The sequence below is a fragment of the Rattus norvegicus genome, chromosome 5, assembly GCF_021556685.1.
Source record: "Rattus norvegicus strain SHRSP/BbbUtx chromosome 5, alternate assembly SHRSP_T2T, whole genome shotgun sequence".
Taxonomy (NCBI): Eukaryota; Metazoa; Chordata; class Mammalia; order Rodentia; family Muridae; genus Rattus; species Rattus norvegicus.
The window spans coordinates 41,124,936-41,269,114 of record NC_141538.1 but is presented as its reverse complement, the minus strand read 5'-3'; the positions used below and the strand labels follow the sequence as shown (position 1 = coordinate 41,269,114).

Here is a 144,179-nt window from a genome sequence, read left to right as displayed (position 1 = left end):
TATATATATATATATATATATATATCCTAATATACTATACCTGATGACTGTGGAGGCCAGAAGAAGGCATCAGATACCCTGGACCTGAGCTATGAACTGCCATGTGTGTGCAGGGAATTAACTCTGGGTCCTTTGGAAGAAAGACAAGTGCTTTTCAGAACCTAACTATTTTTCTAGTCCTGTTTGTATTTTTAAATTGTCCCTTCATAAATACTTACCAGTAAAAAGAACTCCATTTTCACTTTTGGACATACTTGCTTATATTGTAAATACCAAGAGAATTTGGAAATAAAGGGCACACCATTGACTTTGTGTGTTATAAACAATACCAGCAGTGTGGCAGGCTGCTTCCAAAGTTTGCCATATCGATAACCCTGCCCCACAAGCTTTATACCACTAACAAGCCTAAATTTTAAAAGATCTCAAAACTTTACTTTTGCTCTGTTGGAAACACCAAGAAGAGAAAGAATTGAGGCGTCCCAGACAACAACTCAACTTCAACTACAGCGACCAGCATTGGCCACATGACCAAGAACAGAAGACTTTCCTCAATCCAAGAGCACATGCTGATAACAGTAATAAATCATTCTACCTTAAGGTGCACACTGGAGGTAGATCCAGGGGTGGTAGAGCCTGTCTTGGAGATTTTTACATAATTGCCTCACAGGCAAAGTCATAAGAAAGCATTTCACATAATGAAAGGGATTTTGTTTTGTTTTTACCAAAACCACACTACAGTAAAACTCAACACGTAAAGGTTCTTTACCTAATTCACTGACCACTGAGTTTTATCAATTATGAGTGATTGACTTTGCATTAAAGGAAATTTTCAAACGTCACATAACCTCGAGGGACAAACGTCTGATAAACACTGAATTACTCTACCAAAATTATTTGCAATTCCCATAAGAATTTATAATCCATGAACACAGATATTTGAACATTCCCAGAAAAACTGAAGTAGATGGATATTAGGTGTTAGCTAATTTGATTATTGTAGTTAGGGGCAAGAGAATTTGAATCAAGCAAGAGTAATGAGTGAAAACAATCTAGCACTGTTTGACAAAATAATAAAAGCAGGAGAAAATGGGACAGCACTTTCTGCAAGACTACAGGAATACACACATTATAGGAAACAAGACTGGGTGAGAGTTGGAATAATAATATACAAGCCCAGAAAAAAATCAGGACATAGGAGGCAAAAGCAAGAGGATCTATATTTTAAATCCAACCAGAGCTAGACAAAAGAACTTCTCTCAAAAGGTAGCATATGACAATTAGAATGTTTCCATTTGTAAGAAACTGTAACCACATCCAATCTGCTAGACAGGGGAAAGTAATTCACTGGATGGTAAAATAATTAACTGTTTCCTGTGCATGTACTGGGTATAGAACTCAGGGCCTCCTGTGTGCAAAGTGGGCACTCTGATGCTTGCCCTGTAACCTCAGTCAAAAACAAGACGTCAGAAATTATTTGATCTAGGGGACAATGAAAGTCCCAGGACTGTGTCTGGTGCTCTTCAGCTCCTGGGAGGTGAACTCCCTGTGGTGTCCACAATGCTCAAAGTTTTGGAGGCCTATGTTCTGGACTGCCTGCAGCCACAGGACAAAGGATCCAGGATTAATCTTGCTGCAATTGAAATCATTGTATGTGGATCCGCAGAGGTACTGTGGGATTGTTCTGATAGGCCAGTCAGTTAACACGAAAATCCCTAAAACCCAGAGTCCTACAAGTCATATATCCTGAGAGTCTGACAGGGGTGTTTTCCTGAAGAGAGTCAGACTGATAAATCAGAAAGGATTAAAATATGGCTGAGTGGAACAAAATAAAAATTAAAAAGAAAAGGCTCACAATAACTAATGAACCTTTATGGATAATGATGCGTATGCCTAAAAGTAAATAGATCTTCGCTTAGCAGCCTAACGAAACAGGCTGCAACTTTATGAACTATAGAAGTCAAGATCATCACTCTTCTCCCAATCTACATGATTCTATTTCTTACCACAGAGGCAGCAGACCTCCCTTTAAAACTATTAGAGGATTAAAAGATTTTCTATTAAAAATGTACTTGTTTGAAATTCCACAACATTCTTAAGGAAAAAAATATTAACTGCATAATTACATTAAATGACTTCTGGAATACATTACCACTAATGATGCTAATAGAGTTAGTCCAGATGCAAACTATAAAAACATCCATTATCTTTTGTCCTTGAAGGAACTTCAAAAATTGCTTTGTTTCTTGCGCAAAGCCAACTACTAATTCCTTTCATTTTGGAAACTGCTCTAGAGGGTCAGTCTCTCACAGAAGTTTCAGAAACATCTCTGAAAATATGTCACACCATCGCGTGCTTTTTCCTCATGGCTCAGTTACGAATACGATTGATTTAATGAATTATGAGAGCCAAGACACTTACATCTGATTTTCATCTTTCTTCCTGGCTCAGTTACACTCTACAGATAGCAGGAAGCACCTCGAGTAACAAAAAACATTTTTCAAAAGAAGTGATGTTTTCATTGCGTTGGATAAAAACTGAAAATAGGTTTTATTGTGTGCCATGCTATGCCACCATATGGGATTAAAATAAGTGCAAGAGTAAAATATTTAAGTATTCTGGGTCTCATGTAAATTTAAAAAAAAAACTACCAAAAGGCATGTGTATTGAAAAGATTCGTAGAAAGCTGTATATTTTAAGTGAGATTAACATTCAGACGGAGTCCTGAATAGTGACTCATGCCTGTATGACCAGCTACTCAGGAGGTGAAGATAGGAGAAAGTGACAGCCACGTCTCAACGATAAGGGATATGCAATGCAGACTCCTGTTACCTGTGCCTGGTCATATAATGCAGAAATTATACATGTGAAAGACTTTGAATCCTGTCATTTTCCTGTGTATAATTTTAGACATGGGCATTTTGTGACTTCGCTAGAGTTTTCTACAGAAGGACCCAGCATCAACAAGATGTCTGAGTGAGTGAACAATGCTTGTTCTACGAGCCTAATAACCTGTGTTTGCTCCCCAGGTCCCAAAGAAGAAGAGAACCAGTGATGAAAAATTATCCTCTGACCTTCACACACTCTATGGCATGGGTGATAATAGATTTGTAAGGATGTAAAGAGAGATTTGACATAGCTATATAGGAAAGAAAGATTTACTATAAGGCATCGATCTACATCACAATGGATGCTGTTGGATCCAAAATCTCCAGAGTAGACTGGTAGGCTTAGATCCAGAAGAAACAGTGCTGTGCGGCCACAGAAAACTAACAGGCTATAGGGCGTGTTTCAACCTGAGTCCTGAAGCTGTCTGTTATAGAACTAGAACAAAAATCAACGCTGAAAATAAAGCTCAGAGGCAGTCTGTTGGAGAAAGACTTCGTGGCCAGTTTCTTATTCTCTGAGGGGCCTTCAAAGGATTGGTTAAGGCCATATCACATGTGGAAAGTGATGCTTAATTTTAAAAAAAAAAGCAATTCCTAGTCTTGCCCAGGCTGGCAGACAGCTCCTGGTTCAAGTGATTTTCCACTCCCCACCTCCAGAGCAAGTGACCTTCCACCTTCCAGGTATGTGTCACCGTGCAAGGCTTTTACTTAAATGTTGGCCTCCAACAAATCCCACAGAAGCATCCAGAATAGGATTACCCCAAACATTTTCACATCCTGTGGTCTGACACCACTGACAAAATCCACCATCATGAGGTCCCCTGTGGTCACCTTCCCGGAATAGAAAGTGAACATTATGTAGGATCTCTAAGGATAATGATTCATGTAATACATCTCTCGTTGCTACCCAATGCTTCCATGACTTGTGAATCCTGACTATAATTTCATATACTGAATGCTGATTTACAGCATGCATAGCCTCCTAGAGAATCTCACTCCAGCAATACATAGTCACGTGTAGTATGGTCGTCCTTCTGGATAGGAGCCTTCAAAAAGACCTTTCTTCCCTCCCTCCTCTCTACCTTTCTTTCTTTCTTTCTTTCTTTCTTTCTTTCTTTCTTTCTTTCTTTCTTTCTTTCTGGGCCCCAATTAGACTGAAACTCACTTAAACGTGGACGGACTGACCGTGAACTTACAGAGATCCACCTACTTCTGCCTCCCTAGGGTACCAGGCCCATTCTATCATGGCATCCATGTCAGGATGGTAAAGGACTGGGCAAATAGCAAACTCTGTGACTCTGGCCCCGTTTTCTACAAAGTTAGGTCCTCGAGCTATGCAAACATTACGGTCACGGATAAGGTGTTCTGTATCTACAGATACTGGATTGACAGAAGTACTACATGCAGGAAAAGCAAATTCATATTCCAAAAATAACAAAATAATGCTGCCTCTTCCTTCAATGGAAGTTGTCCAATGTCATTAACCAGTCACACAGCATGGCAGCATAATAGCTGGTGTGTTACATGATAAATTATGTCTACTGGCTATATAGTGACATGAGTCAACTAAATATAAAATTAGTTGAATTTTCTATATGTTAAAAGTAGATTCAGTAAGATGGTCTAATTCGACTTTGAGTGAGTTGTAAGTCATTAGAAGAGTAGTCTTGGTCTAGTAGTGCTTGGTGTTGATCTTAAGTTCTCAGGACAGGTATGAGCTGAAACAGATCTGTTGGTCATCATAGTGTGCAAATGCACAGGGAAGATTTAGGCAGTGAAGAAGGCAGTAAGCGATTAGCAGAGAAGTGCAGGCCATCAAGGGGAAGTGCCTAAAGAAGTGAACTGCTTTAAAGTGCCCTAAATCTCCTGTCAGTAAAGGGAATTTGCACATTTAAAGACCTACTTTCCTTTCTTCAGTTTTTAAAGTGTTTTGGAGACCATCGAACCTTAGTTGTGTTCCAGGCAGGTATATTTATAAGGCATAAACATCTCTGTCACTACAAAAGGTTTCAGAGGATGCTGAGAAGTAAACTGCACCCTTAGTTACTTAATCAAGAAGATTCCTGGTTTTGAGAGGAAATCCGGAGTGAATGCCCATTTGTATATCTATCCCAGATGTATGGCCCAGGAGGGTAAGTACCAGTTTAATGGGAATGTAAATCTGGTGTCTTACACTAGCAAAGCATTCATAGCAGGAGTTTCGTGTCTCAATTAGGCAATTAAAACTTGTTGGAATGAAATATCAACTTTCAACTGCCATAATTCAAAATAAAGTGCCACACGTAATTAAAAAAATTGACTAGGGAAAGATGGAAAGAATAAAGTTTGTAAACAGGATGATAAATCTAAAAGTAATAAAATGAATTTCAAAATGGATGGGGAATTAAAAGGAAATAAAGCTACCTTTGAAAAACATTGCCCAATCTATAAAACTTGGATCTTAAGTGTGGTGCACTCTCCTGGAGACAGGCCAAGATGTAGATAATTTCCAATATTTGTTCAACAAATATTTATTGGGTATCTACTGTGTGCCAGGTAGCTATTTCAAGCCCTGGCAATAAAGCAATGTACAAAATAATATTTGTGCTTACAAGCCTAAAATATAGAGCATGGATGCAGTGAAAATATGATGTGTCAAATATGATAAGGACTACAAACAAGTGGAAGAGCTTCTAAATACTAAACACAACTGACTGATAAAACAGAGTAAATTGTTATTGCATTTTACATGGTCAATATAATATAAGATTATCTCCATCAGGAATATCTTTTGATTTTTAATTATTCTATATTTATTGGTGTTTTGCTGGCACCAATACGGATACCATCTCATCAGGAAAGATACTGCACTGGAGTTAAAGACATTTGTTTTTTTTGGTTTTTTTTTTTTTTTGTATGTTTAAAAATGAACACCAATTTCTTTTTTTTCTTTTTTTAATTTATTTTTTTATTTTTATTTTTTTACTAACTTGAATATTTCTTATTTACATTTCGAGTGTTATTCCCTTTCCCGGTTTCCGGGCAAACATTCCCCTAATCCCTCCCCCTGCCCTCCTTTATGGGTGTTCCCCACCCCATCCTCCCCCATTGCCGCCCTCCTCCCAACAATCTAGTTCACTGGGGGTTCAGTCTTACCAGGACCCAGGGCTTCCCCTTCCACTGGTGCTCTTACTAGGATATTCATTGCTACCTATGAGGTCAGAGTCCAGGGTCAGTCCATGTATAGTCTTTAGGTAGTGGCTTAGTCCCTGGAAGCTCTGGTTGCTTGGCATTGTTGTACATATGGGGTCTCGAGCCCCTTCAAGCTCTTCCAGTTCTTTCTCTGATTCCTTCAACGGGGGTCCTATTCTCAGTTCAGTGGTTTGCTGCTGGCATTCGCCTCTGTCTTTGTTGTATTCTGTCTGTGTCTCTCAGGAGCGATCTACATCCGGCTCCTGTCAGCCTGCACTTCTTTGCTTCATCCATCTTGTCTAATTGGATGGCTGTATATGTATGGGCCACATGTGTGGCAGGCTCTGAATGGGTGTTCCTTCTGTGTCTGTTTTAATCTTTGCCTCTCTCTTCCCTGCCAAGGGTATTCTTGTTCCCCTTTTAAAGAAGGAGTGAAGCATTCACATTTTGATCATCCGTCTTGACTTTCATTTGTTCTAGGGTAATTCAAGCATTTGAGCTAATAGCCACTTATCAATGAGTGCATACCATGTGTGTTTTTCTGCAATTGGGTTACCTCACTCAGGATGATATTTTCCAGTTCCAACCATTTGCCTACGAATTTCATAAACTCGTTGTTTTTGATAGCTGAGTAATATTCCATTGTGTAGATGTACCACATTTTCTGTATCCATTCCTCTGTTGAAGGGCATCTGGGTTCTTTCCAGCTTCTGGCTATTATAAATAAGGCTGCGATGAACATAGTGGAGCACGTGTCTTTTTTATATGTTGGGGCATCTTTTGGGTATGTGCTCCAGGTATAGCTGGATCCTCAGGCAGTTCAATGTCCAATTTTCTGAGGAACCTCCAGACTGATTTCCAGAATGGTTGTACCAGTCTGCAATCCCACCAACAATGGAGGAGTGTTCCTCTTTCTCCGCATCCTCGACAGCATTTGCTGTCACCTGAGTTTTTGATCTTAGCCATTCTCACTGGTGTGAGGTGAAATCTCAGGGTTGTTTTGATTTGCATTTTCCTTATGACTAAAGATGTTGAACATTTCTTTAGGTGTTTCTCAGCCATTCGGCATTCCTCAGTTATGAATTTTTTGTTTAGCTCTGAACCCCATTTTTTAATAGGGTTATTTGTCTCCCTGCGGTCTAACTTCTTGAGTTCTTTGTATATTTTGGATATAAGGCCTCTATCTGTTGTAGGATTGGTAAAGATCTTTTCCCAATCTGTTGGTTGCCGTTTTGTCCTAACCACAGTGTCCTTTGCCTTACAGAAGCTTTGCAGTTTTATGAGATCCCATTTGTCGATTCTTGATCTTAGAGCATAAGCCATTGGTGTTTTGTTCAGGAAATTTTTTCCAGTGCCCATGTGTTCCAGATGCTTCCCTAGTTTTTCTTCTATTAGTTTGAGGGTATCTGGTTTGATGTGGAGGTCCTTGATCCACTTGGACTTAAGCTGTTAAAGACATTTGTAATCCTCCATTTTGGCTTTTTGTTTTGTTTCTTTTTTTAATTTTATTTTTCCTGGATATTTTATGTATTTGCATTTCCAATGTTACCCCTTTCTTCCCTCTCCCATACTCTGTCTTCCCTCCCCTCCCCCTGCTTCTGTGAGGATGCTCCCACTCCCACCCACCCATCCACTCCATCCTCAATGCCCTGGCATTCCTCTACACTGGGGCATCAGCCTTCACAGGACCAAGGGCCTCTTCTCCCATTGATGTTAGGCAATGCCATCCTCTGCTACATATGTGGCTGGAGTCATGGGTTGCTCCATGTGTCCTCATTGGTTGGTGGTTTAGTCACTGGGAGCTCTGTGGGGTCTGGTTGGTTGATATTGTTGAACCCAGTTCTTACGGAAGAGCAGCTGGTGCTCTTAACTTCTGAGCCATCTTACAGGTACCTTGTCTTAGTTGAGATTTTTATTACTGTGATAAAATACCATGACCAAAAGAAGTTTGAGGAAGAAATGGTCTAACCTCATCTCACAGCTTGTAGTCTATTGTCCAGGGCAGTCAGGACAGAAACTCAAGGCGGTAACATGGAGAAGGAACTAATGCAGAAGCCATGGAAAGGAGCTGCTTATTGGCTTGCCCTCATAGCTTGCTCAGCCTGCTCTTCATTTAGCACCCAAGGTCACCTGCCCAGAAGTGGCAATTCTCACAGTGATCTGGGTCCTCCCACATCAATCATCAATCAAGAAGATGCACCATGGGCTTGCCCATAGTCAGTATGATTTGGACATTTTCTCAGTTGGGGTTCTTCTTCCCAATAACCACAGCTTCTGCCAAATTGATATAAAAACAGGACAGTGGAGCTTCCTTATTCTAGACACAAAGGTTCTTACAGAACAGATATTAAGATCTCTTCAGTTTAGTGTCCTTTGGACTTCAATTCCTAAAATATTACACTTGCTCGTGTGTGTGTGTGTGTGTGTGTGTGTGTGTGTGTGTGTGTGTGTGTAGATTTGTATGCACATGTGTAATAAAGGCCAGGAATCCATGTAGGGTATGTTCCTCAGTCACTCTCCATCTGATGTCTTGAAGCAGGGAAGCAATCAACAGTCCTACCCAGCTATGAAACCTGTGAAACACAGTGGCCAGCAAGGCAGGGTAACACAGAGTGGGCAGTAGTGGCACACATGTCTTGATGGTAACCAACAGCTCTCTCATTGGACCTAAGACCTGCTCAACAGGAGGGAAATCATGCCTGGTACTGGAAACCCAGGGCTAATGATGTCGTGGATCTTGGAGGAGAACCTCCAACTGTCATTCAACTAAACCAGCATAATTGCTAACTAAATAATTGTTCGTATTCCCACAGGTAAGTGTAGTCCTCACCTTTCACCAAGAGAGCCTTCCTTTTTAACAGAGAGAAGACATTACAGCAAAGCACAGCCAATCAATATGCAGACTGGTGAATCCCAGTCTCAATGGATCCATACATAGCTCCTGCACCTAAACCTCAGGGATCATTAAGAAGATAGCAGAGTAGGAGATGTAACCATGAGAACAGGAAGTTTGCTGTAAGATTGTGTCTCCTGGGAATGTTAGAAGTTAGATCCATAAAGTCTCACCAACTTTATTGTCTAAACATGTGTAACACGTTGTCTAAACAAGGGTAACAATAGACATGGCTCAACACTACTAAAGAACGACAGATAGAAGATACTAAAAATTGTAGACAGACAGATACTAAAGAATACAGATAGGGGCAGAAATAGGCTTACCCAGAGAGGAGGTCACTGATTGGTTATCCAATACCAAATGGTCAGCCCTGAAAACATAAATGCAAGTAACATTATACAGGCTGAACTAGTTATAATTAAGAATAGTTATAAAAAGTCTGGAGAGACGGCTCAGTGGTTAAAAAGCATTGGCTGCCCTTATAGAGGTCCTGAGTTCAATTCCCAGCAACCACATGATGGCTCACAACCATCTGTAATAGGATCCTGTGTCCTCTTCTGGTGTGTCTGAAGACAATTACAGTATAGTCATATACATAAAACAAATCTTAAAAATAAGAATAGTTATAAAAGGAGGCCATGAATTTGAAAGAGAACCAAGATGGGAATACGGGAGAGTTTAGAAGGAGGAAAGAGAAGGGAGAGTTATTAATTATATTATAACCTCAAAAAGTAAAGAAGTGATTTAAACCTTATAGTGGTTTAATTCTTAGCCAGAGCAATAGATAAGAAAAGAAATTATGGCTACAACAATTTAAGCAAGAGGTCAATAATTCCCTTTTTGCAGACAATTTTAAATATAGGATATTTTTATATGACCCTAAAGATTCCATCAGAAGTGTCTTGGAACGAATGAGTATATTCAGTAAAATTGTAGAATACCAAGCCACCATGTGAATTCCAGAGCTTTTTTAAAAATAAAGGGCAGATTTTATTTTTACATCTCTACCATAGTTTTCCCTCTCTCGACTCCTTCCAGCCTACTCCCACATCCCTCTCCCTACCCCCATCCACTCTTCCTCCCTTTCTCTCCAGAAAACAGCAGTCTTCCCATGGATGTCAACCAGCCATGGCGTATTAAGTTGTAATAAGACTAGGCACCTCCTCTCCAATTTATGAGAGACAAGATAACCCAGTAGGAGGAAAGGGTCCCCAAAAAGGCAACATCAGAGGTAGCCCCTGCTCCCACTCTTAGGAATCCCAAAAGAATACCAAGCTATACAACTATAATATATGCACAGGCCTAGGTCAGTCCCATGCAGGTTTTCTGGTTGGCAGTTCAGTTTCTGTGAACCCCTATGAGCCCAGGTAAGTTGATTCTGTGTTTTTTTTTCTTGTAATCTCCTTGACCCCTCTATTTCCTACTGTCTCAAGAGCTTTTTTTAAGGTAACAATAGCAAACATGATGAGAAAGAAATCAGGAAAATAATGTCACTCACAACAGCCTCAAAAATTCATAAAATACCTAGAAGTAAACTGAATCAAACAAGTGAGGCACTTCTACAATGAAAACTTTAAGAGACAGAAGAGAGAAACTAACAGAGACATTAGTTAACAGGAAGACTTCCCATGCTCATGAGTTGCGAGAACTAATATCATAAATATATTATCATCACCAAGATACAGCTATAGATTGAATTTAATTACCATCGTGATTCCAATAATACTCTCTATAGAATTATAAAAGTTCAAAAGAACATATGGATTCTAAAAGGTCTCAAAAATTGCCAGAAAATTTTTCAGCAAAAGGAACAATACCAGAAGAATTTTGCTACCTCCTTCAGGTTATATACAGAGCTATGTCAACAAAGTTAGAGTGGTATTGGCACAATAGTGGAAGCATAGACCAACAGAACAAAAGACTCATAAAAATAACTCAGAAAGCCATAGTTTCAGCCTGTGACTTCTGACAAGGGTGCCAAAAAACGTGCTGGAGGCAGGATAGACTCCTCAAACAAGTGTGCTGGAAAAACTTGATAGCTATATGTCAGCAAATGAAACTAGATTTCTATCTCTTAACCCGTGAAAAAACAGCCCAAAATGGATCACATTTTCTATGAAGAAATGCATTTTATTTGAGGTGTATTCCAAATTTCAATTAATTCAAAACTTTTAAACCTAATAGATTACAAAAAGTAATATATATACATATATATATGTATATATGCACACACACATACATGCAAGCAAAACACACACACACAAAACAAAATAAAGGAATAAATAAGATTAACTAAAAAGCTTCTTCATAGCAAAGAAAACAATCACCAGGATAAAAAGACAAAATAGAAGAAAAATCGCTACCTACATATTGGACTGATTTATAGCTGGCATTGTGATTCATGCCTACATTGCTAGCATTTGTGAGGCTGAGGTAGGAGCACTGCAATAAATTTTAGGCCAGCCTGGACAATACTAGGAAAACAAATGTAAATTGGGAGTGGGGGAAAGGAAAAAACAGAAAAGAAACAGAAAAGTAATTGAGACTATGGAAGACTAGGGATAAACAGCACTGGCCTATATTCTATTTTCTGAATGAAGTAAGACACAGTGGATATAGGAGAGCAGTCATCAGCCAACTGTGACGTTAGATGAAATGTAGAAATACCAAATGCTAGGTTTATAAGAGAAGCAACAGATTCTAGCTCAAGGACATGGACAAAAACAGCAGCAAACGGGAAGAATTCTACTCCCTCACTTCCGGCTAACAAAGACAAGGAAAATATGTCTTCAGAAACAAAGACAACTGAAACAGAATCATTCAAAACAGCACCACAAGCTGTAAGAGGCAGCTAACAAATTCCCAGAAGGGTAATAAGTTGGCAAAACCCCAACCTCACTTTTCCCCACAGACAGCACAAGATACAGAAAGTCACAAGATCACATGAATACTGCACGCCAGATGACCTGAACTGAAACGGAGTGGACCAATCTCAAGCTAAGTCTCGGCAAATGTTGACGAGTAACTAACTGGAGCTCCATTACAGCAAGCACTTAAGATAAAAGACCCAGCACATCCTGCAGGCAGGACAGATTATAAGTAGATGGTTTGTAGGCTGGGCTGATGTCTCAATCCCAACAGCACACTTCTGATGTCCCAGTTTGGTCCCTAAGACATTTCAGAGGGAGGACTTGCCTGATGCTCATTCCTTAAGGAACACATATTGACTAATGCTATCCTTCTTACTGCTTCTCCATCCTTTAGTTTCCATTTTGATATGCTCGATTTATAATCGGTCCATGTGTTTCTACACCTATCCTATTTCTTCTTCCTATAATGCATATACTTCCTTCTCATTTCTACCTCACTTTTTTTTTAAATTTAGAGAATACTTTATTAGTTTTTGTAATCAAACCCACGTAGATAAGACCTTACATATTTAATACAGTGTGTTACCCCTGTACAAATGGAAAAAACTTAAGTTCAACATTTCTAGACCAATATGGCTGTTAATTTCTGTACACTGCCAACTCAACACAGTAAACGGGGATACTTTTTTCCAAAGTTGACAGCACAGCTAAAGTTTCAAAAAATTCAAATTATATATCTGTATATATATATTTATATAAAAAGACCAATAATAGCAGTGTGTTATGCATCAACAGCAGCAACAGCTTTTCCAGGTTCTGCAGTCATCTGAACAAAACTGTAGAGACATCCAGCACACTCCATTAAAAAAAAAAAAGTAAAAAAACAAAACCCGAGAAAACAGCACAGTTCTGTTACTCTTGTGGTACCTGGCACCATTTTTTTTTTAAATTAGCTTCTCAATCATCATCTGGAAAGAAAACATTCTGAGCAACATCATTAAAAACAGCTCTGATAAAGCACGGTCACTACTACGTATCATAAAGCAGGTTCAAGCTATTTTACATCCACAGAGGTATGATACAGTACTGTCCTACATCTATAATACTAGAGGATACAATTTAAAAGGCATTATTTGAGACTTGATTCTACTTTTCCAGCAGAGGGCCCAAAGGATGGTGTGACACAGCTTTGTAAAGAAACATACTCTAGACAGGATTTCCTTTCACTAGTGGCACAGTTCTAAGGATTCATTCTCTCCATGAATGTCAGCTAAAACCGTTATTAAAAAAATGAAATATCCCTAGAACAAAACCGTATAACCACCGGATTCACATGAAGATGACCTAGTGGAGACAAGCTGGACCTCACCTTACCAACAAGCTATCAAATCTGTTATGTTTAAACAGTGAGACCTCCAAGGAAGGAGATGCCAAGTAGTGCTTCAAAGCTTCGGACCACAATCAAACACAGCATCCTTTTCAACAGAAGCAGAAGCTCATCTGAATATGCTTAAGGATGCTGACATCAACATTTAATCATCTCCTCACTCATCCAGGAAGAAGGGGAGATCAGTTACTACTGTACTTTATTGTGTTCAACCAAATCACCATGTTACAAAAATAGCAAGCTGCCATAATAAGATATAAGGCTCCTCTATCCAGCACCAGATAGCATCATTTTACTTTCAAGCCTAGAAATTGCACACTTGTATATAAACCAACTGAAGATGAGGATTGAGAGTTCATCTTGGTGGATTTTTCCTTTGATGAATATGAAGTGTCCTTCCTTATCTTTTTTGATGACTTTTAATTGAAAATTGATTTTATTTGATATTAGAATGGCTACTCCAGCTTGCTTCTGACCATTTGCTTGGAAAGTTGTTTTCCAGCCTTTCACTCTGAGGTAGCGTCTGTCTTTGTCTCTGAGGTGTGTTTCCTGTAGGCAGCAGAATGCAGGGTCCTCATTACGCATCCAGTTTGTTAATCTATGTCTTTTTATTGGGGAGTTGAGGCCATTGATGTTGAGAGATACTAAGGAATAGTGATTATTGCTTCCCCTTATATTCATATTTGGATGTGAGGTTATGTTTGTGTGCTTTTCTTCTCTTTGTTTTGTTGCCAAGACGATTAGTTTCTTGCTTCTTCTAGGGTATAGCTTGCCTCCTTATGTTGGGCTTTACCCTTTATTATCCTTTGTAGTGCTGGGTTTGTAGAAAGATATTGTGTAAATTTGGTTTTGTCATGGAATATCTTGGTTTCTCCATCTATGTTAATTGAGAGTTTTGCAGGATTCAGTAACCTGGGCTGGCATTTGTGTTCTCTTAGGGTCTGTATGACATCTGTCCAGGATCTTCTGGCCTTCATAGTTTCTGGCGAAAAGTCTGGTGTGATTCTGATAGGTCTGCCTTTATATGTTACTTGACCTTTTTCCCTTACTGCTTTTAATATTCTTTCTTTATTTTGTGCGTTTGGTGTTTTGACAATTATGTGACGGGAGGTGTTTCTTTTCTGGTCCAATCTATTTGGAGTTCTGTAGGCTTCTTGTATGCCTATGGGTATCTCTTTTTTTAGGTTAGGGAAGTTTTCTTCTATGATTTTGTTGAAGATATTTACTGGTCCTTTGAGCTGGGAGTCTTCACTCTCTTCTATACCTATTATCCTTAGGTTTGAACTTCTCATTGAGTCCTGGATTTCCTGTATGTTTTGGACCAGTAGCTTTTTCTGCTTTACATTATCTTTGACAGTTGAGTCAATGATTTCTATGGAATCTTCTGCTCCTGAGATTCTCTCTTCCATCTCTTGTATTCTGTTGGTGAAGCTTGTATCTACAGCTCCTTGTCTTTTCTTCTGATTTTCTATGTCCAGGGTTGTTTCCATGTGTTCTTTCTTGATTGCTTCTATTTCCATTTTTAATTCCTTCAACTGTTTGATTGTGTTTTCCTGGAATTCTTTCAGGGATTTTTGCGATTCCTCTCTGTAGGCTTCTACTTGTTTATTAATGTTTTCCTGTGTTTCTCTAAGGGAGTTCTTCACGTCTTTCTTGAAGTCCTCCAGCATCATGATCAAATATGATTTTGAAACTATATCTTGCTTTTCTGGTGTGTTTGGATATTCTATGTTTGTTTTGATGGGAGAATTGGGCTCCGATGATGCCATGTAGTCTTGGTTTCTGTTGCTTGGGTTCCTGAGCTTGCCTCTCGCCATCAGATTATCTCTAGTGTTACTTTGTCCTGCTATTTCTTACAGTGGCTAGACTGTCCTATAAGCCTGTGTGTCAGGAGTGCTGTAGACCTGTTTTCCTGTTTTCTTTCAGCCTGTTATGGGGACAGAGTGTTATTCTTTCGGGCGTGTAGTTTTTCCTCTCTACAGGTCTTCAGCTGTTCCTGTGGGCCTGTGTCTTGAGTTCACCAGGCAGCTTTCTTGCAGGGGAAAAGTTGGTCCTACCTGTGGTTCCAAGGCTCAAGTTTGCTCGTGGGGTACTGCCTAAGTCCTCTCTTTTTTTTTTTTTTTTTTAATTTCTTTTTTTCGGAGCTGGGGACCGAACCCAGGGCCTTGCGCTTCCTAGGCGAGCGCTCTACCACTGAGCCAAATCCCCAACCCTCTAAGTCCTCTCCGAGGCGGCAGCAACCGGGAAGATCTGCGCCGCTCTTTCCGGGAGCCTCCATGCACCAGGGTTCCAGATGACGTTTGGTGTTTTCCTCTGGCGTCTGGATGTGCACAGAGTGCAGTCTCTTCTGGTTTCCCAGGCGTGTCCGCCTCTCTGAAGGTTCAGCTCTCCCTCCCACGGGATTTGGGTGCAGAGAACTGTTTATCCGGTCTGTTTCCTTCAGGTTCTGGCGGTGTCTCAGACACAGGGGTCCTGCCGCTCCTGGGCCCTCCCCTACGGGAACCCAGAGGCCTTATACAGTTGCCTCTTGGGCCAGGGATGTGGGCAGGTGTGGGCAGTGTTGGTGGTCTCCTCCTCTCTGCAGCCTCAGGAGTGCCCACCTGATCAGGCGGTGAGGTCTCTCTCCCACGGGGTTTGGGAGCAGAGAGCTGCTGCGGGCCGGGATCCGTGGGTGTGGGACCTGATTTTTACTTTTGATAGCGTTCCACTCCGACATCAGGTCTTTGGTGCAGGCTTAAACAGGCCTATTTACACATAGGTTTTATTAGGCATAGGGAGTAGAAACCTAAAGTGTCCAGAGGTGTTAAACAGGGTGTCTCTTTCATAAGTGTGGCATGTCTGTCTTGTGCTGCTGTAGATTCTGTACAGAGAACAGTTCAAGATCACGTAAATGTCACCTGTGACCTAGTGTTACACCGAAAATTTGTCCCTGTGATGGCAGAGAATGGAAAACAACAGGAATGGATTGCAAAAACTCTGTCACTGGTTCTCAACCTTCCTAATGCTGTGACCTTTGCTCATTTTGGGGTGACTCCAACCATAAAATTTTGTTGCTACTTCATAACTCTACTTTTGCTACTATTATGAATCATCATGTAAATACCTGATATGCAGGATGTCTGACACGCAAAGGGCTCACAGTCTACAGGTTGAGAACCACTTTTCTAAGAGGATACAGAGGATCAGAAGTCGGTTTGGATTCTATTGGTCCAATATTATGTGGCCTAAGCAATCATCCAACACTGAGCTTCTTTTGCTGTAGGAGTCAATATGAACTGTATACAAAGGCTTTGGGGCTGTGCTTCTGAATGAGAACAAGCCAGGCTGCACAACGCACGGGGTGCTCCATTTCACTCCAAGTACTCAAATGTGTCAGCAGGGAAGGAAACGAGATGGCAATATTCTTTGAAATTCCTTTAATTGTTTGAGATTATAATTACATCATTTCCGCTTTCTTTTCCTTGCTTCAAACCTTCCCATATACTTCTTGCTTTGCTCGATTTCAAATTATTAGCCTCTTTTTTCATTAATCTTGTGTGTGTGTGTGTGTGTGTGTGTGTGTGTATTCCTAAACACATAAATGCAACCTTCTCAGCCTGTATGCTGTTACTAGTATGTATCTCTTTTTAGGGCTGACCATTTGGTATTGAATAAGCAATTGGGGTGCTCTTTGAAGAAATGTACCACTAATTAGAGCTGTTTAAACTCAAGATTATCAGAAGGACCCTTGGTAACTTGTTTGCTGTTGGAAATAAACACATTTTCCTAACTCTGGTCATCAACCAATTCTGGAGGACTTGAGAAGTCAGGTAAAGCGTTACAAAGTTGCTGGGTCCTCAGAATGCAGAGGCGGAGTAGGTGAAAAGGTGCCACACAGGCCGCTGTGTTCATTCCTGACCTTCACTTGGAGTCACAGTCTCTTCGTCTCTTATTTAAGGAAGTTGCCCCTAAGCTTACCAAGGCCACCATCACTGTAATGTTCTCTTTCTAATGCTGGTTTGCTGACATCTTGTTAACAAAACACATCCTTCTCCAATTTTTATTACAATTTTTATTATTTTCCTTAGAATTGTGGCAGATCCGTGGAATTTTAATGCTTCTTTATTCAAATGCCACCTTATTAAAATGGATGGGAGATTAAGTAATAGTGTGATATTCCTCTTGTTTTCATTTTTAATATTCAATTCATCCTAACTAGCTCTAAAATATGCAAATTACTAAAATACTGTTGTTACGGGGAGGTTTGTTTACATCATTATTTGTAAGAAAAACCTGAAAGAGTGTCTAAAAGGTAAATTCCTAGTCCACAAACACTTTGAATCTGCTGGCGGATAGAGACCACATGCTCCAGCTGATTTGGAGGGTGCTAATTTCCTTTCTGGCATAGAAGTTGGAAGTAGCGCGCTTCATTGTGGCAGAGGAACAGAGGTAGTCAGCCTGCTTCCCTCACATTCAACCCTCAATCCCTTCCTCTTTCCTCAGAGCTGCCTTCCATTTTCATGTCTTCTTTCTATCAGGACTAACCTGGACCCCTGGAGCTCTCAGGGACGGAACCACCAACCAAGGAACATCCACGGGCTAAGCCTAGGCCTCCCCACACATACGTAGCAGATGTGCAGCTTGGTCTTCATGTGGGTCCTGAACAACTGGATTGGGGACTATCCCAGTGCTGTTGCCTATATGCGGAATGTGTTCTTCTAGCGGGGCTGCCTCATCTGGTCTCAATGGGAAAGGAAGCGCCTAGCCTCTCACAGACTTGAAGTGCCAGGGTTGGGGGAGAGACTGGGGGTGGGGGATGGAGGAAGGATTGTGGGACCGGGTGACCGGAAGAGGATCAATGAGTGGGATGTAAAGTGAATAAAAAAGTAAATTAAATTGTTAAAAAGGACTGTATATGAGAGAAAGTAGACGAGATTTATCTTTCTAAGCCTGTTTTTACTTTAGCATGATACTCTACAGTTTCACCTTTTCCCATAACTGTGCGATCTTATTCTTCTTTGTGACTAAATGCTCCATTGCATGTACATTGCATGTATGCGCCGCATTTTCTTAATGCGTCCGTCCCTCAGTGGGAATCTAGATTGATTCTCTAACTTGGCTAGTGTGAACAGTGAAGGAATAGATACAGATGGGACATGCGATGAGTCTTTCACATGCTGATGGAGAGTCTTCCTGACCCATATCCGGGGATAGTCTACTTACATCATATGGTATACTTTCTATAGAAAACCTAAGCAATGGTAAAATGGCTGGTCTGGTTGCACTACTATCAGTGGTAATGATTTTTCCCACCCATGTGCACTGAAGCACTTGTTTTTAATTTTTAATTTTTCTTAACGATAACCATTCTGACTGGGGAGCTGGAATCTTAATTAAGTTTGATGTACATTTCCCAGATGGCTGAAACTTTTTTTTTCCTGTGTACTTACTAGCCATTTATATGTCTTTTGAGAAATATGTATTCAGTTTATTTGCTCATTTTTTGTTTGGATCATGTGGCTGTTCGATATTTCTTTTTTGAGTTATATATTTTGAATATATATATATGTGTTGATGCTTTTATATTAATTCATTTTTGTTTTTATATTCTTATTATTATTTATTCACTGTCCATAGTAATAGGTTTCTTTGTACGTGTACATGTATGTGTTTTGAGTGTGTATGCACCTTCAAATGTGTGGCACATGCATGTGAAGTGGTTTTTTAAAATACTTTTATTTGTGTATGTGTGTGTGCACTCATGTGCATATTTGTGCATCTGTGCAGGGGCCAGAAGAGGATGTCAAGTTTGGTTGTTCTTTAGTACCTTTAGATAATTTTTAAAATTATCTTTAGTCTTTTTACAGTCCCGTCATTATCCCTCTCCCCATCTGCCCTCTGACAGTTCCTCATCCCATTCTTCCTTCCTGTCTCCAAGCCCATCCCCACCCCCAACAGACCTCCCCACTCGAGTCTCTTGAGGGTTAGGTGTGTGTGTCTTCTCTCACCGAGGCCAGGTTCCATCTACCTTGTTTCTTGAGACAGTCTTTCATTTAACTTGGAACTCAGTCATCCAGTGAGTTTGGCTGAATTCATCCACCTCTTTCTGCCTTTCCAGTACTGAGATTACAAGCAGTGTGTGACTGAGAGGGTGTATGGACATGTGTGGGGACAGTGCTTATGCATATGCACAGAGCTCAAAGGAGGAGACTAGGATGCCTTAGTCTTCTTCCTCCACTGTTTCTTTGAGACATGGTTTCTTATTGAACCTGGAGGTCGGCTTGTGGCAGTAAGACCCCAGCAGTCCTCCTGTGTGTCATCCCTCCTAGTACTGGGGTTTCAGGTGTGCACATGGCCATGCCCAACTTTTATGTGAGTATTGGGGTCCAAATTCAGGTCCTCATGCTTGTGCATCATGTAGTCTTACCCTCTGAGACATATCTCCAGCCATCCTCTTTGTTTGGGTGGTACTGTGATCCAGTGCATGCTACGCAAGCCCTCTCTCTACTGCTGAGGTGTAACCCAGACCTTCCTTTTTGAGGTATTTGAAATAGAGATGCCCACTTACTTCCCTGTTCTGTCTGCTCTGGGTACCTTTTTTTTCCCTTTCCATTCTTTCACTTTAAAGTGCAATTACCTTCCTTCCCTCAAAAAGACTGCTCCTCGCAGAAAACTAATAGATGGGTCCTGTTTTCCAACCTTGTCTTCCAGTTTATGGTTTTTCTAAGTGGAATATTATGACCATTGACATGAAGCTATTGTGGAAAGGTATCTATTAATTCCTGCCATTTTGCTAGTGTGTGTGTGTGTGTGTGTGTGTTGTGTTGTGTTGTGTGGTTTTGCTTTTATTTTGTTTTGGTTTTTAATACTTAATGTTTTCCTAAGCCTCATTGTTTCTTTGCTACTCTGAGGCAGATTTTACTTTCCTGTGGCCTCATGCGTGTGTTTATCGTGCTCTTCAGTGTAGGGCTCCTTCAGCTGTAGCAAGCTGTCTCAGTGGTCGCCAATCACTCCAGTGTGCTTCTATCTTGGAAAGGTTCTTTCTTGGTCATTTGTGAAGGACAGCTTTTCTCTGCACTGTGACTTGGATTGGCCATCATTGTCTTTGAGAGCTTGGTATGCACCACTCTGTGCCATCCTGGAATTTACATTTCCGTCCAGAATTCTCCTGCTGCTGCAATGGGTTTGCTTTTACATGGGACTTGGTACTTCTCTCTGGAAGCTTCATTCTTTTCCCATGGTCTGCACAATTAGTATTTTAACCATATGAACCAGGAGCTATGTGTCTTGTTTGTTTGACATTATAAATGCCTTCTGTAGCCCAGTGACTATCTCTTCCCCTAGAGTTGCTTTTTCTGCTATCTTTTGTTGTAGTTCTTTTATGCTCATGATTCATAACTTTGTTATTTTGGTGCATCTCGTATGTTCTGGTCACATTTTATTATTAGTTTATCTTTCCTAGTGTCTGAATTTCTAAATCACCCACCTTATTTTCAAACCCTAATGTTCAGTATCCCATTTGATTCCTTCTGTTAGTGTTAGCTTTCCACTGAGCATTCTCCCTGGTTTGTCATGCTCTTCATTTCTAACATTTAAACATTTCTTTCATTTCTTTTCTTTCCTTTCTTTACTTCCTTTCTTTCTTCCTTCCTTTCCTTTCTTCCTTCCTTTCCTTTCTTTCTTTCCTCCCTTCCTTTCTTTCTTTCATGTATGTGAGTACACTGCACACTGTAGCTGTCTTCAGACACACCAGAAGAGGGCATCAGATCCCATTACAGATGGTTGTAAGCCACCATGTGGTTGCTGGGGATTGAACTCAGAACTTCTGGATGAGCAGTCAGAACTCATAACCCCTGAGCCATCTCTTCAGCCCTAAATACCGCATTTTTAGTATGTATGTCTCCTCACTGAATTGTTATTGTATTTCCTGTATGGGTTTTCCTATTTCATTCACTTATTTATTTCTTTTTTATGAATTACTGCAGGAGCTTATGTCTTCTTTGGTTCTCTTAATTGTTCTCATAATATATTGAGATCATTTTTTAAAGATCACAACCAACTCACTCTTACTGGAGATCAATTGGTAATTTTCAGAGGAATCCTGATCATTTGACTTATGTTTCTTGTGTTTCTGATTTGGGACTTGTACATCTGAGGTTATATCATTGGTTTGATATTTTTAAATGCCATTTTATTTTTTCCAGTAAAAGCGTTTACATTTTTCAAGTGAGCCTAGATTGTAGTAGAGTTGAGGTGTAACTCCTTCCCCCTTGACTGAGTGTGAAGTTCAGTAACTCAAAACCTATGTGCTCAAAGCAGTAGTCGCAATCTCCAGTATGATGCTGAGAATAGAGTACAAACTACAGAAACAGAGACCCACTGTACAAATAAAGTAATAGTTACAAATACTCATATCAGCTCCCATAATGTTTAGGGGATAAAGAGAGAAAAGACATGGGTGTGAAGTCCGATATTAGTTACTGAAGGTAGGGATGGGGGAAATGTAACTAGCCATTAGTATGGGCACAGTAGAGAAATGGCACAGGACATCCAAGTAAAGAGAGGAAGAGAGTTAAGAAGTTGGAGAAAATGAGATTTCTAAGGACTGGTCATGCTATGTAAAAACTTACTATTAAGGCATAAAAGGAAGAAGGGTGGTGAATGAAACAAAAGTGAGGTAGAGAGACCTCACCGCCTGATCAGGTGGGCACTCCTGAGGCTGCAGAGCGGAGGAGACCACCAACACTGCCCACCCCTGCCCACGTCCCTGGCCCAAGAGGCAGCTGTGTAAGGCCTCTGGGTTCCCGTGGGGGAGGGCCCAGGAGCGGCAGGACCCCTGCGCCTGAGACACCACCAGAACCTGAAGGAAACAGACCGGATAAACAGTTTCTGCACCCAGATCCCGTGGGAGGGAGAGCTGAACCTTCAGAGAGGCAGACACGCCTGGGAGACCAGGGGAGGCTGCACTCTGTGCACGTCCAGACGCCAGAGGAAAACACCAAACACCATCTGGAACCCTGGTGCACAGAGGCTCCTGGAAAGAGCGGCGCAGATCTTCCCGGTTGCTGCCACAGCGGAGAGGACTTAAGCAGTACCCCACGAGCAAACTTGAGCCTTGGAACCACATGTGGGACCAACTTTTCCCCTGCAAGAAACCTGCCTGGTGAACTCAAGACACAGGCCCACAGGAACAGCTGAAGACCTGTAGAGAGGAAAAACTACACGCCCGAAAGCAGAACACTCTGTCCCCATAACTGGCTGAAAGAAAACAGGAAAACAGGTCTACAGCACTCATGACACACAGGCTTATAGGACAGTCTAGCCACTGTCAGAAATAGCAGAACAAAGTAACACTAGAGATAATCTGATGGCGAGAGGCAAGCGCAGGAACCCAAGCAACAGAAACCAAGACTACATGGCATCATCGGAGCCCAATTCTCCCACCAAAACAAACATAGAATATCCAAACACACCAGAAAAGCAAGATATAGTTTCAAAATCATATTTGATCATGATGCTGGAGGACTTCAAGAAAGACATAAAGAACTCCCTTAGAGAACAAGTAGAAGCCTACAGAGAGGAATTGCAAAAATCCCTGAAAGAATTCCAGGAAAACACAATCAAACAGTTGAAGGAATTAAAAATGGAAATAGAAGCAATCAAGAAAGAACACATGGAAACAACCCTGGACATAGAAAATCAGAAGAAAAGACAAGGAGCTGTAGATACAAGCTTCACCAACAGAATACAAGAGATGGAAATGAGAATCTCAGGAGCAGAAGATTCCATAGAAATCATTGACTCAACTGTCAAAGATAATGTAAAGCAGAAAAAGCTACTGGTCCAAAACATACAAGAAATCCAGGACTCAATGAGAAGATCAAACCTAAGGATAATAGGTATAGAAGAGAGTGAAGACTCCCAGCTCAAAGGACCAGTAAATATCTTCAACAAAATCATAGAAGAAAACTTCCCTAACCTAAAAAAAGAGATACTCATAGGCATACAAGAAGCCTACAGAACTCCAAATAGATTGGACCAGAAAAGAAACACCTCCCGTCACATAATTGTCAAAACACCAAACGCACAAAATAAAGAAAGAATATTAAAAGCAGTAAGGGAAAAAGGTCAAGTAACATATAAAGGCAGACCTATCAGAATCACACCAGACTTTTCGCCAGAAACTATGAAGGCCAGAAGATCCTGGACAGATGTCATACAGACCCTAAGAGAACACAAATGCCAGCCCAGGTTACTGTATCCTGCAAAACTCTCAATTAACATAGATGGAGAAACCAAGATATTCCATGACAAAACCAAATTTACATAATATCTTTCTACAAACCCAGCACTACAAAGGATAATAAAGGGTAAAGCCCAACATAAGGAGGCAAGCTATACCCTAGAAGAAGCAAGAAACTAATCATCTTGGCAACAAAACAAAGAGAAGAAAAGCACACAAACATAACCTCACATCCAAATATGAATATAACAGGAAGCAATAATCACTATTCCTTAATATCTCTCAACATCAATGGCCTCAACTCCCCAATAAAAAGACATAGATTAACAAACTGGATACGCAATGAGGACCCTACATTCTGCTGCCTACAGGAAACACACCTCAGAGACAAAGACAGTCACTACCTCAGAGTGAAAGGCTGGAAAACAACTTTCCAAGCAAATGGTCAGAAGCAAGCTGGAGTAGCCATTCTAATATCAAATAAAATCAATTTTCAATTAAAAGTCATCAAAAAAGATAAGGAAGGACACTTCATATTCATCAAAGGAAAAATCCACCAAGATGAACTCTCAATCCTCATCTTCGGTTGGTTTATATACAAGTGTGCAATTTCTAGGCTTGAAAGTAAAATGATGCTATCTGGTGCTGGATAGAGGAGCCTTTTTTTTATTATGGCAGCTTGCTATTTTTGTAACATGGTGATTTGGTTGAACACAATAAAGTACAGTAGTAACTGATCTCCCCTTCTTCCTGGATGAGTGAGGAGATGATTAAATGTTGATGTCAGCGTCCTTGAGCATATTCAGATGAGCTTCTGCTTCTGTTGAAAAGGATGCTGTGTTTGATTGTGGTCCGAAGCTTTGAAGCACTACTTGGCATCTCCTTCCTTGGAGGTCTCACTGTTTAAACATAACAGATTTGATAGCTTGTTGGTAAGGTGAAGTCCAGCTTGTCTCCACTAGGTCATCTTCATGTGAATCCGGTGGTTATACGGTTTTGTTCTAGGGATATTTCATTTTTTTAATAACGGTTTTAGCTGACATTCATGGAGAGAATGAATCCTTAGAACTGTGCCACTAGTGAAAGGAAATCCTGTCTAGAGTATGTTTCTTTACAAAGCTGTGTCACACCATCCTTTGGGCCCTCTGCTGGAAAAGTAGAATCAAGTCTCAAATAATGCCTTTTAAATTGTATCCTCTAGTATTATAGATGTAGGACAGTACTGTATCATACCTCTGTGGATGTAAAATAGCTTGTACCTGCTTTATGATACGTAGTAGTGACCGTGCTTTATCAGAGCTGTTTTTAATGATGTTGCTCAGAATGTTTTCTTTCCAGATGATGATTGAGAAGCTAATTTTAAAAAAAAAATGGTGCCAGGTACCACAAGAGTAACAGAACTGTGCTGTTTTCTCGGGTTTTGTTTTTTTACTTTTTTTTTTTTTAATGGAGTGTGCTGGATGTCTCTACAGTTTTGTTCAGATGACTGCAGAACCTGGAAAAGCTGTTGCTGCTGTTGATGCATAACACACTGCTATTATTGGTCTTTTTATATAAATATAAATATATATATATACAGATATATAATTTGAATTTTTTGAAACTTTAGCTGTGCTGTCAACTTTGGAAAAAAGTATCCCCGTTTACTGTGTTGAGTTGGCACTGTACAGAAATTAACAGCCATATTGGTCTAGAAATGTTGAACTTAAGTTTTTTTCATTTGTACAGGGGTAACACACTGTATTAAATATGTAAGGTCTTATCTACGTGGGTTTGATTACAAAAACTAATAAAGTATTCTCCAAACTTAAAAAAAAAAGAAAAAAAAAAGTAAAAATCAAATGAAATCAAAGACCAAAGATCTTCCCTATAAAAGTGTGTACATTTCGATGTGCCTCCAAATGCAGTAGTAGTAGAAGGTTTTTATGTAGCTTAGAGCCTGGAACACGATACATATGTGAATTATGGTCATTTGTGCTTAGAAATAGGAGTAATGAATCTATCTGACAATTCCATAATGTAAAATTGTACCAACACATAGAAAGGAAATGTCATGATTTATCCAGGGATACAATTTTCGAAGTCAATGAAAAAACTTCAAACAAGGGAAATGTAGGGGCTTTTCAAAACAAAAAACAAAAAAACAAAAAACCACAAGCCAACAAACATCCGATGGCCTGTCAATTTACATATTTATGTTAGATTGTAGCACAAATAATTCACGTCTCCATACAGTTTTTCAAAGTAACTCTTTAGACTTCCTTCACTTCAGATAATTACTGAATATGTTTCAGAATTATTTTTTTTCTTCAATATAGCCAACGGCAAAGAATTCCAGAAAGTTTCAAGAGCCACTTGACTGCTAATAATGCCACTACTTGCACAAAGCTGCCTATCTCATTGTGGCTTTTCCCGGCAATTATGAGATGAATGTTTAAGGACTTCATTGGCACCAATTAATATCAACTCAGAAGAGCAATGGCTGTGGTGTTGTAGGGCCAGGGAAACGGTAGTGATGTCCCCTGCCACCCCCCAAATAAAACAGGCAGGAGCTGATCTTTTGCATCGCAAGACAGGATCTTTATTCTATTGGAGCTTGCTTGGTCCTCTCCAACACACCACCATCATGCAGGATGGTTTTGGTGGTGCGGGAGCCCTAAATATCTATCAGTGCAAGGCTTTATAGTAAGCAGCAAGCGGGAGGGTAAGTGTGCACGCAATTGGAGAGCCACTGTGACCTTTAACATTAATTGGCTGGTGCTGGGAGTCATATCATAAACTTAAATTCTGCTCCCCTCTACAGTGGTTGTTAGGCAGGGGGTCAGCTTGTAACCTGGGGATGCAGGTTTGTTGGGGTAATAACCTAGAGACAGTCATCTTGTTGAGGGTGTAACCTTGAGACACTGATCTTGTTGGGGATTAGCCTAGAGACTGGAGGAAGGCTTGGGTTTTCGTTGAGGCACAATTTGGAAGCTAATGCTAGGTAGCAGCCTGTTAGTTTACCTGAGTTTAAACCATGGTCAGGTTCTCTAAAATAGGGTCTGAACTTAAAAGATTCGGCCTCTCAATCTCATCGTACTTCAGCTTTAAGCGGCTCCATCAAAGACAGCCTCCATGAGAGCATCTGCATAACAAGAACTGATAAGCCCACACATCTGGGCTTCTTTTCTCCGCCAGTTTATAACATCTACTAGTGAACGACTAGGCTAAGGGAATCCAGTCTGGATCCATTACTTTTATCGTTGCTGTGATAAAATATACTGAGAAATACAATGAAAGAAGGAAGGAGTCATTTTGGCTCATACTTTGAAGCCATCATAGTGGGGATGCCATGGTGACAGAGCATGAGGAAGCTGGTCACATCCACGTTCACTTCTTTTTCTTTTCTTTTTTGTTCCTCCTTCTTCCTTCCTCCTCCTCATCTTTCTCTTCTTATTGTTTTAGATATGGCCACACTCTATAGCCCTGGCTTGCTTCAAACTCAGGAAGGCCACGTGCTTCTGTTTCCTTCATAACCAGTTTCACTTTCCATTTTTATGGAGTCTAGGTCCCCTGGATGTGGTACCTCTCACATTCAGAGTGAGTTTCCCCACTTCAATTAACCTAGTCTACATAATTCCTCACAGGCATGTCCAGAAGTATCCTAGGTGATTATAGCCATCACAACTCTAGCCTAGCTCTTTAATGATCTCTGCTCACCTCTGAAACCTCATGAGTGGAGCCTCCACGGTGCATGTTTCTCTCAGCATTTCTCTCTTCCATGCTCCTAACAGGACAGTTCAACAAGCACTGCTTGCAAATCTCTAGTGTTTTTGTAGCTCGGAGTTGCACTTTTCCACAAACCAAAGGCCTAGAAACCACACAGTGAGACTTATGGTGCTGACTCCATGGCCAATACAACAACTGCAATAGTAGACACAGTTAACAACAGAATGGTTGCAAAGGGAATTTGTTAGGTTGAGTTACATGATGTGGGTTAGGCAGTCTAACTGCTGTTGGCATGAGGAAAGGCAGAGAACCTGCTTTCTGCTCAGATCACCAGGCTACGTGCCTCAGCAGCTCCCACATGGTGATGAAGGTCGCCCCTGCAAGCATCAGTGTGCAGTTAAACAATCAGTAAAGAGCCAAGAAGTAAACTTCAGTTCAGCCCAACTTCGTCAGCCAGACTGGATCAAACTGCTGGAATCTGATACAGTTGTAAACATTTAAGTAGCACAATTTGGATAAAACGTTTCCTGGTGTAATACAATCCCCAGTGCACAAAGAAGGCATAATTACACTAAAACTCAAAGTAGTGGGCTGGTGAGATGACTCTGTGGTTATTGGCTTCTCTTCCAGAGGTCATGTGTTCAACTCCCAGCAACTGCATGGTGTCTCACCACCATCTGTAAAGGAATCTGATGCTCCCTTCAGGCACGTAGGCACACATGCAGACAGAACACTCTTACATTTAAAAAATACATACATAAATAAATTTTGCTAGGTGTGGTAGTGCTGGTCTTTAATCCCAGTACTCAGGAGGCAGAAGCAGGCAGATCTCTGTGAGTTCGAGGCCATCCTGGTCTCCAAAGCCAGTCCAAGAAAGTCAGGGTCTGTTATACAGAGAATCTCTGTCTTGGAAGACCAAATATCAATCAATAGTGGCTATTCCTGGTTGTCAACTTGACTTTATCTGGAATGAATTACAATCCAGAATTGGAAGGCTCACCTGTGATCCTGATCTTGAGGCTGAGAGATACAAGTCTCTGACCTGGATCTTGGCATGGAGATCTTGAGGCATAGTGGCTATGAATCCAAGGAGACTAAGGCAAGGAGATCCCTGAGTTCAATGTCATCTGGGACAAAGCAAGTCCCAGATCCAGGCATGGTGGTACACACCTTTAATCTGGGACACACCTTCTGCTGGAGACCTACGTAAGGACATAGAAGGGAATCTCTCTTCTTCACTGGCTTGCTTTGTGGGACTGAGCCACCCTAGATCCTTGGACTTCTACTCACAGCTGCTGCTGATCATTGTTGGGGGGTTGGACTACAGGCTGTAAGTCATCAGCCAATTCCCTTACTATATAGAGACTACCCATGAATTCTGTGACTCTAGAGAACCCTGACTAATACATAAACAGAAAATAAAAGAAAACCAAACAGAACTCAAAGTACAAGTCATTTCTTCCAAAAGGATGGGTTTTAGAGATAGGCTACATGTATTAGCTTTAATATCCTAGGGAAGGACCGGGCATGGTCTTGGTCATACAGATATCATAGAGATCATTTGGATTATTAGCCACTCCAGTCCTGGTTATGGAATACAGAAAATGTAAGGCTGTTTAAGTATCTCTGGTTCTGGTTGTGGGAGCTTGATAAGCCTTGCCCTTCAGATCGCACAGATCACCAGGCTATTCATTACTCCCATTTCCTGGTGTTCTGGGTAGAAGAACAGGTTATACATCTTCTCTATAAAACGACAACCCTCTCATTCTTAGCATTTCTGATTTCTCCCCATGATCTGTGGGAGCGAGTTCCTTTATGCTCCCAATAGGCCTTTCTGTCTGCTAAAGGTGGGTTCTGATGTCAGTGAACAAACAGGTGGCAATGGCAGCCGCTGGGCTATTTACCTCTGACACTTTTACATCTGGCGCGTTCTTCACAGAAAATACACTTACAGACTCAGTCAGAGGCTCATCTCTAAGTTAAGCCCAGGTTCAATTGGTTAATAACCAAGACTAACCATCACAGCTTCTTTAATGTTTGATATTTAAATGTTTAAAATATTTTTAAAATCAGTCAAATTTGGTTTATGAAGGGGAGGGGGTTTCATTCAGGATGGGGATTGACAACTAATACTAGTAGTTGTTAAAAATACAGAGAACTTGGGGTTGGGGATTTAGCTCAGTGGTAGAGCGCTTGCCTAGTGAGCACAAGGCCCTGGGTTGGGGGTGGGGGGAAGAAAAAAGAAAAAAAAATACAGAGAACTCAAGGCTGTGAGTAACGCAGTCTGAGGAAGTGCCCAAATCACTTACAGTTTAGGCCTGGGAAAAGCCATGCATCCAAAAGGAGGGAACAAGGCCCTTGACAGTGGCATGCTGTGTGCGGGTGGAGAGCAGAAGATGTTCACCTTTGAAAAAAGGACAGCACTCCTCCATGATCCGAAACTTTTTTTCTCTTTGTTGTGCAACTGCATGTGGTCATCAAATACCACTGACAGAGAATACATGCTAGGTATACACACTGAAGTCTTCCAAATTTGTCAATTAGAAGGGCTTAAGAACATTTATTCAGGGCAGTCCTGGGTAGAATTCTTTTTGAGAACTCTTAAAAGTTACCAGAATTTCAAGAAACATGAACTTCAAGAAAAGTATCTGACAGCTAAAGTGTCTCGAGTAAGAGCTGTGTATGAACCGTTTTCAGGTCTCTGCTGTAATCTGAGCAGGAACTCATAAGTATTCTAGAAAATCACAGCAGAAATGACCTCCCGTGCAAAAAGACCTAACAAAATAAGCGCATGCTTACTGGAGAGACCAAATTAGTTGCATATGTATAAACATTTGTGACCACACATAAATATGGCTGTTTTGGAAGAAACAATACTCAGAAGAAATTGCCCTTCTCCTTTATTTCCAGACTTTAGAAAAACAAACGTTAGTTAGCTTTTATGATACTTTAAGAGTTATGTTACACATTAAACATTAAAAACTGTCACCAATCAAAAAAACAATCCCCAAGCCATTTTTCTCTTTTCTACTATACAATTGATAACTGAATTAGCTTATTGACTAGCAAAACACATAGCCATTAAGGCAGCTTGACAGCAAGAGCCTACATAGAAAAGATGCAAAATCTATCAGATGATACAGAAATCCCTTTAGACATCCCCAACTCTCAGGCTGTGATTTGGTTTAAGAAACCAAAAGTAAAATCAAGTATACAAGAATGAAAACAAAACAGCTACTGAGTCAGTGAGAAACGTCACATTGTTTTCCTTTGTTTGTAGTACAAAGCAGCTGAGGTCTATTTCAGGCCATTTGCAGACACAGTTGGAAATTTTGTTCTAGTCCCAAGCTGTAATTTGGTCAATGATTTTGTAAGAAGTTAGTGAGCAACTCAAACAATTGTTAAAAATCAAATATTTCGACACAATTTTAAAATATACTAGTCTAATACTTATATACTAAAAAGTGACAGAATATTGAAAATCCTTATTCTCTGTAATTTCATCATTGTTTTCTATAAAGGCAGAAAATGCCTTTGTGCAGTAAAAACACTGTAACTCACAGTGTGCAACAGTCTGGAATGGGAGCCAAGGTGTTCCCTGTCCAGTTTCCATTGGGACGGGTTGGTGTGGTAGCACTCACAGCACAAGGAGCTGGTTTCTGTTCAGATCCAAATCCTCACAGCCACACAACGCAGCCTGGCTGAGCAAAGCCAGGAACACCAAAGACTCAAAGCACACTTGATCTTGAGTTAGTATTTGCGCGTTTGGAAACTTTCCACTTTTAGTTACGTGTCATGAGCCATGGTTTAAAAAGGTGGTGTCTTGACCATAAGGGTCGTGATACAAACCTGTTTAGCCCAAACCTTCCATTATATTCTGAAGTGTCCTGAATTGATCAGCTCCAAATGCGAGCCAGTGAGACACTGATACCTGTTATTCCAAAATACACATCACAATGGGAACCATTAGACAAGGACATTTTTCACAAATACCATGGCATCTTTTAGTTATCTGCACAGAACTCTACCCCCACCAGAAGTGGGGTTTTGTATAATCTATAGTTTTTCACATCATGATATTGCTGTAACAATTTTCAATTGTTTTCAGTGATGGTGCCACTATTTATATCACTTTATAAAACACACTGAAACACTCCCTGTCAACATGACAACTCTGATAGAAACACCCTTTTCATCTCAAAAAGTGCCAAATATGAAAACTGTACATCCAAAATCCACATTTATAAGCAAGTATCTTAAATGTACTGTATGCTGTGTCAACGAAAAAAACCTGGGCCCTACCAATGCTTATATAACATATAACTATTATGATTTGTGATTAAAGTAATGACCTTTGACAGAAGGCTAGCTCTCCGAACAGTTACAGGTGAAACCTAGCAATATAGTCAGCATGCAAATAAGGCGGTGATTGGCACTTAAGGATCACTGACAAGATTTTCAGAGTGGTTACCAAGTTATGACATACCACATTTAATGTGCTAAAAGAAACTAAACAAAGCTGAAAAGGGGCTTAAAATTTTAAAAAGTCTGCTAACAGTAGACTTTACAAAGTCAAGTAAAAACAAACCCCAATCACTCATGACTAAGAGATATGGCAGCCATGTGTGAGTCTTCCTGGTGCTCCTTACTGTTTCATTTACTTCCAAATACAAGGGGAGGTGATTGGGAGGAGGGCAGTGAGCTGAATATAAAATGAATGAGTAAAAAAAAAAATTAATTAACATTTTTTGAGATTATAGTTAAATTTCTCCTCTACCTTTTCTCCTTTCATGCTTCCTTTCAAATTCATGACCTTTTCCCATTTATTTTTGTTACATGCATAAACTTATATACATATATATTCCTGGATATAACTTGCTCAGTCTGTATAATGTTTTATGTATATACTAAGGGTTTACCATGTATTACTGGACAAATAATTACTGTGCTCTTCTCCTCAGAAGATTTCCTCTGCCCTCATCAGCCTTTGCTTGTTTATAGTTCCTTGTGTAGGGTTATGACCTTGTGGGATTTTCCAAATCCACTTTGGCATTTGGATCATCCTTTTCCAGTTCATGTTCAGTCAGTCATGTTGGTAAGACTTTCTGGGCGTAGCTTCTGACATCACTAGGAGACACACTCTCACAACGAACTCTGACCTGGCTCTTACCATCTTTCTGTCCCCTCTTTGAAGTTCCCTGAACCCTTGAAGTGGGTGTGTTTTGTAGACAGGACTGGGCTCCACAACTCTGTACTTTGATCGGTTGTGGTTTTATCTTCTGGTCTTTTTCTGTTACGAGGACAAGTGTCCTTGATGAGAGGTGATGACTACGCCTATCTATAGATATAAGGACACACGTTTTGACTGTTGTTATGGATTATATTCAGTAAAGTGGTGGTTGTAGCTTTTCTTCCCATACCCATGACTTCACTACATACTTAGTTAAAAGTGTGTGTGCCACTACTATATCCTTAGGGTTACCATGCTATGACCAAGAACCAAAGACTATCTCAAAAAAACCCAATACTAGACATGAAAAGCCTTCCTTTGAGTTGTTAGTCAGGACTGTCCCAGAGACTTCCCAAACATTAAGCCTACTGCTATTGCCCTTACTTGACCCCTCAGAGGTGGAAATTAAGCTGAAGACACCATACACTTTCGGCATGGGGCCCAGAGACATCTGAGCTGGAACTGACCTGAATGTCCCTTCTTTAAGAACTAGCTTTCATGGTATCAGAAAACATCATGCAAGCTTCCAAAGGAGGGAGAAAGTCAATAGTCCTACCCAGCTATGACATGACCCACATCAAGGACCAGCAAATACAAGTTTTAAGCCTTTAGTTTATTTGTGGCAACATTAAAGAAGTAAAATATGTTCACAGTTAATTTTGCTTTCCCTATTTAAACACTAATAATACTACTACAAAACTTTGTCAGTTACACAAAAGCTGGCTAGTCATTTGTCTTCAAATTTCAATGACCAGAAGCTACAATAATTATGCATCATAGTAAATGTATTATTTTTTCCCTAATAGTTGTGAATTTTACATTTTAAGTTCTTTATAAAAAGAGAAATAGACAAAAATATCCTAGGGAAAACCAAGGCATGGTGGCTAACATCTTTAATTTTGGAACTCAGGAGGCAAAGGCAGGAGGATTACTTTGAATGTGAAGCCACCCTACACTATATAATGAGACCATGTCTCAAATAAAACAAAAACAAAGGACAAGAACATCCTATGACAAGAGTCACAATACTGGCTCACAAGTTAAATAACTACAATAGTTGCAAATTAAAAGAATTTTTAATTTGTAACACACAAAACCCAGGAAATTCAAGTTCTTCTGGATACAAATAAAGTTTTATTGTAACATGGCTACATGTTGTCCACAATTGCTTTCATTCAAATGGCACAGTTGAGATACCAAGGAGACTGAGGTGGTGTTTGCATTGCATGATCTTGTCATGTTTGCCTAGCTGTTTGGCAAACTATAAACTGTAATGACCAAGTTGCAGCCCCCAGCACTCTGTGTACCTCACAGATTATCAGACCACTTTTTTTTTGTTACTTTCAGCACCAGTATCCATAATATAGGAAAATCAGTAAACTGTTAAGTACCATGTGTTCAAGGCATGGAAGAATAAAGATTATCTTGTTATAGAATTAGACGGCAAAGCTTGGCATTTAGCATGCAACGAAACAACAGATGACCTAAAATAATATTTTATGTGTTAGAATTAACAAACACTCATAGGGACATTTTTAATCCATAGGTAGTTTAGAAAAGTGTAAAACAAGGCTATTTATATACCACAATAAAAAGAAGAAAATTTCAACCCAGTTGACTCAACATTAGTAAAGCAACGAAAGTCTTTTTACCAGTGATAACTTACTTGTGTTTGGTTTTATCAGATGAAGAAAAGTGTGCAGAATAAACTTGCTTAACTATCAAATTAATTTTGGCAAGAACAGCTGAAGAATGGAGAACACTAAGGAACATCAATAGTCAGTAATAACAATTAAAATCAAGGAAAATTGTGGGTATTGATGAATCAAGGAATATAGTGTATTGGAGGAATTAATGCCAGGAATGAATGACTGAAGGGATGATCTTCGAAGTTTTTGTAATGGAGCAATTTAACAGGCAAGAATATTTTCTAGGAAACAGGGATTCCACACAGCCTGTAGCAGAAGCTGTGAACAGCTGTCACTGGAAGTGCTCTGTGATATAAAAAGTGTTGTTAAACTTTATGAAAATGTAACAACCTGGGCTCATTTACAGTGTCATTCATCAGTAGATACTTTTCAGCATATATTTCAGTCTTGTGCTATTGAATCAGGGATGTCAAGAATGGCCTTCCTTTGCTCTTGCAGGTTCAACCACTGAACATCCCACTTTAGCATTCCACAGAGCAGGTTCATTGGCTTAGTACAGTTTTATGACAGTTTCTTTTGAACTCAAGGTTGATATGTCCTCATCTATCGTAAGAATGAATGAGATAGTCAATAGGATACTGAATGGCTTTTGATTTTAGCCTTTGCTACAGACTTGACAGTGTTTTGTACTGAATTCAACCACAATTGTAGGGCAAACCGTATTATATGTGGAACACACTGAAACTTTCTTCATAGCTCAATGTAGTAACAGGTAGACAAGACCTTTACAAACAAAAAGCTGTAGTTCAAATTAGTTCAACGACCATGTTAGGAGGGTAATACAAATGTAAAAGCAAATTCTGATTTCAAAATCCACTTAAGTATTTGGTAGAGGGTCTTCTATCTCACCTTCAGGTAGAACTGATTAATCTATCATGTGCTAAAATAAACATTTCAAGAGGGGAAAAAGCTAACCAAGAGTTCATCAATGCCTTCCTTTCAGGTAATGAATATGCTTCATAAAAAACACTCCTCACTTATCTGTGTAAATATTTGGCAATGTCTATCTTCAAAAGAACATATTCTATATACACAAATTCTTATTACAGACCAGTCTCAGCAGATAAACAGTTATGGGGTGTGTGTGTGTGTATGGTGCATGGGTACTGGGATTGAACACAGGAACTCACACACGCTAGGTAAGTTCTTCACCTACCATCTTCAGTCTCTGTAATTGAATTTGGTGTTAGGACACTTTGAATCTTAATTAAGTGAAATCTTTCCATAATGTATTTAACTCTTCTCATTAGTAGAGCCATGCTGCAAGAAGGTTTTCAATTTTGCCTCTTAGCTCCCAAAATCTCAGTCACGGTATAGCCCTTCTCCAGGTTTCCAGGCCTCAGCTCTGGAACAGAAGCCACACTGAACACTTACAAAGCACAGGTTAAATGCTCTGGGTTTGCATGCTGGCTTTGTGCTGGCTTTGTCACCAGCTGACCCTCAGCACTCATCAAACTTTCTCTGCCTGCGTTTCTCGTTTCTCTGCGTTTCATCGATTTCACAGGTTTAGAGTACCGGGGAAGTGAGTTAGTAAATGCACACTTGGTACAGTGCTTTGCACCAGGTAGGTACGTATTTAGTGAAGGTACTCTGCTAGCTCAAGATAAAAGCTTGTAATCAATTATATATTTCCTACTCATTGGATAAAACATTAGAAATGTTTAACATCCACTCAGAGACAAAAATAAAGTCCCAGTGCATGATGGTGGAAGCTAAGCAGGCTTTTTCCCAGCATTATTTCCATCCAACAGAAGACCAGGCAGAGCATACTACAACTTGAACAGGGTGGTAATTCTCATATCCCTCTTTCAATGGAGAGATGGTGTTAATCGTAACTATTTTACATTTCATATGCCATTCTTAGGGTCTAAATAAGAATAAACATAGTAATAGTAATGTATGACATTCACACTTTTAAAATGTGACAACTCAAAATACATACATTAGTTATTAAATAAATATATGCTCAATGTCTGCCATTTGCTTATGTATAAATTTAGTAGCTTAACACCTTCGAATGAAAAAGTGCCCTTATATATGTACTAGTGAGAGTATCTTAAAAACTGCCTGGAGATAGTCTCTGCTAATGTGCATTTTTGTAAATGAATTATGCTATGAGAACATTTCAACCGTTGCTATCCAAAAAGCTTCTTGCAATGATGAGAATGTTCCTCATCCACATGTCCAACATGGTGGCTACTAGCTGGCTACATTCATCTAATGCAAGGAGAAACAGCAGTTCAAACATAGAAACAGTGTTAGAAATTAAAATACAATTAAGGGGATAACCACAACCTCATAGGTAGCAATGAATATCCTAGTAAGAGCACCAGTGGAAGGGGAAGCCCTTGGTCCTGCCAAGACTGAACACCTAGTGAATGTGATTGTTGGGGGGAGGGCGGTAATGGGGGGAGGATGGGGAGGGGAACAGCCATGGAGAGGGGGAGGGGGAGGGGGAGGGGGGGGATGTTGGCCTGGAAACCGGGAAAGGGAATAAAAATCAAAATGTAAATAAGAAATACTCAAGTTAATAAAGATAAAAAAAAATTAAGGGGATAACGAAACAACACAATCCTACAGAATTACTGCAGGGCACATGGATGTTAGAATATCACATTTCTGTGTTGGGTAGAAAAACTCTGTTATACTACAGGGTTAATAGGGCCTCTGAAGGCCACAGAGCATTTTTGTCTACTGTCCAAAGAGGAGAATTCAATAAATTCATTATGTAACACATTTTCCCTCTCCTCCTGACCCTGAACTACAGCTGAATTGTAATTACTTAATTTTTGAATTATAGAAAAATAGAAATGAAATCCATATATGTTGTTATCCACATACCTGAGAAGTCTGAAGGCATCTGTTCAGCAGTTGGAAAACTACTTCAGTCAGTAGTTTACATCTTATACTTGAATACATCTATCTATGCTTTTATATATCCGCATCCAAAGAAAATGCAGATAGAAGTGGGAAAAGTAACAATTTTCCAGCCTAACAATTAATATGTCAGCTTGAAAACCATCTCATTCAGAAGCAAAAGCAGCCTGATGATATTGGGTTTGAGGCTAGCCTGGGCTACATGGAAAGCCTTGTCTCAAAGTAAATGACTAAACAATGACAACAACGACAAAACAATTATATTTAAATGAGTCTCTCCCACTGATTCTTCTCACTTACTTTTTTGGTAGTACTTTAGCACTAGGTAAGCACTTATAATTTCCATGTTCCCCTTCTCAACTGGCTCTCCCAATTTGTATAACAAACAAAACACTTGCCAGCTCATATGGCTTAATAATGACTCATTACAAAGAAAGATGTGTAAAATCAACTTTATTTTCATAAATATTATGATTACTTTTTCCCTTAAAATAAATTAGAATATTTCCATATTATTCCTTTAACATACAATTACTGATTAAAGCATACCACTGATCACATGATAGGAAATAACATCAGAGATTCATACATTCCTAAAGAAAAGTGCCTGCAATATTTTAAGGAGCATTCTTTACATTTTTACTTGATTCAATAGATAATTTTACATTTAAGTTTACATTCTATAAATGTCTTAATTCTCAGTATAATAAAAACTAAACAACAAACAAAACCACCGCCCACAAGAGCCACCAAAGCATGATTTTAGTGGTGAGTGGGTGTGGACTCATTGAGTAAAGCTCTTTTTTATGAATACTTTTGGAAAGCTTGCGTTGAGTTCCAACACAGCCCTGTTATCAATCTGAGAACAGAAGGACACGTCAAGTAGGGAAAGATCTTTGCAAGATTCCAGGAGTTTTCTCAAGGAGGCCGGACTTACCATTCTTGTTCCTGTTTAAAAAAACAAAGCATTTATAAAAACATCCTAATAATGAGCTCCTTTATTTTAAGCTTGTATAAGATAAACAAACTTTTAAAGCAAAGCACTTTTAAAAACAAAATACTTCATATTAAATGGCTTGGCTTAACAAAAGAAACACTGAGTATCTTAGACGACTTGACATTGGGAATCTGAACCTTGCCAATTCTCTTTCATCCACTGTGTCCACTGCAACTGTAGTGCTTCTGACTGTCTCTCCTTTACTTCATTACCCCAGTGCAAGAGGATCTGCACATCTCGCCTTACTTAGCTCATGGCAACCCCTGTGGTCCCCACTAGGCAGCAAGGCTAATATTTCACGCTCCAATCACAACTGAGCAACTAGCCTAATGGCCTTGAGAACCTGTTTCAGGCCTGGGAACAGAACAATGGGCAGGACACATCTGGTGTCAGGTGCCACTGGCCAGGACACAAACAATGACCCAGCACAACTCACTGTCTTATGGTGGGTGGCTGGAAGGCAGATCAAGGATGACAAGTGACTTCTGTCTGTGTTCAATTTGGAGTATTATAGGATATCCAGTTGGAAGGTAAATTTAATAAATTATGAAAGGCATCTAACACACGATAGGCACTTAATAGATACCAAATGTTACATGAGTCCAAGAGATGTTCTTTACAAAATACACCCTGGTTTAATTACAGTTTTTTTTTTTTTTTGGAGGAAAGAATCACTATCATAACACATATGCATATCTACTGACAAAGTTATTAGGATTGAGTCATTTTGTTTCTATAGTGCTTGGGATTCAAACCTGTAACCTTGTGTAACTAAGCAAGTGTTCTATACTAATCTACACTCCCAGACCAGGAAAACACAAGCCTTGTTCTTTCCACACCCATCTCTCTCTCAGCATCTGGAACTTCCTGCCACCTGTCTGCACCTGGTTCCAAGCTAAACCCACCCAGACTTCCCCTGAAATTGGGATTGGCAAAGTCTTCAAATCCATAAATACCAAGCCCCAAGGACATAGAAAGCTGGGATGGCACTGTTGTGTTTGGCTGTGCGCCCTGGGCAGTACTGATGGCTATTATGAGAAGAGAACAGGCATAAGCAGGAGGAATCTATCTTTTCAATATACCCTGATGTGGTGCAGAAGACAGGGGCAGGAGGAGCATGTAGGGAAGGAAAGGGAAAGACTATGGCAGCACACACAAGACCTTCACAGGTTCAAACCTAATGGGGTCCATCACTGAGAGGAAGATGAGGACACATAGGCTCATATCTGTAAGCTAAAGATACTTGCAATGGATACCTACTGCTTAAAAGAAATCAGTTTCCTCTAATGGAGTGTCCATTGGTTATACCAACTACCCTTCAGAGCAGGCTCCATGCTTAGGAGTAGTGGGTTATCACAACACAGACTCCATGTGATTTTGTGGACTTTTTGGTTCATTTTGGCATTACCTTTTGTCTTATTGGTGACTGTTTTGCTTCTTTGTTTTTGTGAAGATTTTTTGCTTTGTTTTTGGTAAGAAAGTGAGACAAACAGACAGATGGACACACACACACACACACACACACAGAGAGAGAGAGAGAGAGAGAGAGAGAGAGAGAGAGAGAGAGAGAGAGAGAGAGAAACACATAAAGTTGGGTGGGTAGGAACATGGGAAGAGTTTTGGAGGAGTTAAGGAAGACAAACATGATCAGAGAATTAATTTTAAAAAATGAGAGAAAGAAAATGGCTTCTGTGGTTTTTTGTTTTTGTTTTTGTTTTGTTTTGTTTTTTTATGACTGTTCTAATCCCTTCAGAGATCTGACTGTAGATTCTAAGCATGAGACCTGAGGCATAAAAGTGTATTTTCATAATAATTTATATAAAATGGGCTTCAAGTAAGTGAGATCAGAGAACTGCAACTCCACTCTTCAGTTTGCTGGAAGTTTTTGTCTGGTTTCACCCAGACAGTAACTGCTTTCTATTTCTTGGTCCTGCCAATCAGAAGTATGTTCCCTAATAAATGATGATAAACAATGCGGAAAATTAGAGATTTAAATTTTAATTAGACCAAAGTTCCCCATCGTATGATTCCAAACTACTTGGCACGTGTTCTATTCCCACAGAAGACACAGTCTGCTCAGGCAGCTAGCTCCATCGGGGCAGGGTCCACCCCATCTTGATTGTATATCACATTTAGAGTTCTGTTAAGCGGAATATTACAACACCGGATTCCTGGGATTTTGACCTGTTCCTTCTCTAGTTTATCTGCTCTGTTTTTCTACAGCTCACTAACCTTACTTTAACCTAAGTCTCCTCACTCATCTCAAACTCTGCAGGAAAGTGGCCATGCCAGGCCACGTCAGACTGGCTACTTCCTGAACTGTCATCTCCTATGCTTTTGTTTCATGCTGTTCCTTCTACTTAATTTCCTACTCACTTTTGAATGGTCTCTTCAGAGTGTCTAATAACTTTTAAAAGAAAGGTGTTCCTTAGATTGCCTCCCCACACCCTAGGCACCAACAAAATAGACTTGCCAGCTTGCATTACTTATACACTTGTTTTCCCTCATTCTTCCTAGCTTATGAACTATGAGAAGGTGGGAAAACATGGCATCTTATTCCGCTTTGTACATAAAGCAGGGTCTCAATAAGGCAAGTATGTCATTTAACCCTCATAATCCACCGACAATGATGGAGACAATCACTATTGCTTTACTTTGAATTAACAGATTCCTTATTTTAAAATCCTTACTTTAAGGATTTTGGTACTGGAGAAAGAAAGAAAACCCAATGATAAAAGTAACAGAAACATAGCAAGTTAACCATATAAAGTAATGGGTTTCGTATGGTATTTTCATATGTACACACATCATTATACTTTGTTCTTCTTTGCCCCACTGCCCACTTAACACCCTCTCTGCCTACCTCTTGCTGGCCTCTGTGCTTCCCCAGACAGGGTCCCCTTTCTACCCCTGCAGAGTCATTCTTAGGTTTAATAGAAAGAAGTGGGGCCTCTGACAACTGACCGCCACTGCTCATCACAGATGGCCATTGCCCAGTCAGTGTGACTGACTCCTTTGTGGTTCGATAGCATCTCTTTCAGACTATGAATATTGTTCATAGTTACTATATAGCTTGCATTGTTTTTAGGAAAGAGCTGCAAAACAGATTTAAATAACATGGTGCTATCTACTAAAGTGAACCTTATATCACCGTTAACGGTCGTGGCTGACTTTCATTATTCTTGGGAACCATGACAGCTTCTGGGAGTTTTCAAAATATTTCTAAATATTCTGGAAGACTTAGAATACCATAAAAGAACTAGGATAAGTCAAGCAGGAGACAGGTCACAAGGAAAAGAAATATGAAAATGAGCGGTCAGGAGAATTGCACAAAGCAGAGTACTGAAATACAGGATCGACATCTCAGGCCTGCGGCTTGGTTGTATCTCTTAGGAAATGCTGGGTTTCATCTATGAAAAGACAATACTACAACTCCCTTAGCTGTGAAGATCAGGCAAAATATTTCACAAGTGAAGCAGTTGATCCAAAGTGTAAAAATGATGTAGGGCTTCCTGTTTAAGGTTAGTCAGAATCAGTCATGTCCAGCGATATAAGCATCATCTATGAATGTATCATAAACCAAAACCAAGCCCAGATGCTAAACATCTCCAGGTTTTCCTTTGATGAGTATTAAATACAGAGGAAAGGATATGCAAGTACTTTAGAGACTAATTTTTATCGGTACTGACATATTGCCAAAGACAGTTCTGAGTTCATGTACTGTCCTGATCTGTGGGAAAAATTACACCAGCAGTGGCACTGCAGGTGCCCCTGGCCTGGGTTCCCTGTGGACAGACGCAGGGAAGGCAGACAGAATTCCCGGACTCTGAGGAATTCTCAGCAGAGCTACCTGGTCGTAGAACAATTCCTAAAATCTAGAATTGCCAGGGGCAGTGATTTAGGATTTTTTTAGTCAAGAGTTAAACAAAAAAATTAAAAAGCCAAGTTGAATTCATTTTACAAATGGATTCATTTTTCTGTCCTTAATAAAAATGGAAAATCCGACTCATATGAACCTTACTTTTCTGACTGGACCCAGAATAAAACTAGAATCAACAGGAAGAAAAACAATGGAAATTCTTGGGGACTGAACATTGTTTTTAGACCAAGTCTTGATTTTTTTTTTAAAGATTTATTCATTTATTATATATAAGTACACTGTAGCTGTCTTCAGATACACCAGAAGAGGGCATCGGATCTCTTTACAGATGGTTGTGAGCCACCATGTGGTTGCTGGGAATTGAACTCAGGACCTCTGGAAGAGTAGTCGGGTGCTCTTAACCGCTGAGCCATCTCTCCAGCTCCCCAAGTCTTGATTTTTATTACTTAAAAAAGTTGCGTATTTATTTTGCTTTCTGACTCTGTGCTTGTGCCTTCAACACTTTCACAATTTTCTGCTCCTCAATAAGGAAAGCCCGCTTGATCCTGTCACGGACACACTTGGCACACACAGAATCACCATAGGCCCTGCTGATGTGCCTTTTTGTCTCAGACAATCTCATAAGGACTTTGGGTCTCACAGCACAAACCCCTCGCAGTCTGCCTGGGCATACGCCACATGTGGATTTAGGTGCTTTCCCGACCTTCTAGGTGTAAAGGTGAACAGTCCTGTTGCCAGGGGTTCCAGACAGCCTCGTTTGGTGAGTGGCTGTGTTGTAGGAAGTCTATGACGGTTGTCAAACGCTGGACCCTCCTGAGTGCCACTAGGCATGGTCCCCAGAAGAAGAGGGAACTGAACATTTTTGAGCAATGAATAGAGTCACTGAAAATAATCAAGGAAGTTTTTTTTTTTTTAATTCCTAAATCAAATGACATTTAAAACACAATATATCAGAACCTTGAAAAACAGCTCAGGTAGTTTTAAGAGAAAAGTTTAAATATTTTACTTTTTTTTTTACCTTGAAAAATAAAAGATCCCTCAAACAAATAAGCTCTTGATACATTGATGCCTTAGCAGATTCATTCAAAAGCACTAGGCAGCATGGAAGAATGGAGATCAAGATACAAGTCAATGCAAACTAAAATAACAATACATAAAAGACAAGAAAGAGAGCTACCAGATTCACTATGTACAGCCACTGCTGCCCTGTTATTTAAACTGGATAAGACCACCGCAACAACGAAAAGTGCTAATGAACAGTTTTTCTGATGAACATAGGTGCAACAATTGCCAAAAACACACATTAGCAATAAATGGTTCTAGGAAAACTAGCAATCCACCTGTAGAAGGAAGAAATGAAACTTGATCCCTATCTCTTTTCATCCACAATAATCAATTCAGAATGGATCAAAGACCTTAACAGAAGACCTCTGAAAGTGCCAGATGAAAACCCAGGAGAACACTTCAATATGTAGGTATAGCAAGGACTTTGTGAAAAAGACTCCAATATCCAATACAGAAAATAACTCCAAGATATTTTTGGATTCTAAGAGATCTATTCCAGATAGGATTACAGGAAATTTAAAACCTTCAGCATAACAGAGGAAATAATCACTAGAGTAGAGACGGCCTACAGAATGGGAGGATAAATGTCTTGCCAACTGTACATTGGAAAGGAGGCTGGAACCTATATAAGGAAATACACAAACACCACCAGAAGAGGAAGCCATCTAGTTAATCAGTTGGCTAAGGCACTAAGCAGATAGTCTCAAAAAAAGAAGTACAATTATTCACTAAATATCTAAAAAGTGTTTAGCATTTTTAACCACCAAGGAAACACAGATCAAAACTGCTTTAAGCTTCTATCCACCCAATGCCCTACTCAGGAAGAATGGCTCTCTGCAAGCAAATGACAACACATGTCGACCAATGTTAATGATGAGGAAAGATGAGAATGGAAACTGTACAGCCTCGAAGGCTCCTCAAAAGCTACAAACAGAAGCAACATAGACTGAACTACATGACTCCTGAAGGACTCAGGTCAACACACGGCAGAGAGATACCTTCATGTCCATGTTTATTGCTGTACTATTTGCAGCAGTAACAGCAACCAGCCTAGACTTCTAGCAAAGGACCAAAGCATGAAGAAATTCTGGTAAATATATGCATGTAATTTTATGAAGCTATGAAGAAAAAAAACTGAAATCACCACATTTGCATAAAAATTCATGCACATTTGCATGATGCCTCTCAAGATAATTATGCTAAGTAAAATAAACCAGGCTACAATAGACAAATACCATAGGTTCTCTCTCACATGTGTATTCTAGATTTACATTCACATATATGTGTGGACGTTGAAGTTAGAATTCCTATGATAGGGAGAAGAATGGAAGAGATGCTAAGGGAGTACAGGGGCAGAAAAGAGTAATGGAATGCATTTACATGAAGGCAAAAGCAGGTACTACTTGGGGGAAAGGAGAGCCCAAGAAGGTGGCTGTAGTGTAATGGAAGGATTTTTGGAAAAAGGGAATGAGTAAGAATAAAGTAAATGATATATAGGTATGAAAATCCCATTATAAAACCCACCATTTTGTATGCAAACTTTAAAAAATTTATATATTGTACTCTTACCTAATATGTCCAGTTGCTGTAATCTGGTACAATTAGATGCCAGTTCTTCTATGTCTGTGTCACACACAGACCTGTTAGCTGTAAGAAAGAGTTTCTGCAAGTTTGGGAGCTGGCGTGCCAGTCTGGCAAAGCACCCAGTACTGCTCTGAAGGGTGGGGCACCAGCCAAGGTCAAGTTCCTCAAGAAGAGCACACCCGGAAGCCAACTCTGCGATCCCATTCTCCGTAATATTCTTGCATCTCCAGAGATCCAAGGTCCGGAGGCTTTTACACTTGGCTCCAATCATGCTGGCTATCACATCATAGTCTTCAATCTGGAGATCAAACAGTTCCAACATGTTACACAGCACAGGCAGAAACATAAACTGCCTAGAACATTCTTAATCACCTCATTGTTGCCTTCAAATAAACACACCCATGTCCTCGTCAATACACATTAGCTTACTCATCCTAGATCTCTCGGTGCTTCATAAAAAGTGAGAGTAATGAGCTAAGCAGACGACTCGTGTAGAGAAGAGCTTACTTGTCATGTGCACATGAGCACTTGAATGTGATTCCCTAGCACCCGTGGAGAGCCCAGGGCGGGGTATATACCTCTATCAGAGCATTGAGAGAGACAGGAGGACAAGTCCGTGGCCAGATGGTTTAGCCAAACAGGTGAATGTTGGGTTTAGTGAGAGACCCTGTCTCAAAAATACAGTGAAGTGCTATTGAAGATGCCCACAGTAACATCTGGGTATCAATGACCTCTGTGTACACATGTATGTGCATGAACATTTTCACATACATATGCACACTCACACACACAAAGCAAAAAGAAATCACTTAAGATTCATGTACTAGAACAAAGTAGAATATTAAGGAGTTAAGTTCCAAAGCAATCCTGTCTCTCAAGAACGATCTGAGGAGTATGTGTTATTATTCTGTGCCTAGTGTTTGAACGCTGCCACTGGTACCTGTTGGTAGGGTCTAGCTTCTCCTACTTTGTGTATGACTAACGTACTTAGCTGGGTTCGTCATCTTTCCCTAACAAAGGTGTATACTTTGGTAGTCTCTAAAAGTGTGTAGAAATGCTGTAAATACTAATTAAGAGAGTAGTTTGGGGTTAAGAAAATTTATAGACTAAACATACAATACAAAAGGACTTTAGACAATACTATGCTAACCAGTATTAAGGATTAAAGTCTCCAGGACTTAATTCATGATACAGATAATCATTTAGTAACCAAGGACCGATCAGAAAGAAGACAGCTTGACTAGAGGCAAACAACTAACAGAAAACCTAAGGAAATGCAAGCAGATTCCAGGCAACTTTAAATTACTTCAAGAAACACCAAATAATGCAAAGAACTCATGGACATTTTTAGGTACCCTTTAAATGGCAAAAAGAAACAAAATTAACTTTAAACATCTTCTCTAGCTGTAACACTACCATTTCAACATGTTATCAATATTAAGACATTACAATTTTTTACAGTTTTGGAACTAAGCCTTCAAAATTTGGCATGTATCCTGTATTTACATCATACAAAATGGAAACTAGAATATTTCCAACTGGCCATCATCTAGCAGACTTGACAGCATGGCAGTAGAATGTAGTTATGAATGTAGAGTGCTCAGGAGATTACATATGTTCTCTTTCTACACATTTGTTCCCCTTCATGGGCCTGACTAGGTAGAAAGTAAAGACAGAACTACACTCATTCAAGTTTTTACTTTTAATCTCAATTTTGTTTGCTCTCACGACTACTCAGAATACTGACTGTATTTCTTATCCTCCCATGCTGCAAAGTGAGCCATATGACTAAGTTCTGTATAGTAGGAAATACATCTGCAAAGGTGTGATACTTCTAGAAAGAGTCCTTCAGGGAGGGTCCTGCACCTTTGCCGGGTCCCTACAGTTTAACATGGGAAGGAGATGGCCCGAGCTCCAGTCCTAACCTTGATATCAAATGTGTGAACACACAGTCTTTAAGAGCAGAGTGTAGACCTCTCAGAGGAATGTAGAGTCAGGTTGGCAAATCAGCCTGGATCGCTGACCTCCTACATTCCATTTACAGAGAAGAGAAATAAACAATCTTGTAGAAACAGTCATTAGTAGTTTTTACCTAACTTTAATTGGTATGCTTGCTTACAAACTTGATAAAATACTTTAAAGATGAAAGACTGAAATGAATTGCTAAAGCAAGCTTCAGATTACTCTGGGGGCTTTATTACCTACATGGCCGCTATTGTCTATTACGATGGATAATAACACTTTAAGTTGGATGAATATGGATGGTGTCCCAGTACCGCTGGAGGTGTGCTGGGAACACGGCTTCTCCAAAGCAAGTATGTCTGCGGTGCTAGCTACAAGCACACTTCCAAAGGGAAAGGCGGCATTCAACTCTTCTCAGAGCTGCTGTGGCTGATGCTTGAGACGGAGGTGAGCACTCCTTGGGGAAGAGGTGTGTTTATGTACATCAAGCAAAACCAAAGTGATCGAGAAATGGGCAGTTGCTGCCAAATTCTGAGACAACCGTCCTGCCAAGGCTGTTGGACATGAGTTCATGTGATCCTGTAATGCTTGGGAATTTAAACTAAGAGAAAATAAGTAAACAAAAGGAGAAGTTTAAACTGAAGAACCACTCATCTATTAAAAAATAACTGTTTTATCCTCTTCACCAATTAGAGGAAAAATCAGTTTACAAAGAGTGCCAGCACCTGTTAGAAGCCCTTGTGTGTGTTAGTCATGTGGATCAGTGTAGTACTATCTTACCAGTAACCACACACTTAATTTAATAAACAGCTCACTGACAGCTCCATTTCCCATAGTGAGCTACATTCTAATAGACATACTATGGGAAAGTGAGTTTAGCATTCAGGAAGACTGGGAAACAAGAGTGGAGCAAAGGCAAATAATTTCTTTATAGGGAAAACACTAGTGTCACTTCCTAATTTTGATTAGGAATCCTTGCTCTATTCTCATATGTAAACGCTTTTATAATTGAAAATTCTTCAGGGCTAATTTTGCACAGATCAATTTAGGAAACACTGAATTAAAATACAGGTAATTTTAACTATGAATATTTATGTATATATGTGCGCGCGCACACACACCACACACACACACACACACACACACACACACACACACACACACACACAAATTCCAACACAACCTGTGGCCAGAGGCCTAATTTCCCAGAAAATGATGCCCCAATTTAAGAGTGGGGTGGTAATAACAAACAATAGAATATTTTGAGTAAAATTAAATAGGTCCCTTACCAATCTTAGTGGGGTAGGCTAGTAAAGAGTCAAGCAGCTGATCTGTTGTCATAGAAACTGCCATCAAGTCACTAGGCTCCTTCAGTAGAGCTACAGGAGAGCTCCAAAGAAGACTACAAAATGGCTTACAAAGGTAAGAATTGGACTCAAGTACGTGAATCCAGTGGGTTACGAAGATTGGCCCTGGAAACTGGGACTGTTTGAGTCCATGCTTACACTTTATAAGACCTAAGCACTGGGATTACAGAACACAAGATGTTCTGTATATTGCCTTACATAATCCCAATACAAGGTTTCTCTAGGCTACACTGTCAATTTCTGGACATCTTTGAAGCAAATGGTAAACTATAAAGATGTCCAATTAGGATCCAAAACTAGAATACCAGATTTCTTTGACTGCCATCTTATTTACAGCTCGCTACTAAGTGGCTGCAATGTTGGACAAGTCTGGAAATCTCTTACTTCTGCTTTGGTTGTAGGTACTGGAGGATATAATAATGGATTACTCCACAGGAAGACTCACTTCTGTGCATGTGTAGATGTGCACACACAGATCCCAACAGTTCAACTATCCCTTAAGTCTCAGAATAATTCATAAAGCATGTAATTATGTAGTTTAGATGAAACAAATGTTCCTTTTCTCATTACCTCTTCTATAGACATAAAGCTACAGTTTAAGTCTTAAAGGCCTAGTGAAGTTTTCTAATCTAAGACTCAGGCATCTGGATTTCAGAGTAGCAAAATTTTAAAAAGAGCAAATGAAACACACAGAGTCCTAATACAGGGAATCAATCTTGTATTGTACCTGACAAAGGAGTAAAAAAACTGCACAGTAGTAACACACTATGATCTATCATATTTATTTCTGAGAATTAATCTCACCAGAGCAAGAAGAATGTAAGCAGCTGGAGACGGAGCTCTTTCCACCACACTACACTGCCCTGTTTTGTGATAAAGTTAAGTCCTTCAAGACATACCCTCCACTTCAAGGGAGAAACAGTTCGAATGTGGGGTAAAAGTATATGGAGATGTATATGGTGGAGTGGGTCATGTAAACCTCACCCATGGGAACAAAAAGAGAAGGAGGCCATTGAGTAAAGAATTTCCACGTGCTTACCATCACGCAGCTGCCCAGGCTGAGGTGCTGAAGCTCTGCACAGAAGTTCAAAATGCTCAGCAGTGCTGTTTGCTGCCATCGGGGAGCACATCAGAGGCAACGGCGGAAAGTGAATGAACGTGAAACAAAGAGAAGGGGTCAATTAGACATTAAAGGCTGTCACTGCTTTTCCTGAGATACAGTTGAAAACCTAGGTTACAGAGTCCACAAATGCCGTTTAATGAGTCCCCAGGTGCTCCCACCATTGACTGGCTTGGTTTCAAGGTAATCATTAGCAGTCTCCATGTAAGTCATCACTTAGTACGGTTTTACATAGTCTAAAGACATCTGTATTCCCCATGGCCTATCAGTTTATTTCTCAGGTAAGCATTTGGAGTCTGCTTGGGAGCAATGGGGGGGAGAGAGAGAGCTAGAAGTAGAGAGAGAGTGTACAAGCCGGAGTGACAGTGAGGGGGGAGCAGCCCCCAGGGGGCTGGTGGCACTTCTCAAGAGCAGCAGCAGCTCTGACATTCACTGATCAGCTGCAGTCTGATGGAACTGCCAATAGAGTCACCCCAAATCAGGGCTGAGCTGGTGACTTTAATGTCAAAGGATTCTCTTTGCTGACAAAGATACCAACAACCATTGAGCACCTGTCAGTAGCAGATGCTGACGGAATCATATCTAACATGCACTTTCTAGTCATGTTTCTGCCATTTAATCCCATCTATCCTCTGCAATGAAAATGTCTGACCACCAAACATCCAAAGGTATGCTAGACAGCTGAGGCCAGAGAAGGATTTCTACTTTCTTTCTTTATCCCTGATCTCCACCTCACTCCTTTGAGACACGGTCTGTCATTTCAATGTCACTGTCATTTCAGCTTGGGTCGCTGGTCAGGGAGCTCCTGGGATCTGCCTGCCTTCTCCTTGCTGTACCCAGTGCTGAGGCTCCAGGCACATGTGACAGGGCTCTGCCATTTACATGGATGGGTACAGATGCTTGAAGTTAAGTTCTCATACTTGAGCATCAAGTGCTCTTAGCCACGAGACCATATTGCAAGCCCCTAAAAATACATTTAAGGTATCAATTCAAATCATGACATGCCTACCATCAACAACTATAAAAAATAAAAAAGGGAAAAAGACATTTTAGTTTCTCTTTTATTAAAAGAGAATTACTCAAATGTGATGTGCATGGCAAACTTTCTTTTTAATTGAAACAAATTATTGAATCGTATATGTATTCAGAAAGGGAAAAGGAACCCCAGATAATTCTCAATAGGAATGTAGTAATGAAGTACTTCCTAAAAATAAAATCACTTAAAGCAAAATAAAATACTAATTACAAAAATCTTTAGAAAATACTAGACTTCATTCTGTTACCCCACTAATTTTTTAAAGCTAAACAAAAGTTTATCTTGGTTTTATACCTTGTTTCCAATATAATGCGATACTTGTAAGATGATCTTACGCAATTTTTAGACGGGCCACATCAAGGTAGGTTAACTTTAAGGGTCACCATATTATCCAACTAGCAGTGCGATGACGTCACATTTGTCTTCACTAATGTACTGTGTCTTTTTAACGAGCCTGAACTAGCTATAGTAATTTTCACTTCCACTATTAATTCTCTGACACTCCTACTTCCTTTCTTCTGTAACTTCTGTTCAATAAATGCTAGACTCTCCCAAGTACCAGTGTTTGCAGTGGTTTGAAAAATATGTTCACATATTATCCCAGACACTTGCCTTCCAGGCACAGAGCTGACTTCCTCTTTTCAGAGGGACTCATTCTTAACAAACTGTGTGCAGCAGAGGTGACTGGTGATGGGATATGACGGAGTCACGGAGTTCACAGATACTTGATCAAACATTACACTTGCGCAAGACTAACACTTAAATAAGTGGATGGGGCAGAATGCCCTCCCTAGTGTGCATCTAATCAGTTTAAGACTTGAACAGAACAAAAGAAAGAGAGAGATCTAAGGTCTGAGGAATTCTGCAGGTTCCCGGGGAGCGAGCCTGGCAGGTGGTTCTCTGGACACAGTCAGCTCTGAGATGGACAGAACCCCAGCTGAAAACCTGTGGCAGTCTCCCGTGAGGCCTTCTCTGGGCTTCCTTGGAGCCAAAAGTACCATGAGGAACACCCAGTCATAGACCCAAGCGAGATGATAAATGTAGTTTGTTTTGGAATAACTGATACATAATGATGTGAATAATACAGTGATTGATAGAGTGAGTATGACATTTATTAAGTGAACAGGGTTCCCTTTGAGGATTAAAAACATAAATTTATAGCAGTACCTGATGTTCAGTATCTATAAATGAACAGACTCTTCAAACTGTGCTAAATCAGCAATTCATTCTTTGTATACAATTTGGAATTTATCTCGTTTATGCATTTTAAAATTCCAAAAAGGAATCGCTTATGTCCTAGACTTCAAATCAGTTCATTTTTACAAGTATATGTTTTTGTTATATAGCCTTGTTGTTTATATTGTTAATTTCTAGGTTTTGTCTGACACAGTGTCTCACTGTGTAGTTTTGGCTCTCCTGGAAATTGCTATGCACATCTGGCTGGCCTCAAAGAGCTCTGCGGTCTCTGCCTTCCGAGTGCTGGGCTGTGCACCACCATACCCAGTTCCAGCTTGTTTTTATAGCTGTTTTCATTCACTTCTTGGAAACTCACTCCTTACCCCTACTTTTTATTTCTTAATGTTTCTTGGATAGCTCCTCTCTAAGACCAGGACTTCTTTCTAGGACCAGGACTTCTATTAGAAGAGGGTGTGGAGGTCCTACTCTGAATGAGTCTGTACAGCCAGCAGGAAACTTAGTTCAGTTCTGACCATAACACATAGAATATGGTCCTTTTGGATCTATCTGTGTGGACGTGAATCCTAGGTCTCTAAGACTCTCATTCAACAGTCTGGAAACTCACCATCACTCAGATCTGAGTCACTTCTCTATCTATACTGATTAACTATTTCTCACTTTTGTACAGGTTCTGTCAGGAACCATACTGACGGAGTTGCTGAACACAAAGGGTCTGTGTAAGCAGAAGACGCTGCTTCAGAGCAGTCTTCCACAACCTCCGGCTCTTTCAATCCTCCCAACCTTTCTCTAGTGGTGATGCTCTAGGAAGACACTGGAACTTTAAGGCACAAGCCTAACAGCTCATCTTCCTAACTCATTAAAAAAAAATTTATTACTTATTTTATGCTAGTTTATTTTTTATTATAAGTGTATGAATGCTTATTTGAATGTATGTATCTACACTACAAGTGTGCCTGGTATTTGTGGAAGCCAGAAGAGGGCATTGGCTCTCCTGAAACTGTGTTAGCAGAGGTTGTGAGCCATCGAATCTAAGGCCCTCTGCAAGAGCAGCAAGTGTTCTTTGCCCTTTAAGTTAAATGCTCTTTTAAGCCAGACATCTCTTCATCCTGCTCAACACACCTTTAACCAAGAGTTTAATCTAGAAACATCTTAATGCACTCTTTCAACAAAATCCCCCTTCTTAATTATAGTTTATTATATAAAACAATCTTTAAGTTTAAATATATTCTGATTATATTCTTTCCCTTCCCCAAGTCTTTCCAGATCCTCTCCCTCTCTCTACCCATTCAACTTAAAGTTCTTTCTCAAAAAGCAAACAAAACTCCAAATTAACCAAGAAAACAAAATGAAACTCATCAAACTGTAACTAATAAAACCACACAGAAAAAAAAAAAAAAAAACCTATGTTGTCCACTGTTGGTTGGCCAAGTGCTCCTGAACATGAAGCCTGCCCTGGATGATGTACCCAGTGATGCTCCACTTCTCCCAGCAGATGTAAATGACAGTTTAATCGTTAACTTTACCCTCCTGGGTCGGTTTTAATTTATTCATTCATTTAAAAAATAAAATAAAATAATATAAAACAGAAACTGCACATCAAGGAGGAAGAAGATGAATCATCAGCAACAGTAAGAAAGAGAAGGCACAGGAACCTGAGCCCCACTTGTGGGCACACTCAGGAAGCCCATAACAACATTAGACTGGAGACCATGATCCACTGAGAAGATTTGCTGCAAGCCCTGTGCATGCTGCTCCCATCTCTGTGAGTCATTAGGCCTTTATGCTCATGCTGACTCAGAGGGCCTTGTTTGCTTGGCGTCCTCTATCCGCCCTGGCCTTTACTCTTTGCACCTACTCTTCCTAGAGGTTCCCTGAACTCTGAGAGGAGGGATTTGATGGAGACACCCCATTTAGGGCTGAGTGTTTGAAGTCACTTTAAAATATAGAAAAAAATTATGTCTGAATATATGTACTTTGGCAAATATTTTACAAAAATTTAACCAGTGTTCACATTAAATTGGAAATTACAAAAGTTATAAATAATAGAGAAAACTATCCTTTTTATTCTGGCTTTCAAAAGAAACTATCATAGAACAGAAAAGGCTTCCTGTTTAAGGACCTCATTCATCTTTGCTGAGAGAGAGATATGAGATCAAAGGAGGACTGCAATGTAGAAGGATAAGGACGATGACAAGGAAGAGACGCTGTGAGGGAGGGACTAACACTGTGAGGAGCTAAAGCAGACAAACCAGAGGCCGGAATACAACAGGGAAGCAGCAAATGTAAATGCCCGACTCCCAGTGTTCCCTCCCCAGGGCAAAGTGGTAACAAGCTAGGTTAAAGGACTGTATCTGTGGTATCAGCTTACAATCTCTCCACATCTAGTAAACACATGTCCTCACAGAATAATTCCACAACAGTCTTTGTCTATGTCCTCATATTTAGAATGAGGCTAATGTCAAAGCAAGGAAAGAAACTAACTGTTCATTAAGAAGATCAGATTTTGGAAGACTCGGTCATTTAGGGTAAGAGTTGGCAAGCTACAACCCACAGGCAAACTCTACCTTGCTAGATGTTTTTCTAAATACAGTTCTACAATAATTTCAGCATTGTCTGTAGATGGTATCACAGTGATACAGTTAATTGCCTATGGTGAAGAACATAGACCTACGGTATCTAATACAATGATTCCCAACTTGTGGGTCACCAGCCCTTTGGGTAGCTGAACAACCATTTCACAGTAGTCACCTAAGACTATTGGAAAACACAGATGCTTACATTATGATTCAAACAGTAGCAAAATTACAGTTAGAAAGTAGCAATGAAAATAATTTGATCCTGTGGGTCACCACAACATTAGGAAATGTATTCAAGGTTCTCAGCATTAGGAAGGTTGAGAACCATTGATCTAAAATATTTAATCTCTGAAAACAATTCTACAATAGTAACTACTTGCACCATTTCTGTATATCTACAACATACCAACAGGAGAATCAAACTACATAAAGAGAATTTGTAAAAAAGACATTCGACAGTCCAAAGTAAGTTTTATAAAACTCTTTTTAAGGCTCTAAGTACCCTTTAGAACTCTAAGTCCACAAATTCTATTGGATGCTTCTGCAAAACTTACTTAATGGATGCACAGATAACTTAAAATAATTTAAATAGTAGCTTTAAAAATGCAAGGCATCATGTTCTCTTTTAAATGAGTTTATAATTTTCAAACTCTAGTCAAATTATTATGAGAAAAAGTATGTTAAGGAGTGCTTGGAACCATGCAAAATGATCAAACCGTACTCTGAGAAAATGATGTCATCTACTATATGTTCAGAAAAGAACGCATTCTACATTCTACCTAAAACCTACATAAAATCAGCAGCTTCACAATTAAATGGCCCAGCATTGTTCCCTATACAGTTTCATAACATAGTGTCAAATTATAAAAAAAAGTAATTAAATATTCATGCTGATCACATGACTATCAGTACAATAAAAAGTAAAGGAGTAAATGACAATGCAAAAGGTTGTGAACAGAAAGAAAAACAAAACAAAATGCAATTAGGCAAAAACCACATCATGCATGCTCATGGACTCAAGGTCCCTGACTGTGTAGGAATCACGACAAAACACCATATTCTAGTAACAACAGCGTGAGGGCTCCTTCTCAGCCTCAGTTCATGGCTGCCTCCCTCTTGTTTCCTCAGCACATTCACTAATAGCATTCTCAGTGAGGCCTCCGAACAGTCAGATGTTGCAATGGTTCCTTATCAAACATGCAACTTCAATGGTGTAAGCAGACATGAAGTCTCATGCAGTTACAGAGAACTATTACTAATGGCACTCTGTTACAAGACATTTATTAGCAGGTAAAAGGAGGTATGGATTCAAATCTTCACTGACAGTTTTTCAAGAAATGCCACCTACGATGACATTTACACTTACATAACTTTCAGAAAGTCTAGCTTTATGGCTTAGTAGAGTTACCTAGGAATACCATGCACATTCTCAATGGATGTATTCAGTACATTTTGTTTCCTTTAATATGGTGATGCAGGCTTACAATTGTTATACTAGTTGATACTCCCCCCTTTTAGCTTGGCGTTAAAAATTAATTGTTGCTTATCTGTAATAAAAAAATACAACCTTCAATAACAAATTCGATATTGGAAGGTTGAATTCAAATCAGTATTCTCAGCTTTAAAACATGATTCCTAGAAAGCATATTGATAAAGAGGCAAGTTTATGTATTACAGACAGAGACCGCCTAAAATATGGACTAATGACACTCTGTGATCACAAACAAGTGTCATTTCACTGATCATAATATATCCCAAACAATTCAGAGAAATCTCCAAGTAATAAATTTGGATTTTATTAAAGTATACTCATCAAATGAAAGCTCATAAATTTAGATGCAGATATCTTTGAAGAAATCATAAGAACACAGTCATTCAGCTTAAAATTCACACATACACATGAATTTCTCTGAACTTTTTTAGCTTTGGGTAACAAACCCGTAAATTTGAAGAAGGGATAAATATTTAAATTTGTTTAACAGGCTTCCTATAAGCTATCTACTACAAATTATTCTTTTTATACACTTCAAATATATAACAGAATCAAAAACTCAAAATATTACCTTTTACAAACTGAATTTTAAGATCAATCAATATTGTGGTGGAAAAGACAGACTTCTGATTAAAGATTATAAATTATATAAATAAAGCTTACCCAGGCGTTTGAGAAAAAAACTGTTCTGTAAACCTAACTACGGACATGCACGCACAACTACTCTAAATCAGAGGCTCAGAATTTAAAGTACCAATTTCAGCACAAAATTCAGATGCTTGCCACATTCCAATAACCTGTATGTATGTAGAAGTACAATCTACAGCTACATACTTCCACATCTGTCTTGCTTAACTCTCTCCAATCAGAACTTATTCCACCATGGTAAATCTTGCCCACCGTAAAAACTTGAATTCATCTTTCCTTACAGATGAGTAAACTGATCAACTTCTTTTACAACTCATATGAATGAAATCACAGAATTGCAGCAGAAAAAAAAAAAAAAGACATGGCTAATTACACAACGGTAGGATTTTTTTTCTTTTTTTCTTTTATTGGATTTTTTAACATTTCAAATGTTATTCCCTTTCCTGGTTTCCTGAACATAAGTTCCCTATCCCATCCCCCTCCCCTTCATCTATAAGAGTGTTCATGTCCTCATCCACCCCCTGTTCCGACTCCCGACATTCCCCTGCATTGGAGGGGCGGGGGCTCCAACCTTGGCAAGATCAAGGCCTTCTCCTTCCATTGGTGCCTGACAAGGCCATACTCTACTACATATGCAGTTGGAGCCATGGGTCAGTCCATGTATAGTCTTTGGGTAATGGTTTAGTCCCTGTAAGTTCTGGTTCTTTGGTATTGTTCTTATGGGGTTTCAAGCCCCTTCAGCTCTTTCAGTCCTTTTTCTAATTCCTCTAATGGGGTTCCTGTTCTCAGTTCAATGGTTTGCTGCTAGCATTCGCCTCTGTATTTGACATGCTCTGGCTGAGCCTCTCAGGAGAGAACTATATCCAGTTTCTGTCAGCATGCACCTCTTAGCTTCATTAATCTTATCTAGTTTTGGTGCCTGTCTATACCTGGGCTGTATACACAGGTGGTGCAGGCTCTGAATAGCTATTCCTTCAGTCTCTGCTCTAAACTTTGCCTCCATATCCCCTCCTATGAACATTTTGTTCCCCCTTTTAAGGAATGAAGCATCTGCACTTTGGTCATCCTTCTTCTTGAGCTTCATGTGGTGAATGGTGTGTGGATATCCACTTATCAGAGAGTGCATACCATGTGTGTTTTCCTGTGATTGGGTTACCTCACTCAGAATGATATTTTCTAGTTCAATCCATTTACCTATGAATTTCATGAAGTCATTGTTTTTGATAGCTGAGTAGTGCTGTGTTGTGAAGATGTACCAAATTTTCTGTATCCATTCCTCTGTTGAAGGGCACCTGGGTTCTTTCCAGCTTCTAGCTATTATAAATAAGGCTGCTATGAACATAGTGGAGCATGTGTCTTTTTTATATGTTGGGGCATCTTTTTGGTATATGCCCAAGAGAGGTATAGCTGGGTCCTCCAGTAGTGCACTGGCCAATTTTCTGAGGAACCTCCAGACTGATTTCCAGAATGGTTGTACCAGTCTGCAATCCCACAAACAAGGGAGGAGTGTTCCTCTTTCTCCACATCCTCGCCAGCATCTGCTGTCACCTGAGTTTTTGATATTAGTCATTCTGACTGGTGTGAGGTGGAATATCAGGGTTGTTTTGATTTGCATTTTCCTGATGAGTAAGGATGTTGAACATTTCTTTAGGCACTTCTCAGCCATTCGATATTCCTCAGCTGTCAATTCTTTGTTTAGCTCTGTACCCCATTTTTTAATAGGGTTATTTGGTCTTCTGGAGCCTAACTTCTTGAGTTCTTTGTATATTTTGGATATTAGCCCTCTGTCAGATGTAGGATTGGTAAATATCTTTTCCCAATCTGTTGGTTGCTGTTTTGTCCTAATATCTGTGTCCTTTGCCTTAAAGAAGCTTTGCAGTTGTTTGAGGTCCCATTTGTTGATTCTTGCTCTTAGAGCATAAGCCATTGGTGTTTTGTTCAGGAAATTTTCCCTAGTGCCCATGTAATTGAGATTCTTCCCCACTTTTTCTTCTGTTAGTGAGGGCATCTCGTTTGATGTGGAGGTCCTTGATCCACTTGGACTTAAGCTTTGTACAGGGTGATAAGCATGGATCAATCTGCATTCTTCTACATGCTGACCTCCAGTTGACCCAGAACCATTTGCTGAAAATGCTATCTTTTTTCCCATTGGAGAAAAGCTTCTTTATCAAAGATCAAGTGACCATACCTATGTGGGTTCATTTCTAGGTCTTCAATTCTATTCCACTGATCTACCTGCCTGTCTCTGTACCAATACCATATAGTTTTTAATCACTATTGCTCTGTAATACTGCTTGAGTTTAGGGATAGTGATTTCCCCCCAGAAGTCTTTTTATTGTTGAGGATAGTTTTAGCTATCCTGGGTTTTTTGTTATTCCAAATGAATTTGAAAACTGCTGTATTTAACTCTATGAAGAATTGTGTTGGAATTTTGATGGGGATTGCATTGAATCTGTAGATCGCTTTTGGTAAAATGGCCATTTTTACTATATTAATCCTGCCATTCCATAAGCATGGGTGGTCTTTCCATCTTCTGAGTTCTTCTTCAATTTCTTTCTTCAGAGACTTGAAGATCTTGTCATACAGATCTTTCACTTGCTTCGTTAGAGTCAGACCAAGGTATTTTATATTATTTGTGACTATTGTGAATGGTGGTATGCACTCACTGATAAGTGGATATTAGACCAAAAGCTTGAATATGCTCCCAATAAAAAAGACATCAGCCTTGTTTAGGTTGATGTCTTAAGAACTTTAATTTACACAACTTTCAGTATACCTTCCATCCTCACCAAACATCTTTTCATTTGTTTGTTCTTAATACACACCAATGAGAGAATCTGTACCTTAGTTTCTTTTTCAGTCACTTGAATATTGCAATAAGGGAGAAAGGGCTTATTCCTACTCACACTACAAGGATATAGTTTATCATGGCAGGTGTCCTGCTTAATTTTTTGCTAATTTGACAAAAGCCAGAGTCATCTGAGAAGAGGGAATGGAAATTGACAAAATGCTTCAACTAAACTGGAATATATGAGTTTGTTGGGCATTGTCTTGATTAATGATTGATGTGAGAAGGCCCAGATGACTATGGGCCGTGTCACCCCTGGGCAAGTGGTCATGTGTTGTATAAGAAAGTAGGCTTAGCAGCCATATGGAGCAAGTCAGGAAGCAGAGTTTTTGTTGCAATTCTTATTTACTGGTTCCTGCTTGAATTGAAGTTTGACTTCTCTTAATGATGAACTGATACCTGGAAGTTCACCTGAAATAAACTCCTTCTCCCCAGGTTGCTTTTGGTCACTGTGTTTCATCACAGCAAGAGAAGCCCTAAGAAAACAGGTAACTCAAGGCAGTAGGAACTTCAAATAGCTAGCCCTAAACAAAAGCTACAATCAGGAAGCAGAGAAAGATGAATGCTGCTGCTGCTCAGTTATTTTTCTTCATTATTTTAGTCCAGCATCCCAACCAGGGAATGGCATCACCCAAAGTGGGCAAGTCTTCTCACCTCAATTAACACAACCAAGAAATCCCCACAGCGGGGCTGGGGATTTAGCTCAGTGGTAGAGCGCTTACCTAGGAAGCGCAAGGCCCTGGGTTCGGTCCCCAGCTCCGAAAAAAAGAACCAAAAAAAAAAAAAAAGAAATCCCCACAGCTTTGTTCAGAGTTCCATCTCCCAGTGGAATCTAGAATCTCCCAAGCTGACAATTAACTACTACAATGAGCTGATCAGTTACCTCTACTAGTGTCCTCTTCTGGCCAGAGGTTTTGAAATTTCTTATACCTGGCTTCTGGTCACGGTTATGACTATGGTCAGTGAGTCTGTAACCAAGAGATAACCTCCTTTTCACTGTAGTGACTAATCAGGTCCTGTGACCCCGACCAGGATAACCTACTCACTTCAGTAACACAAAACAAGTGCTACCTAAAGCCTCAGTGCTTTGTTCACAACTTCTACAAGGCCACTCAGGAGAGTAGAGTACAGATGTATTCTGGCTTGGAGACCTATCAAGGACTACAAGACTGGCTACTACCTTTATCCTCATATTCATTATCACATTAGTACTCTCAATCATGGAATTGCCCTTAACATACTGGCCTGCAGGCAAGTCTCTGGGACATTTTCTTGATTAAAGAATGATATGGGAGGACCCTGCCCAGTGTGCGTGCGAGGTCATGGTTGTCTAAGAAAGAAGCTGAGTGCGCCATGGCAAAAAACCAGTAAACAACCTTCCTCCATGGCTTCTGTGTCAGCTCCTGCTGCCAGGTTCCAGGTTCAGGCCCTGCCCCGACTTCTCTCAAAGATGGGCTGTGAATGGGATGCGTACGCCAAGCAAGTTACTTTTGATTTTGGTGTTCATCACAGCAGTGGAGAGCAAACTGGAATGGGACTAGGATTTAAGTAAACCTTCACCAAAGAATGCCACCAAATGGGGTCAAATTATACTATCCCTCTGCCTCAGGTTCACTACTTAAACTAAACCACTGAAATAGACAACATTTGAGATGACAGCTAATGGCAGCCTGCATTAGTCAACACAGGCAGGCAAAATTATTTCTTCCTACTAATCTCAACTCCTGAGTTAGCCATCGGCATTGGCTCTGCTAAGAGAGAGGCCATTCCCTTACCTGGCTTTATAGGCAGTGGCTGTTTGTTAGCTGAACTGTGCCTGCCAGCACACTGTATGTTTTAAAAGTCAGTAAAAAGCAGTTGGGAAAGCACCATATCTATATGCCAGAAAGCAAAGTTATGGCACCAAAACAAACCACACTGCTTCTGAGAGTCACTTCACATGTCTCTTGTGGAGAAAAAAAATCAAGGCACTTTTACCAATAGGCTGGTATGAGGTTTTACTTTGCAGATTAATGTGGCACATGAAAAAGAAAACAGGCACTCTCTTCTCCGACAGAAGTGAAGATCAACTACTTTTCTTGCATGCTAGTTCATCAAGATGTAGGTAGAGGTGTCCTTGAAACTGTTGACACAGCCTACTATGCCGGTAAACAGCTGCGGAGCCATACTTGTGGATTACTGACATATACTAGTTCCCCACAAAACCTATAATCAGTTTTTTCACTTCTTCAGATTCTTTCAATTTATGCTCTATCATTCTTGAAGTGAGGCAATCAAAACTGGATGCAGGTGTTCCATTTATAAGTCCAACTTTTAAAAAGCACTCTTGGTTTTCTTGCCCGCTGCTAAGCAACAGGACGGCATCCTTACTGAGATATCCGTCATTCCATCCTGACTCCCCACTCCAGACAGCTTTTTCAAAAAAAAAAAAAAAAAAAGTAAACATGCTCAAACTGATCACAGTAACCCAGACTGCTCCAGGAAAGGCAGACTTATCTGTAGGACCCTCTTAATGGAGAAATCAGAACAAGCGTAAGTGGTAAGAAGATTTCAGTGTTTACAATAGAAGCAGCCAAGCTTTTAGAGTAATTTTTCCTAAGATCTTACGTATTTTTACAAATTTATATTAGCATAGTTAGCAGACCTGAGTTCAAATCTGAATGTAAATATTGTTTTGGGCCATATCTTCTAAAACTTCAATTTCATCATCTAGGAAATGGGAGCACCACCTACTCTCACTGGAACGGTCAGAAAGTTCACTATTTATAGAGCATCTGGCAAAGCAAACAAAACATCGCAAAATTTGTCAAACTTTAGAACTAAAACATGTCTCCAAAGCCCTCTAAGTCTTTGTTATACACACAGTTATACAAAATTATACAAACATATTAGACTTAGTAATATGGATCACACAGAAACATAAAATATGACTTTCTCTTATCATAATTTGACCTGTAGCATCAATACTGTATAATAGAGTCACTATTGTATTACTGACTTTTGCTTCTTTTCTATTTTGCAGGGTAAAGGTTGAGGAGGCACGATGGTGCATATCTGTAATCCCAGTTACTCAGGAAATGGGGACAAAAAGCCTCCCAGAGTCCAGGAGTTCAAAGACAGCCTGGACATCATAGTGAGAATGTTAACTGAAGCGATTCAGCAGTGCAGCGTGCAATGTCTGGCCCTTTAAAAATGAAACGACCTCTCCAAGAAAGCTCATCTTTTCCCCCTTCATCCCCTTCAGGGTAATGAGGTGCATTTGAAATCAGATCCTAGCGTCTGAACATGCTGCTGCTGATTATGTAGACAGTTAAGAGAGGCCAGTCACCTAACTGCCTTCTTTGTCTCTGCTTATTTCCATCCCCAACATCATTAAGCCATACAAAGGATATGTGTGTGTGTGAAAGGAAGTGGCAAATCTTTCACTATGGGATGTGCCTAGGAGGTCTGGGAAGTGAGCATGATTGGGGTGCACTATGTGAAATTCCCAAGTAATCAATGAAAATATTATGTTGGGAAAAAAAAGACAAGAAGTAGGGGATAAAGGCAGAGACTTATTTGTAAGGGCTGAAGAAGAACTGTAAGCTTCTAAGCAGGGAGAAACATGCCCTGGCATTGTCATACATGTGAAATGGATCACTCTGCACTGTATGGAGAACGAAGTGGGGTTAAAAAAAAAAAAAGAAGCAAAGGGACTTAATAAGTGGCCATTATAGTAAATCAGGCGAGAGGTTCTGAGAGAAGCTCGTGGGATGGTAAGATGTGCAGTTATTTTGAGTCATTTTTTAGGTTAAACATTTTGTTGCCTGTATTTGTGAAAAGATTTAAAAAAATAAAAAATTTGTGAACATAGTTAAAAAAAAATAAAGAAGGAAGGTGTTTGCAGACTGACGAAAAAGAAACCTTCTTCACAAGCTCTACTTGGTGTCTGTGAGGACTCTGGTGGAGATCCCAAATGAGGAAGGCATGGGCAGAGCTTAAATATATGAGAGAAGCAGTAAAGAGAAACGGTCTGGGGAAGTTTCTCAGTTTTGATTCTACCATTTATATCACTAAAATAACATCATTTTCAAATTTTATTATGCATGGACTTTAGCTAAATAAAAATCTATTTTTTATATATACAACATAAAAATTATTAATTTAGCTGATAACTCACCAAAAACTAGGTAAGTAAGATAAGGTACTATCTAGACCTTATGTAATGCATCCATACAGTGAATGAGTTTACATCCATATTTAAGTAAGTGGGAGAAACTCGAACTGGCACTATCTAGACTTCAATATGCATATATAAATGTCCACTCTAGACAGGAGATCTCAATCCCGCAAGTCACACTTTACAAACTTACAGTCAGTGCATCAGTCTCTTTCAGAAAATTTAAGAAAATCATAGACTAATGATTCATTGACAATTAGGTCATGTGAATACAGAGCATTTCAAAAGTTTACTTTCACAAATCACCATAATTGTAAGATACCCTGAAAGTTTGATTTCACCTTATTTTTTCAAAGGTATTTTTAATAGTTACATATATTAAATTTGTTCTTAAAGTGAAATAATCAGAAAATATAAAACTGAGGCATTATCCCATTTAAAGGGTCTCAGACTATATAGTACACTGACCAATAAAGTATGGTTTTGCTTGTCTTTTTAAAATAACTATGGCTTGTTAGTCTAAATTACACAGTCATATAAAATAAATCACCAAGAATAGATATTAACAAGTTGTGTATATATATCATATACAGTAAATGCAAGAATGAAAACAGGGCATTCAGAATAGGTAATCCTATTTAAGAAAAGACAGTTGACAATTTTACATCCATACAACTGATGACTTGCTTTTTTCCACAGACCACTTCAACAGTGGTACTCAGGACCATCTTCTCATCTGACAAAAAATCATCTCAAAAACAATCAATAACCCTCCTTAATACAAATGATAAATGACCGAGAAAGAAATTAGGGAAACAATGCCCTTTACAATAGCCACAAATAATATAAAAAATCTTGGTTTAACTCTAACCAAACAAGTGAATGACTTATATGACAAGAATTTCAAGTCACTAAAGGAAAAAACTGAGGAAGATATCAGAAGATGGAAAGATCTCCCATGCTCATGGATCTCTAGGATTAACATAGTGAAAATGTCATCTTACCACAAGCAATTTACAGATTCAATACAATCCCCATCAAAATTCCAACACAATTCTTTATAGAACTTGACAGAGCAATTCTCAACTACATATGGAAAAACAAAAAACTCAGGATAGCTAAAACAATCCTGAATAATAAAAGAACTTCTGGAGGTATCATCATCCCTGACCTCAAGCTGTACTACAGAGCAGTACTAATAAAAAATGCATGATATCAGTATAGGAAGAGATAGGTTGATCAATGGAATCAAATCAAAGACCCTGAAATAAACCCAAACTCCTGTGGACGCTTGATTTTTGACAAAGAAGCCAACACTATACCATGAAAAACAGAAAGTATCTTTAACAAATGGGCTAGTTGAATTAGATGTCTGCATGTAGAAGAATGCAAACAGATGCATAACTATCACCTGGCACAAAACTCAAGTCCAAAGTGGATCAATGACCTCAATGGAAAACTGGATACACTAAACTTAATAAAACAGAAAGTGGGGAATAGCCTTGAAGTCACTGGTATAGGAGACAACTTCCTGAACAAAACACCAATGGCTCAGGCTCAAAAATCAATGATTGATAAATGAGACCTTCTGAAACTGAAAAGCTTCTCTGTAAGGCAAGGACACTGTCATCAGGACAAAATGGCAGTCTACAGATTGGGAAAGGATCTTTACCAACCCTACATCTGACAGAGGGCTAATACCCAAAATTTATAAAGAACTTAAGAAGTTAGACATCAAGAACCAAAATATCCCAAATAAAAATGGGATACAGAGCTAAAGAAAAAATTCAAAGAAATGTTCAAAGTCCTTAGTTATCAAGGAAATACATATCAAATAATGCTGAAATTTCATTGTACGCCAGTCGGAATGGCTAAGATCACAAACTTAAGTGATAGCACATGCTGGGGAGAGTGAGGAGCTAGGGGGACAGTCCTTCATTGCTGGTGGGAATGCAAACTTGTATAACCACTTTGAAAACCAATTTAATGCTTTCTCAGAAAACTGGGGATAGTTCTACCTCCAGACCCAGCTATGCCATTCCTGGACATATACCCAAAAGACACCCCATTATACCACAAGGACACGTGCTTAACTATGTTCATAGCAGCTTTATTTGTAAAAAAAAAATTAAATAAGTGAAAGCAACCTAGATGTCCCTTAACTAAAGAATGGATAGAGAAACTAGTCCATCTACACAATGGAATACTATTTAGTTATTAAAAACAAAGACATCATACAGGCAAATGTATTGAAATTGTGAATATCATCCTATGTGAGGCAACCCAGACTCAGACAGATATATATGTGTCCACTTATACGTGGACATTAGCCATAAACACAGGATACCCACGCTATACTCCACAGATCCAAAAAAGCTAAACAAGAAGGAAGCTCCAAGCGAGGAGGATGCTTGATTATCATTTAAAAGTAGGACGGAAACAGTTGTAGGAGGCAGATGAAGGGAAGGAACTGGGTGGGAGAGTTGATGGGGAGGGAATGTGTGGGTTTCGGGATCAGGTGTGGGGAGAGACAGGGGAGATGGCCAGATGGCCATGGAAATGAATGGAATCTACAGCTGGCAGGGATGTGGGGGAGCGTGGAGCATCTCTACTAGATGCCAGAGACCTGGGATAGGGAAGGCGCCCAAAAAACAATGGTGCTGACCTTAGCTGAGACTCAAAGCAGCGGTGATATGGAAGGCATGAACCCTCATGGAGCGATAGGAACACCAACCTACCCATAAAACTTTCAACCCAAAACTTACCCTGCCTACCAGAAATGCAGGGAGACAAGGGATGGAACAAAGACTGAGGCAATGGCCAACTAGTAACAGGCCTAACTAGAAAACCATCCCATGGGCAAATACCAATATCTGACACTAGTACTGATACTCTGTTATGCTTGCAGACAGGATCCTAAATGGTTGTCCTGAGAGCTTCCACCTAGCAGCTGACTCAGACAGATGCAGAGACCACAGCCAAACACTGGATGGAGAACGGAGACTCTAATGGAGGAGTTGGGGGAAAGACTGAGAGCCCCAAAAGGGATAGGAACTCCATATGAAGACCAACAGAGTCAACCTGGATCCTTGGGCCTCTCAGAGACTCTACCACCAACCAAAAGCATTTGTGGACTGGACCTAGGACCCCAACATGTACATGTCAGATGTGTAGCTAGGTCTTCATGTGGGCTCTGGAACAATGCGAGTGGGGGCAATCCCTAATGCTTTTGCCTGCACTTAGAATCAATTCCCTTAACTGGGCTACCTTGTCTGGCCTCAGTGAGAGAAAAAGTACTTAGATTTTAGGGACTTGATGTACCACTGTGGGGGGAATTACACAGGTGAACCACTATTCTCTCAAAGGGGAAGGGGAAAGGAGATGGGGGAGGGACTGTCAGAGGCAGAATTTGAAGAGGGGACACTGTTCAGAATATAAAGTGAATAAAAATAATAAAAAGTGAAAAGATCATACCTAATCTCACTGAAGACAATAGCTGTAACAAGTTATCTATCAGCATAAATCTCTCTGTAACATTTACAGTGAATCAAGCTCCGTAGTAGATACCATACATTCACTAAATCATCTAATCCTTACAGCCTTTCAAGATGCTGTATGTCTCTAGTTTATAAAAAGGGAAGTAAAGAGAGACAATAACCTCAAGTACACAAGTAGGAAGTGATCATCACTGCCCAAATGCAAGCACCATGGCTACAAAATACTAGGAAACCAACCTACCTACACACTAACTTTAAAACATAGAGAGGGGTAGGGAGTATGGTTTTATGCTTTCATAGTCAAGGCTCTGGGTTCAATTCCCAGCTCCCGACCATCAACAACAAACCACAAAGGAATTACCCAACAATGTAAGGACTGCATTAACTGAGGCCCAAAATTTTGATACATATTTTATGTAATACTCTGAATTTAAATAAAAGTGATCAGAACTATTTATTGAAGTGTAATGCCAAAAGTATAAAAACAATACTGTGTGAGATGTAGTTTATTTAATTCACTACATGTTCCAGGCACCTGAAACCTATGGGTCATCAAATATTTGGTGTGACTTATGAGAGAGTTCCCACTGCATTGAAAAAAAATCAGTGACAAACTGTTAAAACTCTTGATTCTACATTATCTACACAATTCTAACTAATAAGTAATACTTCAAATACTAGAAAAAAAGAAAGAAAAATTATTTTCCAGATTATGTACATAAAAGATAAGAAAATCCAAAAGATGTAAATGAAAATAGATTAGAACAATTGCAAGCATTCATTAAGGGGAACAAATATAAGATAAATTTATTTAAAACCCCAATTTCCCTATATATTAACAAAAAACAGTAAAAATTAAGTGAAAGAGAAAACAGTACCTGAAAGCGTAACATATAACATATAAATATAGTCAGAATTACTTAGGATCTAAGTGAAAAAAACTATAACATGTGTTAAGATATAAAAGAGGACCTACATGAACAGATTGGAAACTTTATCAGAAGGCAAGGGAATGTAATAACTTCTAAATGAAACTCCCAATGAGAAATGGAAAATCAAGTAGAATAAGTATCTAGATCCACCAAAAGTATTTGAATAAAATAGTGAGGAAGTCCTTTCCCTTCACAATAAAACATTATCCTACAAAATTGTTGTGCTAATGTTACTACAACATTTATCAGTTGCTTATATCAAGACCTACCTAAGTATATTGTATATAATTTAGTCCTCAAAATGACCCAATGAGATCTGTATTTTTATCTTAGAGAGGGAAACTGATGAACACCCTGAACCAAGCAATATTTAAGACCCATAGAAGTCCATTATAGTGGACTTAAAAAAAAAAAAAACAAGAAAAAAGCCAATGGTATAGCATTTTAAGAACTAACTCAGATCTTTTATTCATTCACTTAGTAAATATTCACTCATGTCAAATCCTAACCAAATTCTATTTTAGAACCTGGAAACAGTGCAATGAAAAAGAATGACATTATTCACCACTATATGTAAAATTATATCCTAATATGATGAAACAGAATACAAAAGGGAAAATAATGATCATGCTAGAGCTTAGTAGGAATGTTTAAAAGATAAAACAGGGTAATATAGGAGGTGCAAATCAGAAAAGACACTTCGTTTTAACCACTATTCAAGGAGCCACATTTTAAAACTTAAAATGAGCAAGGTCCCTGTTAATTATTAAGAAATGTAATATGCTGGGAAATCAGTACAGATAAGGAGATGAACAGAGACCTGAGTTGGAATTAAGTAAGAAGGGTGAACAAACCAAAAGCAGGCCTACATGTCTGGAGGAGAAAGAACAAAGAAACAGATGGGATCTTTGCATCTCTTCTTTAATCCAGAACTAACACTGTCCCATAGTAACAATATTATGCAAGTGGAAACTCTCTACTGAAGACTGTTATTTGTCAGACATTTTATAAAATAAACACCGAAAATAAAATCATGTTTTGTTGGCCTGCATTGTTAAGGTGCCTCTCTGTTCTTTCTCATCTGTGTAAGGTCTCTTCTGATTGGCTGTAATAAAGAGCTGGAGGCCAATAGCTAGGCAAGAAGTGGAAGGTGCACTTCGTGGTAGAGAGAAAGGGATCATGGGAGAAAAGTCAGAAGCAGGGATTCAGCAAGCGGGCGCAGAGGTGGATGGACATGAGCATGAGCAGAGAGGAAGACTGGGTTCTGGCAAGAAGCAGGCAGAATTAGTTGGGTTAGAGGAGCTGGGGAGTAGTACAAGCTAAAGGCCTAAGCTTTTTAAATATACACAAGCTTTTTAAATATACTCTGTCTTTAATACTATCGCTTACAGTGTGTAAAAGCCCAGAAATATTGGCACCCAATGTGGGGCAGTAATTTTGGAAGGAAGGTGAGGAACAAGCACTTCCCAGAGCTAGAAGTGGCTTCCTAGCAGCCTCAGTCTCTCAGACAGGCCCAGACACTAGTGGTAAGCAGAGTGTGGTAAGTGTGTAGAAGTGCGATCTCCCCTTCCAGCCTGCCGTGCTTGGTCTGGAGGGCTACTGCAGGCCTGGAGCGAGAGAAAGGGAGGTAACTAGCCACATGGAAGACAATAGACTGGTTAATTAAGTTCGATGAGCTAGCTAGCGGGTAGCCTAAGCAAGGCCTAACCTATACAAGTATTTTTTTTTCTTTTCTTTTTTTTTCCGGAGCTGGGGACCTACCACTGAGCTAAATCCCCAACCCCATATGTAAGTATTCTAAGCTTAGTGTCTAAGTCATTATTCTTCTGCTGGCAGGTCCAAGAAATGCCTTGGGAAATATATATATGAACTATAGTGATCATTTAGGGACTGGTGAGTAGCTGCAGTATAACACACAATATACAGTTAATGAAGTTAGGTACTAATACATACTAACATGGACGTATGTCCTGCAGACCTATGTGAAAAAAGTAAGTATATACATGACAGATCCTGTTTTATGAACATGAGACCAGGGTACTATGGTACCATTAATTACTTTACTTCTATATTTCTATATCCACTTCTAACACCGTGCACTTCGCTTCCTCCTGCTTCAAGCAAAAATTCTGCATGCCACCTGCCTGCCTCTTCCTCTAAATCATTCTCTGTCCGCACTTGGCTCACTGCCCCGCCCCTACTCATTTCTTTCCCAGGAATCACAAACATCACTTAAAAGTTTATCATTTAAAACCATGATACATTTCAATTTTGAAGTGAATAACAATGCCTTAATGATTTTAGGGTATCCACATGATGTCATACCCTCTGCATAAAAATGAGAAATCACAGGAATATTTGAAAGAAGTTAACCATTCAGCCAGATGTTTCTTTAAGAAAAACACAAATGAGTTATTCCTACCTCTACTTTTGTCCGATAGAGAATGAGCCTCTTGAGGCTGCGTAACTTGGCAATATGGCCAAAAGCCTGAGGTGGCAGTTTATCGCAGGATGAGAGATTTAAGTCTTGTAGATTTGGGCACATTTCAGAAATCACCTCCAAGCAAGCGTCATTAAGAAAGTGGCTGCAAGACAACTCAAGGCGTACTAATTCAGATCCACACACCTTCAGAAACCTGTGAAAACAATATTCCATGGAAGTTTTATAAAAATAAACAATACTTTTGTAAAGACTTTGAAATTATGTCACCTCTTAATAGACACAGGTAAGAGAACAGATCTCTACTGAAGAAAATACAGAACTTGATTCCCTAAGTTCTTACTGCACGGTGAAATGTTCATTGCTAACTCAAAATAAATCAAGCTGAGAAGACAATGAAGTCACATGGATTAACAGAGTACAAAGTCAGCTGATATTAAGCAGAAATTAAGATGGCAGGAGGTAGCTCTACTTACCTGCATTTCACATCCGAGTTGTACAATCTAGAACATGAAACCCTAGGCTCTCAGTATACATCACTTTCATTTCATATAACCCCGTTCAGAATGGGGAAATATACTTTGTATACAGTATACATAATGATGGGTTTAATTAAGTGACCCTGAAACAAGTCAGCTCGGCTTCTCAATCCAGAAAATGTCTAGGCTGGCTTAGATATTTATAATATATAAACAATATATATATAAAACATTTTATAATCATATAAAAACATAAAAATATAACAACTGTACTGTTGTGTGATGTTTTCTGTAGCTGTTGCCATTGAGTAACTTGACTACTTGATGCCAGAATTAATATAATATATCCAATTGCAGCTTCCCATAAATACACAGAAATAAGAAAAGATAAAGAAATAGAAAGTGTTTCATCAGAATACAAATCACATTATTTATCATATTGAATAATAATTGGGATTGAACTGCTTGCTCACAGCTGCCATAGAGAAACTCTAAGTCTTAGTATGATTTGAAAGTATGTAAATTTATGAAATTTTATTAGCTGAGTAAGCTGTAGCCATAGACAGCACCCACTATCCTTGGCCTGTGCTTATTCTTCTGAGACACACAACATTAATACTCTTGACTTCCACCAAAACTTTTTCCTAGGAAATAAGTTTTCCACCAAAACTTATTCCTACCATATACACATTTAAAATAAAATTGAACTGAATCATATAACTCAAATTTTAAAAGAAGGACATGAGGCTAAGCACCAAATATGGGTTGTCCTGTTCAACTCTTTTCTATTAATGACCTGGGGCAGGGGGGAACTATTCTCCCATTGTCTTAGTCATGCTCTATTGCTGTGAAGAGATACCATGACCATAGCAACTCATAAAGGGAAAGATTTAGTTGGGGCTGGCTTACAATTTCAGAGGTTTGGTTTTTGAGCCATCATGACAGGAAGCATGGGGGCATGCAGGCAGACATGATGGTCAAAGAGGTAGGTGAAAGTTTTACATCTGAATCAGTAGGCAGCAGGAAGAGAGCAAGCCATGGGGATTAGATTTGGTTTCTGAAACTTCAAAACTCAACTCCCAGTAACATAGTGTCTTGGTTAGGATTTTATTGCTGTAAAAAGACACCATGACTAAGTCAACTCTTGTAAAGGCAAATATTTAACTGGGCCTGGCTTATAGGTTCAGAAGTTCAGTCTGTTATCATCATGTTAAAAAGCATGGCATTGTACAGGCAGATGTGATACTGGAAGAGGAGCTGAGAGTTCTGTATCTTGATGTGAATGCAGCTAGGAGTAGGCTCTCTTCCCCACTGGGCGGTGCTTAAGTCTAAGAGACCTCAAAGCCAGCCTACACAGGGGCACACTCCCTCCAACAAGAGCACCTCTATTCCAAAGAGGCCACACCTTCCTAATAGAGCCATATCCTATGGGCCAAGCATATTCAAACCACCACATTCCACTCCCTAGTCCTCACAGGCTTGTTCAAACACATGAGTCTTTGGGGGTCATACCTAGCCATAGCATAATAAAAATACATTTAGTTTAACTTTAAAAGTTCCTATAGTCTATAATAGTCTCAAGAGTGTTAAAAGTCCAAAGGTCAAAGTCTCTTCTGAAATTCAGGCAGATTCTTTTATCTGTAATCCCCTGTAAAATTAAAAGCAAAAAGCAAATCACATACTTCTAACATATCAAGGAACTGGATATACATTTCTGTTCTAAAATGTCATATTGAGGAAATATTAGACCAAAGCAAGACCAACAGGGCAAACTCCATCTATGTCTGATGTCCAACTTCTTTCAGCTTTGATTACTGCAACACACTTGCTTCTCTTGGGCTGGTTTCACTCCTTGTTAGCAGCTTTCCTTGGCAGATAATCTTGGGGTCTACAAAGTAACTTCAATCTCACAGATTCTTGTTCCAATGTCTGGGATCTGTACATGATCTTTTGGGCTCTTCCGAAGTGCCTGGGTCACTTCTCCAGCTCTGCCTTCTGTAGCACTCTAGACTCTGGTTGACTCCACTCCATTGCTGCTGCTGTTCTTGGTGGTCATGCCATAGTACTGGCATCTCAAATGCACTGGGGTCTTCCATTGCAACTAGGCTTTACTAATAGCCTCTCAGAGGCTCTCTTCATGGTGCCAAGCCTCAGCTTCTTTGCATTACCCCTTCAACCTGCAAATGAGGCTGCACCTTCACCAATGGCCTTTCCTGGCCTCTCACGGTGCCATGGCTCTCCTGACCCTTTCATTCCTTCAAAACCAGTACTACTTAGATGACTATTAAACATTACTAACTCTAGCTGCCAGCACAAGGTCTGTCTCTGGAACACAGCTTTTCGGTGTTCTGAAAAACTACTTCCCAGATTTCACCTGAGTATTGCTGGTCTCTTCTTAATCACTGCTAATTTCTTGGCTCCAGCTAGCCAGCTGGACTCTAAAGCAAGAGCCACATGGCTAAGGCTGCCACATTCTGCTGCTTGTTGGGGCTGGAACATGCTGCCCTCCTTGACATCATCACCAGCTTTCTGTTTTCCAGCTCCTTCACTGCCTAAGCTTGGCTGTCCTGGAACTTGCTCTGCAACCTGACCTTGAATTCATAGATTTGTATGTGCTAGGATTAAAGGCATGTACCACCTCACCTGGACACAGGAGCTTTTTTTTTTTAACCTTTTCATAAGATTTTCATAAGGTCTGGTTTGTAGTTCATTCCAGATATAATCAAGTTGACAATTGACAATAACCATCACAATCCATCCCTTGTCAATTTGACACATAATCATATCTCCTTATGTCCAAATGAAAACAATAACCAGGTCATAATATAGCCTAACATGATATAACTATCCCTTAACTATAAATGCATAAACAATAAGCTTAGCTGGGTCAAATCTTGCCCAAGATCACCACTCCCTTTATTCTATTTAATATCCTTGAACAGAGGACTAAGCTCCACTCCACTTCCTCTTTGAACCGTGCATTTTGTATTTTTCCTTTCTAAGCTTGTTAAACTTGGTCAAAATGTTCCTCATGCATGAACCACAGACAAAGCCAAAACTAGGCTTTTTTGAGACTTCATTTGTAAATGCAATTAATATAGACTCTTAGGATAATGGTAGAAAGAGGCACAGTCTTCACCAAACTATTACTGAATTGATCTCTAAGCAACATACTAAAATTCTTTTCCTTTGAAACCTCTTGAGCCAGGCCCCCGACTTCACATCACTCTTAGCAACAATGTCTTCCAAATTCATATTAGAATGGCCATTAAGCCCCATTTAAAGCATTCCATTGCTTTCCAAATCGAAGGTTCCAAAATCCATATTCCTCCAAACAAAAGCATTGCCGGGCCTATCACAGCAATAATCCAGTCCCTGGTACCAACTTCTGTCTTCCTGGGTTTTATTGCTGTGAAGAGACCATGACCAAGTCAACTCTTATAAAGGCAAACTTTTAATTGGGGCTGGCTTACAGTTTCAGAGGTTCAGTCCATTGTCATCATGGTGAGAAGCATGGAATTGTGCAGGCAGATGTGGTGCTGGAGAGTTCTATATCTTAATTTGAATGCATCCAGGAAGAAATTCTTTTCCCTACTGGGTGGAGCTTGAGCACTAGGAGACATCAAAGCCTGACTACACAGTGACTCACTTCCACCAAGAAAGTCATCCCTATTCCAACAAGGCCACACCTCCTAATTGGGCCATTTCCCATGAGCCAAACATATTCAAAACACCACACACATTTCCTGGACAAGTGAGGTAGAGTTTGCTCTTCCAAGTGCTGCAGCAAGTGAGACAAGGCCTCTTCTCCTGCTCTCCTGTCCTACCTTGGCCAGTGTTGAGGAGCGGAGGGGATCTCTGCCTGACACTACTGCTGCAGACAAGAGTGGGCCAGTCTTCCACACTCACATCCCTGGGCTGGCTCACCTGCAACCCACATCCACCGTCAGCTCTCCTAAGCTTCCCAGGTTAGTGCAGGGTGAGCTTCCCTTCTCTCATGGCCCCAGGGCCAGGTCTTGCACCTGCAGCAGGTGATGAGGGGGTAACGAGGAAGGAGGCTTCCACCTTGTTCACACTACTACTCCAGAGAAGTGGTAGGGCATGCCTAAGTGGCCCCTGGCAAGGGTCATCTGACTTGGGCTCACCCTCCCTGGGCAGGGACCTTTGGACTCAGGCAGAATTCTTCTAGTCTCCATCTTGCTCTCTATCCTAGGAGCCTGTCCAGGCGTGTCTGGGGCTGAAATGGTGGTCATCTCAGGGTAGTTTCCTGCCCAGAGGTTCAAAGGTCAGAACACAGAGCAAATACATAGCCTCTCTCCTCTGTCATCTACAGAGGCTCATGCGACATAGCAGCCACACCTGCAATGCCTCTAGGACAGGTATTTACTAACATTTTACACTGAATTCTGTAAGCTTCTTCATATTCTTCAGCAACTGAAACAGATCTTTGGCACATACAGTCCTTAGCATTGCATATAGAATGACGGCTCGTATTATCTATCAACTTTACAGATCTAGAATCCTCTAGGCATGTCCACGAGAGATTATCTAGATACGTTAGTTTCTAGGAATGTCTGCGAGGGATTACTGAGATTACACTAGCCCCTGGCAGGTATGTGGAGAATTATCTAGGTTAATTGAGGTGGAAAGACCCAACTTTCACTGATGACAGCACTGTTCCATAGGCTGGGGTCCTGGTCTGGAGACAAAGGAGACAGTTCACTGAAAAAACACCATTCTTCCCTGTGCTTCCTGACTGTAGGAACAATGTGACTACCTGTGTCAAGCCCTGCTACCAGGCCTTCCCTGCCATGAAACACTGTACCCTGAAACTGTGAGCCAAAAACAACCTCTTCCTTCTGGAAGCAGCTTTTAGCAGGGTATTCTGCCATAGCATCAAAACAAGTAAGAAATACATACGGCATTTAAAAATCAGTCAAGAAAATCTTCCAACTTAAACAAACAAAAAAAAAACCCTATTTCATCTTTCACCTTTTTATTGAAAATAGACTTTTTCATATAATATATTCTGATCAATTTCCCCTCCCGCAACTCCTCCCAGAGCCTCCCACTCTCCACCCACCCGATTCCATACCTTTTCTTTCTCTCCCTGATAAAAAAACAAATAGGCAACAACAAACAACCTGGAAATCAACAGAAAAAAGAAAGAGCCTAAGAAATACATCTAGCCACAGACACACACTTTCACTGATACACAAATCCCATAAAAGCACAATCTCGGAAACCAGGATATATAAACAAAAGACCTGTAAGGCTTTAAAAAACAGTCTTGGGTTCATTTTGTGTTGGCCATCTACTGCTGGACACGGAGCCTGTCCTTAGTGTGAACGAACTCCAGTGGGAAGATGAATTTTTCCTTTGCCAGCAGTTGTCAGCTGGAGATAGCTTCTGGGTTAGGCACGAGGGCTAGTGTCCACTTCCCTTCTCAAGGCTGGAGCCCTGTCTGACTTAAACCTGTGCAGACCCATTCTAAAGCTAAGTTTTAGCAAACTACTCCACCAGGTTGGACAAGTTAACACTGTTACTTCATTTCAAGTAGATAAGTTGTTACGGTGAGTCATTCATTTATGAGTTAGCAATCTAAGAATGAATGCTGGGTTTCAACGAGTCAAAAATCCTATTTTTGATTTAATAATTTTACAATGTTTCGCAGATTAGAAAAGGGACTTCACAGAAGTAAATGAAGTCTTAGAAGTAAAAACTTTGGTTTTAGCTCCTTATGGTCTTTTACTGGGCAAAGCACTTTTATCTAGATTTCCTTTTTATATCTGAGTTAGAATGACTTAGCATTTCTTTTCTTTCTTTGCAGCCATCATGGAAAACTTCTCCTCCAAATAATTTATAGCGGAGTGTCAAACTAGTCACTAGTGAACAGGAAAACTTCAAGCTGACCTGGATGAGTCAGAAAGCACAATAAACACACGGCCACCCTTATACTGCCTTTTTGCTTTTGCTTTTCCTCCGTCCAAGACTCAGATAATGCATATTTTCACTCTGAGCAGGTTCTCTAATCAATATGCTCATATTCTCCCTTCCCATCTTTACACAGTATATTGATCTCATGAACGCAGCAGCAACAGACACAACTGCCCATACATGAATCGTGTCTTGGGGCATTTCATGGAAGTTTTATTTCAGGGCAGTTACTTGGCTACTTTCATTGATCAACAATTACTCATTTCAATCATGAGATGGATCACTGGAAGAAAAGTAACTTATTTTTTCCAGCCTGTTTCTTCTATATTGTGAATTCTTATCTACTATTACTTGATATTGAGGGTTTTATTCACTTTTTTAGAACTTCCTTTTTTAAAATTTCCCCTTCTATTATGAATAGATTCTTTTCTCATATAATATATTCTGATGACGGTTTCCCCTCTCTACTCCTCCAAATTCTTTCCCACCTTCCCTCTGACCCTGATTCACTCCCTTTCTGTATCTCATTTGAAAAGAACAAGTTTCTAAAAAGTAACAACAGAACATAACAAAATAGAACATAGAAAGATAAAACAAAGGCAATCAATAAAAGAATAAGAGAGCAAGAGAAGGTACTAGAAGCAGAGACCCACTCGTTCACACACTCAGGAATGCCATAAAAATACTAAACAGAAAGCAAGAAGATATGCACAGATGGGTGCAGAATCCTGAAGGCCGTATGCATGCTGCTGCTGCTGCTGCTGCTTCAGGCTCTGTGGGCTCATATGAGTTGCTCATGCTGACTTAGAGGGCCTTGTCTTCTTGGTGACCTCCAATCCCTCTGGTTCTTACAATCTTCTCTAGGGTTCCCTAAGTTCTAGGGGCTGGGAGCTGATGGAGACACCCCACCTCTTCCTTCCGAGGTCTCTCTAAGAGCTTTATGAGCCTACATTCAGACGAAGAATCCTGAACTAGGTCTGCAGCTAAACACGGGTGGTGCTGTTTTGGAAGGGTCTATAACTTTAGGACATGGAGCTTCACTGGAGGTTGTGGGCCACGGGCCTTGTGTGGGGGAGGAAGGTGAGACAGCTTTTTATGTCTCTGATCTGTATTCTTGTGACTTCCTCAGTGCGGATATACAGCCAACCTCTCCTCCGGCTACCATGTCTTCCCCGTCTACTGCCACAGACAGGCTGTACCCCTCTAAAAATGTAAAACAAAAGAACCCCCTTTCCCCAAACAAGAAATCAACCAAGGCAATAACTGACAAAGTCCTCAAGTCTAAAAACACCCAAAGTGTTTCCTGACAAAATGAATATGAAGGGGCAAAATCCTACACAGAGAGAGGAATATCAGAGAGACTCGGCACCTACTGAAGCAAAATCAGGATTGCTAAATGGGGCCTAGACTTTTAAGCAGAATATTATGATATAATTTAAAACACAAACAGGCAGGGAGGCAAGTGAGTACACAAGACCTAAGAGACAGGGACGTAAAGAAAGGAGAATTAGACAGAATTGATTTTAACAAGTAATAGTATGCATGGGCAGTACTCATAAATTTGGGGCTGGAAGTGGGTTTCAATAACTGATTAAATTTTTTCTTTATTCCAATTTAACCAATTTCTCTGTTCTCCTGATGATAAAAGTTCCTAAAAGGTTCTCTAAAATCTACCCAGTTCTAACTTTCACAGATAAAAGATTTTAGGACACAAAAAAAACCCCAGCAACCTCTTCCCAAATACTCGTCCAGAACAGTTCAACAGTGCTTCTGTAAAATGTGTTTTTTTCTTTGAAATATTATATAAAGAAATCTTCAGAGTAATGTGTATAAATAGACCACCACTTATTCATAGATGATTCATTAATAATCAACTCATGCATATTTATTGTTTATTTTGAGAAGGCTGCCTCCGAGTCATAATGACTGTCACTTTAGTCAAGTCAAAGGACCCAAAGCAATCAGCAGACAAAGCTGCAGCATGCCCCCCAAGAACCCTTTCCCTTTGTATTTAAATACACTTCTAAATGTGAACAGTGGCTTCAGCTGATAGGCATACTAGTGGAAACCGTGGGGTTTGACTGACTGAAACACCACAGTAAAATCTGGGTAGCGCAAAGGATATATCACTTCTGTGATCATGAAGATGGCCACAGAGCAAGGAATCCAGGTGAACGGAAAACCAGAAGCAGAACTGCTACTGGCAAAGCTGGAGCTCTGACCGACACACAGGACCTCATCCACTGCCGGTCTAAATGAACAGGACTGCTGAGATTTCTCCTCACAACAGATGCTTCTTCTCTTTCACATTCAGGCTACAGAGTTTTTAATATAAGGTTTACAGTGTGCCCACTGTCACCATCATGGTCACAGACACCACTGTGCCAAAGTCAGACCTCACCACCATTTTCCTTAGCCTCTACAGTCACAAGCTGCTACCTATCACTTTTATGAAAGTAAGCAACATGTTTATTTTCATAGTTTTTCTTCTCTGTGGAATGAAGGGGTGCATGTGGGTGCATGCATACCCTGGCACCCATGAAGATCAGGGGACAACTTAACAATTTCCTTCTTGTGCATCTCAGGGATCCAATTAACTTGTCAACTTAGGCAGCAAGTGCTCTTATCCACTAAGCCATCTTGCCAGACCCTAAATTCCTAATTTTAAAAATAGAAAATTCATTTCTCTAGTGCAAACCAGTGAGGCAAGAGCTAGACCTTTATAACATAAACCAATGTTTACTGACACCACTTGACTGTCTCATACTGTACTATTTATCTAGTTTATGGTCAACAATACATGCTCTAGCTGTAGTTAGTTTCAGTTCTTATTGGTCTCATTAGTAGTGAGAAAAATTTGCAGATGGATTGCTTTTGAAGCAGAGAGAACTAGCATTGGACTAAGGCCCCACTAGAATTCAAGCACTCCAATACAGATACCAAGTATTTTGGAAGGGGTGGTGGAAGATCTCAGAGGTGGCCTCAGAAGCAAAGTCTATCTGGCTTTCTCCTGCCGACTTATCTCTTCCCTCTTTCTCACATGGACTGAGTCACAGAAAGCAGCATTCCTCTTGCCCAACACAATACAAACCACAAAGCCTAAACCTATCATGCTACCTTTTCCTTGCCTTCCTGCCACACAGTTTTTCAGATGGCCCTTGCTATATATCCCTGCGATCCCAGCTGCTTGGGAGTCTGAAGCAGGAAATTCCAAGCCAAATTTCTACTTGGGCTACAAAGCAATCTCAGGGCTACCTAGGATACTTAGCAAGATTCTATCTCCAAACAGAAATAAACAACAGTAATAAAAAGAGCTGGGGCAATACAGATCCATGCAAGGTGAAGGAGCATTTATTAATTTAAAATAACAGCTATTGTCTCCAAAGTTTCTACTCCATGTTTGACTTTATGAAAATGATGGAATCATATAACACATACAAGAACAATCATCAAAGTTAAGAGAAAAGCACCTGTTTGTGCCTTAAGAAAAATTACTATGGCATTACTAAGTGCTAAATGAATATGCACTTTTGCAAGCTTTCAAATGTTTAACAGGTGACATTTAATAGTAAGGAAACTAAATGCTTAAATAGAAAGGAGCAGAAACACCTGGGCAGGTCTGCAAGCGTCGTCCTCTATTTAGCATGCAATTTCATTTTCAACATAATTAGCTTAAATGAGCTTCTAAATTTGGGTGATGTATTGCACATGTAATTAAGATTTAATTAAAAATGTTCTGTAATAAATTGTTTTCCATTTCTGACAAATCACATTAGAGAGGTAGATTTTGATTTGGAAATAGTTTTTTAAATGTGTTAATCATCTGTGCTGAAAATATGAAAGAGAAAAAAAGCAGTTGGGTTGAAAGTCACTTGGGATTTAAATAAGAAGTAAAGAATACAGCTGGCCCGTACATCAGTATGAAGTTTGGCTGAAGAAGATAGTTAACACTCGTTTATTTTTATAAATATCAATCTTTTTATTCTTACAAAATATACAAATACAGTTTAAAAATTTACCGTGAACGTTCTTATATGCAAGTCTAGTCTCTTGATAAAAAGCTTTAACCAGTTTTATACCTACCTGCTAAATCCTGACACAGAGATGAACCCTCTGTTGCCAGTCCAAGACAGATTAAGCCACTGGACAAGAGCACAGCGAGCCTGTAGGAACTCCAGTGAAGTATCATCTAGCTTGGCCCAGTATGGCTGCAGGTTGAGGTGGATATACTGTAGAGGGTCACAGCAATGCTGGTGGAGGAGCCTGCAAGTCTGTGCTAATCTACACAGGTCTGGTAGTGAAAGATGATTCAGAATCAGTTGAATGAGCTATATAAAACAGAAAGCCAAGATCATCAACAGTGAAGGACCGTATCACTTTTTGTTAAACACAGAATGAGGTCTAATAAAGAGCAGTATAATTGTTTCAAACACTACCTTCACAAAGTAGATAAATCTACATTTACCACATTATCCAACACATACATCTGACTGCACTGCATTTAAAAATTGCTCAAATTCTCAACTCATGTTGACAATTCATTTTCATACAGCACAAAGATATACACACTGGTAACTGTTGAAATAATAAAAATTTTCATAGAGAAAACTTTAGACATGTCAGACATTGGTATGGAAGAAAAGAACTTCCACTCCGAGTTCTGGGGGAATGAGTAAATAGGATAAGCTAAGCACAGCTTCACTGGAGAGGTGTAAGTATACTCCTTCCAGAAAGTGCCAATTATAGGGGAAGGGCAAAGCAGGCGGAGAGTCTGGTGAGGAGGATGGGGATACACAGAGCTTCACTTGGATTTAACCTGAAAGGAATGAAGATTCAAATTACAGTGACACAGTAAGCTTTGTGTTTTCAAACATAAGGGCTCTCCATGAAGCAGAAAGCAAACTAATACAGAATTCCAGGGAAGCAGAGAAAGGACAGATCCCACTGAAGGCAGCTAGCAGCAACCGTGGGGCAACATATATTATTAACAGGCTGGACACAAAAAGATAACTTTAATTACAATGATCCATTTGAGCTAGTCCAAGATTTATTTTCCTGTTGGAACTTTCTTAACTAGTTTTCAAAGAACTATCTTAAGAGCCCTAAACCTAACCAAGAATCAGAATTTAAAAATTCATATTTGTTTAATGATAAAAATCTTCTTTAGATGGGAGAGGTTAATTTTTTTAACATAAAAGCATTCACCTGACTTTTCTGCTTTTGTAAGTAATTATACCCTTTAACAAAATGATCTTCAGCTTAATGTAAATTCTATATTAATGTTAGATCAGATTTCACTGTTTGTGTCGAATATTCTAACATCCAAATGAACAACAATATAATCTTAAGATAAGTTGAAAGATTACTTATAAAATATGAGCAGTTACTGATTAACGAATTGTATCTAGTGAGGCTTGGGGTACATTTGCTATGTCTTTTTAGCATTTGGACTAGGCTGTAAAATGACGTGAGGATGTTTGCATGCCTGTGTATGTACTTATTAGAAAAACAGGGAATTAGAATTAGTATAAAAGCTCTGACAAAAACTTAGTCTTTTTTCTAGACTTTCTCCCGGGCCTATCTTATGTTGCTTTATATAACCCAGCTTTTATCAAAGCAAAGTAAACTCTGTATCATTAAATTAGCAAGACTCCTCATCATCCTCCATGATGTAGGTACAGTTGGATCACCTGTCCCGATAAAAGTTCCCTTCTCCCGACCATCCCCTGATCCTAAACCTGCTCACTGGCTTTAAGAGGCAAAGATGTATTCAGTAAGAGCCTAATAACTCTCCTTATGGGAAAAGTACCACTGAAGAGTCTCTGTCATAAGCAAATACGTTAACGAATTTGCATTAGTCAGATAACCCTGTTGACATGAGCGTTATTACACAAACAAAACTATGGAGGTAAAAATATATAAAATCAAGCACAGAAGTGTTGGGGCTGGTCTTGTGCACTGTGTATTCAGATGCTGATTTCTGAGCCCCAGATCAGATTGCAGTCTGGACATGGGCATTGTACTGACAATGTGCTCGAAAGGATGCTCCCCAGTAAGCCCTGGGTCCTGCTAAGACTGAATGTGATTGTTGGGGGGAGGGCAGCAATGGGGGGAGGATGGGGAGGGGAGCACCCACAAAGAAGGGGAGGGGGAGGGATTAGGGGGGATGTTGGCCCAGAAACTGGGAAAGGGAATAACACTCGAAATGTAAATAAGAAATACTCAAGTTAAAAAACAAAAAAAAAAAAAAAAAGGATGCTCCCCAGTAATCTCTGACTGGGTAGTTAAAGGCTAAAGCCTGTGACAGGAGAGAGAGAGAGAGAGGAACGCAGAGCTTGAGATGGAGTAGTGGGGTCTCAGGTAGGGACCATGAGGAGAGAATAAAGGTAGGGGATGAAGGAGATCACCATGAGGAGGACGAACCATGGAGATGAACCGCGAGCATATGGCCAAGAGAAACTGCCCTGAGGACACATGGGCCTATGGCTGGGATGTATGTTAGAAGAGCTCAGATGCTGCCCTGCATAGCGCCGCAGCTAGTTAATAAAAAGCACAATTCCGTGTCTTTGATTCAGGAGTTATACAGGCTAGACTCAGGGCAGGACCCCTATAAAATTACTTGTGTACAGAAGAAAGATGGAAAATAGGGTAACCCCACTCACATCAGAGATCAGCACTATTTACAGTTTGACTTTTTTGTTTTTTGTTTTGTTTTGTTTTGCTTTGCTTTGCTTCTCATCTCTTTCAGATAAATGAACTTCTATTCTTGGGTGTGCACTAAAAAAATGAAAGAACAGTCAGTGTTCAGCATCTTGCTTTTCTTATTCAGTGATCTATCCTGTACATCTTTATCTGTACGAACAGACCCACCCTATTCCATTCACGCGCATGACACTATAACAACAGATGTTTACTGATTTATTTCCTGCCAGTTTCTTTCTTATTGCAAATAATACCGCAATATCATCGTATGTATTATGTATGCATGTTCATCCTGGTAAACTGGAAATGTATCTTTAGAATAAGTTACATACATTTAAAAGTTGTCCTTCTGAATGTTCATATCAACTTATATATTCATAGTGTATGTACTGGCTAGTTTTGTGTGTCAGCTTGACACAAGCTGGAGTTATCACAGAAAAGGAGCCTCAGTTGTGGAAATGCCTTCATGAGACCAACTGTAAGGCATTTTCTCAACTAGTGATCAAGTGGGGAGCACCCAGCCCACTGTGGGTGGTGCCATCCCTGGGCTGGTCTTGGGTTCTTATAAGAAAGCAAGCTGAGCAAGCCAGGGGAAGCGAGCCAGTAAGTAACATCCCTCCATGGCCTCTGCATCAGCTCCTGCTTCCTGACCTGCTTGAGTTCTAGTCCTGACTTCCTTTGTGATGAACAGCAACATGGAAGTGAGCTGCACAAACCCCTTCTTCCCCAACTTGCTCCTTGATGTTTGTGCAGGAATAGAGACCCTGACTAAGACCGTGTCAGTGTATGTAAGTACCCATCCACCCATACACTTGAGGATGGTATTAAAACTTTACCATTCTGAAAGGTACAAAGGCAGGGCACGTGCTGCCTGTCTTCATTCCCCCAGCCTTCTTCCTCATCCTCCACCACCTCCTTTTCCAATTTCTTTTTATTCTTGCTACTGTTCTTAATTGTAAAACTGGAATCCCAAAGGTGCTGTAAATGTACTCTTCCTTCCTCTCATTCTATTCAGGGATTCAGCTGCACTTGTCCATCCATCACTTCTCTCATTACATAATCTTCAGTGTCAACCAAGTTTTCTTCCTCAGTCTATGTGTATAAGCTAGAATGCCAGAGAGAATCATGGCCATTTTTCCAGAATTTTCTTGATTATTTTTTTTTTCTTAGGTGAACTTTGAAATTTAAAAAAAAATCTCTTTATATTTCAATTGAAACTTCAGTAAATACATTATAGCTTAAAAACTGACACTGTTTGTGGGATCCATGTGTACATGGATATACATGCATGACACTTTTTACTTACTGTGTCTTTCTACTCAGGAACATTGTATGAATTAACATTTAACAATCTTTAATGTCCCAAGAGTTTCTAAAGATAAAGATATTTATCTATTGCAGTCTGTCGATGTACTTTTATTTCCTAATTCTCCTGAATATTCTAATTATAATCATTTTGTCTGCAAATGATTTTATACCCTGCTTTTCAAAAAGTACACCTTTTATGTCTTTCTCATGGCCAAAGTATTAACCAGAACTTTCAGAATGGTATTATGTAATGTTTTGTTCTTAGTTTTATTTTCAATCTAACTCAACTTACCTAATAAAGCCACGTATCATTTCAAAACTTTAATAAACATATTTTTTTAAAGACATAGGCCTCATTCTGTAGGCCTGGAACTCACTTTGTAGACATCGCAATTCACCTACATTTTTCAAGTGTTTCAAGAGTATATACGGCTAGAGGCTACATCTAGGAACTGGTATTTCTACTGTTTCATAGTTATGGAAGATATCAGCTAATATAGCAAACAACTTAGTATTTACTTTTTGAAGAATTCATTGGTAAAATTACAGACACCTCTCCCAGCTTTCACTTGGCCAATTAGTTTTGTCACCTACTGGAGTAGACCCTGGGGTTAATTTTCCTTTGACTTAGTATTTTGGTATTATTACCTTGACTTTCTAATATAAAAGACATGTTTAATACCAGGAATAAATACTTGAAGATCTTTGTACTACTTTAAACTAATTCTATTTGCTATGATATTATTTATGTAGGAATAAATATATATTAAGAAAAATTTATAATGTATTTTTAGCAATAATATTCAAATTTATTTTAATAGAATTATTGTCTTTATTTTTATTATTTATTTATTTATTTATTTATTTATTTATTTATTTATTTTTGAGACAGAGTCTTACTATGTAGCACTGGCTAGCCTAGAACTCACAGACCTACTTGCCTGTTCCTTGAGTGCTGGAATTAGGGTGTACATGAAACTTTTAAAACACTTTGTGCAAAAAGATATCCTGAATCAGAATATAAATAATGTATTTCTTCCAAATGAGATATTACTTAAATAGCCCCTAGCATCTTCTGGTATAATCCAAATATTCATATTAAAAGGTATATGTTGTATGAAGACATGTAATATTAATTTAATGGCCTTCTTATACCTAATATAATATTTTGAGAAATTCCAAACTATAAAAAGAATGAAAAGTCATCAAAGCCATGTTATTAACATGTGAAAGAGCTTCTCTGGAGTTTGACTAAATCAAAGGTGACAGATTCAGACCAAATAAACACATCTCTTCATCTTTACTAATATAGTATCTAGTGTCTATGAAGTTGCTGAGAGGTACATCTTAGCCTGAAGCTCCTTTAGAAGAACACAATGAATAGAGGATGTGGGATGTTCAAAAGGGTCCCTTCCCCAGCTGACTTATCCACTCTCAACCCTCAATCTAATCTCTGAGACCGTTCAGCACACTGACTGTTTACAGGACATCCTTTTATATCACATGCAATCAGTGTCCTCTCAAGAATGCTGGTTCTACATCCTGGTTTCTCTAGAGTGTGTTGTATTGACTAAACCTTTGGGACATATTTGAAACCATCTATATCTCTTTCCTTTCACATATAAGTAAGTTAAAATTTCCCAATCCACACCACTGAAACCTTCCTACTCTACTGAAGCCCCCTGCTTCCTACGGCTAAGGCAGATCACACCTACAACAAGTTTACAAACACTCTCTCATTTATATGCTCTTCATTGTAGAATAAAGCACACAAATAAAATGGCCTGCTTAATATGGGCAGTTTCGGGAATATTAGCTATTATTCCATATTCTTCTCTCCCATTCAAAATGTTATACAAAAAGACAAAGCATATTATAATCGCGCATCTACTCTGGTTTTTTAGCAAATTATTTACTATTTCTACACTATCTTTGACCCCATCTCAACAAATTTTACTAAGCCTTGAGAAAAGGCAGTGCCCTGAAGATCCCTGGCTGGATGGAAAAGAAGCAAAGCTCTTGGTAAATGCTCTCCGGTACAGTCCAGCCCACAGTTCAGCAAGGCGAGGGTGAGCTGCAGCTGCTGTCTGTGTGCATGCAGCTGTGCATGTGGCATCTCCACCCAGTTCCATGCCCTGTACTCCTTGACACAGCTAATGCTGAAGCACACAGCCATGCTGGTGTTCCCAGCCACAGTTGTTCTCATCCTGGGTATTCTCTTCCCTCAGCCTCCACCATTCCTGTTAATGCTAAGAGCTGGGCAGTTTGTTTTTTTATATTCAGGTTTTGCTAAAATTTTAAATCATTTAAATATATTACATCTAAATTCCTATCTAAATAGTTTTTGGAAGTGGGCAAAAAGCAAAGCTGACTCACTTTCTAGAGGTGAACTGCTACCACACAGATTTTAGAGCCCCAAGGAATGACATTACCACCATCTCATCCCCCTCTCTCCCAGCTCACCTTCCCATGTGGCGTCCCTTTCCCCTTTAAGGTATGGATGATCTTAAACAATCTGTGCTGTCCCCTGCCCAATAAAGGCCTGAGCAAACCCCTGGGTCTGCACCTATTGAGTGAATGCTTTGTACCCTTATATTCTTCTATAACCTAACAACTTTAGCTACTTTACAGATGTGACACAGCACATTTTCGTTTAAAAGCTGACCAAATTGGTTTTGAGCATCAAGCAATGTTTTCAAAGGGAAGCATAAACACCTGGTTTACCTGGTTAGAAACAGGTGGGGAGAGATTTTTGACATTACATAGCTACAGAATCCTCCTTGCATTTGATGTCTGGATCTAGGAAGGCTAAATAACCACAGAAGGACTCCCTAAGAAGACAGACACACTGAAAATAAGATTTCAAGCCAGGTATCAGACAAGTTTCTCTAGGAACACTGAGCAGCCTAGACCAAAACTTAAAGAGGTAGAACATAGACTAAGGGCTGGTATACTGGCTAGTTTTGTGTGTCAACTTGACACAAGCTGGAGTTATCACAAAGGAGACTCAGTTGTGGAAATGCCTTCATGAGACCCAACTGTAAGGCAATTTCTCAACTAGTGATCAAGTGGGGAGGACCCAGCCCATTGTGGTTGGTGCTGTCCCTGGGCTGGTGGTCTTGGGTTCTATAAGAAAGCAAGCTGAGCAAGTCAGGGGAAGCAAGCCAGTAAGAAACATCCCTCCATTCCCTGTGCATCAACTCTTGCATCCCGACCTACTTGAGTTCCAGTCCTCACTTCCTTTGGTAATAAACAGCAATGTGGAAGAGTAAGCTGAATAAACCCTTTCCTCCCCAACTTGCTTCTTGGTCATGCAGTTTGTGCAGAATAAAAACCCTAAGACAGCTGGTAAAGATGACTTTCCGGGAAGCTGTGGCTATGAAGTGAGATAAGCATTCACCTATTACTATCCAGTAGAACAGGTATAAACTCAGGCACATACTACTAGACTGAATAATTAAGAAAGGTGAAGTACAAGGTATTATTAATAAATGTACTGGGTTCTTACTGTGTACTGATAGAACAACACAAGTTAATAGTTTGTCCAGAATCTATGAAGTCAATCCAAAATAAAAGTTAAATTCTTTAAGTGTCTTTAGTTTTCCCAAGCCCCAAATCTCTAATGCATCAGATTTTATATGCCTCTCCAATACTACTGTTCTTCTGATACCTGGCAAAGCAAGCATCTGTTTCAGCACTAAAACCCAGTAACACTATATCCAATATTGCAATTATGTTTGGCTTACCTCATATGGTAGTTTATCAAAATACCCGTTACTTGGCCCATCCCCAAGGGTAGCACTGCTAAACTTTTTGTTAAGAGCGTCCATTTCACAGCCGTCCTTCTCTTCATAGTCATCATCTTCTAGATCATTCATGTCTACAAGTGCAGTCTTGAGAGAGAGCAGTGGCTTGTCCTTCGTACCATGTAGCACAACTGCATCTAATTCGGTGTAATAATCCAGAAGAGAACTGTTTACTTCCAGTCGTATAAGGTTTGTGGGGAAATTTATTTGCTTAATACGAGGTTTAAACTGGCGAGCCTGGGAAGCATTCACCTTCGTGGGTCTCTCGGACCAAAGAGTCTCCCATCTGCCAAAGAAAGAAACAGCCTACAGGTTAGGGTGAGATCAAAAGCACTCTTAGTGTACACCCCTACCCCACCAGTACTGTGTGAAATAAAGCAATCTAATGAGGCGAAAAGAACCAAATGCAAGACTCACTTCCACAATATTATTTTTAAAACTAAAACACTCAATGTCAGATCTTTCTACCAAAAGTATTTTTACAAGCCATCCAAAAGTTCTTTGTGTTTTTCCAAAGATTTCACATTGGTTAGAGACGAGAATTAACAGTTAAGGGTATCTAAAGAGTCAAATTCAGTTTGGCAGAACAATAAACCTGGACAAAAAAGAAATACACATAATAAAGCAGATTCTCAGCTAACTCGGCAGCAAAGCTGGTCCTCTTACTTCACAGATGTCTCCTCTTCAGCACTTTTTGTGTTATTGGCCCCAGGAAAACTCAAAACCCCATGTTCTTTCTGTGTGGGAGAGTGTACATGTGCAGATGCACTTGTATGGAGACCAGAGGAGGCAACGAGGTATCATTCCTCAGGCACCACTCACCTTGGTTTTGTTTTGGTTTTGTTACGATTGTCTCCACCTCTGCTCACACTGAGCTGACAAGTATATACCACCATGTCTGCTATGATTTCAGTATGCTTGGCCCTGGGAGAGGCACTATTAGAAGGTATAGTCTTGTTGGAATAGATGTGGCCTTATTGGAGGAAGTCACTTTGGGGTGGGCTTTGAGACCCAGCTGTTTTTCGGATCAAGATGTAGAACTTTCAGCTCTGTCTCCAGCATCAGGCCTGCCTGGATGCTGCCATGCTTTCTGCCATGATGGTAATGGACTGAACCTCTGAACCTATAAGTCAGCCCTAATTAAATGCTGTCCTTTATAAGAGTTGCCTTGGTCAAGGTGTCTGCTCACAGCAATGGAAACCCTAAGAAAATGCCCTTCTGTTTTCACATGGGATCTGGGAATGAAACTCGTGTCTTCAATTACTTTATGGACTCAGTCATCTCCCAGCCTTCAAGCAATGTTTTTCTGTCTTTAAAATGCAGTCATTAAATTTGTCCAGATATTCAGGAAATTGTTTTATATGCCCTTATCCTGAATTGCCATGTTTTATTCTTTTAGTCACATGTCTATCTGTAATATTTAACAAGTATCTAACATATAACAACAGAATATCATTCTCTCCTGTCCTTACGATAGAACCTTCATTTCCCCGTCAAAGAAATTATCCTTACTTTTCTCACAGTAAAGGAACAACTAACTTGAATCTATACTCATGATGTCTTCTCCAGTGAAATGTACAATGTACTTCTATTATTCTCCCATGCCCACGTAAGTCTTCTTATAAAACTTCCCTAAAATTACATAAGATTTTTCATAAATAGTGACACCACATAGTTAACAGTTTCATATAGGCTATAATTAACTACTCTAATATTATTATCAGATATAACAGAGTAAAAGGAGCATATAATTATTTCCTTTGGCTAACAGAGGTCAACTTAGGTTAAAAAAAATGAGATAAATTTTGTTCTGGCTCCTGCCTGGGAAGCAGGTGGGATGACGGCAGATCTTCAGCTCTGCCCCGATTCTCCAAGTCCAGTCCACCAGTTATCTCCAGCTCTGTCCCCACCTGCTACAGCATACCGTGTCCCTGCCCCATCTCCAATGGTCCAGCCAGATCTTCTCCTCAGTTCCCTTCCCCACTACTTTCTGTATTCCAAACCTCACAGGCTCGACTCTGACCAGGGAAGCAGGTGGGCTAAGTGCAGATCTCTCCTCTGCCTCTTCTCTTCTAAGACCAACCCCTAAGTCTCTGTCAGCTCGGCAGCACAACACCTGCCACAGCCTCCTCTCCCTCTTTGCCCCATTCCTGAAGAACTAACCAGATCCTGGCAGAACACCCTACTACCCAGCCCCCCAGCCCCCGGAAAAGGACCCCATCACCTCCTAGTCCATCCCTATTAGAAAGTGTCAGCTCCTAATACCTAAGAAAACATTATAATTACACCAGACTTCTCAATGGAGACTCTAAAAGCCAAATTGTACTACAGAGTTATAGTTATAAATACAGTGTGTTATTGGCATGTGTGCGCGCACACACACACACACATACACATACACACACACACACACACACACACACGCACGCACAAAAGTTACATCAATCAATGAAGTTCCAGACAAATATCTACACACTTATGGAAACATATGGAAACTTGATTTTTGATAAAGAAGACAGACACCCAAAACTGGAAAAAGACAACATCTTCAACAAATGGTGCTGGTCAAACTGTCTGTAGAAGAATCCAAATAAATCCATACATATCACCCTGTACAAAATCCAACAACAAATGGACCAAAGACCTCGCCATAAAACCAGACACCTTGAACTTGAGAGAAGAGAAAGTGAAGAATAGCCTTGAACTCATTGGCACAGGCGACAACTTGAACAGAACATGGTGCTGGAAAAGGAGCCAAGAGTTCTAGCTCAGAATTGTCAGGCAGCAGGAAGAGAACATGCCACTGGGTCTGGCTTGGGCTTCTGAAATCCCAAATCCCACCCTCAGTGGCACACTTTCTCCAACAAGACCATACCTATCCATGGCCACACCCTCTAACCCATTTAAAGTAGTTCTACTCCCTAGTGACCAAACATTCAAATATAGGAGACTTTCAGGCCTTTCCTATTCAAAGCCCATGTGGCATTACTGTTTAGTTAATGATAAGCAAGCTACAATCCACAGAAACAAAGAGGGTAAGTACTGGGTAAGGGACTGGAGTGTGCAGATATCATTAGTAAAGGGAAATAGAACAGAACTGTGAATACATGGGGAGCTGGAAGAAGTGCATTCCAGGTAGAGGAAGAGGGGACAAGGGGAGAATACAGGGAAAGACAACCAAAATTAAGTGTCATTTGAGGAGTAGTATGGAAACCTAATATAGCAGAAATGTTGTAAATATATACATTCACAAAAGTGTAGTGGCTTGAATAGGTTTGGCCCCCATAGACTCATGTATTTGAATGCGTGGCCCACTACTAGGCACTATTAGGAGGTGTGTCCTTGTTAGAGAAAATGTATGACCGAGGAGGTGAACTTTGAGATCCTATGCTCAAGCTTCACTCAGTGTGGAAAAGACCCTCCTGCCTATGGAATATAGTCTCCTTCTGGCTGCCTGCCCTTAAATCTAGATATAGAACTCTCATTTCCTTCTCCAGCACCATCTCTGCCTGTGACTGCCATGCCTCTTGCTATGATGATAATGGACTGAATCTCTGAAACTGTAAGGCAGCCCCAATTAAACATTTTCCTTTATAAGAGTCGCCTTGGTCATGGTTGTCTCTCCACAGCAATGAAACCCTAAAACAGAAGTCCATCTAAATAATATCATGGAATAATGGAGGAGACAGAGTATTAACTGGTCACCTCTTGTTACCAAAGGAACCTTCTAATATCAAGATTGGGTTGCATTTTATTGAGCTGTTGGCCAAAAGAGCCCCACAGGAACCCCCAAACAACCTAGGCTGTTTCCAAGGCAATATTTTGCTTTCACAAACTGATTAGCAGGTCTCATTGCAGAAGATAACACCTACACAACTCACTGAGCATAGAGAAATTGAGCTGGGGCCTACATACAGCCTTCACCCCTATGTTCTAACATCTTTGATACAGGAAGGAGTGCTGCATGCTACCAAAAGAGAAACATAAACACCAAGTTAACCACAACCCCTTTGATCTACAATGGTGTCCAGACCACAGATCTGTTTGGACAATGATGGCACAAAGCTTATAGAAGTAATCAACCAATAACTGATTTGACTTGAGGCCCATTCCAGAGATGGAACCCATATACAACACTGCTTAGAAGTTGGAAGAACTTGAGACTAGATAGCCTAGAAACCTAGGGCAGAACCATATACTATGGGTCTTAAATGAAAGGTATGATAAAAGGGCTCCAATTATACTCATAGATCAGTGCCCAGTTTAGCTTCATGCTAAAGCAGATTGGGAACAAATAAAAATACACAGTCAAAACATGGTGGGGAGAACACATCCATAAATGGGATTTCCCCATCAAACACCTTCCCTTAGAGCTAGAGAACCCTGAGGAAGAGGAGATAGAAAGAATGTAAGAGCCATAGGAGATAGAGGACACCAAGAAAACAAGGCTCTGAATTTATATGAACAAAGCTCATATGAACTCACAGAGACTGAGGCAGCATGCACAGGGCTTGCACTGGTCTGTATCAGATCCTCAGCATATATATGATGGTTTCCAGTTTAGTGTTTTACGGGATTCCTGAGTGTGTGAACAAGTGGATCTCTGATTCCCGTGCCTTCTCCTAGGCTCTTTGCCTTCTGTTGATTTGCCTTCTCCAACTTCAATGCGATAGTTTTATCTTATTGTATATATATTTTATTTTGTTATACTTTTATTATTATTATCTCCTACAAGCCTGTTCTTTTTCTGACTGGAAACAAAAGGGAGTGGATCCAGAGGACGGGGAGGTGGGGAGGAACTGGGAGGCACAGAGGGAGAGGAAACTGTGATCAGGGTGTATTATGTGAGAAAAGAACCTATCTTTAATAATAAGGGAAGAATTTAACTCTCAATAGATACTATTTTAAAACTTGCCTTCCAAAGAGCTTATGGCAGGCAATATAAAAGAATGACCACTGACAGGATCACAAATTGTTTATAGTAATCTCTAACATCAAAGTAGGCCATATCTCCTGATGATGGAATTTATGATTCACTGATTATTAACACTTAGATCTTTAGAATAGTATTTAATAATTCTGTTTTCATTATGTAACACACTATTTCCTTGACCTTAAATAAAAATAAATTAGAGTAAGGCACATAGACACTGAAATAAACAAAAGTTCATAAAACTCAAGAAGAAATCTAAAAAAGGAAGCCACTAATATGTATTCTAATTGTCTTCATATGCCAAAATGGAGCTAAGAAGAGCATAGGACCCCAACCCTGAGAGAAAAGAGTAGGAAAACATGGTCATTCCTATCTTCAAGGTATTTCAAACATGTATGTGATATACAGTGCTCAAACCTAGGCTTCCTAACCCACCCTTGTCCCCATCACAGTCCTCTCAATTTCTAACGGTCACTGGTCTTTCAGGTTGTCAGTATCTTGGCTTCCATACATGAGGAAGAACACGGGGTGCTTGTATTTCTAGGTCAGGTTTATTCCATAACTGAAGAACTCATAATGTCCATTCATTTTGCTGCAAATGGCAAAATTTTATTCTTCTTTATTGTTGGCTAATATGCACTGAGCTACATGCTATATTTACTTTATGAATTCATCTGTTGATGGGCACTGAGCTATTCAGGACAGTGCTGCACTGGACACAGAAGTACAGCTGCTTTGGGAAGGTGATTTTCTTTCCTTTGGATCCACTCAGAAGTAGAATACTCCATGGGAATTCTAGTAAACTCATCCCCAAGGGCATCATACAACACAAAACAAGAAACATTAACAGGGACCCTTATAGTTTCTATAACCATAAATATCACTGCCTTATCTGTTATCTTTAGAAGATTCTCTTCTGAAGATTAAAACAAAACCCATCAAATAGAAGAGCTTGCCTGTGTACGTAAGAGACAACAGTGCAGACCATTAAGTAGAAAGTAACATGCTGCCATTGTGTGAAAGGCCTGGCCTTTCAATTCTGACTTCATGATAAAACTACCATCCCAGGTCTACAAGGTTAAGGGAACCAGGATTCGGCAATTCATGAAATTGCTGCTTAAGCAACTTCTTTTGGCAGAAAATTCTCTCTCCCCATGGCAGCCTCTGCTGCCTGGCTTTCCTAACTTTACTGTGTTATCAAAGTATTTTGAGCACTCAAAAGATGAAACAAATCATTAATCATTATCCCCCCAATAACACAATCCCAGTTTCCTTATTATGACAACAGTTTGTCATTTTCTGCCTTCCTCCTCACCTTCTTTCTCTTGCTTCTAAAGTGTAATCCTGGGCCAGCCTATTTTCTGATCCTCAGCCACAGGTCACTCTGAACCACCTCTTTCCTTTTCCTCTTAAGAAGGCACTAGGCAAAAGGTCAAAAAGACACCAAAATCAATAGAACTGCCTGTGATTTCCTATACTATTGGCTGACAAAATCACAAAAACTATGAAAGCATGGCTTAAATCTTTGAATATTTAAGACTATAGGAAACTCATTTCCTAGATAAAATTCCTGAACGACTCCAACACTCTCTAACTCATTTCAACTCCTAAATGCCACAAAGCTGTTCAATTAAACAAGAGGCAAGAGTCCAGTATAATACAGAGTGTTCCCCCCAGTGAACTAGACTATGGGGGGAGGGCGGCAATGGGGGGAGGGTTGGGAGGGGAACACCCATAAGGAAGGGGAGGGGGGAGGGGGATGTTTGCCCGGAAACCGGGAAAGGGAATAACACTTGAAATGTATATAAGAAATACTCAAGTTAATAAAAAAAAAAAAAAAAAAAAGACAGAGTGTTCCTTAACTACAAGGAAAGAGAATGTACCTTGTTGCAAACATACAAAGATACACACATGACTGTAAAATTGTTCTTCAGTCGAGATTCATGCCAACTGGATATAAGTGGTAGTAATTTTGTTGATAAATGGTATTGCTCTTTCATTTGACTTCTACTGCCTGTATATCAAGCAAAGTAAATGATCTGTCAATTACCATATAACATAGTTGGCAGAAGCTGCCTCCTTTCTCCCTCTCATGGCCCCTGCTCTCTTGTATTTGTCCTCCAGACAGTCCTGCTTTGTTCCATAGGACATTCCTCTGCAACCCTGTTAACAAAACCACTAAGCAGCATGCAGTCAGGTTTGTTAGTCCCCCTTCTAGTCCTACAGGACATGCTAGAGACTGACAGGTAGTCAGACTGGAATAGGAGACTGAAACCACACTGAATTGTACCTTTCTCTTCTGAGTACCCCCTCTCCTTATGGTATCTCCCAGAACAATACCACAGTAAATAACTACACACGAGTAGGAATCTTCCTGTAGCTTCTGGAAAATCAGTGCCAAGACAGCTCTGATACATCAAATTCTAGAAACCTGTCTCTAGTCCAGACCTTAAACCAATCTTCTGAGGTTCACAGCCCCTAATGGAATTTAGGCTTTTCTCTCTTCAACACTGACCTAAGAAGGAAGGTGTTATCCTTCTCCACTTTTCCTAGCCATCCTGCTGGAGCCACCCTCAACCCTGAGTGAATTCACTTCCTTGAGGAAACCACTCCATCAGCCTTCCCAGAGCCACAGACATATTAGGTTCCCCCCAGCCAGTACATGTCCCTTAAAATGTCACAATCCACTTTGAGGATGGTTTATAGCTCAGAACAAAAGCCATCTTTGTGTGGTTCTCTGTTTTGTTCCCAACAGAGAAGGGATGTCCAGTGAATGTTTCCCACTGCCTAAGGAAACTCAGCAAAATGTTAACAGTTACTGAATCTAAGCAGAGTAAGAATCTTTCATCTTCCTTCCAGATCACACCTTCTCTGTAGCTCACCATAGTAAAACTTAAAAATGCCTTCTTTGCACTACGTAATCCCAGCACTGGGAGAATGGAGGAGGGGGACTGCTGTGAGTTCCAGGACAGCTTGGGGGTGTTTCCAAAAACCAAAACTAAACAAAGTTTCTTACACTGTAGGAACACATATTTATCTGACACCTTTTCTCTTAAAATATATTGGTGTTTTCCAAGGAATAAAGCTAAAAATCAATAGAGCAAATCAGAAGCATCTACAACTTAAGTTTTAAAATTACGCAATCAAATCAACTGTGCAACAGTTACGTGGACTCAGAGGAAAGGCTGTGTGTGTGTCATAAATCTCGAATCTACAGTGTTTACGGTGTTTAAAATGTGGATTACTTTATAAGAATGATAACTAACGACAGGATATTATACATAATTCGCACATGAGAAAAGATCTTGTCCAAATACCTGTTGTTTTGTTTTGTTTTGTTTTTTACCTTTCAGGAAAGGAGTCTGTATATAAGATGATGGTTTTGTGTTTTTAATAATTCATTAACAACACTGTACACAATAAATTATCAAAGCAATTTCCAGCAATAGTAGAGCCGACCTCTGTACTTGCTCCTTGGCAGGACTGGAATATGCTCCTTGGAAGCAAGCACAGAGAGGCAAGCCAGCGGTGTGCTGGGAGCTGCCCTGGGCTTCACTTCTCCTACACTAGCATCTGGGGTCCCACACTTCAGATACCTGTCAAAGGTGCCTACGAGCCACTGCCGACTGGAATAAGCTCACAGGGCAAAGGTTCTCATTATGTACATTGTTGATGTATCCTTAACAGGTAAGAAAAACACCCAGTACATGAGAGACACTAAACTGTTCAATGAATGAGTCACTTAAGAGTAACATAAAGGTCTAAGCTGGAGAGGTCAACAAGTCACAGAGGAACAGACAAATGACCAGATAATCAAAGGAAAGGGATATATAAATGGTGCTGACATATAGGAAGTTATCCAACCTCAGAGACAGCTAGAGAATCTTAATAAGTATAAAGAACATGTTCACCAAATTACAAAACTATGAAAAGTATTAACATTGTGAGTATTTCAACAAAGTGTGCCCATATTTTCGCTTCTTGTGGAAATATAATCAGGTACAAACCCTTCAGAGGGAAGTCTGGCTCCATACAAATATGTACCTCCTTGGCCAAGCAATTCTTCTGGGGGTGTCGATCTCACACAGACTTACAGAAGAGTAAAGTGACGTATGGTGACTTTACTCTGTACGTTAATGTTTATAATGGCAGAAGACTAGCAGAAGCTAAGCAGCTATCGGTTAAGGCATATTTATAAATAGGACACACAGACTGGACATATTACATGAAGCCACAAGAAAGAAACGACCGGAAGTCTGTCTCACTGCTTCATAGTGAAAGGAATCAGCTACAAAACAACCAGAGCACTGGTTATGGTATGGATGAAGAAAAATACTGTATTTATTTGCTTATATCTACAAGGCTATGGAAATGACACCAAGAAAACTTTGTAAGAGGTTAGTACCTTTGGGTGAAAAGGATGGGTTGCAGGCACATGGGAAGGACATGTATGCATGGCTGCATTTCATAACTTTAGACTGCTGGCCTACGTGATCATACCATCCCCCAGAGAAATGTACAAAAGCAAGAGTCATGGGGCTGCTCTACAGGTTAATGATGTAAACAGACTTCCAGGGGGAACTCAGCAATTCGTTAATACTTAGCATGTATTTTCAGATGAACACACTGACTATGAAAGCATTCACCTAACATCAAGGCTAATCTCCTAAGGACCTCTCAACAGCTTCACTCTCCAGGAGTATCTTGACTTGTTCTTAAAAGTATTTTAAAACAGTTAGCATGATGTTGGCTTTAAAGTAAATTTAGAAGTCCTGATATTTAATGACATTGCAGATTGCACCACGTCCCCATTACCTTAAACTATGCCTTTCATTTATGGTAAATTCTGTGACAGGAAAACAACATACTCTATGATTATAATGTGAGGTGTTTTAGGAAGAAAGTACACATTAAATTTTCATGTGACTGATCTCTCTTCTTCATCAGGACATTAAGAAAAGAATTCTCAAAATCAAAGCTATCTAAGTGGCTTAAGATTGGTGCAGCCAATAAGAAAGAAGAAAAACAACAAAACAAAGCAAAACAAAACAACACCTCCAGGGCTAACACAGCTCGACCTTCCATCCACATGACCCGGTCATTAAAAATGAGAAAATGAGTCTTACCTTACTTCTGCTGGAGGATTTGGGGAGTAGGGATTTGCCGAGCAGGCCAGAATTCTGATGACTGCTCCAGGATGGTAGGTCTCCAGCACATAGACAGCTGTGGGATACACTTGTTGCTCAAAAGTCAGTTCCACATAGTCCTGGCTCTGAAAACTGGACGGCGTTCTTCTGAATGGCAAGGATGCACTAGGACACTGATCCCACCATGTTCCGTAAGTTCGAAACACAGCCGTCTGCGTGAAGTCGCCAGAACTTGGGAAGACATTTGGTACACCTGCCAAATTCCACATGGTATAGGACATGCTGTTCTCGCTGCCGTAGTGGGAACTGAAATCCACCACTTCCTTAGCATACTGGACCACCTCTGCATTGAGAGGGGAAGTCCGGCTGTTTGATACTATAGTCCTATGGCTGCTCATCATATCTCCTCTCGTAGCTGTCCTGGCTCGACGCCGAAGGCACATATAATAAAACATGGTCAGAACTGTTAACATGGGAAACACTGGTGACATCTAGTCGTGAATTATGAAGCTTCAAAAGGTCAGGTGTCCTCGGTGAGATGCATGAACTCTGAAGGATGGTCTACAAAATGAATGGCTTGGTGAAGTAAAATAATTTAAATAAGCAAAAAAAAAAAAAGGGAATGAAAGGAGAAGAAAAGAAAGAAATGCATGGATACAGCAACAAAGAGGAGTCATCCCCAGTGTCATTTCCCAAAATGAAATCTGAAAATGTAAGTTTTCAACTATAAATATGATCTGTGGCACAAACAATGTGCCTAATATAATTTGTAAGAAACTAACATATATAAATTCATGCTAAAGGGAGAACAAATAGCTAATGTAAGGCAATGGAAGACGTATGAATCTAAGTCTTATTTTATATAAAATAACCATCACTCAAGAAATATCAACTGCTTGGACTTTTAAAATTAAAGTTATTTAAAATATGTCATGGACTAGTAACACATTACCTTTACCTCAAATCATCTCAGGCACTGGCATCCTTTCACACTTTCAGGAACACTCCTCTATTGCTAGGCACAGCAAGCACCTTTACCTGCCGAGCCAACACCCTGGTCCTATGATTCCCTGTGGTTAATTAGTTGATTTTCCCAAACATGCTATGTACAGATTCCACATTATGGAAATACAGTTTTTCAAGATGACAGTTAATTAGACCAACGAAATTAACTGCCTTACATATCACAGATCAACAGATGGCATTTAATCTATACCCTTAGAGCTATTTGTTAAGGCACTTCTCTGCTTCCTGGCATCTGATTTGTTGCCACACACTCTTAGGAATCACTCACCCCAGCTCGAAGGGTCACGTGACACACTCGGGGAACGCAGGAGCTGGTACCCATGCACGTGTCTGAAACACGCATACTGCTTTCGCCTACAGATGCTGAAATGAGACAGCCTGAAACAGAGTTTAAACAAACATTTTTAATAGAAAAGTGATGAGATCGAAAGCATAAGATAATTTAAAAATGAAACTTTCCAATTGGGCTATATTTGTCAGAATCTGTGGACAATCCTGAATTAATAATTTTTTTAATTTGCTTATCAGAATTTGATTAAAAAATATAACAAACCGTACTAAACCTATTGTTTTGCTTCAATCTATGCCTGAAGAAATATTTTAGGAGAGCCAAACAGTGTCTTTACATTTCTGGACTAGTTTGTAACCTTCAACAGTCAAGAAGACCCCAAGAGGCCACTGTTGTTTCAAGCCATCTCTACTAATTTACTGTTGTTAAGTTAGTAAAAAGACCACTGCTTGTCAACATGAAGAGGGAAACTAAACGTTTATTTTAATCTCGTAATGTCCTGCCTCTAACTTCTTCTATGCAGAAAAATACAAAACTCTCTCCACACACACACCCTTTTTTTTTTTAAGTACAGCAATGGTGTAGCCTCCAAAACTTGAGCACTAAGATTACAAACTATGATCTGTATTAATCCCAACCTCCAATGGCTGTTTCTGAAATACAAGATACATTCTACATTCCTTATATTAAGGCTTTTCACCAGCCAGACAGCACTTCTCTGGCAACCTAGAGAACCCAGTTCTAACCCTTACATTTTACTTCATGTCTCAATACTCTTCTTATTGACCCATGTTGCCTGTCAGCATGCAAGCTTACGCTCTGACGCCAAATGGTCCTGCATTTGTCTCAGAAATACTTTTAGCAGGGTTTATACTTAGGAATACATTTTTTTGTGTGTGAAATACTGAGCCCAGGCAATGGTCTTCATTTCTTAATATGTGGCTTCATGCATACTGTGTTTGTCACCATGTTGATAGAAAGATGAGGTAGAACAAAACCAAAAGAGCTTGGAATAATCTAAAAATACACAACAGCATCTTCTGCCCTTGTATGCCATCCTGGTCTAAACACATTGAGATGCTATATAAAATTCTAGCCAGTACAATAATAAAGGGTTAAGTGTAAAACAAGTGTAGAGAATGCACACTCGTGAGAAACAGGAAAATCTGGAGTAGAGGATACCCACTGGACCTAACCTGACTCACAGATTTACATTATTAGCCAGAATGGTTATAACAGAACACACTAACAACCAGAGAGAAAATTACTAATCCAACAAGCACAGGGAATGTTGGTAGAACCTTCATGAAGCTCAAAAAAGAAGGAATCCTGTCCATGGAACCAGAGATAACAAACTGGTTCGCTCACCAGAAAACTACACGCACAGTGTCAACTCAATCAGGCATATGCTGTGCACACGGCCAAATTTACACCATTTACAGCTTGGAATTCCACTCACCAGAGGGAAAAAAACTGGAAAAGCAAACTAGTTTCAAACTAGGAACATTACGGACATGGTAGGCACAAATGTGAAGTCTCTTTGTAAAGATGTTTCCACAGAGGAAAAAAAAAACCCAAACCCTTTCTGAAGACTCATGCATGCCTGTGAACCCAGCCACTACAAAATGAACCACAAAGGGGTCAGCTGCTGAAGAGCTGCTAGAAGTTGCACCCTCTGGGGCAAGGAAATTTAGAACAACTAGAGTAAGACCTTGTGGTGAAAGGTAGTGAGGCATGCAGGGAGGAAAGCCATGTGCCACAGGAGAGCACTTTGGTCAAAAGGACAGTCAGACATTGCCTCTTACTCCAAATTAAGCTCCCACTTCATTTCTCAAAACCGTTACTCAGAAAGCAGTGTAATGGAACCTAGGAAACATCTTCAAAAAGGGGTATCTTCATTAATGTCAGTCCTCACAATCATTCTTGGCAAAAGGATCTCAGCTAGCTTTTACTATTGCAGATTACAGGATACCGTAAAAACCAATGAGCCTGTCATATGGGCAACAGTATTTTTGAGCTGTGTAAAAGCTAAGTAAAATTTGCATTAAGGAATACATGTAAAAACCTGAGTTATATATTGTGAATATATGTTATATGGTGAAGTTTCTTCAGATTGGAAATGTAAAATGGAAATTTTGTTTTCTTCAATTCTGAATAAAAAGAATCTCTAGTTAATTTTTGTAAAATTAAGCTTGAAACCTAGAATACTATAGTAGTGCAAAAAGAGTGATTATAAAATGTACCTTTAGGGAGAAATTTTCAAGCTCACACAAAAAGCTATTGTAAAGACTCTTGCAGCATATAAAAATAGGACTTTGCAGCTATTAAGCCAAAGTTGGCAAGAGAGTGACCTTCAGGTTTAGTTACTACTTAATTCAATTCCTTATCAATAGTGATTATGAGGCGAGAAACTGTGGGGTCTCCACAAACAGCCATCAGAGGACCAATGATCATGAGTCAAGAAGGAAATGTCATTCAACACAACTCCATTAGTTGCTTCAAACTTTCAGAGTCTGGCACTGGCCAGTTTGCTGTAGAGATATTTAAGGACAGTAGGACTTTGGGTAAGGTTTTCTGACAACACCTGTCTCAAATCCATGTGGGCAGAAGAGCTCAGGGTGGAACTACAGCGAAACTCTTTTGCAAAGGTCACCTCTTCTATAAAGATGGGTTTTATTGCTCAAGGGCCTAGGATCTGGTGCGATCTGTCACAGACAGTGTAGAGCTATAATGTACATGTAACACCTCCCCTAAGGATGAGCTCGATTGACTGAGAAACAAAGCTAAAGATAAAGGTCTAGGGAGGGAGAGTCTGGGATAGACAGTAGTCTGGGGATTCAGGTGTGGCCCGGCCCTAAAGGTAGCACCAATCGCCATAACTGCATCCACTCTCACTTCCGGGTGAGAAACAGGTACACATCCCTTTGTTGAAGAAAGAAGCCTGTGGGCTTAGCATTCCTGGTTTCCCTGGTGCTTATTTATAAGCACATAGACCTTATGCCCTCTACAAGAAACTCCCAGGACACAGCAAACTTTATACAAGTACAAACAAGGAACACAACGTAACTACCTTGAGAGTTACCTTGAGTTGTACCTTGAGACTCTCATACTCCTTGGGAAGCACCTTGTTATACAATATGGTTTTATTATAATACAGTTTTATTTTTCAATCACATCTTTCCTATTATAAAGTGCTTGACTAACTTAAATAATACAATTACATACAAAGCATTAACAGTAGAGAAGAGAAGTCAAGAGAGATTCAAGGGAGGATATATGTTTACCATGCAAACCAGAGGTAAGATAGGAGTCAATAACGCAGAAAGAAGCTGGATAGCAGGAGAGAGATCTAGGAAGCCTGTCTAGGAGAGAGATAAAGGGGACTTCAGAACAATAAACAAAAAGTGGAGTCAGAATGATCCACATGCAGAACAATACAAGAACCTGGAAAACAAGTTTAAAACTCTAAAGTAGATTCTCAACTTACAGGAAAGTGGAAAAATCTAGGAAAACAGAAGATGCAGACAGTAAAGCACAGACAGTGGAAAAAGCAGGTCGCCCAAACCACTTAAAAAGCCTCCCAGAGATGTGGCCCTAAGGGACAGAGAGAAGGGGTGGCTAGCAGTCCGTAGTAGTACCAAAGGCAGCCGCAGGTATGACGTGGGAACAAATCATGAAATGATCGATGCCTATCATTTCCGAATGACTGAAATGCATCAAGAAATGCTAGTAAGGAAAGGACTTCAGGGTTCAATCTAGAAATCCAAATGTGAACAAAAGGTCGCAAGAGTGGAATTATATTTGAATATGGTTCATACTGCACTCAACTAGCTGAATTTAAATTAGTTTCAACATTTATCCCTGCCCCTTCTAGCTGTGTACAGTAACACATATCCCTATATCCTCTCTGCTTTTCTAGGAACTTCTTTTTCCTCTCCTAGGTTCTCTTCCTCTTCCTCCTCAATTATATAGAGAAAGAAAATGCTCAAAGAAGGGTTTGGGTACAACAGGTACAACAAAATTCAACCCCATTAGCACCTGTCTTCCCCTCCCTTCTTTTCCAGTCTCCCCTACGCCCCATACTGAGACCCATGCTCCTGTCCGCCCTCGCACTGAGTGTCCATGCCTGTTATCTTCAAGTCCTCTGCTGAGGTATGGGTGGCTATGCCTCCTTCCTCTCAGCCAAGGTCCATTTGAGGATATATTGACCATTTATGTTCCCTTGACTCTCTTAGTCCTATTTCTCACCTGCAAAGATGTTTCTTTTACAACAGATTATGAGTTCCTCAAATTCAAAGAACATATCCTATTTTAACTATGCCTGATAAAGAATAAGCCAATACGAACTCAATAAACATTTCCTGTTTATATAAATTTACCACAAAAAGAATAATAAACAACCTTAAAATAAACGTAGAAATGAAATCAGTGAGTCCTCAAGACAAAGTTCATAAGAAAAAGAAAAGGTCTATATCTTGATATGAAGAAAAAGGAGGAAAATGGATAATAAAACCTGAAACACAATAGGCCAGAATTAAATGCACGAACTTCCCTGAAGCTATCCAAGGAGGAATAGTATACATATTGAAATTTTACTGTTCAAAGAGAATGTCAAAAAGGGGCAACTTCTGCTAGTACAAAAGCAGTCCTGAATACATAAAAGAGACTTGACTCTGGCCACAAAGGAACTCTGATTGAAATTAAAGAAAGAGTCATGAAAGATATGATTGGAGAAGCAAAAGACAGCTATTTTCTCAAATATGAAACAGCTTTAGCACTCCAAATCTGTGCTAAGGACATGAGCTGATTGTGGAGAACCAGAAGAAACACAAATGTAAAAGTTCTCACAGAGAGAGGGGAAACTGGGTGGGAGAACGAGTACTAAGAGCTAAGACAAGAGACAAACCAAGACAAGCCTATGGGGTAAGAGTACACAGCAAGGTTAATGCTGTCCTGGAACCAGGTATGCTATTGAGTAGCAAAGCACAAGTTAGCAAAAGCCTAGCTTCCTTTATCACAATTATTTACATTTTAATTCTATACGCTTACAACATATGGAAAAACATATAGCACAGCAAAAACGATATGAAGACAGTATCTTAAACCTTCAGTGCCTCTCTTCCCCTAAGTTTATGCTCCACTTAATCCATCTTCTTGTTGGTTTGTTTGCTGGTAGCGGGCAGTGGCAGAGATGACTCGGGCATTAGGAGTGCGCATCAGGGTTAGGGATTTAGCTCAGCGGTAGAGCGCTTGCCTAGTGAGCGCAAGGCCCTAGGTTCGGTCCCCAGCTCTGGAAAAAAAAGAAAAAAGAAAAAAAAAAAAAGGAGTGTGCACCACTCTTGCCTGGACTGAAGTTAAGTTCCCAGCATTCTTCTTAGATGGCTCACAACCGACAAAAACAGCCCTCTGTGGCCTCCAGGAGCACCACACTAGTGTACACAAATCCACACACTCAAACACACACACACACACACACACACACACACACACACACACACACAATTTAAAACAGAATTATTTTTTAAATATCTTAAGAACAAAAAGATTTTCTTTAAAGATTCCAACAAGACTGCAATGCCCCTGCTCCTGCTCCTGCCCCTGCTTCAATAAGGCTGTGTTGGAGGCTTAGATGCCAGCCTCTAAGTACCATAGGAGATATTTGAGCCTGTAAGAGGAGAGGTCTACTGAAAAGAGATCATCAGAGAGAAGGAGTTGAAGAGAACATGGGGACCCTGGCTCCTCCATGACTCCCAACTTCTATGAGGTGAACGGGCCTTCCTCACACGCTCTGCTATAATGTTCTATGCCCCCATTGTCCTAGACAACAGAGATAAGTGACCATGACAAGAACCTCAAAACTCCTGACCCAAAATAAACCCTTCCTGTTCTTGAATGGATCCTCAGGTATCTGTTATAGTGACAGAGCCTGATAAACACAGGCTCCAATGCAGAATATATAGGGGAGTTCTTTAATGGACCAATGGAGAAAAATGATTCCCATCCAGTTTTGAAAGCAGGGAACCCACATGATAGAAAATTGAAAGGAATGGGGAAACTCTCCCAGTTTTCAAAGTATCCCCTAGAGACAGTAGGGATGTGATCCAAGGAGTCTGGGCTAGGGCCTGATCTCCGGAAGTCGGGTATCTTGTGAGAAAGTGGAACATGCAGGAGACTGGATTCACACCTAACTAAAATGAAGAATACTAATGGTTACTTTGCAGAATCGACTCTCATTCCCATTTCCCCAGGATCCTTTAACAAGTACATCTAAACTTCCAAAACACTTCACCAAACTCATTTAATTTAGTTAAAGAATAGAAAAGGGGATCTTTTTTTTTTAAGGAGAGCTGAAGGATGAGCTGAATGGTTATTTTCTGGGGTACAGATATGGAAGCTTCTTTCTGCCCACCATGCTGTCTGGCACAGTGAAGGTGTTGGTAACCACAGGCTACCAGACAGACAGAGTATCTTACAGATGTATGGTATCTACATTTAACCATTTCCTTCACTGTCTCATCATGGACAAGAAAGATTATACAGAAAAGACGGAATTTAGAAGCACTCTGAATTTTTTTAAGGCATAAGAAAACAGGTTGATTTTTTTCAACAGTTTCCTATATCTTTCCTAAGTCATATTTAGTATGTTTCTTTGGCTGAAAAAAGTAATTAGTAGATTAATTTGTATTAATTTTTATTATTTATTTTATTTATTTACATTTCAAATGTTGTTCCCCCTTCCCGGTCTCTCTCCACAAATGCCCCATCCCATCTCCCCTCCCCTTTGCCTCTAAGAGCGTGCTGTCCCACCCACCCACTCCCACCTCACTCCTCTAGCATCCCACATCTCTACAGCAGCAAGCCTCCACAGGACTAAGCGCATGCCCTCCCACTGAGGCCAGATAAGGCCATCCTCCGCTACATATGTAGCAGGAGCTACAGACTAGCCCATGTATGCTCTTTGGTCAGTGTCTTAGTCTCGGGAGCTCTGAGGGGTCTGGTTAGTTGATACTGTTGTTCTTCCTATGGGGTTGCAATCTCCTTCAGCTCCTTCAGTCCTTCCCCTAACTCTTCCATTGGGGTCCCCAGGCTCAGTCCAATGGTTAGTTATGAGTATCTGTATCTGTCTCAGTCAGGTGCTGGCAGAACCTCTCAGAGGACAGCCATGCCAGGCTCCTGTCTGCAAGTACATCTTAGCATCAGCAATAATGCCAGGGTTTGGTGTCCACACACAGGATGAGTCCCAAGGTGGGGCAAGAACCCTGAATTTGTAACACACACACACACACACACACAAAGAGAGAGAGAGAGAGAGAGAGAGAGACTTATAGGCATACAGACACATACACTTAACTAAAATCTAGGGATGTGAGGTTGAAGACAAAGAAAAGAAACAGCATCCCCAATTGTTAAAGCCACACTAACTATACACATTTAATTTACCCAAATACTATCTATCCATTTCTGTACAGCAGAGTACATTCACTCCGCTTTCGGGTTTTGGGGGGGGGGGTTGTTTTGTTTTGAGATTTACAGATAACTTATCTAGCAAAAATTCATGTGCAGTATCATAGATCTCTACTGACTAAAATGGCATAACTCTTTTAAATTCACTCTGGGTCATAATTTGCATTCCAAGAAAATTATTAAATTACATTAAAATTATATGAGTTTCAAGAAAAATATAATCAAGATATTTATATAGCAAATGCTCTTAGAATCAACTTTCAAAGAGGCAGTAAGGACTGAAGAGATGGCTCAGTGGTTAGAATACGTACTGATCTTCCAAGGACCTGACTTCAGTTCCCAGCAGCCAGCCCAGGCTGCTCTCAACTGCCTATAACTCCAGCTGCAGAGGAAGAATCAGACATCCTCTTCTTGCCCCTGCAGGTACCCACACACGGGTGCCAGACACACAGCAATACACATACATACAAATGAAAATTAAAGGAAACAATACTGAGAAAAATACTAATGGCTTGTCAAATCTTAATGGCCCAATATATAAAAAATTATAACAAGTCAATAAAAGAGGATCCCATAAAAAATAAACAAAGGGTATATGGTACATAACGAAAATTCAAATGATGAGAAAAGAAATAGCTACTCAACCTTATCAATCATGCCATATTAAAACAATAGAAAGATAGCATTTTTCATCCCCATGCTACCAAATGTAAAAAGTGACCGTTATCTCAATACGGCGTTCAAGTGTATTTCTGCATGTCTCAAACAAAAGCGTACTGACGTTTACAGCAAATGGCCTTGGTAGATATGGAATTCTCTCTAGGGATCAACAGCACAGTTCTGTTAACTATCTAGGAAAATAACCAGCATGTCTCCATCTTCAGCCAAAAGACAGGAATGTTTACTTACAGCTCACTATGAAAGACTCAGGATTCTCCCCCTTTAACACAGCTGACTGCAGGTGCTAGTGTCATGTGGCCATTGTCATATCACCCTGTGGGCAGCACAAAATGGCATAGTCTGACAGTGCTTTGATTCTGATCCAGGTGCCCCAGGCCTTCCAAAATTATCCACAGACTCTTGGCTTCTAAGTAGGACTTAATCACAAACTTGTAACCATTCTTGACACAATATGACAAAAGCAGCATTATAAATTGTTTCTATTGAGTGCTATCGAGCTTTTTAAAAATTTACTGTTTTAGATTTATATGTTTTATTTTGTGTTTTTTGAGTATTTTGACTGCATGTATGAATGTATACCATGTGCTTGTCTGGTGTCTACAAAGGTTAGAAGAGAGCACTGGATCTCTTGGAACTGGAGATACAAGTAGTTGTGAATGCTGGGAACCAAACCCAGGTCCCCTGCAAAAGCAACAAACACTCTTAAGCACTGACCCATCTCCTAGTCTCCTTATCAACAGTCATATTAAAGGATGCTGTGAAGGAAACCCTGCAAAAGTAAAAGTTATAAGTACTCTTTCACCCAACAGTGTAATCATTTGCACCAAGAAAATAAACAAATATGCAAATATATACAATAATGTCCTTCAATCACCAGATGTTTTGAAATCCCACTGTGGTCCATGGATAGCAGAGAATCCTAGGTAGATTATGCTGCTTTCTATATAGATGCACGCCCCATACATGCATAATCATAAGGGAAATATTTACTGGCTGGCTTCTCTTTGACCTGCTTGGATTTCTAAACTCAGTATTCTTGAGCCAAATTTGGCAACATTAAATTAAAAATAAAAAAGGTTACTTGAACACAGCTGATCTGATAGCCCGGTCTGTTACTTAATATGTAATGGGCGTATGGTGTTTTGCTGGACTAGAAAAAGATATAGTTCACAGATCAGGAAGGGATGCACTTTCATCACACTACTCAGAATAGCACGGGATTTAAAACCTACAAACTGTTTACCCTTGGAATTTTCCACTTAATATCTTCAAACTAAGACTAATTGACACCAAGCAAAGAGACATAGGAAACAAGAATAAGCTATTTACATGCAGAAATGACCCAGTAATTTCACCTGTAGCAGAAATAAATGTGTACTATTCTAAATACCAAGAGAAGATTGGTTTAACGTTAGGTTGCTCCTACAGTAATGAACCAAAAAGGCCTTTAAAAGATAAGATGTCATTCTATATAAAAACACGCTCACCAGTGATTATTACTAAGTGGAAGCTTCAGAAAGCTATACCACAGACTATGTGAAACACACTTATACACATTTCTATCAGGAAAGAACAAAATACTAAGCAGCGAATATTATTTACATATCTACTATATCAACACAGGAAATTGATTCTGTTTGGGATACCCTGTTGGAATGATGAAACTCAAAGAGATATCTGAGAGGAGCAATGAGTTTACCTGGGTTGAAAACAGGGATAGAATGTTAGCACTGATAAAGACTGACTTGACCCTACACACATGAAGACCATCGCAAGACATCAACAGATGTGCAGACTGAGAATCAGCTTCTGTGTGGAGTAATTCTACAGGGTGAACTGAGTGAGCAAAATGAGGGGTTATTTAAGAATGTCCACTAATTCAACTGGCCAAAGGGGAGACAAATTTACAAATCTCAAAAACTGACAAGGCATTTTAGGGGGAAGGACAAGACACAGGGAATTCAACTGGGTACAGTGCCCAGCTCTCAGCAGCCAGGGGCAACAAAATCTCTAAGGGAGCCCAGCCGAGAAATATATATATATATATATATATATATATATATATATATATATGAGAGAGAGAGAGAGAGAGAGAGAGAGAGAGAGAGAGAGCGCACTCCAGCTCAACAAACACTCAAATGCAAAAGAAATCCAATCTGGCCCCAACTAAATGTTCATTACAAAAATATTCAGTGATGTTCACAATATGCCAGACAAGGTTCAAATCGTCACACGCTGTAAAGCTGGAGTAACAAGAGCAGCATGGCATTACCCCAGGAAGTAGGTCGCTCCTATCAGTTCAGAAAGTCTCAAGAACACATAGACACAAGTGTCCACCATATACCAGCACTTGTCAGGAAGAACAGAATTCAACAAATTATGGTTAAGCCACTAGCTAATAATAACCAAAAAGGTACAGCTTTATTTTTCCCACACCAAAACAGCAAACCATTGGGCACGTGCACGGAGGAGGGGTGGGGGTTATTCACAATGCACGTTCTTAAGGTCAAAGAGGACTCCAATGTTAGAGCAAAGATGGCAAATATTAACTCCTCCAAACTGAGAGGACTGGGTAATAAGACTGTCTTGACAAGGAAAGACCAGGAAGCTTCTATTCGACGACCATATTTGGAAGTGAAACATCAGCTGTAAACAACACTGTAAAACAGCAGCAATGAGACCAAAAACAACCAAGGTCTTAGGCCCTGACCACTCTGACTTTGAAAGCAAAGGCAGAACAGGGTTCAAAAGAGCCAAAACTTGGGGCAGGAATTTTTAAAATTGGTACTCACGTCTGGAAATAATGGAATTCAATGAATACTCAAGGCTGTCTATTATTTAGAGCCACCAAGTAAGACTGAACTTCCACCCAAGAACTTACTCCAAGATACAGGAGTGCGAGGGACCCTATATTCACTATCGCTAGGACAAGAGTGTGCAAGATAAGCAGTGTGCCTGTCTTAGAAACTCAGACCAGAGAGTGTGCGCAGGAAGCAGAGGGAGCGGGTGGCTCCCAACAGAGCAGACTAGTGGGCCACAGCCAGCTAACTTCCTAATCCTTTGTGGATTGCAAGTAGAATTGAATCCCAAAAGCTCTGGGACTAGGAGCACTTGGGAAACAGAGGAAATGCAAAACCAACCCCAGCGCAAAACATAGTGACAAGTGGCTGGGCCCACCCCAGACCATGGAAAGAAGGCTGCAGCCTGGCATCTCGTGGCTTGAGCCTGCTTGGACAGAAACCTTCCCGCGTGAGAGGGAAGTCACGGTTGCGCAGCCTGCAGGCCGAGTGTCCGCAGCTCGCCGTGAGCGCGTCAGGCCCAAGAGAGCCCGGACAAGAGACGGCCGCACCCGCGTCCGGTCTCCGCCTGCACAGCAGCACAGCACCATAGGCACGCGTGGGCCCAGAGCCTCCGCCCCGCGCTCCCCAGAGTGGCGCGCGCCCGGCCCCGCCCACGCCGAGGGGGACGTCGAGACCTTGAGGAGGGAGGAAGGAAGAAAGCGCCGTACCCTGCAGGGTCCGGGACTGGGCGAGCAGAGCTTCGCCACAAGCCCGCAGCGTGGGCAGCAGGAGGCTGCTCCCAGTATCCCGTGCTGCTGCCGCGGCGGCGAGCCCGGCCCAGCGCGACCCGGAAGGAAGACCGAGGCCCGGAGGCGGGGCGGGGCCTGGCGACGACGAGGCGGGGCCTGGCAAAGGGCGGGGCCAGGGCCAGGCTGGCTGCTACCGGACTGCTTGTCTTTTGAGCTGCTTAGCAAAGCCAGTGGTGGTTTAGAAATGGCCCATTTGCTCCAGAACTGGCAGTGGGTGGCAGAACCTTTACACTACTCGTCCTTCCAAAGATAGCCCTCCAAAACTAATGTAGTTCTGCTGAAGCTTCTTCGGACTTGGTGACTTAACCCAAGTATTATGCAAAAAGCCCTTCAGCACTTGAGCAGTAGAATGAGAACTTCTAGGGCAGTAGAAGTTCTCAGCAGGCCAATACACCAATTAATTAACAAATTCTTCAGCCCGCAGAAACAAACCTTCAGGCTCATATTCACCCGACCACCTGTGATGAAGATGCTGTCAAGGGTCTCCCTTAGTCTCCATTTCTTTTCAAAGGAATCTTTCTTTGGCTGTCGTTACATTTGCCTTTTCAGAAGGTTTCCACTAATGACAAACTTTAAGATTTATTTTAATTTTTTATTAATCTCTCTCTGTGTGTGTGTGTGTGTGTGTGTGTGTGTGTGTGTGTGTGTGTGTGTGTGTGTCCTGTTCACGTGCATGCAGGTGTTCAGATGCCATGGAAGGCAGAAGTGGTCAGATATCCTGGAGCTGAAATGAGACAGTGGTGATCTGTCAGAAGTGGATGCTGGGAACCAAACAGGTTCACAGAAAGAGCCATCTTTCCAGCCTTATTAATGGGAAACTTTCAATAACACGCTGAACCATTCATCATTTCCAAATTTCTCCTGAAGAAGCAAAATAGAAAGAACACTTGTTAATTCTACTTTACTTCCTGTTCCATCGCTGTGAGAAGACATCATGATCAAAACAATTTATGCAAGGAAGGGTTGAGACTTGGGATTCTAGATGGTTAAGAATCCATCACAAGTACATACGGGAGCATCGCAGCAAGCACCAGGTATGGCGGCATAAGCAACTAAGAGCTCATGCCTCTAACAGCAAACGTGAAGTAGAACGGACAAACCAGGAAATAGCCAATGGCTGGCTTCCATCAGCAAAGCCATACGTCCTAAACCTCCCCAAACAGAACAACTGGGAACCAAGTATTGAAATGGCCCAGCATATGAAAGGCAGCTCATTCAAACCACCCCATGAAGTGAAACAGTTATGGTATGCCATGTAATTATACGGATGTGAAATCTTAATCAGGAAAGTCAAACTCAATTTCCATCTTCCACGTTTGACTGTGCCACTTACTACCTGGTGAGCTGCTTCCTAAAAAGAGAGTATTGGAAACTGGGTATGGTGGGAGGCAGAAGCAGGCAGATCTCAATGACTTCAAGGCCATCCAGAAGGGCATTCCATCTTGTTAACAAAAGGGGTAACTGTGCGGTCCACTTGTCTGATTATCTCACTCTATTCATCACAGGGTTTTTGTAAATCTGAATATTTATTCTAAAATAAAACGGTTTTAAATCATGCTAATTCATTAAAAATAAAAATGACAAGCTGACCCTTTCTATTTCCTGATATAATTCCTCAGTTAATGCCTATAAAGAACTCAAACCCTGGGGTTGGGGATTTAGCTCAGTGGTAGAGCGCTTGCCTAGGAAGCGCAAGGCCCTGGGTTCGGTCCCCAGCTCCGAAAAAAAGAACAAAAAAAAAAAAAAAACAAAAAAACTCAAACCCTATTTTAAACTGCAGAAATTTCTCATTCTAGAATGAAGTATGTTTTTTAAACAAAGAACAGACCTTCCTTTAGTCCTTATTCACTTTCCACATTTCTACCTTTCTTCACTACATTTATTTTTTAAATTTTATTTTATTTTTTACTTATTCACTTTACATCCGGCTGAGTAGACCCCTGGGTATCCCTCAACCCTGACACTTCTGCTAGGCTAGGCACTTCCTCTCCCACTGAGGCTAGAAAAGGCAGCCCAGCTAGAACATATCCCAGAGACAGGCAACAGCTTTGAGGATAGCCAGTCCAGTTGTTCAGGACCTACATGAAGACCAAGCTATACATTTGCAACATGTGTGTGGGAAGGCCTAGGTCCAGACCATGTGTGTTTTTTGGTTGGTAATTCAGTTCCTTTCTTCTGTTCTTCCATAAGAGTCCCCAAGCTCCATCCACTGTTCGGCTTTGGGTGTCTGTATCTATCTGAGTTAACTGCTGGGTGGAACCTCTCAAAGGACAACATGCCCCTGTCTGTAAGCATAACAGAGCATCATTAATAGTGTCATGGACCGGTGCTTGCCCATGGGAAGGGTCTCAAGTAGTGTTATGGTTCTAACTGAAGGATAAAACATATTCAGGAAAGGACACAAAAGCTGGATATAGTAGTTGTCCATTGGTTGTCCTAGCACTTGGGAGACAGAGATAAATGGATCAGGAATTCTAGGTAAATCTCAAGTTACATAGCAAATTCAACACCTTCCTGGGATGAGTTAGACCCTGTTTTCAAAAAAGAAAAAAAAAATAGAAAGGAAAGGGAAAGTGAAAAAGAAGCTGATACAAAAAGTGACTGTACAGTTGGATAAAAATGGGAACACACTCACATAATAAGTCCTCAGATAAAAACTGGATAATTACTAGCAAGAAGTCCCCAGAATTGCTCCTGTCCAAAAAAATACAGGAACAAAGAGTGGAGCAGAGGCTGAAGGAAAGACCCTCCAGAGACTGCCCCACCTGAGGATCTAGTCCATCTGCAGGTACCAAACCCAGACACTCTTGCTGATGCCAAGAAATATGTGCTGACAGGAACCTGGTATAGCTGTCCCCTGAGAAGCTCTATCAGAGCCTGACCAATACAGATACAAATGCTTGCAGCCAACCATCAGACTGAGCACAGGGACCCCAATGGAGGAGTTAGGGGAAGGACTGAAGGAGCTGAGGGAGTTTACAACCCCATACAAAGAAGAGCAATATCCACCAACCAGATCCCCCAGAGCTCCCAGGGACTAAACCACCAACCAAAGAGTACACAAGGATGGACCCATGGTTCCAATTGCATATGTAGCAGAGGATGGCTTTATCTGGCATCAGTGGGAGGAGAGGCCCTTGGTCCTGTGAAGGTTCGATGCCCCAGTGTAGAGGAATGCTAAGGTGGTGATGTGGGAGTTGGGGGTAGGTGGGGGAGTACCCTCATAAAAACAGGGAGGAGGGGGATGAGATAGGAGATTTCCAGAGTGGAAACAAGAAAAGGGGATAACATTTAAAATGTAAATAAATAAAATGTCCAATAAAAAATAAAAAAGAAGTCCTCATATGTCCTTCTGATCTTTTCCCATTGCCTTTCCCCCAGTGTTAGCGTTATTCTGACTTTTTAAAAAGAGTGTTTTTATCACCTGCATTCCTGCCAGTGGAAGTCACTGGAGGCTGTCAGGATTCCTAGAACTAGAGTTATAGATGGTTGTTGGTCACCATGTGTATGCTAGAAACTGAACCTAGGTCCTCTTTAAAAGAGCAAGTGCTCTTAACTGTTGACCTATCTCTCCGGTCCTATTCTGACTTCTAACAGATTAATGTCAACTTTTGGTCTTAAGGTAGATGGGGAATCATATAAATTACTCATTTTATTTGATATGGTTTCTTTTAGCATCAGGTTGGTGAGAACAATTCATGTTAAGTGTAGTGGTGGTTTCTTGAGTTACTCTTATGTTAAAAAAAAAAAGGAGAAGAAGACTGTATAGCCTATTCTTCATAAACATCCTGCAGTTTTGTTGTTTTTGATATTATTTACTTATTACAAGCTGCTGCTTTTGGCATTCGTTTTTATGTCTTTTGGTGCACACTCTTTGCCTGTCCTTTTATATACATTTTAATTTCTTCAATTTCTAGCTTTTTTTCAAAGATGTAGTTAGTGTTATTGTTTGCTTGTTTTTCTTTTGGACTATGTGTTGAGGTTGGGGGTAATAATGTTTGAAACCAGGGATGATGCTCTATTTTTTTTTATTTCAATGTTCTTTAAAATGCTGGTTGTTAAATAGACTGATTCATGTTTAAGAAAAGAAACAGCTGAGAGCAAAGTTTCTGTTCTGTGACTAAATGGAATTGTCATCACCCAGGCAATCCTCCCTCGAAACTTCTCTTCCCAAGGGCCTTGCTTTGTTTTCTGGGCAGGGGCACAATAAGGCCAAAGGGGGGGGGGAGGGGGAGTGATGCTTATCAGTTAGTGTTGCCCTGATTTAGTGTGTGAACTAATGCCTAGTTATTAAATGGAATGTTTTTCAGAGCTGAAAAGCATCCCACGCTGTAATGGCACTATTAAAAATAAAATCCCAACAAGGCTTAATTGTGCATAAAGTCACCAGCTCAGCAAGTTGGTTGTGATTCATCCGTGTTAGTTTCAAAAGTTACAATGTTCTGCTGCCATGGGGAGTCACACACAGAAGCAGCAGGTTCAAAACTCCTCTTTGGCCTGACCCCTTGAAGCACCACCCTCCCCGCCACTGTTCTCAAATGACCTTCTTCATGAAATGTCTATCAGTTAGATACCTTTTGGGATCGTGAGCATGTGTGACCATAAAATCCTACATGGTAAAGGCATCACTCAAAATGAAATGTCCCCACAGTGAGTTCCTCTTAGTTTTCTGTCATTTGTTCCAATTAGTTGTTCTCTGTAACCAAGACTTCTTAGAAAATGCAAGGCCACATGCTTTTCACAAAACTCAGCCAAAATAATCTGTGAGCTCTCTTGTGTGTGTGTACCTGTGTGTGTATGTGCCTGGGTGTATGAATGTGACTGTGTGTGAGAGTGTGCCTGCATGTGTGTTCCTATGTGTGTGCCTGTGTGTGAGTGTACCTGTATGTGTATGTACCTGTGTGTTAATGTGCCTTGGTCTGTGCATGTGTGTGTGAATGTGAGTGTGCCTGTGTGTGTGCCTGTATGTATGTGTGTGAGTATGTCTGGGTGTGGAACCCAGGTCATCATGCACACTAGATGCTAGATAAGTTCTCTAAAACTGAGAAATCCAGTCTTCCTTTTACTTTTTATTTTGACATAGCATCTCTCTAAGTTTCCCAAACTAGCCTTGAACTTACTCTGTACCCTTGTCAGGACTTGGGTTTGCAACCTTCCTGCCTCATCTTCACCCTCCTGTGTAGTTTGGATTACAGACCTGCACCACCACCAAGTTTGGCCCTGTGAAATCTTAAATGAACTAACTTGTTGAAAACCAGAATTCAAGCAGTAATGATAGGGGTTTTTAAGGTGCTAATTAATGACCAGAGAACATGAGTAATAGCCACTGATAGAAATCATTTAGTCTGTGATTTCAACATCATACAGATCATAAGAGCTTTTCATTTTCATATTAATCTCTCAAGATATTAGCCTAAAAAGTAGTCATAGTAACTACTAAGAATATCCAAATTTTCAACAAGAAGAAAGCCATTTTTAAACAAGCCCATATAGTCCAAACCCGTTTCTTACAGACCTAGAAGCAGGCTCCGAAATGAAAAGAACTGTCCACATCATGTCCTCAGAGCTGTCAATGATACCTAGTTCTCCAACTGTAAGTCAAAATGGCTTTCTGAAAATGATAACGAATTGCTTTACAATTCAATAACAACTAATCATGTTTCCATATTACCATAACCTTGGAGTAACTGTATGCAACAGGCAGAAAAAAATGAAATGCTCTCAGGAGCCCTGTCTGTCCAGCCCTGCCATGCTTAGGAACTTGTGATCCTAGATAAGTTATAGCTTCTCGGAGCTTGCTGCCACTTCTATGAAATGTGACTAACTCACAGACACTAGAGAAATTTAAAAGAGATCATATAAATGAAAGTGCTTTGTGAGTGATAAAAAAGTATGCAAATGGGTGAATATTATTAATATTTATTAACACATGTTGAAGATCAGTAATTGAGACTCTTCAATGCAAAATGTCAGTGTAGAGCCTTCAAGATCATTCTAGTTTAACTTTTTAAATTGTTATCAGCCACGAGAAAAGCCTGAAGCAACTCGGTGATTTACAGAGATTTAGATTTGCAGCAAGCAGCTTATAAAACTGAGACCCGGATGCTGGTCTCCTTGTACCTTCTAGTGAACAATTCCTAACATATACTAGCATGACCTAAAGTCACTAAAATGGGTTAAAACAACCAGATAAAGGTATAAGCCAAATTAGTAGAGGCCTAAAAGAAATAAAACATATTGAAAAGCAAAAACCTATTGTGATTGTACAGTGTTCATTTCTGCCGGTCTTTTTCTGTCTCTTTCTTCATTTAAAGACATAATTAAGGTTTCCAGTGATTGGGAATAATATGAGAGAGGTAGATGGAGATGAGGGATAAGCTTGAGTGCCCGGCTACTTTCTCTTTTCTTTATGTGATGACTCTTCTAAAAGCATTGCATCTACATTAATTCTGTCATCTCTTCAGAAAGACAAGGTAAGCAATGAAGAGGTAGAGCCTTTCCACTCCTTTAAAGCTTCACTGATCAGCGGACAGTTTCAACATAGACGCTCACACAGACCAAAAGCTTCAGTTTCTCCTCAATGTCTTGTCCTCATCAGAAGATCCTTTTCATCACTGAGGATCAACCCCAAAGCGTCACACATGATTGACAAGTCTAATCTGCCTGGCAGGAGAATAGAAAAGAACTGATTATTCTGACAAACTTTCAGTATTTACTCATTTATTTGTACCCCTGTATAACTATTAATACCCCTACTCCAAGCTAACATATCCTATTCATTTAAATAAACTCTGGAGACCAGGATTATCTGGGTTGCTCATCTCCTCTGATACACAAAGATGTATATCCTGCTCTTGTTATTGAGTCAAAAATATTTCTCCATATTCTTAAAGTAAGTAGTACAATTTATATTCTAACACAAACAATTCAATATAGCTACATGTAACTTAATCTTTACAATAGATGGTGAGCTTTTATTATAAGTTTTTCCCTAAGCCCAGTACCCTTTGACAATACAGTCTTTAACATAAATGAATGTCTTCAGTGACTCTTGAAAAAGATAATCTCAAAGAAGGTCCTCAAAAAGTGCTTCCTTAGGGGATGAAGATGTCTCAGGAGTTAAGAGCACTTGTTGCTATTTCAGGGGACCTTAGTTCAGCACCCTCAGGACCTGACACCCTCTTCTGACCTCCATGGACACCAAGCATGTATGTGGTACACATATACATCCAAGCAAAGCATTCACACATAAAATAAAAATTTAAAAATATAGGAAAACTAATAAATACATCTTTAAAGAGGATCTTTTGAATATAGTTGCTGCTTAGAGTTGGGGATTTTTGTTGTTTGTTTGTTTGTTTGTTTTCCTTTCTATTAGACAAAGTTTCCTGTATGGCTCAGTCTGATTTTGAACTCAAACAGCATAAGTGGGGATAGAGAGCTCAGACATAAACGACCATCTATATATTCCATCCCTCAAAGATTCAGAGACTATTATGAAGAGGTGGCAGAAGCCAAGGGTCAGAGGTCATGGCGGACTTCCGAAACTCACAATCTTTTGGACATTACACGGCCATTGCACTCACGAAGCCACAACCACTATGGTTATATGCATAAGACTGTTATAAGACCAATGGTCAACATTCAGGATTGGTAGGGAGGGGCCCAGGAGGCCTTACTCCTGACTGGGGAGCTATTGCAGTTGATGGTTACTGGAGGAGGAAGAGCCACAATTTTATAGAGGTGTAGCTCCTGGTCAGTTGATGCTTCAGTAGATATCCCCACTCTTGGGGGAGCATTGAATGGGCTCAGTAGGTTTAAATGGGGGGGGGGTGAACTTGAAAGAAGAAGCATACAGAGGAGCTAATGGAGAGAAGTCCAGGGAGTGGGGCAGATAAAATCAAAATACTCTACTTACATCTAGAAAGTTCTCCAAGATTAAATAGAAAATGTTATTTTAAAAATGCCTCATGCCTCAGCTTCCTGAGTGCTAGGACCCACCAGTCTATGCTACCATGTCCAGTTTATCCTCAGACCCCAACTTTATAAATGCTAGGACTTTCAACCTAGGCAACCACGTCCAGTTTAGAGTTTCTTTGTTAAGTTCGCTGGTGCCTTTTGAGAAAAGAAAATTCTCTATTTCAAAAATCATTAAAAAATCATTAAAAAATATCGAAAAATTATTTCTAAATTCACTTTTATGTTTCCCTCCTGGTTAAAAATCGGCAGGTTAACAGAATTAAAAATAAAAAAAGTATCATTGCAACACCACGAGAAAATTCACAGAATCAGCTAACCTGGCCCCATAGAGGCCCAGAAACACTGACCTGCTAATGAGGGAGCATGTACGGAACTGACCTAAGTCCTCTGCTTATGTACAGTTGTGCAGTTGGGTCTTCACATGGGACTTTAACAGCAGGAGCTGATTCTCACTCTGCTGCTTGTCTTTGGTACCCTTTTTCCACTACTAGGCTGCCTCATTTAGCCTCAATAGAAGATGTGCCCAATCATACCTCCACTTGATATGCTAAGACTAAGTTGATATCCATGGGATGCCTCCCCTTTTCTGAAGAGAAAGGGAGGAGAGGGGTGCTGGACAAAGAGGATAGAGGGGAAAACTGCAGTCAGGAATACCATCTCTCTCTCTCTCTCTCTCTCTCTCTCTATATATATATATATATATATATATATATATATATATATATATATACACACACACACACACACACACACACACACACTCACATACACACACATATCCTTACTCTTATATGAACATCAAAATATCACCAAGAATGAGGATAAAAAACCCAGGATTTTCTTGTTATTTCTCTTTTGGTTTATTATTTCACTTTTAATGCTGAAAGATTTGGTTGCTCTTGAATAGGAGTTTTTTTCTCTCCAAATTAAATGACTCACACAGGCCATGGAACAGAAAAGGGCAAGGAGCCAGGAACTGCTACCGGCTGCATTTCATTTCTTTTTGCGCCTACTCCTGGCCTCCTGCCCTTCCAAAGCCTGCAGCTGCCAGAACAGCACAAACAGCTTGGAGATGGGCCGGATAAAACGTAATGATGGCCAGTTGGGATCAATCGGTTATGGAACCCAGCACTTTATTTACCATTTACTAAGTACATTGCCATTCATATAGTGTTGGACTGCCGCACAAGAGGAGAGATTTAAGCTAATTTCATATTGTGTGCCTTATTTCCCTAATGATGACTGTTTTTTCTTATAGCTTTTGATGCAGCTGAAAGAAAACTTCAAAGTAGCCGCTCAAAAGTTCTTTCCTGGAAGCCCAACACATGCATTTAAGAGTAGAGTTTTGACCTATTTTCATTGATGTCAAATCTTAATGATGGAAATCTTGTTAGTTACTTCCCTTGTTGCTGAGGCCCACAATGTGACAAGCCAGTTAAAGGACTAGAGTGGCTTACATGTGAAATGTCCCCAAGAGTCTCATGTATTTGGACACTTGATTCATAGTTGATGAAGTTACTGGGGATGATGACTATGACACTACTAGCCAGCAGAGCGTTGGAGGAAGAAGCATCACATCCTGTCCCCTTCATTTTCTTCCTGTATACAGGTGAAAATGAATTTCCTGCTCCTGATGCCATGCTTCCCTTGCCTGTTGTCTTCCCCACCAGGATGGATTCAATCTTGCTGGAATCGTAAGCCAAAATAAACTCTTCCTACATTGCTTTTTGTCAGAGTATTTTACTACAGCAATAAAACGTAGCTGACATAGAGAGAACAGTTTTATATTAGCTACAGTTTAAGGTAACATACGGTGAATCGCATTGGAGAAGCATGTAGGCTAGAGCAGGAGATGCTTGATTACATCACACACACAGTTGGAAAGCAATATAAAACTCGAGGCTCCACCCCTAGTGACCCACTTCGGTGTCTCTATAACCTTCCTAAAACAGCACCACCAGCTAGAGACTCAATGTTCAAACACAGGAGCCCATGAGGATATTTCTCCATCAAATAGGATTGTTTGGGGAAATCACAATATCAGTGGTCTCTGAAAAAAAAATTTTGTTCAAGCCAGGCAATGACACGATAACAACAAAACCTACAGGCCAATATCTATGATGAGGATAGGTGCAAAACTCCTCAATAAAATACTTGCAGACTGAGTACAGTTATATAATAAGTAGATCATCTACAGCAATCAAGAGTTGGTTTTATTCAGGAGATACAAGGATGGTTCATCATGTAAGTCAATAAATGTATTAAATTATATAAATGAGCTTAAATAATCTCAAAAGACACAGAAAAATCCAACATATCTTCAGAATAAAGAGAAAGTAGGATGACAGATCATATCCCTCAACATAATTAAGGCTATACATGACAAACCCACAGTCAGCATCATTTTAAACAGAGAAAAAAATCAAAGCAATCCTATTAAAATTAGGAACAAAACAGGGCTATTCACTTTCCTCCTTTCTTTCAATATATTTCTAGAAGTACTAGGTGAAGTAATAAGGCAAGAAAATATGATACATAAGAGATCCCCCAAAGTCCACCAAACATTACTGCTTTTAACTATAAACATCTGATAGTTAACAATGATTCTAAAAACATACATCAGAAAAAGACACCATCTTTAGCAAATAGTTCATATGGATGTTCATATGTAGAAAATAACATTAGACCTGAACCCATCACCCTGAATAAAAGCTAAGTACAAATGGATCAAAGATATGTGTGAAACCTAAAATATGAACTGATAGAAGAAAACACAGTAGTAAGTATCTACATGAGATTGATGTAGGAAAACTTTCTGAATAGGACTCCAATTCCTCAGACTTTTGGAACCCAATATCTCCAGGCAGTGTTCCATAAGTAAGGTGAGCCTCCAGGTGCTGAGGGCTGTTGAAAATCCTGATTGTACCCCACTAAGGAAGTGATTAAAGCCTGGATGGCACAGATCCATGAGAACACCATGTAGGCTGTTCCTCATCTCCTCCTTCTGTGACATGCCTCCTGAGCAATATCTCTAGAGGACTGGTAGTCAATGACGGGTAAGATCCTGGAAGACAGGACAACCTAAGACAAGCACAGTCCAGTATACTGTGAATCCTCCAAGGTGGAGTCAACAATGGGCCACCTCTATGTAAATGCCAGGGGCCCACACAGCCACAAAATCATCTCCTGCAGGAGGACATAATTGAGGACTGCTTGAGAGACCAAAGACTAAGCAAATAATACCAGCCAATCAAGAACTGCAGTTTAGAAGAGTTTAGGGATCAATGAGGGCACAGGTGGAGGGTATTAAAAGAGCTTGCAGCTGTTTTCAGAGAGCTTGCTGTAGCATTTCTTATCTGCTCCTAGAATCTGTATTTTTGAGTCTGCACCAATTCACCCCCAATTCCGAAGGGCAGATAGGGTCAGGTAGATAGCTTTCCAGGGCACAGGCAACAGTAGAAATTCTCAAAAATCTCCAAGTGGGCTAGAGAGATGTTTCAGCAATTTAAAGTACTTCTTGCTCTTGCAGAAGACTCAGGCTCAATTCTCAGTACCCACATAGTGTCTCACAACCATCCATAACTCCAATTCCAGGAAAGATGATGCCCTCTTATTGTGTGCTCAGGTGTAAGGCATAAATGTGATATGCAAGAAATACTGGCAGGAAAATATTCAAATAGATATATAGATACATGAATACATATATATATATGAATTCATATATATAAATAATCTAAGATAATATGATAATGATAAACTAAAAATGAATCTACCATATGAGCCAGCTGTAACAATCTTTGCTATATGCTCAAAGGTTTTGCCATTCTCTTCTGTATCTTTTAGATACTTGCCATACTATTTATTCACAATAGCTAGAAAATGGAAACAGCCTAAATGTCCTTCAGCTGATATACAGATAAGAAAATATGGTGTGCAGGGAAGCATATGGGATGACTGCAAATGTCACTCTTCCTCAGATCCTCCAAGTCCAATCTCAGAATCTTATTCCCAGCTTTGTATAAGAACACCCACTGCAGCATCTTGTCCCCTAACCCCATCTTCAGTGGATCACACAGATCTTCCCCTCCTATCTTCTCTCCCCCTCCTAATTGCTTTATCCCACACCCCAACTCCAGGAAATCCACAAACCACTCTGATCAGGGAAGCAAATAGGCTAACTGCAAATCTTACCTCTCCCTGTGTTCTTCTAAGTCCAACCTCTAAGTCTCATCCCAGCTCTGGAGCAGAACACATGATGCAGCCTCCTTTCACACTCTGTGCCTATCTCAAAGAACTAGGCAGATCCTGGTGGAACATCCTAATTTCCTCACTCCTGTAAGCCCCTTCAGCCCCCTACTCCTGTTCCATTTCCATCCCTAAGTGTCAACTTCTAATACTCAGACACATATTTTAACTTGAACTCTCAATGGCCTTATTTACCAGGATCCCAGAAGAACTTCCTACCAAGTCATATACAACCAACACACTATCCTAAAAACCAGACAGGACCATAGAAACCAAGAGGAAAAAAACACCCACTCACCCACTGAGAAAAAGGAGGCCAGATATCAGCCCCTAGAATTGCAGTCTTTCCAAACCTGCATAAAAACACAACTAATAATAGGCAAGACAATATGTCTCCACTTGAGATCATCAACACAACACAGCAAGCCTTGAATACTCCAAAATAGCTGCAAGACAGGAAAAGGACCTTAAAATAGCCTTTATGAACACAATAGAGGTGCTCAAAAAGGGAATGACTAAGTCCCGTTATAGGAACCTATGAAAACATAGCAAACAGTGGAAGGAAATGAAAATGGAAATAGAATCAATAAGGAAAAGCCAAATGGAGGGAAATCTGGAAATGAAAATTTAGCAATTTGAATAGGACAATCTAATTTGAATACCAAGCCTCACTAACAACACACAAGAGAAGGAAGGGATAAATAACTTGGTCAAAGTAAATGTTAAAGCTAAAAATTTCCGGGCACCAAGTACCAAGATAATCTGCAACACCATGACAAAACAAATATACAAATAATAGAGTATATAATTACACTGATTTTAATGGAGTAGAGACAGTAGAAGAAACCCAGATCGAAGATATTTTCAATAAAATCACAGAAGAAAATTCTCCTAACCTAAAGAAGAAGGTGCCAATCAGGATACAAGAAACATACAGAACAAAATAGATTAGAATATAAAAGGAAGTTCTTTTGGCACATAACATCCAAAACACTAAAAGTACAGAACAACAACAACAACAAAAGAACATTAAAAGCTGCTAAGAAAAAAAGGCAAAGTAATCTATAAAAGGCAGACCTATTAGAATATCATCTGACCTCTCAGTGGAGACTCTAAAAGCCAAAAGAACCTAGACAGATGCGCAATAGACTCCAGGAGACCATATATACCTTCTCAGACTACCATATGCAGCAAACCTTTCAATCACCATGGTCGGAGAGAATGAGACTAAAACCAAATAAGTTGATTAGATAAGATTACAACCAAATTTCAGCAAATCCAGCTCCACAGAAGACACTAGAAGGTAACATTCAACCTAAAGAGGTTAATTACACACAAGAAAATGCTAGAAATAAAAAATACTAGACTATAAAATTCAAATAGAAGAAACATGCACATATAACACACACACACACACACACACACCACCACCACCACCACCACCACCACCACCACCACCACAACAACAACAACAAAATAACAAGAATTAACAAACACTGGTCATTGATATCTTTCAACATGAATAGTTTCAATTCTCCAATAAAAAGACACAGACTAGCAGGATATATGTAAAAAAAAGGGGGGGGGTTGGGGATTTAGCTCAGTGGTAGAGCGCTTGCCTAGGAAGCACAAGGCCCTGGGTTCGGTCCCCAGCTCCGGAAAAAAAAAAGAAAAGGAAAAAAAAAAAGGATCTAACCTTCTGCTGTATCCAAAAAACCACACCTTCACCTGACAGATCAACATGATGATTACATAAGGCTAAAGGAGTAGGAAAAGATATTCCAAGCAAAATGACCTAACTAAGAAGGAAGCTAGTGTAGCCATTTCAGTTTCTGACTATTTCAATTAAAATACTCAAAAGAGATGGGGAAGTACACTATCATCAAAGAAAAAATCCACCAAGAGGACATTTCAATTCTTAATATCTATGTTCCAAACACAAGAATACCTAACTTCATAAAAAATAAAAAACAAAGACTACTCCAGCATGAATTACATGCTGAACCTCACATAGTGAGAGAGGGAGACTTCAATACCCAACTCTCACCAATGAACAGATCATCCAGACAAAAACTAAGCAGAGAAATATTGGAACTAAATGATATTATAAATCAAATGGACCTAACGGATTTTTATAGAACATTTAACCAAACACAATATCTTCCTTTCAGCACATCATGGAGCTTTCTCCAAAACTGATCCCATACACAGACACAAAGCAAGTCTCAACAGATATAAGAAAACTGAAATAACACCTTGCATCTTAAATGACCCCCACAGATTAAAACTGGATATCAATAATGGAAAACTTACAAACCTAGAGAAACTGAACAATTCACTACTAAATGAAAAAATGGGTCAAGACCAAAATTAAGAAAGAAAATACTTCCTAAAGTTCAAAGAAAATGAATACATAAATTACCTAAACTCATGGAACACAAGGAAGGTTGTTCTAAGAGGCAAGGTCAAGGAACTAAGTGCCTATAAAAAAAAATTAGTGGAGGAGAGAGCTGAATTCCCAGAAGTGTGGACAATCCTAAGACCTCAGAGCCGCCCACCACTTCTGTCCATTTCTCTTCACATTCCTGGCCCAAGAGCAAACTGCTTAGTGCCTCTGGATATAGGAATATAGGAGCAGTCAGCTGCAGGAACCTGCTGGTTTCTGCCTACTCCTGGAACTGAACTGAACCATCCCCACAGCTCCATGCATCCAAATCCCCTGGGGGAGAGAGCTGGGACTTCAGAAGTGCAGACATTCCTGAGAACTCAGAGGAGACAACTACTTTCTGCCCACTTTTGTGACCCAAGAAGAAATTGCCTAGTACCATCTGAACCCTCTGGGCACAGGGACCTCAGAGCAGTCAGGGGCAGGACCCTACGGGTTTCTACTTGCACCTAGAGTTGAAACCCAGATGCCAGGAGCGCCTACAAACCAGAGAGCTGAGGTAAGACCAACTCTTCTGTGCCAAGCAACCTGTCTGGAGGTTGCAGGTCACACAAACCCAGGAGGAGCTCTTTTGCTCCCAGATCCAGCTGAAAGAAAGATCTACAGGAGTGCTGACACACAGGCCTAGAGGAGAGTCAAGCCACTGTCAGAAACAGCCAGATAAACTAACACCAGAGACAACCTGATGGTGAGAGGCAAGTGCAGAAACCTAAGCAACAGAAACCAAGACCACTTGGCATCATCAGAGCCCAATTCTCCCACCAAAGCAAATACTGGATATTCAAACACATCTAAGAAGCTAGAATTGAATTTAAAAATCACATTTTATGATGGGATGGAGGGCTTTAAGAAGGACATAAATAACTCCCTTAAAAAAATACAGGACAGGGGCTGGGGATTTAGCTCAGTGGTAGAGCGCTTACCTAGGAAGCGCAAGGCCCTGGGTTCGGTCCCCAGCTCCGAAAAAAAGAACCAAAAAAAAAAAAAAAAATACAGGACAACAGAAGTAGAAACCCTTAAAGAGGAAACACAAAAATGCAAAATCCCTTAAGAAATACCTTAAAGAATTACAGGAAAACACAACCAATCAGGTCAAGGAAATGAACAAAACCATACAGGACTTAAAAATGGAAATAGAAACAATAAAGAAAGCACAAAGGGAGCCAACTCTAGAGATAGAAAACCTAAGGAAGAGATCAGGAATCATGGATGCAAGCATCACCAACAGAATACAAGAGATAAAAGAATGAATCGTAGGGGCAGAAGATACCATAGAAAACATCAATACAACCATCAAAGGTAATGTAAAATGCAAAAAGCTCCTAGCCCAAAACATCCTCAAAATCTAGGACACAATGAGAAGATCAAGCCTAAGGATAATAGATATAGAAGAGATAGAAGACTCCCAACTTAAAGGACCAGTTAATATCTTCAACAAAATTATCGAAGAAAACTTCCTTAACCTAAAGAAAGAGATGCCCATAAATATACAAGAAGCCTACAGAACTCCAAACATATTGGACCAGAAAAGAAAATCCTCCTGTCACATAATAGTCAAAACACCAAATGCACAAAACAGAGACAGAATTTTAAAAGCAGTAAGAAGAAAAGGTCAAGTAACATATAAAGGTAGACCTATCGGTTTAACACCAGACTTCTCGCCAGAAACTAGGAAAGGCAGAAGATCCTGGGCAGATGTCATACAGACCCTAAGAGAACACAAATACCAGCCCAAGCTACTGTATCCAGCAAAACTCTCAATTAACATAGACGGAGAAACCAAGATATTCCATGACAAAACCAAATTAATACAATATCTTTCTACAAATCCAGACCTACAAAAGATAATAGATGGAAAACTTCAACACAATGAGGGAAACTACACCCTAGAAAAATCAAGAAAGAGGTCTGCTTGCAATGAAACCAAAAGAAGAGAAACACACAAGCATAATTCTAACTCTAACAACAAAAATAACAGGAGGCAACAATAACTATTCCTTAATATCTCTTAATATCAATGGACTCAATTCCCCAATAAAAAGAAATATGCTAACAGACTGGATACATAAAGAGGACCCAGCATTTTGTTGCCTAGAGGAAACACACCTCAGAGACAAAGACAGACACTACCTCAGAGTGAAAGGCTGGAAAACAACTTTCTAAGCAAATTGGTCTGAAGAAACAAGGTGGAGTAACCATTCTAATATTGAATAAAACCGACTTTCGACCAAAAGTTATCAAAAAAAGATAAGGAAGGACTCTTGATAATCATCAAAGGAAAAGTCCACCAAGATGAACTTTCAATCCTAAATATTTATGCGCCAAATACGAGGGCACCTACATTTATAAAAGAAACCTCAGTAAAGCTCAAAGAACACATTGCACCTCACATAATGGCAGGAGATTTCAATACCCCACTCTCATCAGTGGACAGATCATGGAAACAGAAATTAAACAGAGACATAGCAAAACTAACAGAAGATATGAACCAACTGGACTTAACATTTATAGAACATTTCACACTAAAAAAAGAATTTACCTGCGTCTCAGCACGTCATGGTATCTTCTCCAAAATTGACTATATAATCTGTCACAAAACAGGCCTGACCAGATACAAGAAGAGTGAAATAATCCCATGCATCCTATCAGATGATCATGGACTAAAGCTGCTCTTCAATAACAACAAAAATGGCAGAAAGCCCACATATACATGGAAGCTGAAAAATGTTCTACTCAATGAAAACCTGGTCAAGAAAGAACTAAAGAAAGAAATTAAAGACTTTTTAGAATTTAATGAAAATGAAGGTACAATATACCCAAACTTATGGGACACAATGAAAGCTGTGCTAAGAGGAAAGCTCATAGTGCTGAGTGCCTGCAGAAAGAAACAGGAGAAAGCATATGTCAGCAGCTTGACAGCACACCTAAAAGCTCTAGAACAAAAGGAAGCAAATACACCCAGGAGGAGTAGAAGGCAGGAAATAATCAAACTCAGAGTTGAAACCAACCAAGTAGAAACAAAAAGGACCATAGAAAGAATCAACAGAACCAAAAGCTGGGTCTTTGAGAAAATCAACAAGATAGATAAACCCTTAGCCAGACTAACCAGAGGGCACAGAGAGTGTTTCCAAATTAACAAAATCAGAAAGGAAAAGGGAGATATAACAACAGAATCAGAGGAAATTCAAAAAATCATCAGATCCTACTACAAAAGTCTATATTCAACAAAACTGGAAAATCTGGAGGAAATGGACAATTTTGGATACCAAGTACCAAACTTAATCAGGAACAGATAAACCATCTAAACAACCCCATAACTCCAAAAGAAGAAGGAACAGTTATTAAAAGTCTCCCAACCAATATTTCATTTTTTAAATAACGGTTTTAGCTGACATTCATGGAGAGAATGAATCCTTAGAACTGTGCCACTAGTGAAAGGAAATCCTGTCTAGAGTATGTTTCTTTACAAAGCTGTGTCACACCATCCTTTGGGCCCTCTGCTGGAAAAGTAGAATCAAGTCTCAAATAATGTCTTTTAAATTGTATCCTCTAGTATTATAGATGTAGGACAGTACTGTATCATACCTCTGTGGATGTAAAATAGCTTGTACCTGCTTTATGATACGTAGTAGTGACCGTGCTTTATCAGAGCTGTTTTTAATGATGTTGCTCAGAATGTTTTCTTTCCAGATGATGATTGAGAAGCTAATTTAAAAAAAAATGGTGCCAGGTACCACAAGAGTAACAGAACTGTGCTGTTTTCTCGGGTTTTGTTTTTTTTACTTTTTTTTTAAATGGAGTGTGCTGGATGTCTCTACAGTTTTGTTCAGATGACTGCAGAACCTGGAAAAGCTGTTGCTGCTGTTGTTGCATAACACACTGCTATTATCGGTCTTTTTATATAAATATAAATATATATATACAGATATATAATTTGAATTTTTTGAAACTTTAGGTGTGCTGTCAACTTTGGAAAAAAGTATCCCCGTTTACTGTGTTGAGTTGGCACTGTACAGAAATTAACTTAATTTCTGTACAGAAATGTTGAACTTAAGTTTTTTCCATTTGTACAGGGGTAACACACTGTATTAAATATGTAAGGTCTTATCTACGTGGGTTTGATTACAAAAACTAATAAAGTATTCTCTAAATTAAAAAAAAAAGTCTCCCAACCAAAAAGAGTCCAGGACCATTAGTGCAGAATTCCTTCAGACCTTCATAGAAGAGCTCATACCAATACTGTTCAAACTATTCCACAAAATAGAAACAGATGGAGCACTACCAAATTCCTTCTATGAAGCCACAATTACACTTATACTTAAACCACAAAGACCCAACAAAGAAAGAGAACTTCAGACCAATTTCCCTCATGTATATCAATGCAAATATACTCAATAAAATCCTTGCAAACCGAATCCAAGAACACATCAAAATGATAATCCATCATGATCAATTGGACTTCATCCCAGGGATGCAGCAATGGTTCAATATACAGAAATCCATCTACTTACTCCACTATATAAACAAACTCAAAGAAAAGAAAAAACAACACACGATTATCTCATTAGAATCTGAGAAAATATTTGACAAAATTCAATACCACTTGATGATAAAAGTCCTGGAAAGATCAGGAATTCGAGGGCCATACCTAAATATAATAAAAGCAATATACAGCAAACCAGTAGCTAATATTAAACTAAATGGAAAGAAACTTGAAGCAATCCCACTAAAATCCCACTAGACAAGGTTGACCACTCTCTCCCTATTTATTCAAAATAGTACTGAAAGTCATAGCCAGAGCAGTCAGACAACAACAGGAGGTCAAAGGGATACAAATTGGAAAAGAAGAAATCAAAATATCACTATTTGCAGCTGATATGATAGTATACTTAAATAACTCCAAAAGTTCTACTAGAGAACTACTAAGCCTGATAAACAACTTCAGCAAAGTGGATGGGTATAAAATTAACCCAAACAAATCAGTAGCCTTTCTCTAGTCAAAGGCTATACAGATGGAGAAAGAAATTATGGAAATGACACCATTCACAATGGTTCGAATTAACATAGAACAGCTCGGTGTGACTTTAACCAAGCAAGTGAAGATCTGTATGACAAGAACTTAAAGTCTCTGAAGAAAGAAATTGAAAAAGATCTATCTCAGAAGATGGAAAGACTTGTCATGCTCATGAATTGGCATGGCTAATATAGTAAAAATGGCCATTTTGCCAAAAGCCATTTATAGATTAAATGCAATCCTACTTCAATTCCAACTTAATTCTTCAAAGTTAGCAATTGGCAAATTTATTCGGAATAACATAAACAAAAGCCCAGATATCAAAAACTACCCTCAACAATAAAAGAACTTCTGAAGGAGTCACCATCCCTGACTTGAAGCAGTATTACAGAGCAATAGTGATTAAAAACTGTGTGGTATTGGTATAGAGACAGGCAGGTAGATCACTGGAATAGAATTGAAGACCCAGAAATGACCCCATACACCCATGGCCACTTGATCTTTGACAAAGGAGCTAAAACCATCTAATGGAAAAAAGATAGAATTTTCGACAAATGGTGTTGGTTCAACTGAAGGTCAGCATGCAGAAGAATACAAATCAACCCATTCTTATCACCCTGTGCAAAGCTTAAGTCCAAGTGGATCAAGGACCTACACATCAAACCAGATACACTCAAACTAATAGAAGAAAAAGTGAGGAAGAGTCTTCCTCACATGGGCACTGGGGAAATTTTCCTGAACAGAACACAATGACTTATGCTCTAAGATCAAGAATAGACAGATGGGATCTCATTAAACTGCAAAACTTCTGTAAGGCAGAGGACACTGTCATTAGGACAAAACGGAAATCAACAAATTGGGAAAAGATCTTTACCAATCCTATATCTGATAGAGGACTAATATCCAAAATATACAAAGAACTCAAGAAGTTAGACTCCAGAGAGCCAAATAACTCTATTAAAAAATGAGGAACAGAGCTAAACAAAGAATTCTCAGCTGAGGAATATCAAATGGCTGAGAAGTACCTAAAGAAATTCTCAACATCCTTAGTCATCAGAGAAATGTAAATGAAAACTATCCTGAGATTCTACCTCACACCATTCAGAATGGCTAAGATAAAAATCTCAGGTGACAACAGATGTTAGCAAGGATGTGGTGAAAGAGGAACACTCCTTTATTGTTGGTGGGGTTGCAACTGGTACAACCACTCTGGAAATCAGTCTGGAGGTTCCTCAGAATATCTGACATTGCATTACCTGAGGACCCAGCTATACCTCTTGGGAAAATAACCGAAAGATGCCCCAACATACAACAAAGACACATGCTCCACCATGTTCATAGCAGCCTTATTTATAATAGCCAAAAGTTGGAAAGAACCCAGATGCCCTTCAACAAAGGAATGGATACAGAAAATATGGTACATCTACACTGTGGAGTATTACTCGGCTGTGAAAAACAATAACTTCATGAAATTCAAAGGCAAATGGATTGAACTAAAAAATATCATCCTGAGTGAAGTAACCCAATCACAGAAAAGCACACATGGTATACACTCACTGATAATTGGATATTAGCCCAAAAGCTCCAATTACCCAAGATACAATGCACAGACAACATGAAACTCAAGAGGAAGGATGACCAAAGTTTGGATGTTTCACTCCTTCTCAAAATGGAGAACAAAAATATTCAAAGGTGGGGATATGGAGGCAAAATTTGGAGCAGAAACTGAAGAAATGGCCATTCAGAGCCTGCCCCACATGGGTATACAGCCCATATATATACAGCCATCAAAACTAGATAAGGTTGATGAGTCCAAGAAATGAATGCTGAAAGGAGCCTGATATAGCTGTCTCCTGAGAGGTTCATCCAAACCATGTCAAATACAGAGGTGAATGCTAGCAGCAAACCATTGAACTGAGAAAGGGGTCCCCATTGGAGGAATTACAGAAAGGATTGAAAGAGCTGAAGGGACTTGCAAACCCATAAGAACAACAATGCCAACCAACCAGAGCTCCCAGGGACTAAACCACTACCCAAAGACTATACATGGACTGGCCTATGGCTCCAGCTGCATATGTAGGAGAGGATGGCCTTCTTGGGCACCAATGGAAGGAGAAGCTCCTGGTCCTTCCAAGGCTAGAACCTCCAGTGTAGGGGGATGTTGGGGGAGGGGTGGGCATGTAAGCGGATGGGGAGGGGAACACCCTTGTAGAAGAAGAGGAGGGGGTGGGATGGGGTTTATCTCAGGGAATCCAGGAAAGGGAATACTATTTAAATGTAAATTAAAAAATACTCAATAAAAGAAAATTTGGAGACCTGTCATACATGTGATTTAAAAGCACATGTGAAAGCTCTAGAGCAAAGAGAAGGAATTATACTCAAAAGGAGTGAGTGATGATAATAATTAGACTCTTCGCTAAATCAATTAAATACAAACAAGCAAATGATGATGGCAAATACAATACAAAGAATCAGTGCAACAAAACGTTGTACTTCGAAAAAAAATCAGTAAAAGTGGCAAGACTTTTTCCAAAATACTAAAAAGCAAACAGAGATACTCAATAAAGATTAGAAGTAAAAAAAAAATCAAACACTAAGAAAATTCATATAATCATAAGGATATACTTTTTAAAAACCTGTGTTGCCCCAACCACACAGTCTAAAAGAAACCTATAATTTTTTAATATGTATCACTACCAAAGCTAAATCAAGATCAGATAAACAAATAAACAAAGTAAAAACCCTAGTGGCATGAAAGCAGTCATTTAAAAGTCTCCTAACCAAAAAAACCCTGAGATAGTTTTACTGCAGATGTCTATCAGACTTTCAAAGAAAAGTTAATGCCAATACTCCTCAAACTGTTTCACAAAATAGAAACAGAAGGAATATTACTCATTGTGATTTATAAAACAATAGTTACTCTGATACACAAACCCCATAAAGACCCAATAAAAGAAACCAGAATTAAAGACCAATTTACTCTATGAACATAAATATAAAATTTCTCAATAAAATACTTGCAAACTGAATAAAAAAATACATCAAAAATATAGTCCATCATGCTCTCAGACTTTATCCCAGAGATGCAGGGAGGTTATGGTTCAATGTAAGTAAATCAATAAATGTAATCCACCATATAAACAAACTGAAAGATAGAATCTCAATGATGTTCTCATTAGATGCAGAAAAGATTTGCCAAAAATCCAAAAGCCTGTCATGATAAAAGTCCTGAGGAAGCTAGGGATACAAAAGATATACCTCAACATTATAAAAGCAGTTCAAATTCATAGAAGACACCAACTTAATTGGAGGGAAACTCAAAGCAATTCCACTAAAATCAGGAGCAAGACATTGTTGTTCACTCTCTCCATACCTACTCAATATAGTACTTGAAATCTTAGTTAGAGCAGGTGATCAAGGAGATAGAGATTGAAAACGAGGAAGTCAAAGTGTCTTTATTTGTGGATTATATGATAGTATACATAAGTGACCATTAAACTTGTATAACTGATAAACACTTTCAGTAATGTAGCTGGATATAAAACAGTCACAAAAATCAATAGCCACCCTATCTGAAAATGACAAATGGACTGAAAAAGAAGTCAAGGAAACCACACCTTTTCCCAATATCTTCAAATTATATAAAATGGCTTGAGGGTAACTCTAACTAAGTAAGTGAAAGACCTGTATGATAAAGACTACAAGTCTTTCGATACAGAAATTGAAGATATCAGAAAGTAGAAAAATCTCCCATGAGTAGGATTAATAAGGTAAAAATAGCCGTCCTCCCAAAAGCAATCTACAGACTCAGTGCAATGCCTATAAAAACCCCAACATAGTTCTTACAAACCTTGAAAGGATAATTGTTAACTACATATGGAATATCAAACATCCCAAAACAGCTAAAATAATCCCGAGGGGGGAAAAAAAAAGAACTGGGGAATGTCTCACCATTCCCAATCTTAAATGGCTGAGAAGTAACTGCTCAACATCCTTAGCCAGCAGGAAAATATAAATCAAGCCTACTTTGAGATTCTACCATATACCTGTAAGAATGGCTAAGATCAATAAAACAAGTGACAGCTTATGATGGTGAAAGTGTGAAGCAAAGGGAACGCTCATCCACTGCTGGTGGGAGTGCAAACTTGTACAGCCATTATAGGAAACAGTGTGTTCCTCTGGAAGATGGGAATTAATCTATCTTAATACCCAAAGGATGTTTCTTATCCCACAGACACTTACTCAAACATGTTTGTTGCTGTTCTACTCATAATAGCCAGAAATCAGAAATAGCCTACTTGACCCCTCATAGAAAAAGTGTGTGTGTGTGTGTGTGTGTGTGTGTGTGTGTGTGTGTGTGTGTGTGTGAAGAGAGAGAGGAGGGGAGAGAGACATAATTTAAGTGAAGTTACACCACTTTGGGTAACAACAGTACTCCTGGCAAGAGTCATAGACTAACAAAAAATACCAGTACCAGGCATGAGTACTTTCAAGTTGCTAGACTCTAAAAACTTAAAGATAACAGGCATCAAAGGACTCTCAAAATAATATAAGCAATTGCCCTCGGTTGTCTCTAAGCAATCAAAGTTAAGTTCCTATAGTTGAAGATACCATGTACTTCAGAGACAGGACCTGGAGGATTAGCACTGTATGCTACCCCAAAGCCTCCTTCCCAAGGATTAGATCTCAGAGGACTGGAATGTGCTATGCAAGCTACCAATAAGGAAATCAATCAATAACCCTACTCATATGTGATGACTATGGATTATGACAGTATTCAGCATGGAAAAATATCTCTAAAGGTGAAACAGTAGCATTTGTATCTTGGTTGTAATCAACAGCTCTCTAACTGGACTTCATGTCCACTTGACAGAAGGGAAATCATGTCTAGTATTGTATTTAGTCAACCACTCACAGCTAGTGAGGTCGTGGATGGAGAACATACTACTGCCATGTTTCTCAACTGAAGTAATTCCTAACTGCATTCTAAATACTTATACCTACAGAGGCTTCTTTTTGTAGCAGAGCAGTGTCATTACAAAAAGCCACAACTGTTCAAAATGAAGATATCAAATGTGCCCTCCCACAAATAATCCATTTACAACACAATCTTCATACTTAAGGTTCAGGAAGCATCACAGAAGTAGCAGAAGGACTGTAAGAACCACATAACCAGGAAGTCTGCTGTGAGACTGTGTCTTCTAGATATGAAAGGGGAGATACACCCATGAAATTTCAAAATATGGCAGCCTAACGAAGACCTGAATAGTGACAAGACCAGTTGACACACCAACACGGATGGGAAAAATCTCAGAGACCCAACCTAGATTAGAGCTCCAGGCAGTTCGTGATGGCTAAGAGAGGGATAATCAGTCTTCTCCAAAGATGAGCTCCTACCTTAGTATATAATAGTAAGTGGCCAGGCTTAGAAATGTACGTGCACGAAAGAGGAAAGCCAATGTAAGAACAAAGTATGAGGTGATGACAAGTGTACATATCTGCTTAATCTCCAAAGATTTCACCTGACCCAGTCTCACAAGTAATCAAGATGTCTAGTAGCCAAATTACTGGTATTTAGGTGATAGAATTTTGGCATGGTTCTAGTCACACATTCATTAACAATAACAATAAGGAAAAAAATTGTGAGCTTGATGTAGCAGGAAAACATAAGAGAGGTTGGAAGGAGAGGAAAAGAGTATGGTGCCATTATTTTAATTAAAATAAAATAAAATTAAAAAAAATTGTCTTCACTTCAATGAAGGCTCAGTCTTAAATACAAATTGTTAGTATAATCCATTTCAATATACCGTGTCTTTAACTATGGATATGAAAATGAGAAGGGATTTTTTTTTAAATGAGTACCTGCGAGTAGTACCCAAGCTCCATGTGCTTATGAATTTTCCAGGGATCATATTAAAAGGAAGAATTTAATTTGGGGTATGGCAGGGTCTTCATTGTGAACTTATAACAAGCTCCCAGATGACATGGATACAAGAAAACCTCAATTATATCTTGAGTGAAAAGCTTAAGATGATTTGATTTATAAAATATTGTGCCTAAGACTTCCCATGAACATGTATTAATATTATAAAGCAATAAATATTTGAACTTCGCATGGAGACTGGTATGAGGCAGATGTATGAACTCATGTTAAGCGTTTATTTGCATTCCTTTGGACTGTCTTAGATGTCCGTAGAACTGGGAAGAGTCAATTCACGTTCATTTACTATGAAACCCGATGCAAAGTAAAAGCCACGAGGTGATGACATGAGTGGATATCCTTTTAATCTCAGAAGATTTCAACTTCCAATCTCGCAAGTAATTGAGAAGCCTAGTAGCCAACATTAGCAGAATTTATGGGGTAGAATTTTGGGTCATGTTGTGAATACCTGAGTTTCATACTTTAACTTCTAAATGTCAGAGCTGTGGTGCAGCAAGGTCACCCCTGCAGCTGCTGTCCATCCTGGCCTGCTTTTGTTTTCAGCAAGTGTGAGCACAGCCCAGTACCCTGGAAATGAGGACATAAGAAAAACATTACAATTGTTATTCAGAACATCAGCTCCAAGTCCAGACAGCTTCAAAGTAAATCTGCACAAGGACTTGCTGTGACTTTGTGACCAATGTCTTAATGTTCTCATACCATTAGTAAGCTCTGGCACTTTATCAAACCTATGATATTGACTAACTACCAGTAATTGCTGATTTATGGCCAAAGTTTCCTCAGCCTTGTTTTCTTCAGGAATCTAATATACCTTTTTCCTTTGGAAACACATTGAATCAGTCAAGTCACGTTCTCTGTAAACTTTGCTTTGCACATATATAAACAGAGGACAGTTTGCTCTCTTTCTTGCTACTATTTTTTAAAGATTTATTTATTTATTATGATTAAGAATACAAGAGGAGGGCACCAGATCTCATTATAGATGGTTGTAAGTCACCATTTGATTGCTGGGATTTGAACTCAGGACCTCTGGAAGAGCACACAGTGCTCTTAACCACTGAGCCATCTCTCCAGTCCCTCTTGGTACTATTGACACAACCTCATGATGTTTCACTTAAAGTTGATAACATTTCTATGTATTCAAGGAAGACAAGTAGCCAGAATATAGCATTTAGGGGATATACTACATTTTACTATATTTTTAAAAGCCCTTTTATATAATTTGGGAAAGGTTTCCAATATTGAGAAGAATTTCTGAGGTCCATCTAATTAGTCCAAGATGGCAAATGGTGTTCACTTCCAGTGCCATAGGGCAGAGAAATATAGGCAGGCATGGCTGTTGTTTTTCAATCCAGAGCTAGAACCAACCCAAACTTCTAAATCATGATCATCTTTCCTTTTCATTATCTGCTACCCTTGACCTAGCTGCATGGACCAGCTGCACACCAAAATTAGACAAGGCCTCATGACAAGGGCCTAGAACAACTACGTCTTTGTTATTTACCTTCAATTCTTTATAGCCAAGTACTGGGGGCTTCCCAGAATCACCTCAATGGCAACTTTTCTACTTTAACATATCTAGAGAGGCCCTTGATTTACAGTGTCAGATTCTATAATCATGAGTGGCCAAGTGACAAAATTCTATAAGCCATAATATCAAGTGTTTATGATCAAACTGTCACTCTCAGTAGTTATACATAATGCATGTCAGGTCTCCATGTATATTCTTTTCTGAAGTGGGGGGACCACATTCCTATAGAGTGCCTTATCCTTGGCTCATTGCTATTCCTCACTACTGTGTTGTGGGGAGAAAAACAAAGGTTGATAACAGTTCTGTTGAATCCCCACAATAACCTGGAAGGGTCCAGATATACAAATATTTGTTGCCTTGCAGGTTTCTGGGTTCAGGGTCGTGCTAATTACAACAGAATTTCTGGAGGTGATTTAGATCTTTCTCTGGCATTGTGATCTTAGCTGAGTTTTGTCTCCTTTTTGATAGTTTGTCAAGTGTACATAATGACATCTGCTCTTAAATGTGTCTATTCAAAGAAAATATGCAAAAGACCTATGTTCTTCCCACAGGAAGGTAATGTAAGCATTGTAAGTAATGTAAGGACCATGTAAGCAGGAGGAATTATTTAGATACTACTCTTCCAGACTATGATTTATAGAATTGAATTTTTCACCCTTAAATGAGGATATGCAACAATATTGGTATTGATGGGCTGATCCTTATTATATTCATGAAGGCCTATAAATAATTTTCTTAATAAACTCACACCTCAGGGTTTGTTACTTCACACACCAAACAAAACATAGATTTTTGAGACATTGCATTCCATATCTCAATTATTCATTTTTAAGAATTAGTATGATATTAACACAGACTCTAATTCTTTGAAAATAAATGATTAGGTTACTGGGCATGCTGTAGCTGTAAAATCTTACATAAAGAAAGATTGATAGTAATATCTTTGAATGAAAGGTGTATATCACATTATTAGTAAGAAGTAATTCCTTTATTCATGTGTGTTATAAACAATTATTATATGTATTTTCTCTCATTCCCAAAGTCAAAATTCTTCAATATATCTAGCAAATACTTTGGGATAGCAAACTGCTAAAAATTAAACTTAGGGTAAATAAAAAAATTTAAGATTTCTTTTTGTACTTTTCTGTCACAATGTTCAAATGTTCATACATTTTACAAGGATTTGTTAATTCTTAAGCTAAACTAAATAATTACTGTGGGATTCTACCAATTACCTAGATTTAACACTAAATAAATGCCAAAAATTTCCCCAAACTTCTTTTTTGTTTTTTAAAGATTTATTTACTTATGTTACAAATATACTGTTAATCTCTTCATGCATACCACAAGAAGGCATCAGATCTCATTACAGATGATTGTGAGCCACTATGTGGTTGCTGGGATTGAACCTAGGACTTCTGGAAAAGTAGTCAGTGCTCTTAACAACTGAGTTATCTCTCCAGCCCATCCCATTAAATTTCTCTGGAAGCAAACTAGACTCTTTTATGCATTTATTCACAAAATGAAGGTCAAAAGATGAGAAATACAATTTCTAGAAATGTTGTGGGAAATGGCATATCAACTTACATCACATCTAAATGTATACATATCTGTATAATCTAAATGTATACATATACATAATCCTAGACTCCTATTGACATTCAAAATTGAAATTTGTAAATTACATTCCATATGGCATGGTAAATAAAACTTATAACACTACACTTTCTAGTTTACCATTGCTTTGTATTAGAAATTTAACTCAACAAACGTACACCGAGGATCAGTGAAAGGCATCAAGATAAATCCTGTACAGAAGTAAAGATCAGCAGGGAGCTTGCTATTCACATAAAAGCGTGATACATGTGTGCAAATAATCACAAGAAGAAGGTCTAAAAACATTATGAACAAAGTTCCCTGGAGTGAAAAACCTGAATAAGATTGTCGCTAGGCCTGGCTACATAAAAGTCCAGTCTAACTAGACCCCAACCAAATAGTGTGGGGATTTCTGGGCAAAGGCACTAATATAAATATACAAAGCAAGGAAAGGGTAGGAAGAATCTGGCGTTGGTAATGAGAAAGGGATGTGTAGAACAAAGAGTATTGGAGCTTTTACAACACACAGAACTGTGGCCATTTTGCCTCCCTTTCCTCAATGCTGTGTAAACGCTGTTATCGAACACAGACAGTTAGGACAAATATTCTAAAGCAGAGAGTGATTCTCTTGTTTTTAAAAGTTTGGGGGCAGTCAAGCTGCAGGAGCCCTGCGGTCCAGACTGCGCCCAGAGCTAAACAGACCCAGTCAAAGAGCTACCTGCAAAAACATCCTGTGAGAGACCTTCAGAGGTGCAGACATGCCTGGGAAACCAGAGGAGACTACTCTCTGCCCACATTTCTGACCCTAGAGGAAAATTCCCAGCATCATCTGGGCCCTCTGTGCACAGGGATACAGAAGGAGGGGCAGGCCCTTCTGGTTGCTGCCCTCACAGACAGCTGAAACCCAGCCATGAGGAGCGACTTCAGGCCCAAAACCAGAGGTAAGACCAACTTTTCTGCTCCAAGTGACCTGCCTGGTGGACTCAGGACACACACCCACAGGAATAGCTGAAAGCTAGTGGACAGGAACAACTGCACACTTGAAAGCAGAACACTCTGTTCCCATAACCGGCTAAAAGAAAAGAGGAAAACAGGTCTACAGCACTCCTGACACACAGGCCTATAGGACGCTCAAGCCACTGTCAGAAATAGCAGAACAAGGTAACACCAGAGACAACCTGATGGCGAGAGGCAAGCGCAGGAACCCAAGCAACAGAAACCAAGATTACATGGCATCCGCAGAGACCAATTCTCCCACCAAAGCAAACACTGAATAGCCAAACACACCAGAAAAGCAAGATCTAGATTTAAAAGCATTTTGACCATGATGATGGAGGACTTCAAGAAAGACATAAATAACTCCCTTAGAGAAATGCAGGAAAACACAAGTAAACAAGTAGAAGCCCTTAGAGAGGAAACATAAAAATCCCTGAAAGAATTACAGGAAAACACAATCAAGAAAGAAGAGAGAAGAGAGAGAGAGTGGAGTGGCCTTTAGATATATGTCCAATAAAGGTATAGCTGGATCTTGAGATAGATCAATTCCTAACTTTCTGAGTTACCAACATATTGATTTCCATAATGACTGTACAAGTTTGCCCTCCCACCAGCAATGGAAGTGTGTTCCCCTAGCTTCACATCCTTGTGACCATGACCTGTCACTTAAATTATTGACTTTAGTCATTCTGACAGATGGAATCTCAAAGTGGCTTTTATTTGCTTTACTCTGGTGGCTAAGGTTACTTAACATTCCTATAAGTGTATCTCAGTCATTTGAGATTCTCCTACTGTGAATTCTATGTTTAGATCTATTCCCCATTTTTAAGTGGGATTATTTGGTTTTTAAGTGTTTAGTTGGAATTCTTTATACAGTTTGAGTACCTGTCTTCTATTGAGTTCAGAGTTGGTAAAAAAAAAAAATTTCCCATTCTGTCAATTGCTGCTTTATCCTATTAATAGTGTTCTTTACTTTACAGAAATGTTTCAGTTTCATTTATTAGTTATTGATATTAGGGACTTCACTATTGGCGTTCTGTTCAAAAAGTTGTCTTCTGTGTCAATGAGTTCAAGGCTGTTCCCCACTTTCTCTTCTATCAGTTTCAGTTTGTCTGGTTTTATGTTGAGGTATTTGATCAATTTGGGCTTCAGTTTCATTTAGAATGGTAAATATGGGTCTATTTGCATTCTTCTATTTGCTGACATCCAATTTGCGAAGCGCCATTTGTTGAAGATGCTATCTTTTTTCCAGTGTGCATTTCTAGTTTCTTTATTAAAAAAAAAACAGGTTTCTATATGTGTTTAGATTTATACTTGGGTCTTCAATTCAATTCAACTCCATTGAGCAACATGTCTGGTTTTATGCCAATGTCATGTAGATTTTATTACTATCAGTAGGACAATTTGAAATGTGAAAGGGTGATACCGCCAGCAGTTCTTTTACTGTGCAGAATTGTTTCGTGGTTTTCTGTATGAAGTTGAGATTTGTCATCTCAAGATCTGTAAAGAACTACGTTGGAATTTTGATGGAGATTGCTTTGAATCTGTCAGTAGCTTGCTGACAGGATGGCCATTTTTACTATGTTAATCCTACCAATCCATAAGTATGGGAGAACTTTCTTGTATCTGTCATATTTGCTGGAGTTGTTTACCAGCTGAAGGAGTTCTCTTGTGGAATTTTTAGTTTCACTTTTATATATTATCATATCATCTGCAAAAAATGTACTTTGACTCTTTCCAATTTGCATCCCATTGATCTCCTTCCATTGTCTTACTTCTCTAGCTAAGATTTTAAGAACTATTCTGAATAGATATCTCCATATCTATTATCTCCATATACAAGTGGACAACCTTGTCTTGTTCCTGAGTTTAGTGGAATTGTTTTGTATTTTTCTCTCCATTTAATTTCATGTTAGATACAGGCTTCCAGTAAATTGCCTTTACTATGTTTAGGGATGTTGCTTGCATCCAGAATAGCTCCAGGACTTTTATATTGGAGGAGTGTTGAATTTTATTAAAGAGGTTTTCCGCATCTATTAAGATAATCATTCTTTTTGTTCTTCAATTTGTTTATATGGTGGATTACATTTACTGATTTTCCTCTTTTGAATTATCCCTGCATCTCAGAGATGAAGACTACTGGATCTTGGTGAATGATTTTTTTGCTGTGTTCTTGCGATTTGGTTTGTTTAAATATTTTATTGAATTTTTTGCATTTTTGTTCAAAAGGGAAATTGGTTTATAATAATTTTTTTATTGAGTCATTCTGTGGTTTGAGTATAGGGGTAAATGTGACCTTATAGAATGAATTTGGCAAGTGTTCCCTCTGTTTTTATTTTGTGAAATAATTTGAGGAGTATTGGTGTTAACTCTTCTTTGAAAGACTGGTAGAATCCTTTGCTAAACCACAGAAGCACTGTCTTTTTGTTGTTGCTGTTGTTATTGTTAGTGGAAGATTTTATTTAAATGACTTCTTCTATTTTCTTAGGAGTTACAAGTCTAGTTTAAATTGTTTATCTGCTCATGATTTAACTTTTCTAAGTGTTAGAAAATTATCTATTTCATTTTGATTTTCCAGTTTTGTGGTGTACAGCGTTTTAGAGTATGTTTTTATGACTCTCTGGATTTCCTCCTCGTTCTCTTTCTTCTTTTTTTAATATAGTCACTTAGTGTTATGAACTTCCCTCTTGGCAACACTTGCATTATATCCCGTAAGTTTGGATAAGCTATGTATTCATTCTTATTTAATTCTAAAAAGTATTTCCATTCAGTTCATTTGTCTCTGTTTGTTGGGAAATTGAGAACATTGAAAATGAGAGATATCAATAACTAAGAGCTGTCAGTTCCTGCTATTTTGTTGGGTGTGGTGGTATGTGTGTGTTTGTGTACATGTGCTTCCTTTCATTTGATTTTTCTTCTATAAGATTACTCCGTGTGTTTTTATGTATGTAGTTAATCTTTTTATGTTCGAGTTTTCCTACTAGTATCTTTGTAAGTGATAGATTTATACATCATATTCTTTGAGTTTATCATGGAATCTCCTCTATGGTGATTGAAAGTTTTGCTGGGTATAGTACTCTGGACTGGTGTCTGTGGTCTTTTCAAGTCTGTAGCACATCTGTCCAGGCCCTTCTGGCATTTAGTTTCCATTAAGAAGCACAATATAGTTCTAATAGGTCTGCCTTTTTATGGTCCTTGCCTTTCTTCTTTGCAGCTTTTACTATTATTTCTTTGTTCTATGTGTTTAGTGATTTGGTTATTATGTGATGAGAGGACTTTCTTTTTTTTTTATTATTAACTTGAGTATTTCTTAT

At 39.6% G+C, this 144,179-nt stretch overlaps 1 protein-coding gene and 1 non-coding gene across 13 annotated transcripts; both read right to left on the bottom strand.

The window, feature by feature from the left end:
- Positions 1–37,391: 37,391 nt before the first annotated feature.
- Positions 37,392–111,168, bottom strand: Fbxl4 (F-box and leucine-rich repeat protein 4). Of its 12 annotated transcripts, none has more exons than XM_087548833.1 (10): positions 111,036–111,168; positions 107,756–107,840; positions 99,362–99,471; positions 98,047–98,643; positions 87,928–88,273; positions 80,255–80,499; positions 69,738–69,951; positions 48,850–48,921; positions 44,467–44,779; positions 37,392–37,903 (listed from the first exon to the last, which is right to left on the bottom strand). In XM_087548833.1, exons 4-10 carry the CDS (start codon positions 98,556–98,558, stop codon positions 37,740–37,742), a joined length of 1,866 nt encoding a protein of 621 aa, XP_087404959.1. In that variant the 5' UTR covers positions 98,559–98,643; positions 99,362–99,471; positions 107,756–107,840; positions 111,036–111,168; the 3' UTR covers positions 37,392–37,739.
- Positions 74,485–74,614, bottom strand: LOC120103329 (small nucleolar RNA SNORA17). The gene has a single exon (XR_015621607.1). It is a non-coding gene; the product is annotated as a small nucleolar RNA SNORA17 (small nucleolar RNA).
- Positions 111,169–144,179: the final 33,011 nt, after the last annotated feature.

What these genes read in the sequence shown, in the direction of transcription:
- Fbxl4 (XM_087548833.1), bottom strand. Translation starts at nt 98,558, where the DNA reads ATGTCACCAGTGTTTCCCATGTTAACAGTTCTGACCATGTTTTATTAT. An exon ending in AATCCTCCAGCAGAAGTAAG is followed by an intron (nt 88,274 to 98,046) that starts GTAAGACTCATT and finishes TTTCTTTGGCAG; the next exon opens with ATGGGAGACTCTTTGGTCCG. An exon ending in TTGATAAACTACCATATGAG is followed by an intron (nt 80,500 to 87,927) that starts GTAAGCCAAACA and finishes TGTTTTATATAG; the next exon opens with CTCATTCAACTGATTCTGAA.